The 139,831-nt window shown below is 42.9% G+C and overlaps 8 protein-coding genes across 10 annotated transcripts; 4 read left to right on the top strand and 4 right to left on the bottom strand.

The window, feature by feature from the left end:
- Positions 1 to 29,732: 29,732 nt before the first annotated feature.
- On the bottom strand, positions 29,733 to 33,736 carry sub1b (SUB1 regulator of transcription b). The gene is made up of 5 exons (XM_070904260.1): positions 33,651 to 33,736; positions 31,651 to 31,720; positions 31,020 to 31,139; positions 30,493 to 30,601; positions 29,733 to 30,338 (listed from the first exon to the last, which is right to left on the bottom strand). The coding sequence occupies exons 2-5, from the start codon at positions 31,717 to 31,719 to the stop codon at positions 30,259 to 30,261; spliced, it is 378 nt and encodes a 125-aa protein (XP_070760361.1). The 5' UTR covers position 31,720; positions 33,651 to 33,736; the 3' UTR covers positions 29,733 to 30,258.
- Positions 33,737 to 36,706: 2,970 nt separating this feature from the next.
- Positions 36,707 to 37,741, bottom strand: uqcc3 (ubiquinol-cytochrome c reductase complex assembly factor 3). The gene is made up of 2 exons (XM_070904838.1): positions 37,474 to 37,741; positions 36,707 to 36,930 (listed from the first exon to the last, which is right to left on the bottom strand). The coding sequence occupies exons 1-2, from the start codon at positions 37,588 to 37,590 to the stop codon at positions 36,799 to 36,801; spliced, it is 249 nt and encodes an 82-aa protein (XP_070760939.1). The 5' UTR covers positions 37,591 to 37,741; the 3' UTR covers positions 36,707 to 36,798.
- Positions 37,742 to 39,335: 1,594 nt separating this feature from the next.
- Positions 39,336 to 58,327, top strand: zfr (zinc finger RNA binding protein). 2 transcript variants are annotated; one of them, XM_070904190.1, is made up of 20 exons: positions 39,336 to 39,383; positions 39,557 to 39,638; positions 44,031 to 44,310; positions 45,357 to 45,495; positions 45,762 to 45,983; positions 46,632 to 46,882; positions 47,944 to 48,150; positions 48,327 to 48,648; positions 48,998 to 49,191; positions 49,308 to 49,427; positions 49,913 to 50,058; positions 50,501 to 50,660; positions 51,377 to 51,579; positions 51,732 to 51,882; positions 52,774 to 52,915; positions 55,018 to 55,115; positions 56,004 to 56,099; positions 57,052 to 57,163; positions 57,417 to 57,514; positions 57,871 to 58,327. In XM_070904190.1, exons 1-20 carry the CDS (start codon positions 39,347 to 39,349, stop codon positions 58,051 to 58,053), a joined length of 3,243 nt encoding a protein of 1,080 aa, XP_070760291.1. In that variant the 5' UTR covers positions 39,336 to 39,346; the 3' UTR covers positions 58,054 to 58,327. The 2 variants fall into 2 exon arrangements, 1 of the variants encoding a protein (XP_070760291.1); XR_011597331.1 differs by lacking the exons at positions 55,018 to 55,115; positions 57,417 to 57,514; positions 57,871 to 58,327 and having other exon boundaries at positions 57,052 to 57,085.
- Positions 58,328 to 62,337: 4,010 nt separating this feature from the next.
- Positions 62,338 to 67,255, top strand: LOC139284083 (phosphatidylinositol 4-phosphate 5-kinase-like protein 1). Its single transcript, XM_070904246.1, has 10 exons — positions 62,338 to 62,418; positions 63,872 to 64,057; positions 64,154 to 64,204; positions 64,291 to 64,445; positions 64,771 to 64,895; positions 65,038 to 65,072; positions 65,172 to 65,227; positions 65,323 to 65,435; positions 65,543 to 65,705; positions 66,512 to 67,255. The coding sequence occupies exons 2-10, from the start codon at positions 63,872 to 63,874 to the stop codon at positions 66,942 to 66,944; spliced, it is 1,317 nt and encodes a 438-aa protein (XP_070760347.1). The 5' UTR covers positions 62,338 to 62,418; the 3' UTR covers positions 66,945 to 67,255.
- Positions 67,256 to 70,781: 3,526 nt separating this feature from the next.
- Positions 70,782 to 72,750, top strand: LOC139284646 (C-X-C motif chemokine 10-like). Its single transcript, XM_070904992.1, has 4 exons — positions 70,782 to 70,976; positions 72,081 to 72,213; positions 72,296 to 72,376; positions 72,493 to 72,750. The coding sequence occupies exons 1-4, from the start codon at positions 70,919 to 70,921 to the stop codon at positions 72,557 to 72,559; spliced, it is 339 nt and encodes a 112-aa protein (XP_070761093.1). The 5' UTR covers positions 70,782 to 70,918; the 3' UTR covers positions 72,560 to 72,750.
- Positions 72,751 to 74,190: 1,440 nt separating this feature from the next.
- On the bottom strand, positions 74,191 to 81,283 carry ppm1f (protein phosphatase, Mg2+/Mn2+ dependent, 1F). Its single transcript, XM_070903919.1, has 7 exons — positions 81,100 to 81,283; positions 79,881 to 80,011; positions 79,504 to 79,706; positions 78,776 to 78,964; positions 78,203 to 78,346; positions 77,203 to 77,296; positions 74,191 to 76,013 (listed from the first exon to the last, which is right to left on the bottom strand). The coding sequence occupies exons 1-7, from the start codon at positions 81,261 to 81,263 to the stop codon at positions 75,619 to 75,621; spliced, it is 1,320 nt and encodes a 439-aa protein (XP_070760020.1). The 5' UTR covers positions 81,264 to 81,283; the 3' UTR covers positions 74,191 to 75,618.
- A 2,932-nt stretch (positions 81,284 to 84,215) lies between these two features.
- top3b (DNA topoisomerase III beta) lies at positions 84,216 to 106,504 on the bottom strand. Of its 2 annotated transcripts, none has more exons than XM_070903918.1 (18): positions 106,435 to 106,504; positions 101,258 to 101,389; positions 100,576 to 100,682; positions 100,318 to 100,392; positions 99,758 to 99,954; positions 98,160 to 98,316; positions 97,957 to 98,070; positions 97,056 to 97,146; positions 95,402 to 95,556; positions 95,125 to 95,230; positions 94,471 to 94,617; positions 93,487 to 93,660; positions 92,685 to 92,813; positions 92,229 to 92,378; positions 90,292 to 90,392; positions 86,705 to 86,906; positions 85,424 to 85,611; positions 84,216 to 84,619 (listed from the first exon to the last, which is right to left on the bottom strand). In XM_070903918.1, the coding sequence occupies exons 1-18, from the start codon at positions 106,502 to 106,504 to the stop codon at positions 84,338 to 84,340; spliced, it is 2,577 nt and encodes an 858-aa protein (XP_070760019.1). In that variant the 3' UTR covers positions 84,216 to 84,337. The 2 variants fall into 2 exon arrangements, with proteins under 2 accessions (XP_070760019.1, XP_070760018.1); XM_070903917.1 differs by having other exon boundaries at positions 100,576 to 100,699; positions 101,254 to 101,389.
- LOC139284755 (interleukin-25) lies at positions 102,232 to 104,887 on the top strand. The gene is made up of 3 exons (XM_070905128.1): positions 102,232 to 102,246; positions 103,313 to 103,488; positions 104,659 to 104,887. The coding sequence occupies exons 1-3, from the start codon at positions 102,232 to 102,234 to the stop codon at positions 104,885 to 104,887; spliced, it is 420 nt and encodes a 139-aa protein (XP_070761229.1).
- Positions 106,505 to 139,831: the final 33,327 nt, after the last annotated feature.

A 139,831-nucleotide genomic window follows, 5' to 3' on the forward strand; every position in this document is an offset into this window, starting at 1 on the left:
GAAATAAGAGCGACTACTGATATTTCCTAAAAGAAACCAAAAATAGAAATGAAAGGAGGAAAGGGAGGCCATGTAAGCTTATTTAGTGGCAGTGACCAGTTTGTTTCATAACCTGAAAAGGAATTCTTCTAACATTCATCTGCATAAAGTGAATTGGAATGGTTATAGGGCTGTACCCGGCTGTTAAATATAATAATTATAATAATCGACTATTGGTTCTTTTTTATTTATATGGACCATCAAGCAACACTTTATTGAACTGCCAGATTTTTGAACGGGGTTCGGTGGGACAGGGTGACAGCGGCTTTCAGTAATATAGTAAACGAGCCAAGTTAGCCCTCCGAGCTAATGCGTGCTAATTACGACGGATCAGAAGTGTGCAAAAACATTTTTCTCCGACACTAGATATCAAAGACAAGAGACTGTGTCGCATTAAGTTGCTGTGAGCTGTAAATTCACCACTTCTAAGCAGAACCGGGCAGCTGCCTCCATCTCACTCAGACTCACCCTGGGTCTGGGTCCACAGCTGCCTGTACCCATTGCAGACATCTTCAAGGACCGATGGGATGACTTGACACAGTGGAATGATTTCACCCTAGAGAGCAGCATGAAAGTGATGAGTGCTTACTCTGCAGCTACTTCTGAAAAATGTCAAAATGTCCCCAGAAGATCAGGTCCAGGTCACTCCACCCTGTTCGTGCTAGTTGCTGTAGGGTGGAGATCAATATTCTTTTATTTTAGGGTTGAACTAATGAACTTCTCCCCAGCCTGGTTGCTTGGGTCATACAAACCTAGACCCTCTTTACAGAAGACTATAAAACAAGAAGAAACCCAAGGATCTTCCACTTGTTCTCTGCTCGCGTTTTCCTCTTAACTCTCTTGCGCCCGACCCTTCAGTTTTGACAGCTAGCCAGTGGGGCCATGCTGACCCCAATTCAGTTCGGTTCCGCCCGGAACCCAGCCGCATACCAGAATGTACTGAAGGCTGGCATTCCCGGCAAAGCAAGAACTTTCTGAAAGAAGCCTGCTCAACATCTGTGTTCTAACACAACAAAAGTTAGAACTGACAACAACCTACTGCTCAAAGTCAGCATACCAAAGAGCTGATCATTGATTTTAGGGAAAAGGAAGCAAAAACACACTCCACCAGACATGTAGACACCCCCTGTCTACATGTCTAGTGGAGTTGAGGTGGAGCCGGTGAACAATTTTAGGTTATAGGGAATCAGTGTCACAGAGGACCCAGCGTTATACACACATATATTCACACATTATCTACCCTGGTAAAGAAGGGCTGGACTTCTCGAGGAAAAAGCAAAAATCCTGTGCCAAGTTCTTGTTAAATTAGAAAGCATCCTGGAAGCACAACAAACCCGCATGGCTTTTGCACAGCACAGGAACGGAAGGCTCTGCAGTGGGTGAGTAAAACTGGCCAGAACGTCTTTGACCCTATCTACAGAGCACCAGTAGCATCGGTTAGATGAGGTGCCTTTGCAGAGCCCAAGGATACTAAAAGACAATACCCACTCAAGCCACAGCCTATTCATCCTGCTGCCGTCTAGGAAGCGGTACATAACTATCGGCTTCTGTACCTACAGACCAGCAGCTTCTTTCTTCAGGCTGTGAGACTCCTCAAATCTACCTCATCCTCTGCACACAAATAAATGACTCTTGTCACAAACCTCAGCTCTACATCTTACATATGTTCTAAATGGCAAACTGTTCTATACATTATACTGCATCTGTGAAATTTCCATTTAACCCTTTATCCGGCAAGGAACCATATATGGTAACTTCATTGATCTTGATTTTCAACATAAAAATTGAATATTTTTAATGTCACAAAAGTCCTTTTGTTGTTGTGTCCTGCAATGACACTCTAGGGTTGAAATTTTGCATTTTGACACTCTAGGGTTGAAATTTTGTGTTGTAAGTATTTCAATGAGTGCCTGATAAAGGGTTAACTAGACTGTACTGTTGGTCTTCTTATGCACGTTGCCTTTGCTTACATGTATATGTGTATATATTGGAGGAGTGGATGGGCCTACAACTGCATTCCATTGCGCAATCCTGTATAGTATGGACACAGAGGGGGTAACTTGAAGTGCACACCTGCAAAATCTTAACTGTTAAGAACTCGGGAGGGACCCAAACCCAGGACAAGGACAGAGTGGAGTTGGAGATAAGAGAGTTTATTGAAAAGGGGGGACTTTGGATGGGGCCGGGTGGCAGGGTAGCGGTGTCCAATGGTAGTAGGAATGTAGGTGATGGAGGAGCTGGCCTGAGTGGAGGGAATGAGGGAAGCGTGGCTGGCAAGACAGGCTGTTCTGCTGGAGGAGGACAGACAGGCAATAATCCTGGGACACAGGAGAGACAGGTTAGTAATCGTCACACAAACATGAGGATTCAGAAGTTACTAGACTACTGGCCAGAGCGTGGCCACCACTTGGGGTTGAAACAACAATCAGGCAGTGCGCCACACCAACACACAAACAGAACAAACAGAGAGAGACTGACATGGGAGCACTGGAAACACAAGGGGAAGACATAAAGAAAGACTGGGAAGTTTGCGAGGGAGTTACAGCTGTAGCCGTAAAACTCAACCACGAGTGTTGTGAGGTCTGCAGTCCTGTACATGAGAAGAATGCTCATTGGTTTAGCAAGGAAGGATATCCAGTGCCTGACATCGCCTGGAACCTCTCAGTTCGTTTTTATCAACGACCAAAATGCCTCTGGATGCAATTGGATGACACAACCAATAAGAGCAACGACGTAATAGTTGACATGTTGGTTATATCAAGCAAGAGCTGTTTAATTCTGCAAAGTCTGAAATGTTTGAAGTATAATACTAATACTAACTAGCTTCAAACCTCAATTCACAGACGCTACTGCCAGTGCCGCACAGCTAGTCGACAACAGATCGCCAGATCCCCAGGTCAGGTATCTTCCTCTTTCACACTTCATCATCACAATAGCCCACTTTTAGCAGAAAAGACCTGGCAACGCTGCATGGATCCTACCGGTAATGCCGTGTGGAGTTTAAAATTAGTGGCCAGTTGGTAGCCAATTCAGCAGCGCCTTGACATTGGTAGGGATGTGTCCCTCTCGTCCATACCCAAATCTACGCCCGTGCCCTCATCTGTATTTGTGGAAGTTCAACAAGTTGTTTGAGTCTCACAGAAAAGAACACTTTGTCATTAAAATGTCAAATGTCATTTCGAGAACACTAATAAGAATTATACAGAATACCATTTTGTGTAAACTGTATGACAAATGTATTGTTATACTATGTATATTATAACCCGATAAATCAGTCTACATGCTACATGAAAAGCATACTACTTCCTGCATTGGTGCTGGATGATGGCAGTCAATGTAAATGTGCTGCAGAAACATCCAAAATATGACCACAACTCTGAGGGACACTGGGCTGTCGTTTAGCAAGTTAAATGGGGAAGTTAAGTCGAATTAAATTAATTAAAATGTCAAATTCATTGTTAATTTAAAGGCTAATACAGATTTATGAAATTGGCAACATAAACAATTATTGAGTTGGGAGATAATGTGCACAAAATGAAGGAGTGTATCTCTGAAGAGTCTTTAAAGGCATCACTCAGTGTGAGTCCTACAGGTGTTGGCGTGATCAATGAGCAACACGGTACTTGACCTTTTTGACATTTTTAGTTTGAAATGGCAACTGGACAGAAAGACCAAACACCCCTTTGTGACAAAAAAAATATGAGATTTAGTGATACTTTTGTGATTTGATTATTGTTCGTTTTCGTCAAACAAACGTTTTCGTCTGGTGTTCTTCAGTGGAATTGTACTCATTTTCATTACATCTTCGACGTGTACAGCTACCACTGTCACAGAACTACTATTGTGAGGTTACTGGTTAAAGCGCTGTTTACCTGTTTGTAGCATACCGCAATGGTTTACTCACACCGTGCCCTGGTCACTCTGCTCTGCAGTAACGCAACAGTCCTCAGTAATCCATCCATTTGATTCGCAAGGATCATGAATTTGATTCATTTTATTAGAAATTGTAACTATAGCCAGCGTGTGTCCTATTTGAGTTTTGTTGTCACTGTTATCTGTCGGTCTGTGGCTATTCTCCATCGTTCATATGCATTGTTGGAGACAACATGGCCAGTTTTGAGAATAGCTGACACAAACGCCAAAATAGCAAACACATGCAATTACAAACTTTTATGTACCTATTATAGACTATCGACTTTCTCCAGTAACGTTTCCAGGTTGTGTGTCCAGCTTCCAGGAGCTAGGAGGCGTGGAAGCGATGTCATGAAGCTACAGTCCACGCTGGAGTGGAACGGACCCTCGCCAACCATTTCTTCTGGCCAGGCATGGTATGGGGTTTCAAGCCGGGTGTGTTGTCTGCAGCTATTTTACCCCCTAGAGGTAGTGGCCCTTGATTTCCTTTCCTTGAGTAGGCTCAGTTACACTTATCAGAACATTTTAGTCATGGGCTGTCCCCACTCGTGACCAAACTGCAAAATCCACTGTCCGTGCCATTTGGTCCCATGTTATTCAAATCTTCGGCTGCCCGTCTCGCTTTCATTCAGATCAAGGCCCAAATTTTGAATCCGATCTGATGCGACAGCTTTGTGATATGTATGCTGTCATAAAGAGTTGCTCTACTCCATATCATCCTGCAGGCAACGGTAGAGTGGAACAGATGAACCAAACTTTGCTGAATATGCTCTGCACACTTGAGACAGACTAACAGAGTATGTGTCCAGAGTACTTACCTGAGTTGCTACAGGCATATAACAACATATATGCCCATAGTGCCACAGGGTTTGCCCCTATCTAGTGCAATACGTATATATACATACATATACATTGTTTTTGTTTATATGTTTAACCTTTATTTTTCACTTATATATTGTAAATGTGTATATTTTTTATTTTTTATATCTCATATTCATATATACTTGTCATTTCTAAATGTATGCCACTTTCTACTCTTGAATGGGATCACCTGTAACTGTGTAATCCCCCCCCCCCCCCGGGATCAATAAAGTATTTCTGATTCTGATTCTGATCTCATGTTTGGCCACCATCTTAGACTTCCAGTTGAGGGTCTGGGTGTAGTTGAACCGCAGCCTAGATGTGATGTTGCTGGGGGGAGGGGGGGACAGGGTGTGGGTATGAGACCGGAACAGGCAAGGGCAGGGAAAACTGCACGGCTGGGCCCCAGAACCCCAGGTGATAGTTGGGCTGGTCCGGGACACAGGGCTAGTTTACAGGATCAGGCCAGAGTGAGGTGGGAAAGAGAGAACCCTACACCGAAATACCCTTAAGCCTTGCATTGCTCCTACCAATGGGTCACCTCAAGCAGATCCCCCTGCTCAAGTCGAGCCTCCACTGCTACCTCAACTGCTGTATTTCCCAGGACACGCCTGTAGAACAAGTTCCACCCTGTCGATGAACTCAGAAGACACAGGGACAATGCCCTGACCGGTACAGAGACTAGCGGATGGCTACAGGGACTATAACATAAGTTTAGTAGTAGTACTAGCACTATGCTGTACCACATTAACCGGTGTCACCTCTCTGGACATGTAGCTCTCTGGAGCTCTGCCCTCCTGCTGATTTGACTCCTTTCTTGTTCCATTGTCACGCGGTTAATCGTGACATTCCTTGTGATCTGGATCTGTAACAGATGTGGCTTGAAATGTAGCAAAGTACAATACAGAAATACATTTATTAACAGTAACAAGAGTAAATGTAATTGTTACTTCCACCCCTACAATGTGTAGTTGTTGGGGGTTACAGGGATTAAAAGAGACATACATGAGCCAGAGGAGGGGAACCTAGGGGAACAAACTATAAACAATGAAACCATCAGTTAAACTGAACTTCAAGCATGCCTTAAGGACATAAAAACCTGGACGACCTGCAATTTTCTGATGTTAACCTCAGACAAAACTGAGGTTATTGCACTTGGCCCCAAACACATCTGAAACACATTATCTAAAGATGTAGTTACTCTAGATGGCATTGCCCTGGCCTCCAGCACCACCGTAAGGATCCTTGGAAGTTGTCTTTGATCAGGACATGTCCTTTAACTCTCACATAAAACAAACTTCAAGGACTGCCTTCTTTCACCTCCATAACATTGCAAATATCAGGAAGATCCTGTCTCAAACTGATGCAGAAAAACTAGTCCATGCATTTGTCACGTCTAGGCTGGATTATTGCAATTCCTTATTATCAGGCTGTCCCAATAAGTCCCTGAGGACTCTCCAGCTGATCCAGAATGCTGCGGCGCGTGTACTGACTTAATGATCAGGTACCATCATACTTAAAGAGCTCATAGTACCCTATTACGCCACTAGAGCACTGCGCTCCCAGAATGCAGGGTTGCTTATGGTTCCTAGTGGCTCCAAAAGCAGAACGGGAGCCAGAGCCTTCAGCTATCAAGCTCCTCTCCTGTTGGGTTTGGGAGCTTTGATAAAGGGCATCCCTCTCCGTCTGTACGCTTTCTTATCCCATTAGTGCATGTTACCAACTGGACATCTTCTCTGCCCCGTAGTTGTGTGCTTCCTCGTCTCTTTCCTCTCTCCTTCTGTTGCCTTCTGCAGGCATTTCTGCCTCCTGTAGAGTCTGGATCTACAATTGTAAGCCACCTACTGCCCCCATGTTCCTGCTTAGCACCCTCTGCTATTAATATTAGTCTTAGTATATCATTATTATTGTTATCGGTATTAATACTATTATCGTTTTTTTATTAATATTAATCTTATTACAATTACCATTACCATTTCTTGACATCTCTGGATGAAGGATCAAACTTATTATGCATGTATGCATTTTAAAAGTTTATGACATACTTTCAGCGTTTTGGAGACATTCATTCGCAGGGAAACAGCGAAAACAACATATTACACAACAGCTGGACTCAGGAGCTGACAGGAACAGGAGCAAGGCGTCTATCAGTATCCGTGGTGATGGATGTTTCCTGTGAGCGGTGAGCTTATCCCACAATTTACTTGTTTATCTATACCCCCCCCTAACAATCCACAGCTGTGACGGTGGCTTCATGTGGAGAGATCCCCCATAGTTCAGCGCTATTGAGGGAGAGCAGGTTGGGAAACACTCCTTAACGTCCAACTGTAGCAATCTTAACTAAAGCAGGAAGCAAAACCTGCTGAACATCTGCATTATCTCATCTGCTTACAACAACTTTTGGTTCTCTAGCAAAACCATTCACAACCTCTTGGAGGGGGATCGCCTGGGGGGGAGTCATGCTCAAAGGGCACCAACGGGAGGGAGCACATTTACTCATACAAGCTCATTTATCAGGAGTGTTGTCTTAGCAGAAGAAGCTATTTGGGTGAATTGTGAAACATCTGAATATATAGGTGGGATAATATTGTTTTGTGAATCACAAGTAGGTCTCAAATCTTAAACCCTAAACTGAGTTTCAAGCTCAAAACAAGTCGTCTTTGCCAAATTTGAGGCCATTTCGAAATGGAAACAACCACAGAGTTAGTATGCCATTATTCAAAAAGGTAATATATTAATGAATGAATTAGTGAATGTTTGCTCTGTCTCTGAATTGCCAGCCAGCTCTCCAGCCAGGAGCCCTCTGTTTTGGGACCTTGGAGAGGATCAAGTCCAGTTAAAGCCCTTTCTTAAATTTTTGTTGAGTCTGACGTCATTCAATTTCTGATTTAAATCCAGTTCATGTGACTGAGGTCCACACCCTAAGTCTTCAAATCATATCATGTCAGGGACTTTGAGTATGTTATCCAAGACAGGCAGACCATTCAGAGTTCCTGTTTGTGCTTTTGTTAACTTTGGTTATTTTTTAAAGGGGTACTCTGGTATTGCACATCCATAAACTGGGGAACTTGGAAGCAACAGATAAAAAGAAAGGCCAAAATCAGGAGTGGGCCGAGGTGTCCTGGGTTTGAATCCCTTGTATGGGTCAAGTTCCAAAAACACTGGTTCCTATATTACCCATGATGCAACCAATAAACCCTCCCTGCCTGGTAATCACCACCATCTTTCAAACCTTCACACCTTTCAGTTGGGAATGCAGGCATCACTGTGAGATCACCAGGGTTACTTTCTCGGACTTAACAGAGCGCCTCGCGAGTCCCCCCCTAAAAAGGTACAGAGCCATTACGCAACTGTGTTCACTGATCTTTATGTGTAAACTGTGCACACAAAGATGCAACTCTGTCTCCTAGAAATGACCTTTGCATACTACTAATTTGCAACGGAAGATAGGTTTCGTAAGGAACGTAATGCTGCCCAAATAAGGTTGTTGATGAACAATGTATTTAATTTCTTATCTCATAGCAACTAAAGCATGATAAAACTTCCGTGGCTCTATTTAGACACTCATAGCTTCTGGTTAGGGAAAAGGAAAGATTGTGGTCTCGGTCTACTATTGAAAAAGGTCACTTGTGACTTGAAACATGACAGGACAAGTTTACTTTGTTGACACTTAACAAAAATCATGATCCTTTCCAAACCTTGAGCAAAGTGCTTCTGTTGTCTCGACCTAAGTACACATAAGTCTCAGGATGTGAAACCTGGCTTCTGCTGTCACAGTCCTGCACTTTGAACAGTGGTGGAAGAAGTATTTTCTACTTTACTTAGTACTTTACTTAGTACTTAGTAAACGTACATCAATAGAACAGAATCTAAAGATACTCCATTATAAGTGAAAGTCCTGTGTTCAAAATCCTAATGAACTAAAAGTATTATCAGCTAAATGTACTTAAAGTAAAAGTAAAAGTACTCGTTCTGCTGAAAAATTACCCATGTGACTTATATATGATATATGTGACGTTATTAGATTGTTAAGTTGCATTTTACTTAACTGTTAACAGCTCACAGGCATCTGAAACGTGACAAGGAAGGTACTGAAGTACAGCACTTCAGTAATCGTACTTAGTGACTGCTTTGAATGCCCACCATCCACCCTGACCACCTCCGTATCACTTGCTTGTGGTACATACAGTATATGTAGGATTATCGCTTGTGAACATAGTCCAGCCAGCAATTACATTTCTGCATTCCTTCATCTTGAGTAATGCGTTTTGTATTGTGTATGTGTCTTGAAAATGTATTTCCAATCACTCCACTGCTCAAGAGTCCATCTCATTCATGATGCTAGTCCTCAAAAGTCAGTTGTTGAGCTGTTTTGGTTTTAGAGACGCTGCCTGTTCAAACAGCAGCCATCCACATTGGGGTTTTTTCCCCCCAATGAAGACCGCATGTGTGGTTATTCAGGATCTTAATGTCCAGTCGCAGTCACATAACGCTAACAAAATCAAAGTGAATTTCCGATGATTTCTGACGAATCTAACATTTCTCCGTGAGCAGTGACGGCCATTCATTTGATGAGTGCACATGGTGTTTAGATTTTGCAGGGCAAGATAAAACTGTGTTGACATTACGCAGTTGCATGTGAGGCTGGAACACAGTGGCATCCAGGCGGGATGTTTGGAGTGATGCCTGAAGTTTGATTGGTATCAATGTTGTAAACATCACAGAGGGAGCCACTCAGCGTTCGCCTCAACAAAGAAAGCTCATTACCCTATCAGAAAGTCCATGATGTTGATTTCGACATTATCCATCTGGTCATCATCTGTTGACTTGGATGACGTCAAAAAAAAACCTTTTATCAGATAGAATTCTCACATGGCCAAGTTGACAATTTGCAGTGGAATGCCTTTCCGTCTCAGCTTTGGAAGAAATGGCTTCCTTCCTTCTGTGCTTGGTACTTCCTTTCTCAGTATAGTACAGGCATTTTGTGAGGAAAAAAAAGGGAATAAACCTCGCACAAATCTGACAAATGTTTATTGCACATTAAAAGTCTCCTCTATAACATATAAAAAGTCCTCCAAGAGATCCAAGTGATGGAAAGTATTTTTCAAAGGTGTTTCTTAACCATACCCTGGAACCACTTTAAGCAACATCACTACATTAATATACTAAGTATGTCAGGCAACATAAATTGGCACTAATCAACATAAATGTTGGCTCTGATGAACATAAACTTAGCATGTTAACTTTTAAGTAAACTTAAACATTGCTGGTCCTCATCAGTGTAAGTCTTCTGGCTCATCTTCATCATTATTCTTGCATTACATCCCCATTCTTGAAGCAGGAGTTCATCTACAGTTCCCTTCCACTGCTGCACCTGGTGGTACACATGAGACTGTGGTACTTCACTGGTGCTAATGTAGGTGGCGGACTCTGTGGCTGTACATGAGAGGGCACCTTCTCACGAAAGAGCTTGTGTTGCAGTGAGTCCCTCCCCAGGCTTCCCATTGTACAGGCACAGCAAAGCATTCTCTCCTGCTGGAGAGGGGAGCTCCTTCCCCAATGCCATGAAGGCTTGACGTAGCGTCATACCCGGCTATTGCATGGATGAAGAGGATTTGTGCTCTTTGTGCTCTTCTTCTGCTCAGGTTTGAAGAATGTCCTCATCCAAGGTTACAGTTGCTCCTGGCCTCCCACCGTCATGTCTTTGGTGGATGTGCCCTGATAACCGTCAAACAAGACAATTGTTCCTCTCCACTGTGACTCTTAGAAGGTCAGGTATGTGGAGCACCCAGGTGCCATCCGCTAGCACTGGCTTCTATGGCTGTCAAGCAGCAGGGAGGTGTCAAACAGTGCTGGAGGATGACTACACAGCTCATACTTGAACACTGACGAGAGGCCTGCAGCAATCGTGAGTTGCTGGAAAAGTAGTTGAGGATCCACCTGCACCGCTTTGCTATCAATCTTCACTCAGGAGTTCGTACTCATGGCGTTTGCCTGATCCCTCTTCTTGAATGTGTACTCAGCAGTAGTCTGTCCATCAACGCTTCAAGACGGTGTTTCCAGTGGCCTTTGCCTTATCAGCATTCACAGAAGGGTGCGCACAGACCTGCCGAGGCACTGCACAAGCTTGGATCCGAGCAAACGGGGTGCCTTTCTTGAGAGAACTTCAGAACTGTGAGTGTTTCCTTGATGGCATCTCCAGTAGCTAGCTTAGTTAGCAAGCTAGTGTTAGTGAACTATGAAGTACGCTAATTTGATGGTACATGATAATAACACATACTCATTCACACAGTAGTCATGAATGTGCAAATATAAATATACGTTTTTTGAGGAATACCTAGAACTTTTCATTACAAAGATATTGCAAGAAAACAAACCCACCGGGTCATTTTGACCCACTTTCGCGTCTAAGGGTTTAGAAATTCCTTTTGCACATGCACAGGTACTGCATCAACTCCATGTCTCCTGTAAAACAGCTTCTGGTTGATTGTGGAAAGTGGGGGTTGGGCCGATGCCTCCATCCCCTCCTTTTTGCCCAATCAAATTTTGTTACTGAATAATAACAATAAAAGCTTTATTTTATGACTGATATTGCGTTCAAATATGTCAGACAGGGCCCAGGTCAGGCCAATCACAACTGCAGGTTTGAACATTTCGGTCTATCCAAGTGGTCTGCCGATGCCAGGCTATCAAGGTGGCGGATGGGCAATGAAAGATGTTTATTCTGATTTCTGTCGCAGGTGTCCAGACACCAGGACAGTAGGGGCGTTTCTGTTAAAATCAACAACGCCATGTAATTAATGGCATTAATCACAAAGAGCCACAAAACAGGCTTTTTTAAGATTTTAAAATTAAAAAAAAAAATATTAACTTAACTTGGACTTGACAAGTCTTTTGGAATTTGGAATGACTTGATATCCAAACCTAAACCCAAAGATGACAAATTATTTAAAAAAATAAAGTGTGCAGAGAATCAACCTAATTTTTCTGACAAAAAATAATAATAATAAAAAGTTTGACTCAATCTGACAGTAACTCAGTGCATCATGGGAAGTCCCCCAGCAGTCTAGGCCTATAGCAGCATAACTAGGGGGCCGGTCCAGGCAGGCCTGAGCCAGGCCTAACTATGAGCACAATCAAAAAGCAAAGTTTTAAGCCTACTCTTAAAAGCAGAGAGTGTGTCTGCCTCCCGGACCCAAACTGGGAGCCGATTCCACAGGAGAGGAGCTTGATAGCTGAAGGTTCTGGCTCCTGTTCTGCTTCTGGAGACTCTAGGAACCACAAGCAACCCTGCATTCTGGGAGCGCAGTTATCTAGTGGGGTAATAGGGTACTATGAGCTCTTTAAGATATGATGGTGCCTGACCAGTAATAACACACTTAGATGTGACAAATACAGTGCTTGTGTAGGTCTGCTGTGCAGATAGGAAGTGAGTCATTGAGCCCTTGGTGTCCATAGCAACTAACACACCAGATTTTGCTAACTGAGCCTCCTGTGAATGCCAGATCAGATCAGAGACTGAACAAGGTGAGAATGATCACTCTGCCTTTTTTCCTATTTACTATTACGACTAATAACGCAATTTATGATCTGCATGATTAAAGTCAGACATTCGTTTTATTTCAGCGGGCTGATCGTCATTACTTAATTTACCATAATAAGTTCTGTTTAACTGACTACCTACTACATGCCTTGAATTGACACACCTAGGAGCGTGGCAGAGAATGATGGGAAACCTGGATAAGATGTTTAACAGCCAATATTATCCTGGTTTCTGTTGGAGTATTCCAGCTAGCGTATGCAGGTTTAATATAGATAAGGGCTTATCCAGGTTTTTGAAAACAGAATGTGGTGTTTGCACAAGGACATTCCAGAAAACCTGATCATAACCAGGATACTCGCGTGTATGTCAACAAAAGACTGGAATTAAATAAGCAACTGGTTCCATTTGTCAGCAGTGAAGGGCGTTTACTATCTGTCACATCCTATTGGCTCGAGGCTTTGAGTGACATGTTAGCTGTCCAATGGAAATTCCTGGAATCTGCGGCAGTAGTCAACACTGCTCTAGTCTGACTCACCGGACGTATGGGATAAGTCTGTCATTGGCCGACTGTTTGACTTGGAATTCTCCTTCCCCTTTTGCTATCTGCGTGTTAGCGTCTTGCAAAGGGCGATTGGTTTAAAGGAATACAAACAAGCCCGAGCGTTTTTCTTTCCCCTATCCCAGAAGAATAACAGGCTGAGCCAGACCTTTCTCCTAAGCGTGGTGAGACTAACGCTGCTCTAACCTATCCAGGAGAACAAGGATTTATTTGGCTTACAGTGAGCTAACTTTATATACTGTTGGTATACCTACACCATTAACAAATATTCAGGTTGACTCACTATAACAGTGGATTAGTAACTAATTTATTATACTGGTCTCAGCATACCTTCTGATAGATTATTGTTAACAAAACTGAGAAGCGTGGAACTTGTTGCTGATGGGACTGTTGATGTTGGGAGATGTTGTTTAGACACAGTTATTTTTCTAAACTGTTCTAATGCGTTATGTCACAGCTACAACGTCGGTTCTAATGCGGTCCCTGCTTACAACTATTGCACAGGGAGCAAATATTTGTTTTGGAGGATTAGCTCTGTCAGCAGGTTCCCTCGTCATTGCTTGGATTCTTTGCCTTTTCCACCAAAAACATTCGCTGTAAATGGTTAATTCCTCGACGTGAGTGTCTGTGACTATTTTCAAGAATGAAAAGTCAAGCAAAGCTTTTAACCTGGCTCAGTTGTAAGAGTCCCGTGGCAGCTCTGAAGGAGATATAGGTTTCCATTGCTGGGACAGCAGACAATGTACATACAACCGTTGCCCAGGTGCTTCAGCAATCACAGCTTTATGGCTGTTGAAAAAACAGGGCTAGTGTTTGCATGCGGAAGGCATGTGGCACAGTACACAAAGCAGAAGGTTCTCTGGTCAGATGACACTGTAGATTCGATTTGTTAGTCGACTGACAGAGAATTTCATGAACAACAGCAATTGTTAAGTTAAGTCATCTATGAAGGAAAAGTGCCAAGCATTCTCTGGTTCCAGCTTCTCAATATTCAGTTTCCTTTGGTTTTGGAAACTTGTGATGGACTATTTTCTGACATTTATAGAGGTGCTGCAGGAATGAGTCCTAAAACCTGGAAATTAGTTAGCATTTTTACACTTACGCTTCCCTCGTCTCGCAGTCAGTGGGTTTTTGGTTACATGCCTGAAATAAGGTCCGTGGTTAACACAAGCTTAAGAGATTTTAACATCAATCATAAAAGTGGTGTTCATTAGTGATTCTCCCTGAACAAAACGTGTAAATATCATAAACTCTTCTTTATTTAGTTTATTTTCTGCAATAATCCAAAATCCCATGGAACAATCACCATTGGCTTTTTGTGGAGGTGAACCGGGGCGACGCTAACTTCCGGGTTGGCCAACAAAAATGCGTCCTCCCTGCAGCGCTCTATAGACTGTACTCTATAAGTGTTTAAATGATAAATTGAAGCTCTGCGTTTAGTATAAGCTAAACACCAGACCCAGCAAACCCAAATGCAAAGCCAAAGCTGCACGGAAATGTAGTCAAAACCAAAAATGGAGTCCCAGACTTCATCCAGAGTACGTGGTACTAGAGCTGGGAAGGCTGAGCAAAGGCAATACATGTACGTACCTACCCCAACGTAGATCCAAGACAGGACATACCAACCTCTCGTATGTGCGTCCAGAAAGCCTGATTTGAGGTTCGGGAGTAGGGCCATACACTTTTACCTCTTATTCAGATTTGTATACATGGTTTTGGAAGTAGTTTTGCCTTAGCAGCACACTCATAACCAGCTTGAAGAGTGCCCACAGCTGGCTCCACACCGATGGGTTACCAAGGAAGCGGCGTATTATGCTTACTAGCTTAGCGGTTTCCTCTCGACTCGTTACTTTGACAACAGGAATGTCAATTAGCTGCGCTCGCAAAGCAAAAACGTTTGACCGGCCTTTGTTTGCCCGCCTCATTTCTTGTAAGGGGCGATTGGAGCTGCTATAGCTAAGAGCAGTAACAGTCGCTATAAATCAACGCGGGTTTCTCATTAACAAGGTTCAACTGCCCTCCTTTAGACATGCATTCCAAACTGATGCTACAACATGTCAACATGTCTGCTCATCTTTAACGTATTGGCGGCGGATGGACGTGATGTGCATCATGTTGTCTTCTGCAATCTGATTATTTAATGGTGCACACATTTCAAAACTTTTCAATTTGATTTATGGTTCATAGAATGCACTGCTAACAAAATAATAATGAACCCCTTTCGTTTCCTTAGTGTAATCGAAATGGAACTTTCGGCCACACGTGACATCCTCGGATGCTTGTTTTTATTGGGAAATTATATAAAAAGGTCATTCCAAAGAAACCGCAGTCACAATATGGTGTTAACAAACATACGTATATATCTAAATTGCGCAGGATGCAAAGCATAGGCTGAAGTTTGTCATAAGTACATGTAGTAGGTTGGGAGCGCCGTATGTTTAGTTTTTACTTAAACTATTTCTGTTAATAGAATCCTTCTAACTCTCTTTGCACAGTGTTTACATCAAGGTAACTGATTAGAAGCCGGTGGTCAAACGTCAATGTGACCCGAAAGCACGTTTTTGGCCCTAACTCAAGACTTGATTCGGCGATTATGACACAATTTCGGTGGAAGCAACTGACATTCTGTGACACAAGAAAATGTGTTCTAAAGACACACTTAACATGTCGCGGTCGCGCCACGTTGTTAAGCGCTGCAAGTGTGTGAGAAAGGTTTTGTGTGTAACGCTAATGTTCAATGTGTGTTTGAGTTATTATTATTATTTTGGTGCATCTTATTATTTGAGTTTTGCCAACTTTTGTTATTTTTTGGAATTCATATATGCACTTATTTTCCTTTAGGAGTGTTTTATATTAGTAAAGGTCAGTTTGGACACGTCGTTAATTCAATTTGTGAAACGTTCTGGTATTATATTTGAACATTTAGCACTTTAATCAGAGAGCTTAGAGATATTCGTGACGGGTGGGAATTGCATGCACTTGTATTCAGAAATAAACGAGCTCTGGCCCGAGCAAGACGATAACTACTCTATCGATAAACTCTTTATATATTTGCTACACAGTTCCTAGCCTGTGTAACCCTTGCTGCCGGTCAAGATTTCCCCAAAGTCTGGTGCTGGTAACATACCCCTAAAACCGCAGGAGGGAATGCTTCTCCGTAGATTTATGAAACACAGATGAAGAGCCCAGCTTTCCCAGCTCATTCGTGATATACAGACACTCACATAAACCTCGAGGCTTTAAACCACTTTGGTACTTGACATGCCATTTTCCTTAATAGGATGACTTTCCTTTGTCAAAAAAAAAACAACAACTGCCTTTTATGGCTTGTCATTTATTACCGGTTGCAGCACCACTGAGCCACAGGCATGCTGGGCCCACGGGTGGGCGACGGATGAAAGCAAACGAACGTGCCTCGCTGTCCGTCAGATGGGACAACAGATTTTTGAGACTTCTGGTCGGAGACTCATACTTTCTGCGTTGGAAGTCGTGCGGAGGTTTTTTTTAACCATAACCACAACCTCTCCCTAACCTTAACCAAGTGTATTAGTTGGCTAATCCTAAACTTACCTTAACCGTCTTTTATTTTGCACAACCACAATCTTTTCCCAACTTTAACCCACACACAGTTGCCCTTTACAGGTACTGTAGGACGTCGGGCACTGAAAGGTTACAAGAATTTGGCTTAAATCCAGCGGTTTGTACCATCCAATGTCAATGTTCTGTCTGGCGATTGGGCTGAAACATATATTTCTTTTTTTTTCTCTTTATTGAAAGAAATTCACATTATATGTATATTTGACAAGAAAGATATTCTAAAAAATAGAAAAGTACACTGAAAATAAAATAGACTGATTTCAAGAAGCTGTATAAATATGTGTGCGTGTGTATATATATATATATATATATACATCCTTACATCCCTCCACTTTTACCCATATATAATCACACACATATATATATGTATATATATATCCCTTCATACATGCACACCCACACATATATGCGTACACATACTCCTCAGTATCCACACATACTTATCTATACATCCACCCTGTAGCATGTTAGTCTTTGTCTGTTGCATTTCCTGTTTTATTTTGAAAACTTAAATATTGTAAATGTGTATAGTTTTTTATTTTTGTACATACTCTCATTTCTAAATTTATGCCACTTTCTACTCTTGAATAGGAGCACCGGTACAGTATAATAATAATTTTCTTGTCTGTGTTTTGCAGTTTATTAAACTATGTTTTTTTCACCATGCATAAGAGATGATGATTAATTGATGCATTTATTTTGCTTCCGTATTACCCCAGGAATAAGATTTATAGATTTAATACGATTTTCATTTATTCTCTCTTGTTTCCTTTGGGGTTTTTTCGTAACAGCAACACGTAAAGACATTTATGCAACATGACTAATGAGTGGGAGGGGCTGATGAGCGTGACGCTTACATCACCTAAAAGTGTATTCAGATGAACCAGGGGATTGCGGTAAACTGATGTACGTAGCATCTCAAAACACCTCTTCCTTGTGCTTGGGTTGCCAGGTTTGAGCTCTGTCTTCATTTTGAACCAAACCCAGCTTGAAGGGTGAATGTGGAACATTAACTGCATGACGTTAAAGAGAGTCATAAGAGTGCATGCTGGTCAACATTTAACAATACACAATATAAAATTAGATTTGTTTACAGTGGGTTTCCAATGAGTTGCTGGTATTAAAGCGTAATTTAATCAAATTGTACACAAATGCAAAGTGTTCATTTAGTACACTGCCGGTTATTTAATTGCAATTAATTGCTAGCATAACCTAGTCACTGCAGGTCAGCTGAACATACAACACATAATGCAACATATACATACAAATAAGAGCCACCAAACGTGTACAGTTAAGTCTTCCTTGCCAAGTGCAATTGGGATTCTGAATGCATAGCCGTGATCTTGATCCAGCACCGTCTTGTGGTGACAATAACTAAGGTACTAACTGTGTGTAATGTGTTTAATCATTATGGTAAGTAAAATAATGGTGTTTTTGCCTGGTCCTTGACTCAAACCAAAACACAACATGCAAAAGGTGAAATTCTGTCAGAATTATGGGTGAACTGTTCTACACCATTTCCAAGGACCCAATCAAACTAGAGCGCGTGTTGACGAAACCCATCAATGGAAGATATACAAAGCTTGGCGGTAGTCGCGTTACGTGGGTTAAGCATTACATAAGTGAAGCATAATATCATAAATAAATGAAGAGCTGCTTGTAAATAAACACATTTCTGGGACGGCCTGAGCCATTTCCTGTATTTATACAAGACAATGTTTATACCCCAAGCGGCGTTTAACTATCTTTATAAACCAGTCTGGAAGATAAGATGCACAATAATCCATCTATGCACTGAGATTTTGAAACTATTAAGAATATTTTTTTTCACTGAGCTTTGAAGAGCCGTGCTTCCCCACACTTGAAGGCAGCGTTAGCGCAGCTGGCTCTCAGAGACCTTACCTGCAAGTGCACTGCAAGTGACTGAAGCCATCCTCGAAGGCCATTCTTTGCGTTCTTTTTGAAAGAATTTTAGTTTATACTCTATATCTATCTGTCTATATATCTATATCTATCTATAGTCTCTTAAAAGTGAAGCTCAGCGGTGGTGACGTTGAAGTCATGCGACTGTGCTGTAGTTCCTTCATAGCCCAACGTTAGCTTTTTAACTTCTGGAGATTCCATTTACGCTTCAAAAATCATAAAAGTGGTGCTCACGAGTGAAGATTATCTTGCTGAACAAAACCTTTAAGTATCAGTAGCTTATTTTCTGCAACAATCCAAAATCCCGTTGGCTTTTTGTCGAGGGGAACCAGGGCGATGCTTACTTCTAGGTTAGCCTACAAAAACACCTCATCCCTGCAGTTGATGTCTCTGGGCCAACTGGGTCCCGATGAAGACCCTGAGTGGAAAGAAACGGTAGTGATCAAGCCATCAAACATCACTTTCACATGGACTCAAAACGTGTCCGCATCTATTGTAAATGAGAGTCGTGCGCAAACTAAGCCACCCCCAGTCTTCTACTCGTCATCCACTATCGTTTTGTTTCCAAGAATAGAAACCCAGACATAGCAAATGTCCCCAAAACATGCAGATACCAGTACCAACAAAATCTCTGTTTTAATAGCCTGAACTTATTGTCACGTGCCTCTGCTCTAAAGTCATATCCTTTAGCCAGCATCTCTGCAGCTACTTTTCTTCCACACTTTCTTTCATACAGGATTGAAAGTTTTCAGCCATTTGCTTTGTTAGAAAAATTGGAGGCGGGGTTGCTTCCGTGGCTTTTTATCCACATCACACATTTAAATAGGTTAGTCACAGAAAATGCATCAACGCCAAATTTGTTTTAGGAAGGAGAAATCAACTTAAAATGTACCTTTATGCGTTTGTTGGGGGGGGGGCAGAGGCAAGGGACGGTCAAAAAAGAGACTTCAATGGTGCAGCGGGAATGAGATTCAGGATTCGATTGCACTAGCCTGCTCCAAAAGGGATTGCTGAGACAGAAAGGGGAGCACACATCTTTACCAATGAAGAGCGTTTGTGTGATATGACATCGCCAGACCACTTCACAATTGCGAGTTAGTCTGGGAGCTCTCAGTTCATTTTCGATTTCCAAGGGACTTTTATCAATGGGCACAGGCCAACAGACATTTAATACTGACGTGATAGCGGATCCAGCAGAACGTTCAGCCATCTTGGTTGTTTATGAAACTGAATTCAACGCCGCCCCTCTATCAGTCATCCCAAACCCAATATTAGATAAACAGCTATGATTGGCCCGACCCGGGCCAGGTCGGCTTGAAATCTGTCCGAACGGGAGGGGGGCCAGGCACATCTGCCAGAGCAAGATTCGCAGATTCGTCTGGTTTCCAGGTCAGCAAAATTAAAGAATGATTAGCTTATTCTATTAAAAGACTTGCTGTGGACGCATTTGTAAAGGACTTTAGTTGGATCCATTGTGCACCCTTTGGAGGAAATGCGTCGCTCAACCCAGAAACCGTAGGAAAACGGACCCAGACCGCCGGATTGCGGGCTTTCTTCGACATCAAAGCGATATCTGTGGGCAGCAACGTCATCCTCTCCACCCTGAAAAACAAAATCATTCGCTTTGTGAGCAGAAAACTACAAATGGCCCCGCCCAGGCAGGGGGAGAAAAGCTAAAGGAAGCCGATGTCAACGGGCACCTGACAAAGAAAAATGCTGACACTGCCAGACAGGCGCGCTTCCTGAGGAAACATAACAGGATCCAATCGACGAGGGCAACAAACTGTAAAGTGTTCATAAAACTGAAAGGGTCACCGGAGGAGGCAAAAGTGCCGGTCATCAGGGAAATTGCGGAGCTAGATAAGTATCAGTGATGACAGCCCCCCGGGAGAACAACAGCCGAGGTAATGAAACTGACACTTGAACTCCGGCCAAGCTCGCGAAGAGCACAGAGCGCGACCGCCATTAAATTCAACTCGTGACAAGCTCTGGCAGGTGTCAGTTATCTCCACGTGGAGATAATGAACAGCAAACCGACACGGATTACGGAATGCGGACTGGGATTGAAGACTTTTTTGAATACACAGAAGAATGGTATTGATCCTGAAGGGACACAGCTCAAAGACATCTGACCTTTTTGGGGCGAAGGAGTTCAGTTGGTCGATGCCACAAAAGTGCTTAAATTTGATTGCCGACCTAAAAATTGTGAAAAATATTTCTTCTTCACTTCACACGTCATAACTTCTTTGTGTTTTTCAATGTTTCCGAATCCTCCAACTTTGTGATTATTTCCAGGTTTACGTGAAAAAATATTTGTGGTCTCAGACTTTTGAACCCCACTGTATGTATGTACACATATACATTGCTTAACAAATTTATTATTTTATTATTTTTATTATTTTAAATTTATAATTTATTAGTCCTATTTTTTTCTGCTTTTTTGTAAAACCGTAAATTTGAGAATTCATGGATAACAACAATGATTATATTTTAGCACTTTTCTTACTATTTTAATACATTTTATACCTTTTCATAGCGTCATTATTTTAAGAAAAAAAAAAAAAGAAGCACAAATGATTGAAGTGTATAAAAAAGATAAAATAATAAAATGGGATGAGGTGTGTAAATTGGCAAAATGGAAGAAAACTTGGACCGTGGAGGAAAGTGTGCTGCGAATAGAGGAAGTATACCCACTGCAGCTGTACGTCACAATGGCTGCGTTAAAGAAGTTGGTTTGCCGCCGTTGATGGCGAACATGTGGTCATGGGGATAACGGTCAAGTAAGGGAGGTGCCGATTGGTGTAGTTGGGTTAGGTTTAGAAAAGAGTAGAAAAGCGGAAACATAAAACATAAAAATAACAATCTGTCACTCACTCCTACCCACAGACTTACAGAATAACAGCCATCTATCAAATCTCCTGTGACTAAAAATTGCTCTTACATTTAAATAAGAGCAGTAAAAGCAGATATCTGCACACTACTTATCACTTATTCCACGGCAATCCACGATCTCCAAAATGCGCCATTGTTTGTTGGGGCTCTGGCTTCCTGAACGTCTCCAGCTCTTTGAGTGCCCTTGAGTCATTCGTGCCAAAAGAGCGAAAGAGTGAAGAGCGCAGGCATGCGTGAGTCAACAGTGGCGAACAGTGGACGTCGTTTGAAAAAAAAGCCTGTTTTTCAGCCCGGCTTTGTTAGGTGTCACTGCGTGCTGGAAACCATGTGTCCACACAGCAGCAAGTGCCTGGGAAATGTCAACAAATGCTCCAGTCCCCCCCCACCCCCACCCCCGTCCCCCGTCCCCCGTTTCTTTATTGACAGGTCGCCAGTAAACAGAAGGTTTTGTTTTCAAACAGTTACCATCAGGCTTTTCTTCTCAGCAGGCGTCGCCACGACGATGTGAACTTTACCTTGAGTCGGGACACTTTAATGGTGCGGGGGGGGGGGGGCATGGTCTGGCTTGCAGAGGGGTTTGGCTGTGCGAGAGAGACAGAGCAAACGCACAGCCGCAATATGTGACGAGCTGATGTATGACAAAGACGACGAAATGTTTGCTTGATTTACTGCTGGAATGTCTGTTACAGTATAATAAAATCACTCCTTTCCCTCTCTGAGCTGAAGGTGCAGAATGTTAGAAGCAGTTAAATATGCCCTAATGTGCACACTAGTCTAAATGTATAATAATTAAGTTACATTAAAGCTACAGTAGGCAATATTATTGAATTATGATTGGATGAAGTAACTCATTTTGACCATTGCACTGACAATATTTAATCCAAGGGCTTCTTTAAAAAAGTCTTTTAAGAAACTGGACCAGGTCTGAATCAAACAACCAATCAGGGGTTAGCTGGCACGTAACTTGGCCAATCACTCAATCGACTCTGTACAAACAAGGGTCGTTCTACAGAAGGTTCCACCTTTCTGGATTGGAGTGTGAATCAGAACGGTTGGAAGAGAGGGATCCAAACGCAGAACCCCCCTGGTCACCCTGACTGTGAAAGGTTTTTGCTCTGTTTCCTTTGTCTGAAACTTTGAGATTGCTGTTCATGTTTCCTGACTTTCCTGCAAACACTCTCAAACATCACTGTAGCCATGCAATTGTGATTCAAGACGTAGCGGCTATATAAACATAAAATGATTCCCAATACTTATTTACTGCCAAAACATAATTTAACGCCATTAATAGGGGAACAGAAAGTTAATACTTAATTTGATCACACAACACCGTATTAATATAATTAGCTACTTATAGCGTCCTTAGTGTTACGGAGATTTCTGTCCATCGGGTTAGGGGGTTAGGGTTCAATTGGTTACTTAACTTAAAGTAACCCCTGGAAAGAAGAGTTACTGTCTTAGGAAAGTTTTATGATAGGCCTGGTGGACATCTCACCAAGTGTCCTGATGACATCTTTACTACTGGAGAAGCGAGAGGTCAGTTTGCCCCCCCCCCCCACCCCCCATTGTAATACCCCATTATAATACCCCATTATAATACCACATTGTAATACCCCATTGTAATACCCCATTGTGATACCCCATTGTGATCACCACAAAGTGTAAACTATTAATGAAGTTAACAAGGTCTCTTTCAAGTTTCAATTATTTCAGGACTGCCTTGATCAGTGTGATCAGTGTAAACGTAAAAAAAACAACCCTTTTTTGCATTCCCCCAATCGAAAGTGTGAACAATTCATCGTATATAGAATAAAATACAATGTTGTGATTATCAGTTGTGAACTTTAGTACAAATTCCTGGACCGTGTGTGTCTAAAAGTGACAACATTTTGACAACTTAGTCGATAAAAAACAACATGCGGTTTCCCTTATCCCCTTACTTTTCCAAAATAGCCTATATCACATTAGTAAGTAAATAAGTAAAGTGTATTTAATAACAAGAAATCAATAAAAAAAGAAATAAGACCATAAGAACAGTCAAACAAAGCAACAGCAGACCTTGAAAACACGCTATTGCAAACGCTAGACGCCACGAGGCGAGACGAGGAGCCAACAGAGGCCGCAGATCGCATGTCCACGGGAAGGGTGATCCACATTATCGGAGCCACCCCTTCAAAAGGCACGATTGCCCTTTTGCTTACCAGCAAGCCATTTCCTCCTTTTCCATCCACCATCCGTTTTGCCTTGACCACATTGTAAAAAAGCAAAAAAAAGCAAAGAAAGGAAACACAAATATACATATAGATTCAATTCATTTTCATTGAGCATGGTTAAAAAAAAAAGAAAAATACAAATACAAATACAAAATAAAAGCACAAATTTCAACCCTGGGTAATTATGGTGGCTAGCTTACTGTTTAATCATTAATACTTACATAATAGTATGAATTATGTAACGATAATTGTACTTGCCTTTTATGTGTCTTCGCCCCCCCCCCCCCCCAATACGCTGTCCCTCTCGTCTTCTTAATCTGTCCATTTGCCACCACACATGCCTCTTGGCACCTTTTATTTTTTTTGGCCAACTTGGCCAAAGTCCTTGAGAAAACCCTGAAAAAACATGTAATGGGGAAAATGCATCGGCGAAGGGCGCAATGACAAGAGTGCACTTCGTTTTATGACCAAAGGAATTGGGGGGGGGGGGTTTGCAGCCACTCAATAAGTTTTAGATGTTCTGGAGCTGGAGAGGGGGAGAAGATGGTGATGGCCAATTATGGCCTACATAACACACATATCATTTTATTCATTATTAACATATAATAACTAACTAAACTAACTAAAAACAAAAGAGTGTGTGTGCGCGCATGTGTGTGAGTGAGTGTGTGCGCACGTGGGGAGGCAGCGGGGGGGGGGGGGGTGCACGCAGGAAAGAATGTGTGTACGTTGGGAAAAACTCTCCCTCTCAGTTCTCATCCCTCCCTGCTCCCTCAGCATAGCCTCTTTTTCTTTTTTTTTTTATCTTATATCTTGAACCTTCTTATCTTTTCATAACCTGACATATTGTATTATGATTGCCTCTTCGTTTTCCAAGTGCCTCTTCATCATGTTCTCCTAAGCCGTGCGCTTCGTATGAGTACGAATGTTCTGCGCGATCCACTAAGCTTGCTGAAAAAACTCGGGCTGAACGCTGCCTCTGTTCTCCGGGCTCGTCGCTGCTTCCCGGAAAAAAGAAAAAAAAAAGAAAGGGAGAGAAAGAAAAAGGAAGAAGAAGAAGAGGAAACGGAGAGCGGAGGTTCAGAGGGCTGGGAGAGAATAGAAAGAGGCTTGGTGAGGAAGACGAAGCTTTAAAAGGAGGCACTGGAGGAACTGCGGGCACAGAAAGAGGAGGAAGATAAGGAATCAGATGACGGGAAAACAAATACTGCGTGTTCCCCCTCGTGATTGTAGCAGATAATGTTGTGACTGAGCCGCCGTGCTTGTCTGATTTGTTGCTTTGGGTCGTGACTTCAACATACAACAACGTGTCCGTGCACACGCTCTTGACTGCCTTAGGGACGGCGTGTTTTGTCAGTCGATTTTCTGACACAGGAATCGCCTCAGCCTGAATCTGTAAAGGCCCTGGATGGGCTTTCCTTGGCCTCATTAACTACAGCGAGCCTGATTGCTCCTGTCATGACAAATCTTTAAGACAGGCTTGTCTCTAAGATTCTCCTCCGATTGTTGTTTGGTCACAGACATGACGCACTGGAAGCTGCCAGTGCTCCAGCACTTGGCTTACCTTTATTACAACAACTCATTTTCATATGGCTCAGAGGATAGAGACACACACATACACACACACACACACACACACACACACACACACACACACACACACTGTATTAGCACAAGAACATGGAGGAGGGTACAGGCCGGCTTCTATCTGCCTGTTGTGGTTCCACGGCATGCCTGCTTGCATAAGAGCTATGGCTGCTTGTGCGATGATGGTGCAGGATGCTGAAAATGTAGTCTTACGTGCCCTCATTCTACACACACACACACACACACACACACACACACACACACACAGACACAACATATCAGGTCCCCACCATTATAAACAATCTGACATTCCAACACAAGTGGTTATGAAACACAATGGGCATGAATTTGTTCGCACTCTGCGAAGACCATGTGTGTGCAAAAAGGCTTTAATAAACAGCAATATTTCAAACCGTTAATTTACTAATGTTTTAAATAACCGTGACATTTTTTTTAATTACTCTTTATTGTCATCTTATCTCATCACGCATTTCCCATTTTACATATCCTACACAAAGACAGTTGATGTGAGTTAAGATTATTACAGTATTTTAACGTTTTTTCACACCTTCTGAGCAAAACAAACTAAAAAATTGTATACATACCTGCAAAAATAAATAAGAAGAATCACACTCCATTCGTCCCAGTTCATTGTGCTTTAACCGTTTGGCAATACATTGACCACTTAGACCCCCCCCCCCCCTTATTTTATAAGTTCCTCCATCTGGTAGATTTGTCGAAGCGTTTCTCTCCATTTGTCCATCACGGGACATGTCTTGTTATCTTGTTTCAGTGCTGTTATATTATTAGCGCTCAGTGCTTATATATTATTATCCTTGTCAAATATTTATCATTCTCGTTCATTTCGCATTTTGCCCACCATTTTGCCTAGCAGCATGAATTCTGTATTTAGCATAATAGTATTAATTTCCTTCTGTATATTATTCCAAAACAGTTGTGGTAGCTGAAATGTGATGGTGGCACTCTGACAGTATTATACACCTTTAGCAGGAATTGCACGAGTGGACGGGGATCGCTGCTGGTCTTCCTTCCTACTTTGCTATTCTGGATGTAGCTTCTCCCTAACTACCATTACAAATCCACCCTCCTTGTCCGTCATCAGCTTTTCCAGCGTAAACGCTACCTGGGCCATTATTAAGATAGCGACTCCTCTTTTTGGAGACTTATATGATGAATGGTGTACCTGGGTTAGTTTCTTCAATTTCTCATGTTCTAGTTTCACCAGGTGCATACAAACAAAACAATGACTTCCAAGGTGGCGGTCTAAGGATATTGTTACCCTAGATGGCATTGCCCTGGAACTCCAGCGCCACCGTGAGGAATCTCGGAGTTGTCTTTGATCAGGACATGTCCTTCAACTCCCACATAATACAAACTTCAAGGACTGCCTTCTTTCACCTCCGTAACATTGCAAAAATCAGGAAGATCCTGTCTCAAACAGATGCAGAAAAAAGAGCACTGCGCTCCCAGAATGCAGGGTTAGCTTGTGGTTCCTAGAGTCTCCAAAAGCAGAACAGGAGCCAGAGCCTTCAGCTATCAAGCTCCTCTCCTGTGGAATCGGCTCCCGGTTTGGGTCCGGGGGGGAAGACACACTCTCTACTTTTAAGAGTAGGCTTAAAACTTTGCTTTTTGATAACGCTTATAGTTAAGGGCTGGCTCAGGCCTGCCTGGACCAGCCCCCTAGTTATGCTGCTATAGGCCTTGACTGCTGGGGGACTTCCCATGATGAGCTTTCCTCCTCTCCCTCTTCATCTTTACACATTCATGTCCCTCCAATGCATGTTACTAACTTTATTTCTTTGTGCTTTCTCGTCTTGCAGGTTCCTGTGGATCGTGGTCCTGGTACCCCTGGGTGCTGCTGCCATGGGCCTGCCTGACTCTCATCACTACAGTTATTATGTTTAGTCGTAGTTCTGTTACTATTAAAGCTGCTATTATTGCTATTATTAATCTCAGCTATTATTACAGCTGTAACTACTATTATCAGTCATATTTCCATTATTATTATTATAATCATAGCTGCTATGGCTACTGCTAGTGCTGCCATACATCTCTGCCTGTCTGCCAACCCAACCGGTCAAAGCAGATGACTGCCCACCTAGAGTCTGGTTCTACTCGAGGTTTCTGCCTCTTAAAAGGAAGTTTTTCCTTGCCACTGTCTCCAAAGTGCTTGCTCATGGTGGGAGCTGTTGGGTCTCTGTAATATCATTGTAAAGAGTCGGTCTAGACCTGCTCTATTTGTAAAGTTGAATTGAATTGAATTGAATTGAAGACCGCTGAACGGATGAAGATTCCCTGAGCGTAGATAGGAATCTGTATATATACAGTATATATATATATATAACCGTGACATTTCATCCTCATCAATTATTGTCATAATTCAAATATTCCACTATAAAATCTATCTGAGTCCTGGCTTATAATGGAGTATACGAGAATGTCCATACTGAACCGTAACAGTTTTCCAGTGCCGTGACATTGTGCACATGTAGGCAGTGTTAATTGGTTGCCTATTAACAGGCATGCAGGGTATATATCCCAGCAGGTGTTAAGGTGGCATATCTAGCCTTGCTGGAAGGAAGATACTGCAGCTCAAGCCTCATGATTTTTTTACCATGGTCACCCCCTGAGGGAACTTCTACAGACGTGAAATTCTTTTGCTTTTTGGCTTACTTTCTCCATGATACACCTCTACAAAAAAACGTATTTCCTTATTTCCCATTGACTGCTACTGCTGGCCTATTTCCACCATCCACCTCCTCAACATCGAATCCAGCACCATTCTTACATAAATTAGAGGCTAACACTAACTTTACCAAGGCATGTACACTCGTGGCTGGACAAATTGTAACTGACAAACCTGATTTTTGACAAAGGTTTTGTAACTGCAGATGGTAAACCTATTTCTCACAGTCTCTCTGGTAACACTGGGCACTGAGGAGGCGAGATGGTGGCTAAATAATTAAATACTGGCATTCTAACTTAACCCTTCGGAAAGATGGCTTACTTCGGGGGTGTTTTTTTCCAGAAGGTTTGTCTGCCATTTTTCATGCCGCTTCTCATGTTGGACAAAGAGGAGTAATAGGGGTCATTTCATCATGTCTAACCGGTGCTAGAGGAAACGTACCGAGACAGCCTGTGTCACGTAACTCTACCGCCACCTGATGGCCCATTTCAGCATCTGCAAATTGATTCCACACACACACGCCTCAAAGAAGGCAGTTGTCGGCTATAGTGGATCGGTTCACCTAATGGGTGGAATGGGTTTCCAATCTCAACAGAAAATGCTCAAACAGCGGTACAAGTTCTGGCTTAAGAAATTATCATTAAGAAATGGAATACCAACCATGATAATGACTCAACAACTGTGTAAATATCTCACAGTTGATTGTCCAAATGCCACCACTAAAATATCGCCATCTTCCCAACTCCTTGGGTGCAAGGAAAAAGGGGGGGGGGGGGGGTCCATGTTTTCCTGGAGACATGCTGTAGATGACTACGCGGTCACCCTGATTGAGAAATTGATTGGCATCTATGGTGGTATTTCTGTGCCTCTTCTTCTCTCCAGTGAAAATCTACGGACAATTTACAACCTGGACAGACGGGTTCTGGTCTAATCCCTGAGAATCCCAGAAAGCTGGAGACACAGCCTGCAGTCTACCGACCAAGGCCGTCTCATTGACCAGGACTGCAGTGCGGACTGAGGCCCAACCACAGTGGATCCATGCGACAGTTCTCGTCACTCCCGGTTCCCTCGATTCAATGCAATTCAATGTTATTCACATAGTGCCAAATCACAACAAAAGTCATCTCATGGCACTTTACAGATAGAGCAGGTCTAGACCGACTCTTTATAATGTTACTACAGAGACACAACAGTTCCAACCATGAGCAAGCACCCTCAGCATAACCTTTTTTATCTGTATTTTGTTTTCCATCCCCGCTCATCCCATCTTTTCATAACTTTGACACGTTATATTATAACTGCATCTTTGTTTCCAGGTGCTTCTTCATCTGTTCTCCTGAAATGTGTCCGCTGGAGCCTTGGCACTCTGTTCTCCGAGAGTTAGCAGCTTAGCGCTGACTTGCTTTGCTGCTCTTGTGGCTTGTAAAGTTAGCTGGGAGACTGTGCTCGTGCTTACCGGGGATTCTTGACAGCTTAAGTATGCAGTAAGCGCAGCCCATGTCTAAATGTGATTAAATTGACACAAGTTTGAGGAAAACGCTGAAAACTAGCCTGACCGGGACCAAGCTAGTCTAGAGGAGCAAGTATCCGTGGTAACTAAAGGCGGACTAAGCCATTAGTCCTGAAGTAAGTCAGGTTTTGTATTTTTATGCTGCCATCTGCGTCAGGTCTCCCTTGCAATAGAGGGTTCTGTCCTCAATGGGGGATACCTGGTTGAATAAATACAAATACTTCACTTATACATAGGCGTCTGTATTTAAACGTGCACAAGTATTTGCTTACGCACCAAGGCCAAACAAGCCTCACATTCACTGGGTCACAACTCTGGTTCATAGTTACCGGAAACCTGGTGAGGTAACGCAAGTCTAACATAATGCTTTCAATAACTTACAACGGCAGTTTGTTTAATAATATCATTTATTTTCAAAACCTAACCCATGGTTCACCATGAATCTAAATCACCTGCAAGTACAACATGACAGACTGGGCCCGGCGTTCAGAAATTAAGAATATTGGGTGCTGTATATTACAAAAGGTCAGATGAAAAAGTCTTATGACTTGTATTAACTTGATAGTCGTGAACATGAACTTACACAGTGACCGAGCGACGATATTAAGCTAGTGCCTCGTTTTTTTATCGTTCAATACAAAAACTGTATCGATGCACCCTACCCACCAACTGTAACGATCAACCACCGCCTCATCCACCCATAAATTTACTACAACAGCTCAAAAACAAGTTTCCACACAGAAAATCAGAGCATGCAGACAACACTAGATCTATACAGCTACAAATTAAAGTCCATTACAAAACAATCCCAGGCTTCTTTTTTTTTTCTTCCTTTTTCTTTTTTTTTTTTTTTTTACAAAAACTGATTAGCCAACATGTTCAATTGGTTCCAACAGATAACATTGAAAGGAATGCTTATATTCTCTTAACGGCATCATCGATTTCTGAAATCTGGTCCTTCAGTTGGTTCCACTGTTCAGGATTCAGGGAGATACCTGCGAGAGATTTCAAACAGAGCTTCAAACTGTGTCTCGACACCGCCACTGCAAACTACTGAACACATCAAACATCCAGCCACCTTTTCAGTTCGTCATTGAAACCTACTGAAGCATATTTATAGAATACTCAGGGCTTACTGATGGCGATTACCTTTTTTCCCCGGCTTCATCTCCCCGTCTTGGTTCATCCAGTATTCTCTGATGTCAATCAGGACCTTACCTTTGAAGTCCCTGACGCTGACATATCTCATCTTTCCAATCTGGAAGAGGCAGAGCCGTCAACTGGACTTTTCTCCACAAAACATTTTTGGGATAAATACTTTTTAATGGTACAATACTCAACAATACCTCCACCCACACAAGAAAATGAAGGTATTAACATAAAATGTTCTTGGCGATGGTAAAATACAATAGCTTGACTAGACATTGTACACTGTGCAGATATGAGAAGTTGCTGTAATAGTGAATTACAACCGAATGAATACCTTATTAGAACTTACGGTCTACTAAGTAATTCAACTTTGTGAATTTTAATTCTACATACTCCTATCTAGCACCTACTTTCAAAATTGTTCTTTTGAATAAAAAAAAACAATTACACAATGTGTAAAAGTACACAATGTCTCACAATTGAGTCTATCTGAACAGCTGAAACTACAGAATAGCCGCGATACCCACCTGGAACATGTTGTCGTCACCATTACTGCTGCCCTTGGACGAGCCACCTGGCTTGGAACTCTCTCCGCTCTTTGGTTTCTTGACTGGTTTCTCCGGTGCACTCGACTTCTTTCTCTTTGCCTAGAAAAAATGAAATAAAATCGTCAAATACATTTTAAATTCTTGTCCCTCATCTTGTCCTTGCCATCCAGTTCGGGGTTAAACTGGTATACAAATGAGTGGAATAGTAAAATCGCGGCCAGTATCAGCGGGGTGGGAGACAAAAGAAAAATGATATGAAGGTGAAAGTACTGATAAGGGTTCAGATAAGTATCAGTACTGAGACGCAGTAACAGTATCAATAAATTCCTAGTTATACCCATCCTCAACTCAATGTCCACAGGCTTGTAGCTTTGTTTTGTTTGTTTTTTATCAAAGAACCACATAATTTCCAAGAGAGTTGCTCATCTGCTGTACTGGTGTGTTTCAGGAGAGTTTCATGCCATCTAGTGCGCAAACTGTCAGTTGCCTGACATCATCTGTCCATCTCAAAATAAGATCAGCTTTCAGTGCTTCATTTTTGACAGCAGGACACATTAGGAGTGCGCGGGTAAAAGTCAAGCAAATCTGAAGTTGGTATTAAAGCACAAACCTTGGTCTCCACTTCGCTGTCGGAGTCACTTCCAGACGTGGAAGACAACACTTCCTTTGATTTTGGCATTCTGCGGAGACAGGGATCAAACGTCAGACCTTTATTTCAGCGCAAAACCACCTTCCAAGTGTTCATTTAAAAAAGGCTATTTACAGTGACGTATGCAGGGACCACGCTGGGGAGATATGATCTGTGTCACTTCAACAGAACGTGCTACAAAATGCTAGTGTGCACACGCCAAATGTAATCCTTAAAAAGACCGTTCAGTTGTCCATCTGCACTATGATGGTGACCTCTTTACAACCAGTATGGAATGGAGGAATGATTACAGTGGGCGTGTGCGCACGTAGGTAATAAATTATTTGCCATGCTTTTTGGCAGTAAAACTTGTCAAGTCGGTTCAGCATTTTAGCCACTGGCATATTATTGGAGCTGTGGGGGGAAAACATCAGTCACTGCAATTAAAGCTACACTAGGCAATATTATTTCAATTAGAATCAGAAATACTTTATTGATCCCTGGGGGTGGGGGGATTACACTGTTATAGAATTATAATTTTGGTTGCAATAACTAATTTTGACCATTGCATGTCACTAACAATATCTAATTGAAGGGCTCCTTTAAAAAGAAATGTGTGTCTGTGAGCACCTGCCCCCCTTTGTATTTAGTCTTTTCAAAAACTGGACCAGGTCTGAATCAAACAGCCAATCAGGGTAATCAGGAGGTTTCTGCATCTTGATTCCTCTCTTCCGATTCATACCCCAGTCCAGAAAGCAGAGTCGATGTGATTGGCCAGTTACGTGCTAGCTAACCCCCGATTGGCTGCTTGATTCAGACCTGGTCCAGTTTTTTTCAAAAGACTAAATATGGGTGCTTTTTGTAAAGGAGCCCTTCAATTAGATATCGTTAGTGGCATGCAATGGTCAAAATTAGTTATGTCAACCAAAATTACAATTCAATCATTTTACCTGCTGACGCTTTAAAATTCACTGCAATTAAAATCAAGACAGAAAAGTCAGCTGCAAGATGACATTACAAAAAACTAAATTTCATGAGCTTGCCAGGTCTTGCTCTTGTTGTTTTCTTTCTTTCTCCATGTTCCCAAATGCAACAGAATGTCGCATCTTTCCTACTCGTCACAAAGAAGTCGATCTCGAACTGTGAGTGGAGCCGATGAAACAAAATGTCAGCTCTTACTCGAGAAATGGGAGGAGGGCTGACGAGTGTGCTGATCACAACAGGTTACCAGGGCTGTGATGATTACTCGTTGGGGGGAGGAGAAACTGATCACCGATCGGTGCGCGCAATATTAAAATCATCCCACCTACCACAGATACTGACACTAGACTCGTGATTTATTGCAGTTAACAACTCTTGTTGGAAACCCAGGGACAAGAATTGAAACCAAGACGCCATGCAGACAGGTGTCATGGCCACTGTGATGCACAACTGGGGGCTGTGGCTTCACGCATGACAGTTAGTTCCGTATCTGTGGGCTAACTTAAGACTTAACAGATTTTAAGGCTTAGGATAGGGCGACGCATTAAAACGCACTTGCCGCCATCGCCCCCCTGTTGGATTGTAGGCAATGTGTGTTGAGGCGTTTACTGAAACTGCATTTCGCGGATGTTTCTACGTTGGAAGAAACCCCGACCGAGACTTGGGGACACGTGTTTGAACGAGTGGTTGCACTGTAGCGATTAAAAAATAATAATAATTAAAAAAAAAAGTGTGCTTGTGCACGGGCACGGACGTTAGCTAGCAAACAAGCTAAACGCTGTCTGGACAGTTTAGCCACTAGCTGGTAGCTAACGTTAGCAGAGTTGAACCCCCCCCCACCTCCCGATGTAGCACTAGTATATGCTGCCTCGTTATGTAGGTGACATTAACTTCCTTGCGGCCAAAACCCCAAACCTGTGTTTCGAATAACACACACACACACACACACAAAACCCTTCAACAAAGGCACGTTGTAGCTTTTTCAAACTGTTAATGCTTACATGATACGATGTAGTGGAGCTGATCTCTGGACAGGAAGCGGAAAGCTGACTGACTTTCCGGTGCGACTTCTGCCTGCCTGCCCAGAAAGAAAGCGCGTGCCCCCGCGCGGGAGCGCAAGTGACGGAACCACCGGACATTTTGAATGATTTCTAAGTTACTGTTGAACAGCGATATAACCGTAACTGTCGGGTGCATCAGTGCCGATGGGGGGGTCTATAGTCTGTTTAACTTCCGGCCAACTCTTTGCCGTTGTCCTTATCAGATATAGCATGAATGTGATACTGTATGCTCTAAAATGAGGTTTCACATGATTAATAGCATCAGATTCATGCCAAAATGGACCAAAATATGTGCCGGTGCCATCAACTCATTCTAAAGTGTCTGCAAGAGAAATATAATGAGATGAATTTGATCTTCACGTGTGCTTTAACCTTTTATTTTCAATTCATTTTTCAGGATCGATTTGTTGACCCTGGATGAAGCCACCTTATTTTGAAATAAAGGCAACATGAGTAGAGAGTTGAAGCCAGTGATCAGCATTCATGTGATTGGCCAGTCGTGGTTATTGTAGTTGCATGAGGTGGGTGTGTTGGGAACCCTCCCAGCATGCACTGGGGCACGAACATAAGTCCAATTGTATGTGTATTGGGGCATTGTTGTGCTCCACAGTTTTTCCACCGTTCCCACTATAGACTGCATATTGGAAACCGCCTACTATACTAGCAGTAGGTACTGTGATTTGGCCAAAATGTGGCAAGTAGTATTCAGTATGCAAACAAAAGCAAAATATGCAGTGTGTCAAAACACCACTAGTACGCATCGGACCACTCCGCCTCACATACTGTGTCCCACGATGCAAAGCGCTGGCGGAGGATTACCTTTAACGTTTCGTAAACGTTCACTTATTTCACCTCAGCAGTCCAAAATCTTGTTTCGGAACAAATTTAAGGCGAGAAATAAGCAGCCCAAGTCACTGAATCTTCACTCATATTAGAACAACAAGGCCTCATTTAAAAGTTTGTTTTCTGATTTTCGTAAGGCAGGGGGGCAGAATACCTGCAGGATTATTATTTGCGCTTTCCAAAACTGGAAACCGGCGAAGCCTGTGTGCATAGTGCATTTGTAGTAGGTGGTTCTGAATACAGCCTATGGTTCCCACACTTTGATCACTGGTAAACACTTAGATATTACCAGTGAATGTGGTTAGATCACGGATGATGTTGGGTCCGTCATTCGTGAGGTTCTCTCCAATGAACATGTAAAGGAGGTGATAGGTACAAATGCACGATGAATACGGACCCATAATGAAAATTACTCCATCACAGCGCCGGGAAGACTTTGCTGGGGAGAGGGACGTATGGGCCACCTTGCTTAGTCTGCCCTTGCCATGACCTGGTCCCAGATAAGTGACAGAAGATGGATGAATTCATGTAATTCACACGATGTATTTTACTGAGTTTGTGTGATGTGGTATGTTTAAAATGTTTTCTCTGCATTTGATATATATCCTGATATATCAGTGATCAGAAAACTGGATCAAGTGTTTGTGCTGGTATCAGTATCACACTTGAAGGATAGGCTGGCATTATTCTATATTGATTGTTGCTGTCAGCAAATCCCATGAAAAGACCAAAACCAGCAATTTGTTGATTTCTCAAACGTTTCTGACTTCCCTCCCGTTCTGTGGTTCTCAGACCCAAGCCCATAGGTTCCAACTGGAGACATAAATCCTTCAAATGCATAACAAACATGCAGTTTCCTTTTTTTAAACAAAGGATCAGTAATTTCCTAAAACAGCACCGCAGCTGTAGTTTCACATATCAGTCTTTGGATACACACACAATACTTGTTAGGAGATACATTCATTGATACATTCATTTGTTTAGACCTGGTATCAATATGCATCCTGGGTCGACAAGTCGACAGCTCCAGGTACATCTCGAGTGACCACCTGTGATCGGATCTAGTGCAAGGAGTTATGGAAGGAGTTTTCCACTGAGTGACCCACCGCCTTGGAGCGGATCCCCCAGGAGCCGTAGAATCCTGGCATTCAGTTCAGACCGAGCCTCCGTGTCGCAGGATGCTTTGAATGGTGGCGCAGAAGAAGAATGAGAGTGAGGATTTCCTGACTGGCTCCAAAAAGGACCTGAGTCTCATTAAAAAAGTAAATCCTCTGTTGCACCTCATTGCAGATGATGTCCTCATGGCAGGTCCGAGACAGTGCGCTGTCCACATACACCTCCACGTCTTTGAATGGTGATGTTTTACGGGTTGGATTTGAATTGTAACCGGAGCAATATGGGTGTCTTGTGTGGCTCCGAAGGTGATCTCCTTTGTTGTTGAGGTTATCGAGTAACGAGAGCGTCATGATCACACATCTTTGTCACACTTTGGTGACACTGTCCAAGTAAAGATCTGGCTTCACTTGACAGTGTCAACAAAGGGGTTCAGTTCATGACTACATCAGACAGTCAAGACTGCAGAGAAAATAACTGGTGCCAACCCAGCCTCCATTTGGGACCTGTACATCTCCAGGAGTCAGGAAACATCACTACAGACCCATCACAACCTGAACACCACCTGTTCCAACCTCTCCCCTCTGGTAGGCGCTACACAGCACTGTCTGCCAAAACAACCAGACACAAAGCACCATTCTATAACGTGTACATATCATCATGCACTGTCACTGTCAATATAAATTCCGCATGCTGTATATACTATATATGGACATGTATACATGTATATCTTTTCAATATTGAATCGCTTGGCACTATTTGTATTGTTTACAACAAGAAAAATATTTGACTTGTATTTAGACATTTTATTGTTGTTGGTCATTAGTGCTTTATGTATATATATATATATAAATACATATACACACCAATTGGTTAATAGGTATATATAATACTTGGCTAATAAAGCCAAAGAATGCTGAAGAACCCGATGTGGTTGTGTTGGGAGAGTTTTAATAAACAATTTAACATCTAATGGTAAATTGTTTTCACATACAATGAAGACATTAAAACAACAAATTAGACAACAACCTGCCAGTAGAATAATATAATGTCCATCTTTATTTGAACAGATTGTGGCCGTGCATGCCAGCAGCATTCAGTGCACGGAGACTTTGCACGCCGGTCACAGAGTCTATTTTGCGGGCCCTCCGAGCCCCCTCGCAATGTTGTCGTTAGTTTCAGCAGCCTCCTTGAGCGCCTGCATCACCAGTGCGTTCCTCTTCCTCGTCTCCTCCATTCTCACTGGGTTCGATTCAGGCAGATTCTGGTGGGCAGTACAGAAAGAGGCAGACGCATTTAATAAATTACTACATTAAACCACATAATAAAAAAAAATGTTGATGGAATTTCTTGTGTGTTAAAATACAACTGTCATGCTTATTTGCATACATATTTCACTTTTTCATTTCAGTTGTAAAAATAGCTTTTGCACCTTTACAATGTAGCCAATCAAAGAATTTCATATATACAGAATTCAATAATATGTTGTTAAAAGCTTTAGCAGGTCTTCGCATTAAGCAAAGCAGGGTAGAGCCTTGTCAGAGACAGTTTACAACGGTCCTTCGCGTCTCCCTTCACTGCTCAACGGAGGATATGTTGAACTCGCAGGATAGTCGCGAAATGCACTGAGAGTTGCAGTATGCGTTAATGTCTTAAAAGGACCGGAACATTTTCTTTAAATTAATGTATTTCTGAAGAACAGACCCATTCGTGGCACCACAGTCACAGCGGTAGCTGAGTCACTTAATTTGTCGTAGTATTACAATTTAGTTTGTCAGCACACCGAAGCACCAATCAGCTGAATCACCTTGATGAGCTCTTTCCGCCTCTCTTCTCCCGGTGCCATGATAGACCACATCCCATAGCCGATCCCCAACACAGCGACCATCGCAGTGGAGTTCAGGATGGTCCGCAGGCTGCTCATCCTGGAGAGGGTAAAGGCCAAACAGTATCTGCCTGATATCTGTGTCCGATTTAATGCCTAAAAACTCACCTACAGCATCGAGTCTGCTTTGTTTGGTAACGTCGGACACAGCAGCACTAATGCACGCTGGGATATTGGTCTTCTTCTTTAGTTTAAAGCGACCGAGAACATCTAGAAGAGCTTCTTTTCTGTGTTTATTGGCGGACCAGAAACCAGCGTTAAGTATGCATACCGCCACCTGCTGTTTCGGAGTGCATAGATGTGGCACTAAAGTATGAACGCTGAGCCACCGAGGAATGTGGATGACAGAACTTTAAATTACACAACTAACTAATAACGGTGGAAGCAAGACCACAAAACTCCAACGCTGCCAAACCCTGCATTCAAGATTTTACTTCAGTAAAAAAGGTTTTCAGGCCCGGGCTCCGAGCTCCCATACCGGGCAGACTCAGCTAGCTAATAGGCCCTCTAGCCAGCTGCACAACTTACTGAGCTAACTAGCTAACGGCAGTTATATTTATTATCGATTACTTTAGCACAAGGGGCGAAATCCTCACCCAGACTTTTTCATTGGGGGGGGGGGTGCAAATCATTGCCAAAGGAACTGAAAATATATCAGCAAATAAATAACACATTTTTACATTTCATCACTACTGAATAAATTTAAATACCACAATATCTGATTCCATGGTTGTGTATTAGCAGCACTTCCAAAGTTGTCCCGACAGATCCTGTGAAATGATGTTCAGGAAAAATTTCCTTTTGAAAAATATATACCTTTGTACATTTGAGTACAGATTCAAGGCTGAAAACTGTGGAGCTCTCAAAGTTCCCACACTGTGTGTGCCACTGAAGTTACAGGCCTTTAGTTCTTAAAGCAAGTCCAAAATCACGCTTCTAACTGTAATGTGCATGTGTAATTTCAGTGTCACAGATAGTGCAGGAAATTTGAAGCTCGGGTTTCTCTCACAGTTTTTGACTTTGAATCTGAACTCACATGTTCACTAAACCTTTTTTCTCAATATTTAACCTCACCATTCATGTATGTCGTGCGAAACTATTGTAAATGATTGACGAGCAGTGTGAAATGAGAGGCAGGGAGCAGCTCTCAGCAGTGTATATCCTTTATTGACTTGTACAGGGGATACAAACTCTAAAAACACATAAGTAAAATACAGCTAGGGACAAAAATAACAACCACCCAACTAATGGTTAATGGTCATAAACAAATGGGCAATTATCATCATAAACCATCACGTTCTGATCTCATTCATTTCATTTTTGTATTCATTCAGTTAACATTTGGACTCAAATTAATTTATCAATTGTAATCTGGTAGAGTAACAGTACAGTTTTGGTCCCTATCACAGGTCATGGGCATGGTCTTATTTTTTGAATATAATTAAATCGATAATTCGGTAAAACTTCTGTGTCTTTATCAGACGATTGACATTTTTTAATTGAATTAATTTCGTTAATTGAATGGTTTCTATTCTATTTCATTCATTTTCCATGTTTGTGCAATTTATTTTTTTCACTGTATATCTTGTATCGTTATTTTTTTCCGTTACTCCCTGCAGGCTTCTTTTGTTTGTCTTGTAACGTTATTGTGGTTTTAATAAAGTTGGTGAACAGAACACAAACAACCCCATCGCCTCTTTCCTCCGCGCAGGCGCCAAGACGGTTTTTCCGGGTGCGACATGTAATATAAGTAGGCTGGTCTACAATACGATCGTCGGTAGAATATACGAAACCAATGATTCCCATATGTCCAGTGGTCTCCTTCACCTATGGTAAGTATCGTAAAAACGTGGGGATTATTTGACAGTCAGCTAGAAAGACTTAAGTAACGTAATAAGCGAAGCAATATTAAAATAGTGACGTTAATGGATAGTCCTTGGACCGCACATTTGAGCCTGGTGCTAACGGTTAGCTTAGCCTTATCCTGTATGTCTGTCATCCGCAGTGCCCAGCCGGCTTGGTGAAGATGCCAAAATGGCTACCGGCAATTACTTTGGATTTACCCATGGCGCTGCCGCCCAGTACAGGTAAGGGGACCCGACATGCTCGGCTTGTCGGTTACAACACCGCTGCGTAATGTTTTTGAGCTCAAACGCCAACTGTGTTTGTATGTTGTGCAGGTATGCGGTTCCCACTGCTGCCATTGTTCAAATTGGGGGAGGGGGCGGTTATCCCTCTGCTGATGCTGCTGCTGCTGCTGCAGTCAGACGTTAACGGGAGTTCGGGCTGAAAATTGCACTGCGTTAAAAAAAAAAAAAACCCGCAATCCCCGATTTTTGAGGGGTTATCAGACGTCAAAACACAGCACAGCGGTCAATGATATTATGAGGCCGGAATTTACTGTTCAGGTAATCGGCAGAAGTTCGCCATTCATGATACAAAAGTAATCCACCAGCAGGAATGTGCACTCGCACACATTATATTGTCCGACTCTGTCCGACTCTGTGTGTTGCCGGATAACATTGCATTGCGGCAAAAGGTGTGTAGTTGCCCGAAGACCCCCGTGGACTTGCGTGTGTTTTTTCCCCCTGACAGTGTCATTGCATGTCTGAACACTGGCCTTCCATCGCTAGCCAACATAGTAGTCGGACTGAAAACAACCCTGTGTTTTAAAGGTAACTAGGGGTAGTTACCTGGATGTAACTCCAATTCTATGCGGCAATCATTTTTACCTAGCATCGCGGTGATGGGTTTTGTAAACAGGAGAAACATGGTTGCCCTAGGTTTCTGGTGGGCTTAGTGCTGTGGTTTTATATTATTTGACCAAAAACTATGCTTTGTCACATTATTTTTTTGACTACTACATTACAATATTTATTTAAAAAAATCCCCACAGATTGTAGTTTTTCACATCACACTCTGACATTAGCTAGCCCGGCATCGCCAGACCAAATTCGCGAATGCGAATTTTAGATTTTCGACGGGGCACGCAGACCAGAATGCCTCTGGACGCTACAACCAATCAAGAGCAACGAAAAGTGTGACGGTAGCGGTAGTTACAACATCAAATTCATCATAATACACACAGACGTTTGGCATGACGTGATTTATAAGCCGACAATTTACCAGCCGTACCTAACGTGAACTACCATCCAGTTCGTTTAACACTGCCGTCTCAAGCCAGTAGCTAAGTGTACAAGATTCTGCTAGATTTTTAGATTCGCAAGGTTGCATACAGACAGCTTTCATTTTAGCACGTTTATAACATTTCACTGTTAGCTTAAAGAGTGTGCTGTGGTTGTGTAAAACAACAACAACTGCGGACAAAGCAGGTGGAGATAACGTTGTTCTACTTTCTTACTTGAGTTCTCGTCATCTCGAGTAAAAGCCCCGCCCTCTGTCAAACACACGCAGAGGAGAGGACGGAGTACGGTGGCTGACGAGGGCCAACGAGCTACAACGGCCCAAAAACATTTCCATTAGGAGAAACTTGCTGCAGCTTCAGAAACTAAGCAAACTCCAGAACGCAAATGGAAAAACAAAATGTGTCGTAGAAAGCCTAAAACATATACATTTAACAGCACACATTCTGTTAATACAGAAACGATGCAAAGTCAAAAACACACAAGCCAAGACAACACTGCATATCCAGTCAACACAATGGAAGTGCTCTGGTCCCAGCGGAACAGCTTGATTTTCGGCCCGAGAGAGTTTGCCGTTGCTCTGTTTATGATATTGTAAAAGACTTAATCTATAATAATCTATATTATACTATAGATCTGTTGATCTATAATGTCTGCACCACACCAGTGGCAGCCTGTTGCAGCAGCTCTCGCTCACAGTTTCTCTGTACTTTATTTTCTTTTAGTTTGTTAACTTTTCAAACGTGTGTGGACACTAAACTTGTTGTGTTTGCTCTGGTCTTTTTTGCTGTTTTTTTGCAAATTTCCCTGCTGAGGGATTAATAAAGGATTATCTTATGTTTAGGCCGAATGTAAACATGAAAACCTTTACTCCACTTTTCTTCCCGCTCCAAATCAAACCTCTCTCGTCTGGTCTCTTTCTCTATCTCTTGGGTTGAAAATCAAGCCGCTCAGCAGCATAGTTTTTATAGTTTTTTCTTCTTCTTTTTTTTCCCCTGGCCCTGTGAAAATACAGAAGTCGGTACAAGATGTGCATTTCTGTCTCTCTGCCATATTAAATTGCCATCAGATTTACGTAAGATGGTGCAGAGCTTTCCATGAGTGCTGGCTGCCAGCCAAACAGCCCACTACTCATTTAAGTCCAGCCGGCTAATTTTATTAAAAATATTTTTGATTGACAAGTTGCGATTCCCTACACGTCTACATTGTACGACCACTAGCCCCCGCTTCAACACAATACAACCATGATGATAAAGAAACGTGCCTATCTGCCTGTATCTTTCCCTCCCCCACATGTTCTATATGACTTGGGTGCTCAGCTGAGAGGTTGTGTCCTGCTGAGTAGAGAGCAGAGGGTCGCCTCTCAGATGTTATTGATACCAATGCCATTATCGATTCTGTAGCCTTCTATTTCGGCCCACCTTATTTAATTATTTATTTATGAACCAAACGATGAAGTTGATCAGCTTAAATTATTGATATGATATGGATGAAAATGTGACTCTTAAAACTGATGTGACATGATTTGCTAGAGAGAAGACGTGTGGTCCAGAGTGATGCCTCTTTCTACCTCACAAACAATCCTTGGCAGCTGTACAGACACCCGACAGACAAACCCGACTACAGCCATGTATTGTTTTGGCCTGCCATCAGTTACTGGCTCGACCAAGTCATTTTGTCACATTCACACTAACTTTCACTCACATATGGAGCGAAATGCTCGGCCGGGACATCCCTAGTTTTATTATCTGAGTCTAAACGCAGTGTAGAAAAGCAGAAGTCTGTCTGTCATCCACTAAAATGGATGAAATGCAGAGAATATTTGTACAGCACTTGTTTTCATTTAGGTTTTCTTTAGTCAAAGAAAAAACCTGCTACGCCTGCCTGTGTGCAGTCAATGTTATAGCATATTATAATATATAAGGATATTTACGCTTGGTAACAGACGTGCTTGTTGCGAGTTTGACGTCATTGTTTTGTGCATCTGTCAGAAAAACACGCCGGCATTGATAAGTTATTGATGAGCTTGGAGGCATATGATTCTGATGGATCGGATCGGTTCTCTATCCCCATCCCCTCTATCTCATCTGCCGATTTGGAGTCCAATCTGTTATTCATTTAATTTATTTATTCAACATTTAGGTAAATGTGTATATCTGACACACTGACATAACGGACTGCTAAATTCGGCTCACTCTATTTTTCACCACCTACTTGAACGCACTGTAGAGTAGGGAAGAGCTTCTTCCCCTGCAAACAATCTTTGGCTTGCAGGGAGCACCTTAACCAGACAGCAAAGTTTAATCTTGGCCTGTTACGTTACTCTTGCACGGTTATAATATTACTTACTCTTTTACTTACGTTACTCTTTCACTAATATATGTTAGTGGCAGCTGATGTGATCTGCTGCTGCCGATATTTGTCATTTTTTGGCCAGTGTCTGCTAAAAATGAGAAGTCGCTATTTGAATTGGCTTATATTTTTTTTCAAAGTCAAAGGTGTTGATGGAATAGTTATGGCTTGTTACAAGCAACACTGCTGTACAAACAACACTGCTGGTTTGAATGTTTCTGATGACATGGATCTATAATTAACATTTGATATGAAGTAAAATTAAATGTGTGAGAGGCATCATTATACAATCTGGCTTCAATTCACCCCCTCACCGTCTGTGTCGCCAATTTCCCCTATCTCTCCCCTGTTAAAAATCTCCAGTTAGCTCAACTGCCAGTGACGTTTTATGTTGTATTTCAGTGGCGTAACAGCCAGAAAATGGTGCCCATTTTCAACAGGATTCAAGAATCAATCGTGACACCAAGAATCGCAATTAAATCATGACATTCCCAAGGATTCCTACCCCTAGTGTATTTATAGTTGTGTGTTAAGGGGCTTAAAAGTAATATGACACCTAAAAAGCTTTCAGAGCAATAGCTCACCTCTCTTTGTCTAAGGATGACTGGTCAGAGTGCAGCTGTCCTGATAAGGCGAGGCTGTCTTTCTTCTCCTGGAGACCCAGGTCGTGGGAGATAGACTCCACACAGATATACTGTCCTCTCTGAGACATGCACTGAATGTGACATATGTGACTTGTGTTGTAAAACTTAGGTAAGCATAGTTTCTTGTTTTTAGAATCCAATACCCAACGGAGTCACACATCTTTTACACTGAACTATAAATTAAACCCACTGCCATAATCTGTCCAACTTCATCACACATCTACCACTCTGTGTACATTGGGCCAAGGATGCTCCCACACTCACAATAGGGAGTGATGCCACCAAGTTGCGACCGGCCAACTAAGCTTTTCGACATTTCTCATTTGTGTTGTCCTACCAGTCAGCAGCCAGCTGCCGGGGTAGCATACACGCACCCCACCACAGTGGCCAGCTACACGGTTCACCAAGCACCTGTGGCAGCGCACACCGTAGCAGCAGCCTACGCTCCCACTGCAGCCACAGTTGCTGTAGCTCGGCCCGCGCCCGTCGCCGTGGCAGCCGCCACTGCTGCAGCATATGGAGGATACCAGCCAACCCATGCTGCTACTGACTACGGCTACCCTCAGCGCCAGCCTGAAGTCCCTCCACCACCACCGCCGGTCACCTCACAGAACTACCAGGTACCGTTTAACTTTGATCACTTTATTTCATCACATCAATTTGTTTTATTCTGAGGGTCGGGACCCGATGTTCTGCCTCCACAATCAAAATGTCAAATTCATCAAAAGCCCGTTCTAAAGTGGACATTATTTAAACATGAACTAGCCTACATTTGTTAGAATAAACCTCAAGTAGCACTATAAACGTCACAAAAAAAAATCATCATGGGCATAACGTGGCAAACTTTACATTCGAGGCACAACAGAGCTTTTACAGTGATAACCATAAGCCATGAACATGAGGTGGGGGCCTTTTTGGTGGACACTGATCTGCATCGTTTTACCTTGTTTTACCCCAGCGCAAAGCCTGAAGTGTCATGTAAATGGGACATGAAGAAGGGGAAAGTAGCAGGAATTGTGAATTCAGTTATTTATTTCTCTTAAAACTGCAAGTTCAAATTGATTTTTAAAATCACAATTTGTATAGATTTTAATGTATTTTTGTTTATTTATTTCTTAAGTTTTGGGGCATTTTTTGCCTTCTTTATTGCATAGCGACAGCTTTGGCAGTATAGACTGTCAGTCAAGTGTTAAATGAGTTAAATACCGTCAGTGCTCGGGCTAGCACTATCCCTGCAGCCTCTCTAGTAAAGTAAATTAGACCACATAGACAAGCGAGGAGTCTGAGAGAACTAAGTAAGTAGATGTAAATGGAACTTCCCTGCAAACAAGTAATGGGTCAGGTAAAATGTTTGGCTGGTTTGGAAATTACCTGTAAAGTTCCCATGATGAATTCAGCATAACGTACATTTCCATGTTACAAATGGAACCACATTGACTGGTGTTTTCATCACAAATAGTTATTATTCACTAGTTATGAATGGTAAATGGACTGAATTTATACATAACACTTTTTAGTGCTTTACAATTTGCCTCTCATTCTCACACACACACACACACCCCTCCTGATGGCAGCATCGGAAGCAATTTGGGCTTCACTGTCTTTCCTGGGACACTTCGATGTGTAGACGGGAGGAGTGATTTTTTTTTTTTTTTTTTTTTTGCAGGACTCCTACTCCTATGTCCGGTCCACAGCTCCAGCTGTAGCTTATGACAGCAAGCAGTATTACCAACAGCCCATTGCTACAGCGGCTGTTGCTGCTGCACAGCCTCAACCCAGTGTGGCAGACTCCTACTACCAGACAGGTACGCTAAATACTCTCTAAATTCATTTTCATTCACTAATACACCTTTTTAAACAGACACTGCATATGACACTGGTCTACCGCATTGATATGAGACAGCTTGTCACCCTGCTTCTCACCATTAGTAGAGCTTCAAGTCTACAGTGTAGTTCCATACGCTTCACTGACGAGCAACAATGCCAGCATACACTTCGACACTAATTGTTGTTCATTTTCACCGTAACTAACCAGCAAACCGTAATGTATCCCCTTTTTTGTGTTTTCTAGCCCCCAAACCAGGATATAGCCAGGGGGTAACGTCATACACCCAGAGCCAGCAGACCCGACAGGTGACCGTGATAAAGCCAGCTGCTCCCAGTCCAGCCTCATCCACTTTCTCCATCTACCCAGTGACCTCCACTGTCCAGCCTGTGGCTGCCGCCGCCGCCTCTGTGGTCCCGTCTTACTCCCAAAGCCCAACCTACAGCACAAACGCTGTCACATACTCTGGTAAGCCTTGACACTGAATTGCCTGAAATGGTACAAAAACATGGGGAAAACTAGGAAGCTTCATAAGCGTCAAAATGGACGAAGACGAGAGGCAAACAACATATGTATTCAACCTAGAAAAGGTGGACATCTAGAGGACTGACCCCTGACTAACCCATGTAAATGGAAATAGACCAAGGACTGCAATACACGTAGGATATTTCAATTGCTTCACAAAACAAATGCAAAATTATTATTCACAAGACATTATTGAGCCAGTCCATATTTAGAAATCTATACATTTGTAACTAAAACGCAAATGAAACAATAAGGTAAACAATATTACAGCAGGGTACTACGTGCATAAATTCTTATCTTCCTCTTTAGCAGCATGACATTAGGGATGACGGCATCTATCGGTCCTCCACTATGTTCTAAAGTAAAATATCTCGGCAACTATTGGATGGATTGCCATGAAATTTTGCACAGCCTTCATGTTCGCCAAAGGATGGATTGTAAAACTTTGATCTCCCTGTCATCTTTTTCCAATACTTGTTTATGACCAAATACCGGCAAAACTGGCATTCCCATCAGCATCACCTGCACTTGTGTTTTAATTTTGAATTGCTCGCTAATGCTAATGTGCTAAACTAAGATGGTCTTTTCCAGGAACGTCATACTCGGGCTATGAGGCAGCAGTTTACTCTGCAGCGTCCAGCTACTACCAGCAGCAGCAACAGCAGCAGCAGCAGCAGCAGAAGCAGGCAGTGGCAGCTGTAGCAGCGACGGCGGCATGGACGGGAAACACTTTCACCAAGAAACCCCCCTTTCAGAGTAAGCAGCTCCGGCCCAAGCAGCCGCCCAAACCCCCTCAGATCCACTATTGCGACGTCTGCAAGATCAGCTGTGCTGGCCCACAGGTGAGTTCAATATAGGCCACAGTAACACCATTTTTGTCAAATGTGCTAAGCATTAAGCGCATGCACATATATGCAGCCAAGTTTCAAAATGTCAATGTCAATATGCACAGGTAAACAAGTACTTTTTTGTTTTTACAGTCTACTGTTTTTCTACTGTGCACCTATTGTCTAGCCCCACAGGGCCATGCCTTTCAGTAATGCAATATATTACGATAAGTGTATTTTAAGATGCAGTGTACCTGTCACATTGGCTTTGGTCACCGCAGAGTGTCCACCTTTTCTTTTCTCTAAGATGATTCACTTGAAGGTGACGCTTTAGGCGGCAAAAACGCCAGTCCTCCCTTTCATTTTGACTGAGGGTAGTGTGTTTTAGGCTGTGGTGGTGGTAACTGCGGGGGGGTTCCAGGGGGGGGGGGAAAGTTGAGACAGATTCAACTTTTGGAGAAACGTAACCCGACGGGGTTAAATTTCACAACATAACGCCACACAAATTGGCGACATGGTGTCACTCCCACACCCTGCCTTAATCGCAGCACCCGCCCGATTCTGTCTGAATGTAGCCTTATAGTTGTGAGCAATCGAACCTTCAACATGTCCGTGCAGACAGACTGTGAAGACGGTCTCCGTTTCATAGTTGATCCAGAGTTTCGCAGCCTCTCACATCTTTAAAAAAAAGTCCAATATACACATATTTGCAGTCAATGTGGTCCTAGAGTAGTCCTCCTAGTTTTAATTACTGTCGAGTAAAGATTGTCCCGAGCCAATCAGCAGGATCGGGAAGCTCCCAAGTTTTTTTGTGATGGATGGGTATCGAGTGTGTAAACATCTTGATCCACTTCTGATCCTCTCAGGTCTGTCTGAAATGCCCCCACTGCAGAGTGCATAAAAATAACAGCCATCAGACGGTATCAAACATTAGCATTCAACAAATGGTCCAGCTGAACAGATTTGATGTTCTGAAGTCTAAAAATGACATACAGTAACTAGTTCACTAGTGTCCAAAACAAATACTTGTCAATCAATACGACTAATGGCCCTGTCTTCTCCCTCGAATGCATAAGACTTACAAGGAGCATCTGGAAGGCCAGAAGCACAAAAAGAAGGAAGCTGCACTGAAGGTTTCCCAGAGCAGCAGCAGCAGCAGCGGCAGTGGCGGAGGGGTATTGGCCCGCAACGCTCAGAACCAGCTCCGCTGTGAACTTTGCGACGTCTCCTGCACTGGCGCCGACGCCTACGCTGCCCATATCCGCGGAGCCAAGCACCAGAAGGTATGGATATGAGCGGGGCGTCGCACATCTGCCCTGAGTCAGGCGGGGGGCTAAAGGTGGTGTTAACCCATGTCAGATGGTAGTAAGACTATTAAATACAGTATATATCCTGTGTTGTCAGCGTGTTTAAATGGAAACCTCAGACCTTCTGAAAATGCCCTTTCTGAATTCTCCAGGTTGTGAAGCTTCATACCAAACTTGGTAAGCCCATTCCCTCTACTGAGCCCAGCATGGTCACTCAGACATCGTCCTCCACCACAGCCGCCCTCAGCAAGACCACCACAGCGACCCTGAGCAGTTCCAGCACCACCAGCTCTCTGTGCGTGGCTGCCTCCTCGTCATCCCCTGCCGCTAGCTCCTGCCCCCCATACCTGAAACCTGTCAACATAGTCAGCAGCAGCGTGGCAGGCGTCAAGAACCCGTTAACCAACAGCCTCTCCACTGCCAACTCTGCCTCAGCTGGGAAGAAAATCAACACCCCCAAGATCAATTTTGTTGGTTAGTAAGACTTGTTGTGAGGTCAGTCTTACTGTCTCACTTGATGCTTTTTTTTTATGTAATCTGTGAAATATTAGAACCAGTAGTTTGGCAAAAGTATAGTTATAGCAGGGAACATCCTTGTTTGAAATAGAATGGTTGCTCACTGTGTAGTGCAAGTATCCGCACCCTTACTTTTATACTCCATTACTTTGTTGCCAGTGTTTTTTACTGCAATCCAACACACATTTTGGGTGTGCAATCAATTTTTGTTCAGTTTGGGACCAACTTTGTCACATCTCTTTTTGTTATTTAGCACTATTTAGACCAAGGTCTGTGATTTTTAAATTGCGTCATTTCTCGAATGCAGGTGGAAATAAATTGCAGACCACAGTGAAGATGGAAGAGGCCAGAGCGGAGGCCAAAGTGGAGGCTTCTAAGCCTGTGCCGCCCTCTTCAGGTACTCAGGACCCCAAGACTGAAGTTTCAGATTCTCTGTCCACATCAGCCCTGGCTGCACTGCAGAGTGACGTCCAACCTGTCGGTCATGACTATGTTGAGGAAGTAAGGTTTTTTTTGTTTTTTTAAACAGACCTATACATGGCCTAGAGCCAACTTGTGCTCACTGAGCAGAAATGCATGTAAATCTTGTGTGTAATATGTGGACTCTTCTTTTCCAGGTCCGAAACGATGAAGGCAAAGTCATCCGCTTCCACTGCAAGCTGTGTGAATGTAGCTTCAATGATCCAAACGCAAAGGAAATGCACCTAAAAGGTCGTAGGCATCGCCTGCAATATAAGGTTTGTAGCTGTAGCCGCTTGCGTATTTGTCAGGTGTCTCAGAGCAGAAGATTGAAGGTCTGAGAGTGATGCATATTTGATGCTGTATTACACAAGTGAATCATCTCTATAAATCTAGAAAAGTTGTCTCTATTTGGGAGCTGCATAGCTGAACTAACCTACTTGCAGGAAGTATAACTAAAAGGTCACTCTTGTTCACATTGTGGTCGGTATAGACATACAAAAGGCACATTATCTTTGGCTATTCTGAAGTGAGTAAAGCCAATAAAAAAACAAAACAATGGTATTAGGCCTTGTATTCACCAGTGGCATGGACAACGTGCACACAAAGTTCTCAAGGTGCGAATGATGCTCCGATGCAGCTGGTCTAATTGCTTCATATTTTACTTTAAGCAACTTTCACTCTTTATCTGAAGGGAATCCTTTTTTTTCTTCCTATATGACACCCATGAAATACACTTTCTTTTTTTTGCTTGTTTTGGTAGAAAAAGGTGAACCCAGATCTGCAGGTGGAGGTGAAGCCCAGCATCCGAGCCCGAAAGATTCAGGAAGAGAAGATGAGGAAGCAGATGCAGAAAGAGGAGTACTGGAGAAGAAGAGAGGAGGAGGAGCGCTGGAGAATGGAGATGCGGTACGTTTACGGTCATTTCTTATCAATGGTTGTTAATGAGGAGAGATGCAACATATATAAGTAACATACAAAGTCAAAAGGCAACTTGACTTGCTTTAGATTCTTGAAGATGAGCAAAGGCCTGTGTTGGTGGGGGTGTTTCCCTTTTTTTAACTCTCTGTAGGATCATAATTACACCTTGACAGTTGTCGTGTGGCCTCGACAGCTGAAGGTCTGAGAATCTTTTGCAGATATACCGAATGAGGAAAGAATGGTTTTCATCCCTCTGGCTGAGTTCCACGAGCTTGGAGAACCTATGCCAAGGGGCACTGTTCTCCATGCTCAACTTACTGAGATACTTCATGTTGGTTGTTCTTTTTTAACCATCTGCACACTAGACGTTTAAAAGCAGTTTGTCTCCCTCCCAGTTCAAAACTGTACAAACTAATTTTTATATTTTCAGGCGTTATGAAGAAGACATGTACTGGAGACGCATGGAGGAGGAGCAGCACCACCACTGGGATGATCGACGTCGTATACCAGACGGAGGGTATCCACAGGGGCCTCCTGGTCTACTTGGAGTCCGGCCCGGCATGCCTTGCCTGCAGCCTCAGGGTCCTTTGGTAGGGGCTTTGTCATTGTGCCTATGCAGTGTGGCTCAGTATATTGCAAGGGACCATAAGTTGGTAACACTTGGCATTTCACTTTAGGAAATGGTCTGTAGAGTCACCAGAGAGAGGTAATTGTAGAAGCAGGTGTTCAGTAAATGGTAAATGAACTCACTTATATAGCACTTTTCAACCTTCACGGTTCCCAAAGCACTTTACAGTTAAGTCATTCACCCATTCACTCACACACTGTTGGCAACCGAGCTGCCATGCAAGGTGCTGGTCTCCATTGGGAGGAACTTAGGGTTCAGTGGCTCAAGGACTCTTCGACATGACGGGGGGAGCCAGGGATCGAACCCCTCAACCCGCTCTAACCAGCTTTACCTCCCGAGAAAAAGCAGTCGCCAATCAGAGACTGGAACATTTAATTGGCATTAAAGGAACCCCTCTCGCCCCTCTCCTCCATCATCAACATCTTAGACACAAAGTCATTTTTAGGCCCACCTTCCCACCCCAATAATGTTGTACAGTCCCTTAGTTCATATAACGACTCAAGCTGACATTCTCTCTTCAAAGACGATTGGGCTCTTGCTCCTGGAGCGTTCCTGACCCGCAATGCCACTATAAACATAAACCCACTCCTGGAGAAAGGGTTAAAATCTGTTTTTTAAGCTCGATGCACTTTATCTCAACATAATATATATTTTTTTAATCCTTTTTACGTCTTTCAGCCCCCACGTCGGCCTGATTCTTCAGACGACCGCTATGTCATGACCAAGCATGCAGCCATCTACCCCTCGGAAGATGAGCTCCAGTCTATCCAGAAGATCGTGTCAATCACGGAACGTGCCCTCAAACTGGTTTCGGACATAATTACAGACCAGGACAAGCCCAAGGAAGAGGACAAAGAAAAGAAGGAACCCTCTAAAGACAGGTGTGATATCTGGGCTTGTCTGCTTCGAATTCATTTTTACTCGGGCTCAATTCTGTATTTGGACGTAACGTTTGAGATTGATGACATTTTGATTGTCACTTGTCTTGCTTTTGCATATTCTCCTGTCCCATCTTCCTTGTGTGACCGTCTAGAGCCCTGAAGGGAGTGATGAGGGTTGGAGTCCTGGCCAAAGGCTTGCTTCTTCGCGGGGACAAGAATGTCAACCTAGTCCTGCTCTGCTCTGAGAAGCCCACCAAGGGCCTCCTCACCTGCATTGTGGAGCATCTCCCTAAACAACTAACAGTACTGTCTTTTCAAATATCACACTACAATTCATTTCTTCAGTGGCCACTTTTAATAGGTACCTGCCTCATGGTTTAATGAGAGCACTGCTGTCACATTAATTTACTGGGTTAAAATAGATAATGTAATAGATAAAAGGTGAAGTAACACCAGTTGGTGATTTATGGCTGCATATCGTGTAAAATCAAGTAAATGAATGATCTCACCAGTAAATCAGTCATGAGGGGGGATGACTGCTGGGAGTTACTAATGAGCTTGTAATAGAATTAAAAACAAATCTGGTGATTTATAATAGAACGTCATCAGCGTTTATCAGATTTTTTTTTTATGTCTGGCTGTTATGTTGTCACATTGCTTAATTGATACCCCCAGGGGTTCAATTAAGAGTCAACAGGGATGATGTCTATGGCTAGTGGTAATAACCAACATTGAGTTGGTGATTCAGGAACACAAGTGACTCCAGTATTACAACACTTTCTACACGCAGAGGAGGCAGAACTTTAAATACATTTGTATTCAAATTAGGTAACGCAACCGAAAACAGGAAACATGAATTATATGGTTCAGTCATTTTGTGATGAATATCAACATGGAGGTACTTTTTAAACAGTGCATCCGTGTATCGATATGATATTGCCACGCAAAATATCACGATACCACCCCCCCCACCCCCCACCCCCACCCCTGTTGAGCACATTAAGATGTAAAAATCCTTTTTACCTTGTTGCATGTTTGGAATGTTATGAAGACCTAGCAGTCCTCATGAACTGTACCTACGAAAGTGGCCACTGAGTGTAGATTGTATCAACTAGTTATGTTGCCCAGCTAGTTTCATGTAAAATGGACTTAATGAAATAATGTAAGCGCAACCCTTTTTCTTCTTTTCTGCAGATGGTGACACCAGAAAAATATGAGGTCAAGGGATCTATCCAGGAAGCAGCCATCATCCTGACATCCTGCACCGAGCCAAAGATGCAAGTGACAATCACGCTGACGTCACCTATCATCAGAGAGGAAAATGGCCGGGATGGAGGTTGGGAGATCCATGACAGCCTTTCCCATTGCACCTCTTTTTCTTTTCTTTTTTTTTTCTTCTTGTCTTTCTGCTATCTCTCTATGAAATCAGTTTTCAATATGTTGGTTGACACCCTGAAGAGCACTGTCCTGCTGGCACTCCACAAAGATTGTTTTGTTGGGCTTTTTAAATCCGATCATCCTGGCAACTTGCTCTTTTTCATTTATGATTTTATTTTTTTTATTTTTTTTGGATTTCAGAAATATTTAATAACTTCAGTTGTGGTCTCGTACCTTCAGGGTTTGTTATGCTGTCAATGACCTGCAAAAAAAAAAGTTTTTAACTCCACCTTTTTGGTTAAACAACAATGTTTCCAAGGAACCATTAGATTGAGATAATCTGCTTTTACTGGTCTATGGTGGAAGCCCATAAGAGACCCCCAACTTAGTTATTTTTCTCAATTTTAATGCTCTTTCTAATTATGTGGGGCGCATCACTTCTAGTGTAAAATATAAAAAAAAAGATGCAAGAAGAAGGAGAGGCAAGTGCCAGCAGTATTGCTCTTAGGCTTTTAGCTCTGTAACTCCTACCTCTCAACTGCTATCTTTTTATCCTTTTGAACAAAGCATGATCAGTGTTTGCATTGTGTTAAGTCTAGTTATTCCCAGGTGAGATTCTATTTTGTTTCCTGTGTTCCTGGGGATTCTGTTTCCATTTTTATTGTTCGCTATAACCAATGGGAGACATGCATAACAGTATCTTTTCTCCAAATTTTCGTTGAGATGAGGAGACGAAAAAAAAAAAATTGGAATTAGTTGTGCAAAAAATATTTTTTGAATTTTTCAACCTTTTTTTTTTTTTTTTTTTCTCAATTCAAGATTTGGCAGAGGAAATTGGATATTATTTTTCCACAGGAAACAAATCTTCCTTTTTTTTGTGTACTGGTGAACAGTTCACCATGCTGAGATCCCCTGTTCTGAAGTGCTCCCCTGAGTTGATTGACATATTCCTTTGACACACATAAGACTCAAAATTGGGCTCAACAGGAGATATAAATATTTAGACTGGTTCAGCAAAAATGAAAGCCTTTTTGACAAGTTTTTTGCCTTTTTGATTTCACTGACCGTGGAAAGATAGGGCAAATCATTTTAAAGACGGACTATTTTCTCTTTTAGACTCATTGACAATGGAAAGACGAAGATAAATCATGACCAATATTGTTTTGAAATCTTGATTATTTCAAATTTATAGGGGAGTATTGTTAAACGTTCAGGTAAGAAGGCTATGAGAAATCTTTGCTTGGACCTGAGTACAGTCTTTTTGGTATACAATGATTGTTGGGGTCTTATTCCAACCTACTGATGTTAGATATGCATGCAGTGATATCCTAACCCCTTTTGTTTGCTGGTAGTTCTCATGTTTTTTTCTCTTCTTCAGCACCCATTGCTTTCCCTCCTTTTTATATTCATAGTAATATTTCCAAGTCCAGCACAAAGATCCCTTTTTATGTCTTTTGAAACCAAAAAAAAAAAAAAAGCAATTATTTCCAGTACATTGTCTCCCATCAGAGGTTTAGTAGGGCCCAACAGCTTCGGAAGGATTTTTGACCAAGGTTTTCTCACATCCCAAAACACTTTGCCACACCTACTATTGCCATGCCACTTTTTTATCAGGTCGCTCCCTATTAGCCACGCTAATGCTAATAATCATTAGTCATGGTGTCCCAATGAGTGAAGAAAATCTGCAAAAATTCAAAATTCCCATGGTACTTACCAAGGCTTTACAACACAATTACCTGATAAAATGGCATTGGCTTTGAAACATTAGTGACCTACACCCATGTGATTTAGCTCGACTGTTGCTTTCCAAACACATCAATTTGTCTTCAATATAGTGACTTAACATACAGTCAGTGTACACACTGTCAATCAGTATGTATCAGATGTAGTCAGTTTATTTATTTATTTTTTTTTTTTAGTACATGAACAGCCAACCAACTGTAGGTTGTCATGGAAAAGAAACCTTGGTATGTGTGGCAATGTGTTTGTTCTGCCAGCCTCGCTGACCTGGTCAAACACCCATTCCTCATCACCATTTTGACACTTCAAATCCATTTTTAGATGTAACCTCGGGTATGGTGAAAGACCCAGCGGACGTCTTGGACAGGCAAAAATGCCTTGACGCTCTGGCTGCTCTGCGCCACGCTAAGTGGTTCCAGGTTCGGAACATCATTTTACTTTTTTTATTGTAGCCTTATGAGATGCTTATGTTTTATTCATTTATTTGTGTTTTACACATTTGGTTTTTCATTTTATTATAATGAGGAAAACTACTACTATTTGAAACCAAAAAAAATATATATATATATATTCAAGGATGCCACCTACTACTACAAGGATCTGGTTAATGTCCATCATATGTATTGATCATCAATCTAAGTTCATTTGGAAGCTCTCATATGGAAAAAAAAAAAAAAAAAAGAATACTCTAGCAAAGAACTGGCATCCTTGTATTCCCTTTTTTAAAAATTTTCCAAGTACTGAATTGTAGTTACATGTGATTCCATAAGGCTGCACAATAACTTGCACAAAGTTGTGCCATCAAAAGTGCTTTCATGTTCAACGTTTGTATTGTTTTTATTCTATATATTTTTGTAGAATGGGGATTGAGAGAAAAAGGAATATCTGAGTAGTTTCCTGTGATTCTGCGTCCTGAGCAAAAGCACAGGCAAAGTAAAGCAGATATCCTTGGCTCTTTCAGTCCTTATACTCTCCTCTCAGGTGGACTCTTGTACTTTTTTTAAGTACCTGTTTGTGAGATACCTGGTAAAAACCTGGGTTCAGGGTTTAGAAGATGGCAAGAAAAGTCCTAATTTCTTGTGCATCTTGCAAACTTTGAACTCCCTTACTAACTGTGAGGTACAAGACTACTGGGAATGGCAGCTGATTTGCAAACTCTTATGGCTCATACACACCTCAAACCATACTCAAGCTTCCATTATGCACAGTAGTGTTTGGACCTCTATGACAGAACTGATTTCACTTTGTTTGGTCCATCTCTTGTCATTCTTGGTCACTCCGTAAACCTAACTCTATTGCGTCAAAAGGCTAGAGCCAACGGACTTCAGTCCTGTGTGATCATCATTCGAATCCTGCGAGACCTCTGTCAGCGAGTCCCCACATGGTCGCCCTTCCCGGGATGGGTACGTATGTTATTTAAACGAGCTAATGAAACATTTGAAGGCCTCCATGCATTGTGTGACTTTGGGCTGCCCCAAGACGAGATTTGACGTTTATGAGGAAAAACGCATAATCTTTGGTCCTTCTATTGAGCTTTGGTGACCAAGTTTTGGTTTCTGGGCCGTAGTTCTTGGCTGCTTCTCGAGGTACTACTTTCTGATGACTCTGGAACTGTTCAGGCGGAAGTCTCACAACTTTTTCCCAACATGTTTAAAGCATTCCTTCAGATTGCGAACACATAAGGGTTTCACCTGTATCAACATTAGGTCTTGAGATTGGATTTTTTTTCTCAACATGGCCAACTTCCTGGCAGGTCTAGAAAAGGGCTAGATGAAGAGGGAGCAAGTGAGCAACAGAAACGGAAAACGTATTCTGTGAATTGTTTCAACGTGAGGAAAATGACCAGAAAACACTCGGAATACGTCGCCTTTTGCAACGACCATTCAAACTGTATTAAACATTAGTACTTTAGAGAACTTGACGTTGACTCGTCACATGCAAAAAATTGTTTTTAAAAAGGGACTTTGGCTCCTGATATAGTCTCTTGTGCACCATTTCAAAAAGGTTTAAGTTTTAGTTCGTGCCCCTCCCCCTACAAGTCACTTCTCCAAGGTTAATACCGTCTGATAGCCTCATACTGAATGCGACGTGTCGCTGTTGCCACCTAAAAGTAGAGAGAAGACCAGTCAACACACTTGACAGGCTCAATCCAACTTCAGAAATCCATGGTTGTGGGATGATGTCACTCCCATGCTGACATGTTGTGAATATTTTGAGGCAGTAAAACATTGCATCTTTTTTTTTTTTTTTTTTTTTAAACAATTACTGTAGTTTAATGTGTATTCCAGCTTTCATAATGAAAGCGTACATTGCGTGCCAGGCATCTAAGCCATCTTCCCGGTTCACTGTGTTCAGGCCATGGAGCTGCTAGTTGAGAAGGCCATCAGTAGCGCCTCCGCCCCCCTCAGCCCAGGCGACGCCCTGAGACGCATCTTTGAATGTATTTCATCTGGGATTCTGCTCCCTGGTAAGATAATGTTTCTTCATTGCATTGATCAGTGTTCACGGACCGAAATTGGGTCATCTGAAAGTGGGTACAGCGAAATGTGAACTGTAACTTATTTGCTTGCCAAATGTGTGATTTAATGTGTAAATGTCATTTTTGTGAATATTCAATCTTTCCAAGGCGTTAATTCTCATAGACCTCCATTGTATTGATCTAGAGGACACTGAAGGACACGCTGACGTGAAACCTCACTGCTTTTTATTTCTTTGAATAGGTGGGCCAGGATTGGTGGACCCTTGTGAAAAGAAGCCCGTGGATACCCTAACACCTATGGGAGAGCAACAGAGAGAGGACATTACCTCAAGTGCCCAGGTACAAGCTCTTGGAATTCTATTTCATTTATCGAGTTGATTGAGACATAACATTTCATCAGGTGGTGAACAGTTTTAAAGTCTAATTTCTTCATGAGAGAAATAACAATTGGAAAAGCTAAACTTGTCCAGAGGTACATTTTGAGAACTGAAATGAGACATTTTAGAGTGGCGTAATCGGGCGTTAAATTGTCCTTGTGTCTGTTCTCTCTGTCACCTTTTCACCTGGAGATGTCAGTCGTCACAGGAAATGTGGTTTTGGGGATTTGCCATCTTTTTTTTGAAGGTTTTAGTTAGATCCCCTTTCATGAAGACGAGACGCCCTTTTGAAACGTTCTTTCCGCGTGTTCTTCACAGTTTGCGCTGAGGCTACTGGCGTTTCGTCAGATCCATAAAGTGTTGGGCATGGACCCCCTGCCACAGATCAACCCCCGCTTCAACATCCGCAACAGCCGCAAGCGTCGCCGCGACAACAGCGACGGGACGGACAGCTTCGAGGGTGAAGGCAAAAAGGACAAGAAAGATTATGATAGCTTCTAAGGTTCTCTATGACGAATTTAAAGTAATCTACGTACGAAAAACTATGAACATGTCGTATGCGCCGTCTCCTGAGTACTGGCCATGGTCCAGTGTTTGTTTTTTTTCCTTTTTAAGCTACAGATGTACCAGTATGATTGCAGCCTCACTCGATATTACACCAACAAAAAAAAAGTCAATTTGTGTACTGTATTAGTTGTAGATTTGTATAAGACCTCTGTGTACTAGATAAAGCAGTTTTTACATGACCTGCTTCTGACAGTGGCTCTGTTGATGACAGTCCTATTTTTTGGGGGGGTGGGGGTGGGGGTGTAGTCATGAGGGGAAAAAAGCAGTGCTAACATGTCAATGCCTTCATTTCATCTGTATAGTTGCATTCAGAGGTGGGCTGTGTTGTTACCATTGTGAAGCGTTCATTTGGCCAACTTGAATTTTGAGAATCTTGAAAAGTTTTTTTTTTTTTTTTTTTCTTTTTGAATATGAATAACCGTGCTTAACGCAAGTGATGTTCTGATGCCGTGGTCTTGTTCTGTCTCAACGCTAGGCTACACTTCAATTTAAAAGACCTGAGAAGAATTTGTTGATAGATCTTTGTTAGTAGTGAAGCCCTCAATGTAGTTGTCTTTTCACACACACACACACACACACATATATATATATATAAAAATAAAGTATTTGTATAATCTTTAAATAGATAAAAAAAAAAAATGTAAAAAAACGCTTTGATTTGTGGAAAACATGGCCATGTTCACACTACGTATCGTTTTTTGGCTTTTAACATTTTTTTTATTTTTATTTTTATTTTTTATTTTTTCCTCCCTGGTCAAGAAGGAACACTGTTGGCTTGCTTGCCTTTTTAACTTGGTTAGTTGCTAAATTTAAGTTCAATACTGGAAATGAGAATAAAAAAAATCATGACTGGGAATGTGAGGGACTGTAATGTAATTGCCCTTCAGTGTAGGTCCTGTCGTGAATGCTTGCCGTGCTCTGCGTTCTGCTTGACGATTCCACTAGCAGAATAAAGACATTTCCAGATTGACTTGAATTGTGTGTCTTTTGCGGAGTACCTCGGTTTTCTCTCATGGTATACAGCAGTGATACTCAACCTAAGGCCCATGGGCCAAATCTGGCCCGTGATGGGTCGCCAGGTGGCCCGTAGACCATTTTCTAACTTACAATGAAATTGGGTTGTTTCACGCTGGGATTTTTGTTTGTTTATACCAATTTAGTAAAGAATCAATAATGTCCCTTGCAGGGATCTGTGCAGTGGCACTTGATTTCTGTACATGTACACCCCGCTTTCTGCCAGAAAGACGGGAGACTGCTGCTCGTGTCCCGTGTGAACTACCGAGTCAACGTTGACTTATTTTTTTTACCCAAACCATGATCTTTTCCTAAACCTAACCAACTAGTTTTGGTGCCTAAACCTAACCAAACGGCGACCATTTGGTTAACGTTAACCCTTTGTTAGAAAGGCCTTCTGGCAGAAAGGCCTGAGGCCTGTTAATGTTTGTTTATTCCTGGCCCCTGGCCTCTAGTCATTTTGCAAAAGTGGTCCCTCCGGCAAAGCAAGTTGAGTATCCCTGGTATACATTGTAAACACATTATTTTAGTTTAGGGTTAGCATCAAGCCTGTTTTACCAACTGCTTGTATATAATTATTCTGTATTTTATCATTTATTTTGGGGTGTTCTATTATTGATTGTTGTCACCAGCATGCAAATGGAAGAGTAATTCCATTGTGAAATAGGCAGTCGGCCTGTATTGAGCGAATTCAAATGAGGACCAAATGATATTAAATGTAATATATTAGATTTAATATGTACAGATATTAAATGAGTCTGGACAGACATGTCCTGGTTGGCGGAGGCATACAGCTGTGGGGCGGTAATTCCACTGTTCTTTGTAACATTGTAATGCTTGTGTGTTTAGACCACGTTGTACAGGTGGAGCGCCTTTAATTGGCAAAGGAATGCAATGAAATTTAAAAACTAAATTCAAAATGGCCGACTTCCTGTTGAGTTTAGGGCATGGCACCAATAGGCTTTTTATAAAGTCTGGACGCATGTCTACCAAATTTTGTACATCTGGGTGAAAAACGGAAAGGTGGGAGCGTTTGATTTTGAAGTCTAGGAGGCTGCTGTTTTGTAAGCCTTGCCACACCCATATAGCCTGACATCGCCCTGTCAAAAGTGTACCAACTATACACTCAAGAATCCAACAGGATTGGCCAGGTTGGAGAAAATGGGAAGAGGAAGAAAAAGGAGCCGATTCGAATGAAATGAGCTCGCATATTCGTCCGCTCCCCCAGGCTAACGCCCACGCCCAAGACCCATGTCAGATTTACCCCATAAGAACCCATGGTGACACCAGTGTAACACACACTTCAAAGGCCCCAGAATCTTCCTTATACAGCTTTGTGCTTGATCTTAACTCATTAAGTCCCTCAGAGACATATATGAAACATCCTGGTGTGGTGGTCATGCCACAGTCATGTGACCGTGGCAGGTCGGGACCTTTTCAAAATGGTGGTGTGACATGTAAACACAAGTGAAGGAAGCAACTAATTTCAAAAAGCCTGTATTTTGATACTAAAGGTAAGTTAAAACCCATTTAACGATTCTAATACTTTAATAGTGTGTCCTGTATACAGTCAACCAGTTTTGACCATATTTCTTGAACAAATTAATATAAAACAGTAAAACAAGTAAATTTAACATAAACGCCACAATGTAACATATGTGTACCATCGCAGATCTTTGACATTAAGGGGTAGTATAAAAAAACCCATCAGAAATGGCTTCAATGTGGTCCACTTGGTCTGTGGTGTACTCCCCATAATTTTCCTTTGAGGGGAAATGGGTCTGGATTCTTATGGGTTAAAATCACCTTTCATGAGTAGCTTTTGCGATTGAGTCTGTAAAATGTAAAATAAAAAATAATTGTCCCCTCGCACCTCACGTGCACATCAGGGGCGTGTGGTTCCTGGACCGGTCAACGCTGCTCTGAAATTGTGTGTTTTGGTCTTGGAATTAAACGTCACCTTCTGTGTACGCTAAGCGTTGACCACGCCATGAAAATTTCCTGTAAAATTGATGATTGTCACACAAGGCTTACTCCCCGTTGCCAGTAGGTGGCGCTATGACCATGAGTCAGTATCTATCGCTTACCCAACATGAGACATTTCGGGCAAGAAACATCAAACTTGTTTCACGGCGACACATGCACATTTGATGGATCAAGAGTGACATGGTACACAAGAATGAAGATGTAAGTAACACAAGAAATGCAAGCTACTTAAATAACAAATCTGCAGATTGCACGGTGTGATGTGGTGTAATGTGGTGTGCAAACTGGCCAACAGCAGAGAAATGGGAACAACAGGCATCTGTGAAGCTTGAACAGCCTGAAGACTCTTTAACAGAGTTTTATATCCATCAGCAGGCAGCACTGCCCTCCCCTGGACGGTCAACATACATGCAAGATATTCCCTCTGTTTCATGGTGAAATGGAGATTGTTTGTTCCACAAAAAGTCAAAAGCTTTTGCAAATTTAGCGCCCTCAAGGTCTGAAGATTATGCAGACCAAAACAAAAAAGGAATTACAGTGCAGGATTCGCCTAAAAAAACAAACAATATATTGACTCATACAAAAATAATTCCTGTTGGGTTTAGGTTTCAACATTTCAAACAAAGGAAATATACAATTACACATACAACAACCCCCCCACCCCCATCCAATAGAAACAAAAAACATGAGAAAAAACAACAACAGAAAAGAGACAAAATGCACATCATATACATAAAAATATATTTAAAAAAAAAGGCATTTCGGTCACACTATACACCATACATCGTACAAATGAAGTATGTTAATGAATTAATTTGTGGACGCCCTGACCGAATGTCTTGATGTTGGTTAAGAACAGCTTCCCGACAGTGTCTCAAAAAGCCAAAGATGGACAGGACCAGAGCGTACTGAGAAGCTTTCTTGAACTTACATGTGAATTGATTAGCCAGGTGATTGGATGAGATTGCACTGTTGAATGGCCTGTCTGGGATTTCCTCTAGCTCTGTTCACCTTTTTGTTGTAGCCCAGGAGCGCTGGGAGCATTTGGTACAGTACCACAGAACCTGTTGAACGCATTGCTAATGCTCTCATTTGGGTGGCTGTGAAGAAACGCCTTCGCCACACCCTGCGGAGCTTGTATAACCTGCCTGGAATGCGGTACTAGTTAGAATGGAAGGGGAGGGGGGGGGGGCATTGTACACACAAAGACAAGGTGAATTTCAGACACACTGTATGCGAAGGCAAACTGTATGAACCGTTTTCGGCGTTTCACGGTACAATCCGAGCAAGGGCCCTAAGGTAAGAGATACCTGAGTATCATAGTTATGTGGGATTTCGCTTTTCAGCATCCTCTAGAAGCAAGGCGGATTATTATTAACTTCAAGCTTAATGAGTTTATGAACCTGCGTTGTCTGTTTAATATGCCTGGCTGTTTTATAAATCTTAAAACATCTTTGGTTCATTTTGCTGCCTTTGTTTGTATCAACATGTATGGAATTCTACCTGGCCGCAGTTTCTCCTTATAGCCGTGTACCATGAACATTAAAGGTTCCATGTGTGAGATTTTTTTTTTTTTTTTTAACATTAACATAGTAGCAAACAGCTGTTTGCAATGTTAAGACATAGTGGAGTAATGGCTTCCTGAGCAGAGAATGAGGCCGACACACGATCGAGATGTTTTGGCTTCACTTTTTTGGGGGGAGCTCAATGTCATGTCAGTTGGCATAACTGCCGGGGGCGCTGTGGGGATGTCTTTTTTTTTCGAAAAATGACAATAGAACTGTTTTTCCACATAATGATCATTATGTGAAACAAAAACAGCCCATAGGAAGGAGTTGAACGGGTTGACTGGGTTCTGAAGGCGCGGTTACAGCAGTGGTGGGGCCCCAATGGGATGTCTTTTTCATGGCGACGCCCCTGCCTCTAGGTCGTCCCCCGGTTTGTTTGTGACATGGATGGAGTTAGATTTCACTTAACATGACTGCAGCCAGATTTTAGGATGTATATAGATGTTAGGACATTAGCTGTGCAATCATACATGCTGCCATGAATGTGATGACATATAAAAAAAAAGTATTAAATGCATTTGATCAGGTTTTGTATTACTTTTAATATGAAATGGTATCTTTTAGCCCAACCAAATTAAAGTGCTTATAAACTAGTTTAGACTTTAGGTATGACTGTTGAATTTGGTATTTTATAATCACTATCATTGTTTCATTCATTTCAGTCCTTGTTGTTGTATTTATTGCACTGAATAATCTCATCTAACTATTTGCGTATTACATTCTGATTGCTTTCGTTAGAAATATGATGTCGATAAGGTGTTTGACAAATAACGTTTGACGCACCCATGTATTGCCATTAGCAGTAGGCCAGTGTTAGTAATTGCAGTAGCAGTGTTTCGGGGTAGCGTTACTTGTTTTTCTCTTCCTGTACTGGTGGAAGCTCTGCCTCTAATAAACTCACATCCGTACAAAATAGCACACAAGAGAAGGCGAGCCTCGATGCCCATGCATCAAACCGGATATCATAATTTATAGCATCCGTAGCACCAACATAGGTGTAGCTGTGTATCACAGTGCCTTATTGTAAAAGAACTAAAGTACAACGTCTGCTGCCAGTCTACATCAGAGCCCGTGATTAACATGAACTTTGATCATATAGTTTACAAAAGCCCATGTATGCGACACACTCCAGCTGAATGTCATTCATCCTAACTTCTTAATCGGGCGCCTGCCCGGTGTCACAGATGTCACCGAGAAAAGCCTCCACCTCCAGAACGGCCAGGCGAAGACGCTGGTGGCATCTGAGACAGCGGTGGAGGATGCTGGGAGTGTTTGAGATCAACCCGGAGCACGAATTCTACCATCTCACGTCGATGATAAAAGAAGGCATGCACGCTTCCATTCAGGCCGCTGTGGACGCGCCATGCCAGGTGAAGAATCTTCGAATTACAGGCCACTGGTTGGATTATGAACATGAAGCATTGTAGACATGAATTCACTCGTAAACCCTTCTGCCCTTTGCACAGGATACACTCACGGCCAAGCATTTCAAGGCGGAGGAAACTCGAACCCACGAGGCAAGTCGCGGTCCCTTTCCCGCCGCTGTTTCAACAAGTGAAGGAAACGCTGTGAAATGTTCTTCTGTGTGATCCTTGCCTTCCAGGAGTTTGAGATGCAGACGTTTGCCGCGCCAGTGTTCGCCGAACTGAGGCGTTCGCTGGACATCACAGAGGAGGAGTATATGAACTCCCTCTGCTCAGGCGGCTGCTACCTCCAGTTCGTCAGCAACTCCAAGAGCAAGGCGGATTTCTTTTTGACGTGAGCGTAATAATCCTCATCCAAACTCGTTTCTTGCTCTACTAACATCCGGAATGTCCTCACCCGAAAGGTCACCTAAACGTAATCGCATATACATATTTCAGTTGTAGCCCGGTGTACGTGGGAACTACGGATGATTCTGCACCTCACGATTTATATCTAATTCCAGCTTTGAGTGCCAGTGTAGGAAGTAGTGTAGCCGTTGGGCTGGTGGATGGATCTCTTACCTTAAACATACCGTAGTTTCCGTGCAAGTGCCAAAAAAGAGGATTCTAAAAAACATTGGCGTCATTTGTTTGGTGATCAAGGTTGTTCTTGGTTTCAGGAATGACAAGAGGTTCTTCCTGAAGACCCAGAGCAGGCGCGAGGTGAGGTTTCTCCTGTCCAATCTGCAGGCATACATGGGCCACTTGGAGAAATACCCTCACTCACTGCTGGTGAGATTCCTAGGTAAGAGCGGCGTTTCGCTGTTGTAGGATACTGTCACTGTTGAGCACTGGAGGTCCCCAGGAGTCCAAAACCAAAGAGGAACTCTGTGCTTCCCAAGCTTTTGCTGTCACGTGCCAATATTGTTGTTCTTTCCACTTCCCAGGTGTCCACAGGATTGTTGTTCCCAATCAAATAAAGGTATTTTATCAACATAATAAATAGGTCACCTATACCCCACTATACCCCTTACGGTACCAGTGCTTACAATGCTGTATCGTCTGTCTGTCTGTCTTGCAGAAGTACTTCATTGTGATGCAGAGTGTGTTTTACCCTGATGAGAGGATCAATATTAGGTACAGCAGCTATGTTTCCCCCCCCCCGTGTTTCTTGTGTGGGTTTCTGATATATCTTATGGGCGCATGAAAGCTGTGATGTTTTCGTTGCATAGGTACGACATTAAGGGCTGTGAGGTGGGTAGATGGACTAACCCTGACACTGGGGGGAAGCAAATCCTAAAAGTGCTGAAGGACAATAACTTTGAAGGGCAGTACATTGCATTGGGTAAGTGTCTTCCTCACTCAACTTGATTTTGTAGTCGCACAAATGACGCTTGCGGTCTGCCAGTGTAGAGGCACGCTAAATGGAAATGTGTTGTGTGGCTGCTGCAGGTCAAGAGAAATCTTGGTTTGCCAATCAAGTGAAAGTGGACGCCGCCTTCCTTCAAGAGCTCAACGTGCTGGACTACAGTCTCCTGCTGGGCCAGCAATCTCTGCACCAAGACGAGCTAGAAGGGAAACACTCTTTGGCGAACCTTGTTATTCGCACCACGAAGTAGGTTTTATATATCCTTTCAGTAAGGGTGAAGCCAATTGCCGTGCGACACAATATGTCTTATCTTGTCTTTTTGTTGGTCCATGGAACTCTAGAAAGACGCTTTCGCATGCTCACAAACAGCTTCCTTGAAATGATTGTGCCACTGAAGGAAATACACACATTTTCTCGCTGAGAATTAAGATGAGAAGATAGTTGCCACTGCTATGTGTGTGCGTTAGCTATGGAGCTTGAGCTGGGGGAAGCGACTAGCAAGGCTTGGCGTAAAGACTGGAAGCTGGGGAGACAGCTATCCTGGCTGTCTCCAAACTTCCAAAACAGCCAGCCGACACCTCCGCTGTTTGGCAGCATCGTTTTGAAACGGGAACCCTTGTAAAAGGGTCTTAAATATGCACTTGATGGCTACATGCATGATATTGTGCTACTAAGACTGAGGCTATAGTTGCTGCATGTCCCAGCCAAAAAGTCGGCATCCTCATCAGTTGATGATTACCGGAATGTTACTGTTTCAGGACAAGTGATAAATTAGTAAACTTAACTCGCAAAGAGCCAGAATTTTTATTTCAAGAACCTGACCAAGTGAATTGAGGACCTTTCTGGTTGCAAGCTGTTGGTTGCCCAGACTCTGATTGGTATTTGATGTCTTCTGAGGTCTGTGTTTTAAAGTCACAAAGAAGCAGTCCCTAAACCAGACTTGAATTAGTCGGATCTCATCAGCTCAGAGTTGGCTTTGGGGGAAACGGATTCATCCTGGTTCTGAGTAACCCTGATTGTTTTCTGTGGGTTTCTGCTTCTCCTGCCCATAGGTCTGTGGACAGTCCCACAAGGTCAGACCCCCCAACCATTCCATTACTGCAAAAGACCGTGGGTGAGGTGGTACCAGATACCACAGGCTGTGGGTCAGGAGAGGGATCCCTTTGCCAGGGCTCTGGCGAAGGCATCCCCCTTCAGGAGATGAACCACCCGGCGAAAGAAACCAGGACCGACTCAGAACTGCAGGAATTCCACGAGCACCATCGCAGGCTACTGCCCAACTGCAAAAATGCCATTTGTGTGATAGACGGGCCAGACCATCGCTACTTTGTGGGCATTATAGACATTTTTACTGTGTATGGTTGGAAGAAAAGACTGGAGAACCTGTGGAAAAGCCTCTGCTACCCAGGCAGGGCCTTTTCTACGGTCAGACCCACCAAATATTCTCACAGGTTCTACCGGTGGATACAGGACCACACTCAGTGACAAAATGGGGTTAGGGTTAGAAAACATTCATCACTGATGTCCATAGCATTTGCTTGTATAACCTCCAGTGTGCGCTGAAAGGGACTATGTCGCATTCTGGCTCCATATCTATTGACAGAAAAACACCCGTTTAACATTTACTGATGTCTTTTGTTTGATGCTGACTTTGCACGCATGTAGCAAAACTCGCTTTTCTTGTTTCTGTAAAAATCGGCGAAACAGGAGGAAGGAACGCTGCAGTATTCCTCCTGCTGATATACTGTGCACTATTGAGAAAATAAAAATACATCTGGTATCTGCTGGAGAACAGACTCTGCTTGAAGATGCTTTTGGAACACACGTTCAGTGGACATGTCAGCCACAACAGAAACGTGGCAATGCTGATAGGAACTGTGTTAATGTTCTTATAGAAGTTGCTGTCTTCCGCGCAAATTTCAGAGCTGGGCAATACGGGCAAATGCCGGAGGGGGTGCCGGGGTACATGAATAAATAGACAAATAATTGACACATATACATGAAAACATTGCAGTGATATGTGCAGATTGTGGAGGTAGACCTTTTGGAGGTGTCTAATGGCTCTATTTGGTGTGAGGAGTCAGGTTCCAGTTTGACTCCGCAAGCTTTATCTTGGCCCGACCAAAGCAGCCTCTTTCCCCATGTCTGACCTCAGCACTCCTTGTGTCACTCAGTCACATAGCAAAATTTTATTTTGTACCCGTTATCCAGTGGATTGTATCTTCAAAAAGGGTATTTGTGATCTCACAGATGTCTGCCCAGAATGCTAAAATGATTGCCCGTTGCTAATTTCTATGGAGTGTTGTTGCCCCCTTTACCAGGGTGTGTATAGGTATATAAATCATGCAGATACTGCAAAGTGTGTGGACACAAATATACGGCATAGAAGTCAAAATGCAGTGAAATAGGGCCATGCTGGCAGCAATAAGACGTGTAAATTGTAATTGTGCGGATTGTGGTGAATATTATATGCAAATATAATCGAATGAATGCCTGTAAAAACAGAAACGAACAGATTAGTGCCAAAAAATAAATTGTGCTGTAATGCTGTAAAGTGTGTTGCTCCTTCCATAGCCACAAATGTCCAGGACTGTTGAGAGAGAGAGAGAGAGTGTCTATTGTTCTGTGGTGGGGGGAGGAGGTCGATGGAAAGTCCAGAGGTCACCAGGAAGCCAATAGTTCATGGGAGAAGTGAGGACAGGCTTGGGACAGGGGGCTGAGGGGGAACTGAGGATCCTTTGAGCAGGATTACGATCCGAAATAGCGGGAAAAATCAACAGTATCAACAACTAAGATTACTAAATACTGCCATTTATATGTGTCACATAACACTGCATTAGTATTTATTAGGGACGGCAAGAGTCACCAATTAAAAAAAGAGACCAGATACAACTTGGGATGAACTCACGACGCATTGTTTCATCTTTGCATTGGTACATTTATTTGTATATAGTTATTAGTATAGGCCGTATTATTACGATTATTATTACTATTTAGGAAAGGGACCAGTAATTTCATATTTAGATTGCTGCTTCTTCTCTAAACTGTTCATCAAGCGCCCCCTCTCATCTCCACCGTCGTCAGCGGGCGACCACGGAGGGCGAGGCGTATCCACAACACAACCCCTTGAGATGTACCATCTCGCTTCCAAGGGGGGCCTCAACTACGCTATAATATCTGTCTGAAACAAGCCATTTTAGACAAACTGAACAACCTCTTGTTGCTACTTGAAGAGTAGTAGCGCTCCAATAACTCAGACAGACTGAGCGGGTGGATGAGCGCCCCTGTACTTTGCCTGGAGCAGATGACCTGCTGGGGGGGGGGGGGGGCGTGGCTGAGGGCGGCGACTGTATAGTTGTGACATCACAACCTTACGGAAGTCCCGACAGCTCGTTTAAAGGCGCAGTGTCTGAATACGGGCTGAGCGTTTTGATCCTATCACAGTATTTATACAGCACCCAGAGCTGCTTTAGAACCAAACAAGACATGGACATCTCACCACCTACAATATGGGACCTTTAACCAAAAAAAAAACAACAACACAATAACACGAAATAATAACGCGATTAATTCATTAAATAATAGTCCTAATAATAGTAACTACTTAACCTTAGATATCCCATTTGCATATTAAGCACCCTCAAACTAGACTCAATCATTCCCCTTGGGGATTTTAAAGCTTTATCATGTGAAACTACGAGGGTTTCAATTTCACTTGCCTACTTCTCTTGCCAGGGCTCTGCTGAAATATATAAGAAAAGGGAACATGCGCTGACCCCGCATGACAGAGGTACCAGTTAAATCAGAGCCTGCAAGTGCAAAACGATACCATTCTATGATATATACAACGATATGCTGCAAGTGGCCTAAAGGTAACTCAGGAACTGCCTCATCATAAAGGGTGCTGTTGAGGGAAAGCTGTCCTTTGCCGACTTGAAAGTTTTGTCTTGATACTTTTGTATTCTTGCCCCCACCAGACCATGGGTGCACATTTCCTGAGAAGGCCAGCGTTTCCTATGAAAGGACTCTGGTTATGCTGAAATGGAAACAGAAAGTAAATGTTGCATGCTGTCCTGGAAAAAGGGAAAGGGAGTGGGATTGCGTAACGTTAGTGGCGGCTAATGTTAGCTAATGTTAGAATTACGTACAGATGTACGCAGACGTTCCCGTGCGTCAGTTCGAGGACTTTGTGCTACTGTTGCGCAGCATTATTAGCATTCACGTGGGCGCATGCAAGCATTGTTATACTGTTCAGCATAACCTGCGCTTGTGTAAGGATGAGACTGTGAAATAGAATGCGCGGATTCAGCTCGGTTCACGGATAAATCAAAGTTACAGTAGTTGACGACAGCCACGTTTCCTGCGCCATCTTTAACAAATCCAAATGCTGTTGACTCTTGTCATGTTGTAAATGATGAAAGTCTTCTTCTGTGGCTTTTCTCTCCCATCTCACGGAGAAATTGTGTGGCGGTTTGTTAGGAGGCCGCGACATCAGCGGTATCACCCGGGGGCCCAGTGGATGTCACACATTCAGTATTCGCCGTATCCTGTTGAGCAACTCCTGTCTGATTCGGGGGATTTCCCCTGAACCAGAGAAGAGGAAGGACCCAGTCACGACCTGCAAAATGCGAAACTGAAACAGCTGCGTTCATTTGGCTCACTCAGCACAAATTGGACTTTGTTTTCTTTATTCACCGAGATGGAAAAAATGTATTAAAATGCACCCCATTCACTTAGTTTGAAGCCGCCTACCCCACTATCTGAACTATGAGTCTTAACTATATGGTCTTTAGATACATAGAACACTTGCCGCCATGCAAGGTGCTGGCCTCCACCGGGGAGCAGCTTGGGGTTCAGGGTCTCGCTGAAGGATAAACAGCTTTAAATGCTGTTTTGTTTTTACAACAAATACATTTGTCAGTTAATACCACCCTTAATTGTCCTGTCATTCTTAGTCTGGACACCATACCTAATGTGTCTAGTGCCGTGGCTGCTAGGACCCCCCCCCCTCCCCGCGCCAGGTCACAAGATGAATCTGATCGTGCACAAGACATCTAGGATGTTTCTATTCCGCTGGGTTTGTAAAGTCCAAATAAATATATTTGGAACAAAAATATATTTTGTTGCACGTGTGTACGATGATTGAATCAGTGTGATCTATCTTCTTCATTTGTGCAATGTTACAAAGAGGACTTTCTGTGGACTAAAATGATTCTCTGAGCCAAAGGCTTCTGGGCAAGAAGTGTCTCTGTTTCTGGGAAACAGGATTGATGTAGAAAAAAAAGGGGAAGAGACGGAGAAAGTGAAAGGCGCACTAGGAAAGTGAAACCATTGCGTCACGTTGGACAGCTGCCCTGTGTGGGTGCCCTCCAGTGTATAAATGAGAGTAACCCCAGTTGGGCTAAACACCATCAGGAGTCCAGACCTGAAGAAAGACACGGAGGTCTACAGCCACAACCATGAACTCAGCTTCAGTCATTGCCTTCCTCAGCTGCCTGCTTGTCCTCTACACACAAGGTACTTTTTTTTACATGCTTATGGTTCCTGGAACTGTAAGTTAATATGGCTTGTTTTTGTTGTAAATGTTGCATCTTGTATTTTGCATGATTAGAGGTGCCAAACACAAAAACTGTCAATGATTTAAATTGAATTTTAAGAGCATAAAGCCCAGTTTTCAACAGTCTTTCAACGGGACTGGTCTTTTGTTGTTATTCAAATCAGCGAAAGTCAACGGCGGTTTGCGCTTAACAATGCATTTCAGTTGAAAATATATCTGCAGCTCTTCGGAAAATGGCGTTACAGTTTGCTTTGAACAGAATTGTTGACTGTTAACAGTCAAATGACTCGAGTTTTAGCATCTTTGAGCTCATTGTTTTCACTTTTACAGCCTTTAGCAGCTTAGTACAAACATCCAACATTAAAAACCAACATAAAAGTTGGCTAAGGCTAGGTAACCCCCCCAAAAAAAGAACATTAGAAGAACATAAATATAAGAACATTTAGAAAAATAAAAATAAAATCAAAGTAAATAGTGCATGACAATTATTTGAACAGTGCAAAAAGTATACGGTATCTCTGCTGCAGGCACAGACCAGATGTTTATGTTTATGTCAGCGTTGCTTAGTAACGTTCTTCCCAAGACTTCCGGAACTTGGCCGGGCCAATCAGAAGAAAGTGGGCTTTTAGGGAGGGGGGGGGCTTTTTAAAGAGACAGGAGCTCAAACAGCTTGTTTCAGACAGAGGGTGAACTGAGGGGGCTGCACGAAGGGCTAGTATGAGATAAATCAGGACTTTTTTTTGAACTGTGGATCATGCAAAGCTTCTTTAGTGGAATCACAAAATGAAAATATAGAGCTGGAAATGAGCATTAGAGGTCCCCTTTAAACCTTCCTCCCACACCTCATCTTTTTCCGCCTGTTTCAGTCCTGATGTGTTCCTGTTATGTAGGATCTGATAAAAAAACAAACAATCAAATTCATTTCTTGCCTCCAGAGGACTCGTGCTCATTCAAGATGTCAAAAGTCTCAAAATCTGTAAATAACTCGTAACAAACGAGGCAAGGTTCCCATGAACACATTCAATAGTTTCGACTTCCTTAAAGAAGTGTTTCCCTCCCCACAGGGCAGCCCGCCAGCAGGTCCGGCCAGTGCAAGTGTTTGAGCCACAGTTACGTTGGCAGGATCAGCCCCCAGCTCATCAAGGCGGAGCCGGTCGTACACCTACGGAACGCCTTCTGTCCGCACACGGAGATCATGTGAGTGCCATGAGCTGAACTAAGCCCCTCCCCAAGTTTACTGACAGCTTCTCTCTAAACTCTTCTTCTCTCTCTCTCTCAGTATTACAACAACAGCAAATAAGGAAAAGTGCGTGAATCCGCAGTCACCGCTCGGAAAGCTCATCCTGAAGAACAAAAACAAGTAAGAGCAGCCGGACTGTGTTTAACCCCGGGCTCTCGCTGTGAAATACTCCTGTAGTCACACCTCCAGGGTGCTTTTTTGTGTTTTTCCGCTAATGGTGTCGCGTGTTGATTCAGGCACGAGAAGAACGGAGCTGCGAGCCAGACGACGGCCTTGAGACCCCACACGTCACCCAGGCTGTAAGGACTCCGCCACTCCGCCGAGGAGGGTGCAGTGGAGCCGGGACCAGCTGATCTACTAAGAAGGAGCCGTTCATCACGTCGCACAAATACAATACGTTTGGCCAGTCTTCTGTTTCTGTATATTTATATATATCAAGTAAATCAAATGTGCATACTTTTTTTAAAATGCCAAAAAAATAAAAAATAAAAAAGACACACCAGATTGGACTTTCCGCTGCTCTGTGTTTTGTTTTCGCCTGGAATCACATTACAGAAAAGGAAAAGACAAGCCCATACATGGCCAAAAGCATGTGGACACCCAAACATGATAGTCAAGACACCAGCCAAGGTGCTGAAACCGAACCACTTCTGCAGGAGAATTTGGTTTAACAGCGAAGACGCGAGAGTCTCATATCTTGTGCTTTACTTGAAGAGCAGGCAAAGTTCAAACTAGGGGAGAGGTTAAGTGCTGCTAAATGAAGCAGGAAACGTGCAACGTACAACATGGACGTCACAGGATACCAGCCCCATGTGTTGGGGGACAGATGTGTGTGGTGATAACGCCTGTTCTACATCCTGAGCCTGAACAGTCGGGGCTGGGGCTGGCAGGTGACACTAACTAACTAACTAACAGCACATAAAGGGTCCACACCAGGGATAAAAAACAAAACAAAAACACACTGGAACCATTGCTGTGCAGTGCATCATGGGAAGCCCCCTAACTATAAGCGTTTTACAGGGAGCCAGTGCAGAGAAGCTAATATTGGAGAAATGTGGTCTTTTTTCCTGGTTCCTGTCAGTACGTGTGCAGCAGCAGCATTCCGGATCAGCCGGAGAGTCTTCAGGGACTTATTGGGACAGCCTGATAATAAGGACATGTCCTGATCAGAGACAACTCCGATCTGTCCTTGTCTTTCGCTGTCTATGTCTATCTTCCTGAAAATTGTTCTTATAATATTAAAGAGTCGGTCTAGACCTGCTCTATATGTGAAGTGTCATGAGATGACCTTGGTGGCGATTTGGCGCCACATAAATCAAACTGATCAGAATCGTCATCGTGGCCTTTAATTCAGTCGTTGGTGCTACCATCTTGTCAGCGATACAGAGTATTACAGTGTATTAATACATCTCAAAGTCATTGCAGCTGAAATCGTAATATTAAATGTTCTCAACAAAAACAAAAACAAAAAAAAAAACACAGGAGCACAGAAATATTGTCAGTTTGTGATTCAGTTCGTCAAGAAACACGATCCACGCGTCAATACTCACCTCGCGTTTATGTACTTTGGCACATTAAAAAATACTGACCACGCTGGTGCCTCCAGGTACTGAATTCCAGTCTCACTACAGTACGTCCCGAACTACAGTTCAGGTGCCAGGCTCAGGCAAGGTGCACAGTGTAAAATACTTTTAACAGTCATACTGCTTGGCATTAAGAGACGGACTGATTTCAGTTCTTGAAGGCTGACGTGCATTTTTTTTTCTTTTTTTTTTTTAGCTCCTCTAAAGGATTCAATTTCGCTCACGGAACACTGCGGATGGAAAACTGTCCACTGCAGCATTTCTGAGGCATTTCATCAATCGTCATGACCGGCAAAGGCACGGTTACCCCCCCACCCCCCCCAAGAAATCGCTTAAATGAGCACATGAGCGTGAATCCAATCCGACCCACCTGAAACAGTGAATCCATGAGCTCCAAGACACAGAGTGCGATAAAAAACAAGAAAAAAAAATAAAATAATACTAATACAGAGCATTAAGACCAAAGAAATGGTTTTAAAAAAAAAAAAACCTTGTCGTAACAGTATAGAGGTCAAGAGGAAGCCAACTTTTCTCTGGCACAGAGACAAAGGAAGCAAAGAAAGGCCGTAACGATTTTTATCACATCAAGCACAGCTTCAAACTGACTTCTAGAATTCAAACCGCATTCGTTGAAGAGGAAGTGAAATATGTCAATGCTGTAAATTCAGTGGAATTTCATTTCATTAGGTGTCGAGTTGCTTATAATTGCTTTAAATCATTACGGCCTTTCTTTGCTTCCCCCAAAAGGATCAGACTTTCATTTTCATAATCACGAATCATGTTCTGAAATCATGTTTTTCAAATGAGATGTAACAGAAACAGAGTTTAAACGGTCTTTTAAAAGGGGTATGAGCGGATGCTTCCCACAAAAAAACACGACGCCCCTTTTTAACACGGTCACGTGATTTCGAGACGATCGATTCCGGGCTTTGAACCAGGACCATCGTATTTTTGCGCAGTTTGCCGCACACACACGTACAAAAAGTTGATGTGACGCTCACATGTTGCATATCATCACACAAATGGATGTTTAGTCAAATGATTAGTCAAACCACATGACGCCATAGACTGTATATAAAGATGGCCGACGCGTCTCCTTTTCCTCCCACTGTGCAATAATGAAGCCAAACTCTCCCCGGATACGGGGTGGGGCTGCAGTACCGAGGTCCCGACCCAACCGCGAGGTCAATCTCAGCTGTCGATCGTGACATTTCAACCCGTTTCAAATGACTAATGACGAATTCAAACCAAACGTTAGAAAACAGATCAGAAAACATGAACAAACATCAGCGTTTGGGAAAAATTGATTTGACGTGTGCTTTGATTTTTCTTTAGTTTGGCCCATGTTCCCATCCGCTAACATGGAGGGGGCGGGGCTTATTATGACCTATACTGCAGCCAGCCACTGGGGGGGGTGGGGGGGATCGAGACATTTAGGCTTCACTTTTGGGGTGCTGTCATGTCGTCCATCTTTATATACAGTCTATGATTGGGGGCAGGTAGTATTACAGTGTAGGGATGCTGGTTGGTTTCTGGGTATTACAGTGTAGGGATGCTGGTTGGTCCCCCCCCCCCCCCTCTAAATACAGTTGAATCAACCCTTTCCCTCCAAAGCAGTGACAGAGTGTGACTCATGTTCATGCGTCATCTGTTAGCATCAAAGGAGCTTTGTCAGTCTGCGGGACGTCTGACAGCACCTGGGGGGCAAAAAACAGGATTAGAAATGCTGAGTCAGGCAGAAGCTTGGCACAGTGGCGTCTGTGCGGCAGACCTCCTCCTTCACTGCTGCGGCGCGTCTCGGGGGGTGGAGTCCTGAGCGGCTTGCGTGGCTGCTGTGGTGGAGTCTCGAGCCAGCAGCTGCTCCGGCGGGCGCAGGAACACCAGCATCACCGTGATGTTGTCGCTTGAACCGGCTGCCTTAGCGTGACACACCAAGCGCTGAGCGACTCTCAGTCCGGCAGCAGCATCCTCGGACCGTTCCAGCGGAGCATCTCCCCCGCCCTCGGGGTCGCCGGGCTGCTGGAGTGCATCCAGGACCAGATGCGGGACCTCCGAAGTTTTGACCGCATCAAAGAAGCCGTCGCACGCCAACAGAACGTAGTCCTCGTCCCCGCACAGCTGGGTCGTCGAGCAGTCGGCGTCTCCAGACACGTAGGGCTTCTGGTCAAAGTCACCTGTGGGGGGGAGCGACGCGGAATGTGCGGTTAGCAGCTAAACACAGCAGTAACTCTTCGGACTGACTCAGTCCTAGGCCTGATGATCTCTCAAACCTGAAAAACCTGACCAAGAGACAGGCTGGACTGATATTATTGGCTGCTTTTAGCTTTTCACAGATATATCGGTGTCAGCATGTATAAGTGGCAAATTGCAATGTAAATTGCTGTAGCAGAAAAAGTAAGAGGTAAGGAGCAGGGGAAAATAGAATAACGGAATAGAGAATGGAGGAGAAAATGAGCAGAGCTCGGTGTTAAAATAAAACAAAAACACTGAAGATCTGTTGGGCTGGCCTCCGCTTCGCTGCGGTCCAGCTAAAAATATAGAAAAATATTAGAAAGAATATACATATATATTCTTTTTGGCTTGGTATTTGAATTTAACCCACAGAGCTCTGAACAAAGGGACAATTTGATTTAATTCATATTAAAGACTAATTTAAGTGAAACTGTATCACTGTGTAAAGCAGGTCTAGGTGCTGTATTCAGACACTGTGCCTTTAAACGAGCCGTCGGGACTTCCGTAAGGTTGTGATGTCACAACTATACAGTCGCCGCTCTCAGACACGCCCCCCAGCAGGTCATCTGATCCAGGCACAGCACCACCCACCAAGTACAGGGATGCTCATCCACCCGCTCAGTCTGTCTGAGTTATCGGCGCGCTCTGCTCAGTAACTACTCTTCCAAGTTTCTGGAGGTTGTTCAGTTTGTCTAAAACAGCTTGTTTCAGACAGAGGGGGGGGGGGGGGGGACTGACGGGCTGCAGAAAGGGCCAGGAGGAGATGCAAAGCTACTCTAGTGGAGTCCCAGAATAAAAGCATGGAGCTGAAATTAGCAGAATATGGGACCTTTAAAAAGCGGAGCTTTGTTTTTTTGTAACTACATTTACGTTGTCACAAAGATGTCTTCCGACTTGATACCCTCCTTATAAAAGCTAGATAGGAGGTGTTTTACTATTTCATTGGCTACATTTCATGATAAGTAGTAGTTACAATAAGATGAAATATACTGTCCTCTTTGTCGCTCAGGTAAAAAAAAAAAAAAAAAAAGGCCATTAGGTGAGAATTTACTGAATTAAGCCCAAAATGAAAATGACGAGGCCGCACAAATGCATTTTGCCCTTGTTCTTAGTTGGTTGCAATTGACTTACCTATAGCTCTGGATACAGCATATGTGCCATTAACACGCCAGCAACCCATGAAGGTGATGCAGCCACCGAGATCCTCAATTCTCTGTTTCTCGTCCTGGACGGCGGAGGACAAAAGAGACCGACCTTAAAGTCTGACCAGCCTTCAACACCATTCATTTCACAGTGGAGACCTTGACAACACCAAATCAAGTTATACAAGTTCTTGCTGTACAGTTTTTTTTTTGTTTTTTTTATCATCTTCTGTCTTAAACCAAGGCTACAAATCTAAAGCCCCTCTAGAGTCCCCTAGAGGGTGCAGCTGTCATTACACCCACAGTATGAAAGTGAGAGACGGAACGAACACACACACAATTGTTTAACCAGGTAAAGTTTGACCATTGGGGGGCGCTACAGGAAATAGTCTGTCTTCCAAAATAAAAAGGGGTGCAGGAGCAGTAAACTATGGAATATTTTCTCTGCAAAGTTGACGATTTGACCTAAGGGTGGGGTCACCAAACCAAAAAGACTTTGACCTGATGGAGGCATTAGAGGTTTATTGTACACGCATGGAACATTTGGCCCTATAGTGGTCAGGGGGACCAGGCAGCGATTAGTGCAGCTCTGGAAAGGTCTTCATGGTCATATGCTACAATGCTACATGCTACAAGGTTCATCTTCCACTTGGCCTCTTGCGGTATGATCGCCAGCTTAGGCGACTTCTCCAAAAATGTATTCTGTTTCGCCACAGGGCTTTTTTTGGGCATCCCCTGCGGCCCCCACCGCCGCAGCTTAAACATACTGACCCACATTCAAATGAATGGGAGGACTGGTGTTTTTCTGAACCCATCTATGTAATAAATGTGTCAAACACGTAAAAATACATTTAGTCATATTTCTGTGAAGTGACGCTGTGAATTTTGGTTTTAATTTTATACAAACCGCCCCCCCCAAAATCCCAGTCAGCAGAGAGCTGTGTGTGTGTGTGTGTGTGTCTGTGTGTGTGTGTGTGTGATATCCCTACCCCTCTGTCTGGTTTATGGGGGTCCACGAGTGTTACAGCTTGTCCTTTTCTGACCAGTATTGCTTGAGAGTCTCCCAGCCAGGCCACAGTTAGCTCCTGACCCTGGATCAGCGCCGCCACACCTGTAGTGCCGCTCCGCAGACGCTGATGACACACACACACACACACACACACACACAGACACACACACAGACACACACACAAACACAGGGACAAACCACAAAACACTCAGATCTGAGGGGCTTTTACACTGTCACTGCCTGACGTGGATTTGGAAAATTGGGACACCCTTACGCAGATCCCAGAACCTCCAAATTAGGAGCTCTGAACGGCAACATCATAGCAGCTGGCCAATCAAAGCTCCTGCTGCAGCTTGGTGGGTTGGACTTAAATCAAATAAGGAATATAATTATTGATTGTTCAATTCAATTTTACTTAATTGATTTACAGCAATGTTTTTGAAATTGGTTGATTTATTATTCTAATGTAATTTCATATAATGTAATTACACCAGCGGCACACTCCCATCAGTGTGTGCATGTCAGGATGTTGGACCGGTGTGGGCTTCAGTACCTCTCTCTTGGCTTTGCCCCTGAACATGTCATCTGTGCGTTTGAAGGCAGCTTTGAAGGCGGCGGCTGCGTCACTCTGCAGCGTCTCCTGCTTTCTCAGAGCAACGTGGAGGTGAGCGGCAGCGTAGGTGGCGGCGTCCACCCCTCCGTGGCCGTCAAACACGGCGAAGTAGGCGCGCTCCACTCCGTCCTAGATCATGGTGCGGAGAGAGGAAGAATTCATTTTGGAGGTGTTTTGATTTCTGGTTTTCTGAACTTTTGGCAATAGAGGTGCTGCAGGAATGAGTCCTAAAATCCCACAAATTAGTTCGCATTTTTACACTTCTGGTTCCCTCGTCTGGAAGTCAATGGGTTTTTGGTTAGATGCCTGAAATAAGTTTTGTTCTACGACAAAAAATAAGTCAGTAGATACCCCCCACTTGTGAATTTTGAAGCTTTTACGTGTCTTAAAAAAGGCGGTTGCTAACAAGCGGCTAAATGAGACTACAGAGGTTGTCGCGGACATTAAACGTCTTCATGCCGAACACGGAAAGTCATCTACTCACTAGTCCGCCTTTACAGCCTCGTTGTGTTTATACTCCCATGGAACAATCCCGTTGGCTTTTTGTGGAGGGAACCAGGGCGATGCTAACTTCCGGGTTGGCCCACAAAAATACGTCCTCCCTGCAGCGCTCACATGAAAACCAGTGACAGGCAGTGTCTGCGTGTTTTGCAGTGAGGGTCTCGTACCTGGATTCCAAAGAGCTGGTTGAACTGGGCCAGGGCCAAGTGCTTGTCCTCCATCTTCCGCCTCGTGTTCTTGATGGCGTGAACGGAGCAGTGGAGGAACCGGGAAGGGGGGGGCAGGAGCTTGGGCAGGTTTTGATGCCATGCCAGCGCCACGTCTATCAGCTTGTTGAGGAAGAGGCGTTGGACTGCCTCTGACTGGAGTACTGAGGGTAAGTTAAACAAACGAGAATTGGTTACTACGTCATATACAGCACAATATATGACCGAGGATACAGAATGAAACAGGCTCCACCCTCATCAGCTTTGTCTCCAGCAGCAGCAGGCAGCTGTTTTCAGTAAAGAACCCACTGTATAAACAGTAAAGTAAAAATACTTACAGACTAGTTGCTCTTCCTCCTCCTGGTTGGCCTCAGCTTCCTGGGGGCAGTGGAAAGGTGAAAGGTCGCTCTGCAGCAGCTGGGACAGAGCTGCCTGGCACAGGAGGGCACTGAGGCCTGCAGGAGCGCCCCTGAACCAACAAAGACAATCAGAAATAGACGCTGTGTACTTCGGCCGAGATCCGAACGTTCACTTCTCTCGCAGGACTTTGCAGCTAAGTGATGCGTAACTGCAGCCAGATGGTGACCGATCCACCCCGGTGCAGAAATAAACAAGCGATGACACAAATGGGTGAAATGTTAACGGGCCGTGATCAACGCTCATTAAATGAGCGCCGCTGGTGAAGAGGGGACTGGGGTTAGGAAACAGGAAGTGGGGACAACAATGCTGTTTTCTGCAGACAGGATATGAAGTCTTCCTGACAGGGCGTACTTCTGAAAAAGAAATGTGAGCAGGACAAGAGAGAGCACACAAGCCAGTGATTCTTTGGAGACCGAGGCCTCGCACACGCATTTTTTAAATTCTGCGTGTTCCTACTTTAAGTTGAACTTGAGCTTGAAGGTTCATGAATAGCTGTTTGCAAGACAACAACTAAGAAGGAAGACTAATGACCTGCGTGAGATGAGAAATCTTTCTCAGGACTTTCCAGAAGTCTGACCACTCCACGACTAAAAACAACGTAATGTAATGGTTTCTGCTGCATTGTCACAAACGTGGGGAAGAAAAACAAAAAATGAGCTTACACAGGTTTTCAATGAAACTGTTTTATTTAGGGATGTCAATCAAGTTCTTTTGGCCCTGTTCCCAATCCAAGTCTTTTAATATTGGAGTCTGATACTTAAAAATACATAAACGTTGATTAAATAGGTATCAGACACGTTGAAATAACGACTGTAGCCTCCTAAATTCTACCCGTTCTTATTCTTCACAAGCTACTTGACAGAAAGCGACTCCTGAAACGGACACGGCGTGATCTGCCGGAGGAAAGACGCGTCACTTTGCTGGGGAAATTTTGAAATTCTTTAGTATTAAGGAATACTTGAAGTGAAGTGATATTACACATTTATTAAAGTGACCATAATCAGGTGGAACAAGAGCGCGGGGCATTCAACCTGCGTGCGTGTGTGTGTATTTAATCTTGCTGTGGCATATGTCCGTCCCTCAGGCCCACCACATATGTAAAAAGGCATTTTGTGTGCTTCTCCCTCACTGTCATACCTGGCAGCCAGCAGCCTCAGGCCCAGCTCCAGGCTCTCTCCGTGCAGCTCCACCAGGGAAACTTTGTGGCTCAGGGGGCTGCCAGGCAGTGGAGCGCCTTCCTCCAGAGCAGCTGGGAACTCCTCCACAAACCTCCCCAGGAAACACCTGGCCTCCTCCTCCATCCCCACAGACTCTGGCTGCAGTAAGCTGCAATTAAATAATTGAATTTGAAAGGTCGATGTTATTACATTACCATTAGGCTATAATATTGTCATAACCTGTTATAACAGCACACCAGGAAATTTGATATCCCCCCTGTGGTCATTCATTTTTTTAGTTATTTTTTTAACGCGGTGGGGATCCATGTTATCGCTGCTTCTGGTCAGACTGAATGAATTAAATGTATGTCCTATGCCCCGTCAGTAGATGGCGTACGGGGTTACTTTTGTGACTTTATTACGCAATCAAACTTTCAACACTGCCATCAAAAAAAATGTCTTATTGCAAATAAAATAAACGTGTGATTAAAAATGTGTTAATGCTAAATTCACTGTTTATCAGACCACAAATGAGACAAGAATTAGGTTGGGTGACAAAAGTGACAGTGAATAACAACTATTTATTGTGTTTGATGAACGCCAACCGACAATAGTGTTTGTAGACCGCAGCATGCGAAGCATAAGTGCGTCGTGCCTGAACGTGCCTTCGCGTTGCCAGCGGCAACCTCTGTGGGGACGAGTCCAGGCAATATGTGGGCGTGATGGGCACTCCTCAGGAGGTACACATCATTTCAAAACAAGAGGAAAGCAATGGATTGATGACCATAGCGTAACAATAATAATAGTATTATTGTATTGTATAACTAATAATAGTATTATTGTATAACACATACTTCGCTCACGTTTATGAACCGTTTCAAACACATTCCTGTAATTCAACTGCAAAATGATGCACACTCATCATCATTTATGTGACTGCTCTCTGACGTGGTTTTAAAGCTCCAATTTTTGCTCCCCAAACCACATATTGCACACATTTGGATGGGCGGGGGGGGGGGTCATATCCTTTCTACATTTCTACATTTGGACATCTTCCACGTGACAACAGGTGAGATTCAGCCCTTTCATTAAAATATTTAACCAGATCAAGCAAGAGGCCCTGAGAAGGACCATTCATAGGGTCAGGGGGTAATAGACAAATACTGTACTATTACTAAAAGCCCGTGTTTGTAGCTCACACTTCATGTCGCGCGAGGTTAAATAGAGTATTGTCTGTTGTAGGTATGGACACCGTTATGTGTCTAAAGGTTTGTCATGCCCACCTCATCAGAAATTGGGGAACTCTGAGAAATAGGTGACTTCTCTCGTTATGACAACTCTTTTAGCGCATTAGCTAACTTTGTTAGCAAGTTGTGCGGCCAGAGACAAAACTCACCTGTTAAATCTTTGCATTTCAAGTCTTGTAGGCCTTCGTGACCGTTCAGGACATAGTTATAGGCATGTAAAGATTTATCTTTAACCGAGTGACTGAGTGACCGTACATATTCAGAGAAACTCGTATTTTCTTCAGCCATTACTCAAAAACAAGCCAACAAAACTTGCTAGCTAGCATCAGCTAACATGCTCAGGGAATTATTCTGCCTCCACTTTAGTATCACTGCCAATACATCCCATTTACTCTTTTCATGATTATTTGCACATTATGCATGCTCAAGGTAACATTTACAACAACGTACACATGTTACAATTAGGGGGGCCAAACCCTGTTGAGGGCCCCCAAATGTCTTGGGCCGGCCCTGAGTACAACATGAGTGCCATATTATTTCCATGTCAGAGAGAGAGGCGTTAGCTACCAAATGCATACAACCTACGCTACTGAACTTTCCAGCTGTGCGTTATTTTGTATTTTGCTTTCCCAAACACGCTTTTTACGCGTTGGGACACTGCTTTACGTGCACGATTTTTCTCCAAGATACTCCCTAGTAAAACGTTAACGTTACACTGTCACGCATGCAGTCGGCAACATACAATTAAAGTAGTCATTACTGGCTGGATTAGTTTAGACATTATAGGTCCGTTTCCTCATTTTACCCGGGGCTAGCTAACTTGGAACAACCACTTAGCATGGTAACGTTTACGCCTACACAAACTACAGACCGACATCTGAGAGAAACACGCCCTTTGGCGAGACAAAGAGCAAGAGAGAGAGCGAGAGAGAGAGACACACACACACGCACACCAACCTGCGCTGGTAGACCTGACGGTAATAATACAGTCACAACGTACTATCAGTAATGTTAAGAGATCTGCGATGTACTTGGTTTGATCAACACCCTATTGGACCATTTTCCTGTGCGTCATCACACTTCCTCCTCCTCCCACCGTAAATTTAAAGGGCCATACCAATAGTTGTACGTGGGATGACCTCACACGTACAATAGGAGATTTAAGCCAGAATATGGTAAATAATGTATGATTTTTACTAACTAACTAACCACAAAGGCTTATCACGCCATAACAACATATGTTGCAAGAAAAGGGAAGCTGAAGGATTTGTTCTTTGATAGGGCTGCAACTTCTTTTAATGAAGCCATCTGCCGATTCTATTCTGTGTCTATGAAATGCCAGAAAATAAGAGTGAAATCGGATTATCATTTCCCACAGACCAAATATTCAGTTCAAAGAAAAGCATCAAATCCTCAAATTTGAGAACCTGGAACCAGCGAATGCGTGGCATTTTTGCTTGACTAAAAAAAAAAAAAAAGTAGTTGAGTAAATTAGTTATTGTTAGAACTAACAAAATAAATAAAATTTGTATTTATTTATTTTTAATCACTAACATATTAAAAATTAGCATGCTAACTTACTCAACGTTTGCATGATAAATGGTACATATATCGCTGTACAAATGGAACAATTGTGTCATGCTATAGTATCATTCCAGTTTATGTTGACATAACTCATCAGATAGCATGTTAACTAACACTGTTGGAATTTAAGCTTATTTAACTGTTGAATAAAGGTGTTGTTGTTATAATTTTCTATAATGTTTCCTTGAAAACAGTATTTATTTTATATATTATCATATATATGAAGTCATTTTATGATGGGGAACAAACACATTCAAGGCAAACATATATTTTAAGACATATTTTACTTCAGTGTAAATAAACACATGTAAAAACAGAAGTCCATTTACTGAAATACACCTTCATACTATGTGTCAAGCAAATAACAGGATGCACTATACACAGACACTATACAAAGTAAGCTGCCAAGGCAGCCATTTTGTCTTTAGGTTTTTTAGGATTGCCACGACGTCCCCTGCCCCGCCCCCGTCCTCCTCGTCTCGCACCCCCACCCCGATGCATGGAGTGCCTCATGGTGGCGTGTTTGAGCTCCACCAGATCCTGGAAGACCGGATCGCAGAAAACACAGCCGGTGTGTTGGGTCTCGCCGGCAGGAAGTGGAGTGCGAGTCTTGTTGAAGTCGACCGCGACCAGAGATGCGTCGCAGGCCTCGCAACTTTCCTGAGCGACCTACGGGAAGAGAGGGAAGAACCTGAGAGGCAGCATATGGGATCAAGAGAAAGTGTAAGAGTTGCCGAAGTGATTAAACAGAGGTAAACACCCCTTTACTGAAAATGTGCTAGTCGAACTGCCAACAAGGACGCGACGAATAACAGTACCAGCACCAACAAATAGCCTGTGTAAGGCCTAAGCTTTCTATAATACCTATACCTATCAGATGTGCTGTATGCACAGCTCAAAAACATAGTATGGGCTTTATTTGGACTATTTATGCTGTAGTTTCTGTAGAGCCAGACTCTGTGCAGTAGGGGGCGGGGCTTGTGACCTATACTGCAGCCAGCCACCAGGGGGCGATCGAGACGTTTTGGCTTCACTTTTGGGGAGCTGTCATGTCGTCCATCTTTATATACAATCGAGGGCTGCTGTCGAATAGTGTTTTTCCTTTGGAAGGTTCTCAACTGAGTGAAATGACCCGGAAGTATCTGCCATGATGAGAGCTGGTCAAATTCCCTAAAAGCTGAGGAAAGGTTCTTCAGTGCTTCCTTTCTTATCTCCTTTAGCATAGGATACACTGGACCACCCTTTAAGTAAGGAAAGGAGCTAATGCTGTCCCACAACTCCTTGCGGCAGCAGGTGAACTGTGAGTTTTGATGATTTCCACGAATGAATGAAAGCCTGCAGACTTCTGGATATTTAGATCACTGCGTGTTATTTGCTTTTCTGGGCCTGTAAAGCCTGTTTAGACATTGTATGTATGACATTAGTGTGCATTGAAGCTTCTATTGACTTTGAGACTGTGACAATTTTTCTTACCTGCACTCTGTGCGCATGCTCGAAGAAGTGCACCACCACGTTGCATTTGTTACAAGCCATCCTCCATTTTGGACCCGACGTGGGATCCAGCACCAAAACCCCGCTCTCACACTCCACACACTGTCCGATGCCCAATGAGTTGAGAGAGTGCTGACACGACGGGTGGGTGCACTCATTGCATCCCATACCTGTGGAAAAAGCAGATATGGAGAAAAAAAGGGGTCAATATCATAATCACTAACCTGTATCATTCTTAATACATTAGAAAACACAAACCAAAACTATTCATTTGTGTTATAGTAATCTGATAAGGTGTTTATTAATAAAAACCCTAATTGCTTTGTTTGTCTTTCTAATAAATCAGTTTCCAGTTATATGTAGGCCTGTATGTTGTTGCGGCTCATGTAAATCCCACCTGCGCCATTTACACTTCGAACATTTCCCCCGCTAAACTGACCGCCACAAATTGTATGACCTTAGTAAATCAATATCATTCTCTTTTACTATGTCTCCTCCTCTCCAGCAACTCAGTACTATATAGTTTCTTGCTTTTGTTTGATATCTAGTGTCAGCAAAAAAAAAAAAAAAAAATGTGTTGTACATTTCTGATCTGTCGTTAGCGTAGTTAGCACGCATTAGCTCGGAGGGCTAACTCGGCTTGTTCACTACATTACTGAATGTCGCCGTCACACTGAACCCCATTCAAAAACTCTGGCAGTTCACTAAATTGTTGCTTGATGGTCCATATGGAACGAACAGTCAAATTATTCATATTGAACAGCCAAATTCGATTCGACTCACAAAATTCTGAGTTGGGAGATTTAATTAATAGCCACAGCAACTATAATAATAACTGAAATATGACTAATAATAGTAGTTACAGCTGTAATAATAACTGAAATATGACTAATAATAATAATTAAAGTTAAACTTAGAGATGGCGGGGGACGATCATGGTAGATACTACCAAAAAAATTATTTTTACAGTTTTAAAGTTCTCCACTTTGGTCCAGACTGAAATGATCTCAACAATTATTGGATGGATTGCAACGAGACATTCATGGCACCCAGAGGATGAATCCTACTGACTTTGGTGATCCCTTGGCTTACCTGTGGTTGCCTGAAGTCTTCATGATAATTCATCGTCTGACAAACTTTTGTAATAAAGTAATAATGACTTACTAGCATTAAGGCTGGTTTCCACATTTGTTGTCAGGGTCACAAGGCTCCAGCTAGTTAACCACTAGAATTACAGAGTTAACATTCTACGTTCTGTCTTACCTTTCTTCATGTCCCGGAACGGCGGGTTGCTGAAGCAGTAGGGGCACAGCGGGTAGCTCTTGCCCCGGGCTCCAGAGGTCCACAGCACAAGCTCAAAGTCGTCCAGTGGACAGCGTAGCTCCTTGTACAGCTTGATGGCTCCATTCTGGGGAAGACTGTAGGTCTCGTCACAGTGGGAGCAGTGGAGCCTGCTGGGCTTGGCCTGCAGATGCGTGTTAGGATCAGATGTCATCCTACAGACTAGACAGTCAAGTCCTCACCTAACCGACCTCAGAGACCCTCACGGCTCTCATACTGTGGCCACTGTTGTTATCATCTACTTTTAAAGAATGTTTTAGTCAGTCTTGTAGCTATAGTGATATGTAGTTTATTACGGCATGCACACTATATTTGAACAGTAGTTCACTATGGGAACTTAATCCAAAACCTGGAGCCTTCCATAATAACCTATAACCTAACCTGCCTTGTGTTTCTATTGTGTTTTACAAAGCAGAATGTTTTGTATATACATCATTGAAAAGGCCAGACCAGGACAGGTCAGGACTTAGTACCACCACAGTGCTGACATGTAGTTACAGGTGGGCTGAGTACAGTGGAAATAAAAGCAGAACCCGTGACAATGGCCACACTTTTTTTATAATCATGATTTTTTTTATCATTTTGCAGTTATACATTTTTTTACATTGCGTTGTTAAGGTCCATTTTACATACTCTCCCGAATCAAAGCTAAAGCTATTGCAACCAAATTTGGCGCTGGCTCTGAGCCTTGCTGTGTTTATATATCTCATAATTGACTGCGTCCTTTTTCTTTCTGAAATTAAGATGACGTGATCTATGGCCATGGAGTTTGTAAGCTAGTAATCCAAATTATTTGCAACACAGCACTCAAACTTCAGAAAGATCCTACTTTTGCGACGCATCTTGCAATATGTGAGAAACCTTGCAAGCAACGGTCAATCATGAAGTCTGTCACTCTATATTGATATATTTTTTATTTTTTTTTATCATATATGTATTTAGCGTAATATGTACTGTACAAACAACATGTCTTAACTTGCCAAATGTGGGATCAGATTTCATGAAAATACCAACAAAACATTTGGTTCTTTTACTACCTAATAATCGGCATCGGCCCCAAAAATACAGTACTGGTCGGGCTCTACATTAAGAATTTGGTCAGACAATTGGAGTATGGTGATATCCCGTATGTTCATGCTGCTACCACAAGCCTTAAAAACACTGGACACCATTTACCACAGTGCCATTCTATGCATTATATTAAATGGTCATCACCACCACAAGAAGGTATCAGCATACCTGTGTTTTCAAAGACATTATGGGATATAGTGTATGGACAGACAGGGCGAAAAAAGCAAAGGTATTCCATTCTAAATTAAATCAATAACACGCTAAAAGTGAAGGAGTCTGCATACTTTCCAAAGCCACTGTAGGTATGAAGAAAATTGAGTATTAATAAAGCACATTATACCACCGTGTGACTACCAGCAGTTACATGTCCTGGACTCTAATATAAACTTTCATGACTGACGCTATAAAGCTCCTTGAAACTGTAATGAGGCCAAAACCGACCGAAGCGTACGTCCTCAGTGCACATGGAGCAATCTAAAACACGTGAGCTCCTCGTCTTCCGTAGCACCCAGAGGACTTCACACAAGGGCTACCTTGTGGTTTACGTCATAACGCGCCATTTAATAGTCACATGCAACCCCCTACGCGTATATTCAGATGAAATGGCAATGGCCGAAAAAGATCTGCAAGCCTCATGATTCATTCATGAATTTAAAAGTGGTTCTGTCGTCAGGTGGAAATGGTAATAAAGGGAGCATGTCGGCTTTAGCCTTTTAAAGCCTTTTTTTTTTTTTTGAGCTGAACTTTGAAGGCCAGAGCTCAAAAGGAACATAAATAGTGCCTTGCTGATTCAAAAGTAGAAACTTAAGTGTAACAACTAGGGATGTCAGTTTCGGTTAATTTCGGACACCCATTAAATCGGTAACTGACCGGTTAATTTTGAAGAAAAGGCCGAGAACAAAAGGTAATTGTCATGTAGATTTCGTTTGTGAGAGCTGTCCAGCAGTTGGTGGTTCAGTGCTAACTTAACTTGTCTTGCCCAGCTCGCTTTACTTTTAGCTCATCCTTGTGTTTTTCAATGCGTTTAGTCAATGTAGTTCTCGATGGCATAACATACTCGGGCTCAAGGTACCAAACTAGCTCCTCCCTCTACCACACTGATCGGTAGCGTATTGGTCTCAATCGTTCGACTAGCATAACACAATTTACATTTGACTTCGTTGCCTTTCAGGAAGAAATGGTCCCACACCAAGCTTCGTTTAGCACGATTTATTTTGAACGTCAGACTGCTAGCTGAATTAACCTGTGGACTGACATGCAGAACTGGTCGAAAATATTTGCGGTGGTTAACCATTGACATCCCTAGTAACAACGCTTGCACAAAGTGTTTGCGGGTGGACTAAAGAAGCACGCCATTGGGATATGTATATGATGTGTATGCAAGATGTTAACAAGGTTGCCCATCAAGATTGCTGGACTCCGAACACTTGCTTCCCAGCCTTTTGGAGCAGAGTATATGTGTGACATGTATACTACTATTGGTACCCTCGTGGTTCTTCCAGTAGGACTCCTTTCGTATCCTCAACACCATAACACCCTCTTTGTAAATGTAACCAGAGGGGCTCCTTGTTTGGATCTACAGAACATGACTAGATAAGGGTATGAGGAGGATGGGGTATTCAGACCTGTAGGATAATGACCTTATAAGGATAAAAGGAGAGGGTCTTAAGATCAGAATTGGTGAAGTGTGAAGAGACTATACTGCACAGACTGTAGAATCATCACAATTGAAGAAGAAACCCTACAAGTGGAAGCCAAATACATATCAAAAGGCAGAAGTCAAAGATGTCCCTTTCTTTTAATCCCACCTAATGACCACTTTTCGCTCAACAGTGGAGACCAGTGCTACATAAGGAAGTGACAGGTCAGCTCTGTTGGCTAACAAGCCATATTCTCAAGGCAGATCTTTGGCCCTGATGTTTGCGGTTACAGTAACTCAACAAGGGGCCTGTAGCATCCTTAGCATTAAAGCACTATCTCTTCATTCCCCGCACATCGGTACCATCTGAGCTGGTTTCTATTGTTGCTATTTCTGAATAAAAACCAGTAGTGAGGACTGGGGTAGGCCTGGGCCGTTTATTTTATTTTATTTTAGGATTATTTGAGGTCTGAAAAAAGCGACTGCAAGTTTCTGTTTTGTTAACCTGTCAGCTGCTTTTAATAATGAATTAGCCTATTACAAAAGTCTGGCTACTGTTTGCTCTGCAACTTATTTTAAGTTTAAGATATTTTTCGGGAGATCTAGGCTGTTATACCTACTAACCTTTTAATCTTGTCGGTTAACGGTTAATGATCGGTTAACAGGAGTCTGCTATCGGTACATCTTTGACATTGCCCCTTTCAAACTGCACTGACACTCTAGGGTCTCGCCAATAGATCAAATCTGGAAATCGTGCTTTCTTTCAAATTCTAACAGTGGTTTTGACTGTTGCGCTGACCTGGATATACTTCATGAAGCGGTGACACTTGCCACAGCGGGACAGGGGCTTCCCACTCGCAGCAATGGGCGAAAAGGAGACTTCCATCAGCTCATCCATGCCTGTAAAAGCACAACAGACGGATACTGTGGGCTGGAGTTGCGCCGGAATGAACCAAACATATGTCAAATGATATTTCCCTTGGTATGTTTAGCACTACAACAGTGCTATCAGTTCCTCTAAAACTTTAAATCATCATCAGCATTATCATCTGGCCTTAATCCAATCACTAGAAGTCAAAAACGTTAACATGTCTGCAAGAAAAAAGGTGGTGAATCAATTTTCTCACCTAAACTCAGTCTTAATTAAATAAGCATAGGGGGAAAAAACATTGGGGAATTGGCATACCTCTGCTTGAGAAGCCTGTATGCACTTCAATCTATCTAGTAAAAATGGATCTCATAATTAATGGACTCCAAGCTGAATCGACGGACTCAAACTAAGAGATCATTTAGAGGTTGGAACAATGGCACACATATGATGGTGATGAGGTAAAAAAAAATGTATTAGAAAAATCTTTTGTAAATGAGCTGTTTAATGTGATCCTTGATCAAGAATCCATTCCTATGTATGTTGGGTATTACACCTGAGAATCTACGTGTGGAATCATTGTGAACCAATGAGAATCAGTTGGCCATTTGAGCAGGGCTAAACTAACCAATTATTTTCAACATCAGTGTTGTTGCTCATTCTCATCCAACAGACAATCCCAAACCCGAAGATGTTCAATATATCTTAATGTAAGAAAGAAAAGTTGCTTATTCTCCCATTTGAGAAGCTGAAACCATCAGATGTCGGCCATTTCTTCTCAATCAATGACTTAAATGATGAATCGCTTATCAAAATAGCTGCAGATTCATTTTCTGTCCGTCTGACTAATGGATTGATCGTTGCAGCTCTACATCTGAGCAGTGGATAGGACTCACGCGCAACATAGTGTCACATCCACAGGTTGTCATTTGTCATTTTTTTGATTGGTTGCCAAACTTCAAGAAGACGACTCTAACGTTGTTGCCTAATGCCAAGCGAGGGTACAGGAAGAAGAGAGACTGAAAGTCTTTTTGCTGTTTCTCAACTGAGCTCAGTCCATGGTTGTTAAAACGAGAGCAGAACTGGGGGGGGACCTCGAGCGGATGACACGAGGGTGGAGCAACAGCGAAACATTTAGTCTAGCTCACCAGGGGGTTCAGCTAAGGCCTGCGTCCTTTTATTGTTAAGAGGCAACCATGCTATTCCTGTTAAAAGCCGGCACAGCTTTGAGACTGCACTGAGGCATTCATGCTTAATATGCGATCCGTTGCGCCAGGGGGCATAAAATAAAAAAAATGTTTTAATCTATTAAATGTGGTGGCGGTCTCTCTCCACGAGTTCAGAATCATGTGGCTGTCCCTGTGGTCTCTCATGGAAGGGTTGTAGAGGTGCTTGAAATGACCTACTTGCTCGGGCAGTCTAGTTTCACAGGCATCCATGTTGAAATGTTGCGTCGCCTAGTTACAAAAACTGCACATCTACGCCATCTGACGTCATTTTGGCCGCATGGACTCTCGTGCCAGAAACACTGCTGCAGCGATAAATCCAGCTTAAGGCTTAAGTGGTAATCAAATTCCCTAGACCTAAACCAAATCATTTTACCTGTACTACCTGTACCATGACAGTAGCAAGTCATGAATGAGTTGTGTTTATAGTCTCAGGATACCAAGACCTGTTTTGAAAACACGGAGCCCATTCTTGTGGCTGAAGGTAGTGACTGTGAAGTTGCCTCAACTTGTATTAGATGTTTAGTTTGATTTAAAAAGCCCATTGTCATTAGGGTTCGCACAACGTTCCCGTCTTCCAGACAGTCCCTTAAAAAAAGGGGGCTGGTGACGCTGTGGCTCCTGTGGCTACGGTAAACTTACTGGGGATGGAATCCACAAAGTAGTGAAACTTCCTCTTGAAGATATCCAGCGCGTGCTGCAGGACCTGCTGGTAGTTGGCTTTACCCTGTGCAATAAGGTTCAGCTGCTTCTCCACAGCGCTACGGATGGTGGGCAGCACCAGCTCTGCATCTGCAAAACACACACACACACACACACACACACACACACACACACACACACACACACACACACACACACACACACACACACACACACACAATCGTTGGTATTGTAATGGCATTCTATAAAAAGCCACTCACAAATTTAAATTCTGACTAATAATGTGTCTCATGTATTTTAATGAACCAGACTGGTCTGTCTGGTCCCATGTCCCAGACGGTTGATTGACGTAGTGTCCAAAGATGATTCAGCAATGTTCTGGAGACACACAATCCCGAAGGGAATGTACAATAATAATAATAAAAGGCAAATGACCTGTCTTGTAGTAGCCATGCACCAGGACGATACCCAGGTTGGTTGGCTTCAACTTGCGCCCATTCTCCACGGTCACATAGTTCCTCTGGCAGATGTTGTTGATGTGGACAGGGATGCTGGCGTCGGTGCCTGGACGGCAGAGGACAGAAGCCAGCATGTATGTAAACATGTATGCAAGGGCCTCTTAAAATTGTAGTGCTCAATAAAGACTAGCATTAAGTAGAGAGTATACATTTACATCTACCAAGGCCAGAAAAAAGACCAAATCAGCATCAGAGTCTAGCCTTTGACTAGTGACCAAGAGGACTGCCTGAGTAACTGGCATCAAATAGTCACTGCAGTTTTTTTGCACGAGTCCAAATAGGACCCAAGTAAATCGTATTAAGACATCGGGACCACGTAATATATTCATGTTATAAACGCACAGCTTGTTGAAGACTTTGATGCAAGGTTCTGAATCCATGCCCTTCTCTGGAAGCATGTACAGAACAGAGGGGATAAAAAAAATAAAAAAAATTGAAAATCAAAAAGGACCTAATGGTGAGATTGTTGCTTCTAAAGGTAGAGAATGAATACGGTTTTCTGGCCACTGACTCCACTCTCCCACTGTACACTACCTTCCCAGCACCAAACAGCAGACAGACAAAGTTAGAGACCCCTAAGTGGCCAAAAGGATTTCAGATTTCGTCTGAAGTTCTGTTCAAATTGTTCAAACTACAACACCTTGAGACTTGAGGCCAACTACTCTCAGTTAGAAGGCATAAACATGAATTACGTTCCGACAGGCAGCGCTAAGGTATACCGATGCCATGTTTCTCCATGAGGGTGATGAGCTCGGCCTCGGTCAGGTAGTCTGGGGGGCTGGTCTGCTTTTCCACCAGCTTGATCTCGTCCACTGTGAACGCGTCACCGCGCTCACAAGCTGGCATGGCTTCTTCCAGAGGGATGCCCTGCCACGGCATCACCGCTGTGAAACCTGGGGACAGAATATACATGTAGCAAGGACTGGGTTGCACCAGCTATTCATAAATCCATCACCAAGTTTGCTTGACTGCTAACTCATTTTAAACTAGTGACTTATTAAATCAGGTTTCACCATCAGAACTTAAAGCTGCAGTCGGCAATATTATTGACTTAAAATTTTGGTTGAAATAACTAATTTTGACCATTGCATGTCACTAACAATATCTAATTGAAGGGCTCCTTTAATAAAAAGCACCCGTCCCTTTGTATTTTGTGGTTTAAAAAAAAACTGGACCAGGTCTGAATCAAACAACCAATCAGGGTAATCGGGGGTTCTGTGTCTTGATTCACACTCCAATCCAGAAGGTGGAACCTTCTGTAAAAGCCCTTGTTTGTATAGAGTTAATGTGATTGGCCAGTTACATGCTAGCTAACCCTGATTGGTTGTTTGATTCAGACCGTTTTTTAAAAAAACTAAATACAAAGGGGGTGGGTGCTTTTTTTTGCTTTTTTTTTTTTTTTAAAGGAGCCCTTCAATTAGATATTGTTAGTGGCATGCAATGGTCAAAATTAGTTATTTCAACCAAAATTATAATTCAATAATATTGCCCACTGCAGCTTTAAGTAATGCCAGTTAAGACTTAGTAGTGTGTTAATAGGTTGCTAATAAACATCTGTAGCACTGTCCAATCAAAACCAATCAACTATGTGGAGTGGAAATCACTGTAGCATCACAAGAAGTTTTACGGGGGGGGAGGGACAAACGGCACACTGAACTTAACGGACAATCCTCGTTTAGGAATATGTGACCAGCTGGCTTTACCTGGCGATATCAGGGTTTTGCCGCTGCATGAGAAGGCCTCTGTGCCAATGTTGAAGTCTATGGTGGTCTGTAGGTACTTGCAGTCCTGACTGACGGTGGCGATGAAATGCCGCGTGATGTACTCGTACAGCCGCCAGCCGTCGCTCCCTGCAGGAAAAGCATTAGACGAAGAGAAGAACCTGGGTTAGAGGCTGAACACGAAGGGGTCCGTGTAAGTCCTGATAATGAAGAGCCGCTACTGCAGCAGTGAAAGCGGCTTATTCCGTTATAGATTCGACCAGTGGACTATTTCTGTGCTAGAAAGTAGTTCCGACCAAAACTGCATGCAGCGAGATCTGTGGATTATCCTGAGTAATAGGGACACTGTTTCTGGTTAAGATATTGCTGACTTTGCACCTCTATTGTATTGGGGTGGAGGCAGAAATCTCAAAACCTGGACAAATAAAACCAAAACTATCTGCATGGATAGATAGACGTAAGCTGGGGAAAAAGTGTAAAAAAGTCTTATAAGTATGCTCTGTCTATCACCAAGTCCATCATCAGTACATCATATACAATCAAATATCTATTTGACAAGTCTTGCCCTTACTTTTTTGCTCTCGGAGGTGGTATTCATGATCTATTTTCCATTATTTAATTAGTTGTACGACTCACCCAGTTCCCCTTCTGAGGCAGCACGCATGGGAGTGATAGGTGGATGGTCTCCGGCGTCACTTCCTTTCCTGGGTCGGTTTAATCCAGTCGAAAGCAGAACCTTCACCTGAGGGATAAAAATGTATGCATTCATGTGTGTCCATATTCAAGCCCCGTATTCTGACTGCCTGCGAGCAAAAAACACAATTAATCTGTTCCTGTATGCATACACTGCTGGCCTTGAATGCATCAGGGCACGAGTCCTTGTATGTATCCGTGGCTCCACAGTGGCCCTCACCTCTTCTTCCCAGATGGGATTGTTGGCCTGCTGCCTCAGTGTTTCCTTCAGGTCAAAGTTCTCTGGGTAGTGGGTCGTCTCAGTGCGCGGGTAGCTGATGTAGCCCTGCGTGTACAGGCGCTCTGCGATCTGCATGGTATGCTGGGGTCCCATGCCTGAGACATCAAAAAGGATATTCTTCTTACACCCTCACATAACTGGGAGCTGCATCTCTTATGACTTGATCTTACTGAGTCTCAGTCTGAATTAGGTTGATGACTGGACTCCACATTAGTTTCACCCTACAGATGTTGAGGTCGATCTTTCCAAAGATTTTAGACAATGAAGTCCTTTCTAACAAATACAGACAACTGTGTCCTAGACTAAAAGCTGTAAGTATTATTTAAAAGTTGATTTTCCTTTAACCACAGTATGAAATGTATGATGAAGAGTTCCTGCCCAATTTGTCAATAGAAAAACTTTTTAAAGAATAAGGCTGGTGATATTCAACATTTCTCTTATTGTCAACAAATCCCATGAAAATACCAAGCCAACAATGACTTGATCCTACTTAAGTAGCATGTCTGTCCAGACTCATACAATATGTGTAGTGAATACAAAGGTGCCTTTTGTGGCTTGATGATACATACGTATGATTCCAGTGAATATACATTGTTGAACTGATAAATGAAGGATTCTCATCGACGTATAGGCCAAACAGGTACACATGTACTTTGATTACTATGCAAAGATGGAGCATAGCTACACAAAATGTGGTGCTTTGGTTTTGTCCTGTCCATTTCTAGATGTGAAGCCTCTCTATGAGCTGTAGGCAAAACTCACTCCCAGGATCACGAGTAGCTCGGCGCGCTCCAACACGTTTTTGTTTTGCAGTCACGTGATTCTGATGACGCTTTAAATTCAGAATGAGGCAGGAAGTGAAAGGCAGAATGGACGAGATGGAGGAAAGCCTGTACTGTGCTAGTTATCGTTGACTCATTGTGTCGTCCCAGTCAACGTGTCTGTTCCTAAGTTATGGTGTTGAATAATGGCCAGAAAAGTGTAAACATTATGATGTCACAGTGAAGTTGACCTTTGACCTTTAGGGGTAAAAAAAAAAAAAAAACTTCATCAACTCCAACTCACTTCATCATTGTATCCCGTGAAACATCTATGCAAAATTTTCCTGAGTTCATGAGATATTCAAGAAAATGGTATGGACGTGACGTCACAGTGACCTTTGACCACCTAGTTCAAGTGGACATTTGTGCCAAATTTGAAGAAATTCCCTCAGGGCATAAAAATGAAATTATACATTTGTGAGAAGGAAACAATGGACTTGGGGCTGAGAGACAAGCTATTTGATGACATCCCCTTGGGCACTGGAAAATTGTTACTGGGAGTTTTCTAACATTTAAAATAATCAGTGGATTACCTGAATAATCAATCGCTGCGGACTTAATCCGTACAAAGTAATGCTGAACATCAGCATCACAACACTGACCAGTGACAGCATATCAAAACACTATTACATGCATGCAAGCTTCTCAAATTCCCAAATATTCACTTTCATTAATTTCATTATCTAGAAGAGAACTAATAGTTATAGGAAAATGACAACTGGGGAAAAAAAAAATAGAAGTTTATGTTGCTGCTTATGTTGTTGTGAACATACCCAAAGCAGAGCTGGCCACTCTCAACATCTCCACTGTGTTCAAGGCCTGGGGCCTCTGCTTGATCTTCTCTTTCTTACTCACCGACTCCACCTGTATTAAGAACGGTATTATACAGCTTATATCGGAGGTCAAGGTGTGTAGCACTCGGTAGTGCAAATTCTCTTCTCGCCAACTTTTTGCCAGTTTAAGTTTCCTCAATCTTTGGTGATTTTAAATACAGGAAACATACCATTGTAAATTCTAGTCTACACTATCTTTCATTTCCTGGAAAAAGGGTCATAGCCTGACCAATACAGGAGTTTCGAGGTCAATAATACATCAATACTTGACACGAAGGTATATCGACCGATATTCATTCATAATCTGCTGCTGCATACTGGCTACACTTTCTGCCGGTGGGCAAGGACTTGCACTGCTAAAATGTTAAAATGTGAGATGTCCTTCCTTGGGCATTGACAAACAAGAAATAGTTTTAGACATTTTGGGAAATACGCTTATTCGCAATAAATGTGAGCTACAGCCAGCAGCTGGTTAGCCTAGATTAGCAGAGAGACTGGAGGCCGGCCTAGCTCTGTCCAAAGGTAACAGAATCTGCAGCACCACTAAAGCTCACTGATTAACACGTTATATCTCTTTTGTTTAATTCCGTTGTGGGATTTTATGGGGGAGTTATGTGCTGGATTATTTTCTTGGCTTTCCCTGAGTCTTGTCATCACCATTGGGTTGCCAGTTGGTTACAACTCGTTTGGTTACAAGTTGTTATAGGCATTTAAAAAAAAACCTCAAATATTGATACCATTATCAAATGTAGTATCAGTCAGGCTATATTTCCCATATTTTCAACCTTCTGTAAAAACGTACAGCAGACATATTATTATTGAATAAAATAATAATCAATACCTGAGCCTCCCTGGATGTCTTTGCCAGGTTGACGAACATCTGACCCACCTCCCTGTCGAAGACCCTCACCCTGTTCCAGTCCAGTGTCAATTGGATGTCCTTTCCTTTGAACACCTGACCGAAATGCATGTTTGTCAATATAGCAACCAAGGAATAAATCGTTGATACAGTGTCGGGGGTGGGGGGGGTTGGGGGTGATTTACCTTTGCCTGGATGACCCAGTAAGTCTCTGGTTTAAAGGACTGGATCTTGTCATGGCGTTCCACACAGAAGCCTAGCGTTGGGGTCTGGCATGGTCCAAATGAGATCAAGGAGGAGTCTAGATTGCCGTATTTGCCCTGGAAATACTTGGTCTGAAACCTGAAAAGATTTGACCAACAAAATAGTTGGATGACACGTCATACGAACTTGTTCTTTCCAAGCATTTAGTCTTTGAAATGACTCCGGCAACACACAGTGAAACGCAGAGCTGGCTGTGTCTGTCATGCGGTTGTTGAATTAAACGGATGCGTACCAGGCATGAGCATTCATTTGGTTTCTTGTTGGGTGAAGCTGCACTGTAGTATTTTCAGTTCTGGTCATTGGGCGCTCATCTAAATCAAACATACAATCTATGGCTGTGGGATTCATGTGCTACCTTTACACTGTGTGCCATGTTTGGGTATTGCATTAGCAACCTGGATTTCTTGTTTCCAGGGTTTTGTTGACTTTATTTACAGCTAAAGTCGGAATAAACTGATGATTTTTAGCTGTTATTTGATGTTTTCTGTAACGTTCTGTAATGTTCTGTGCAGTACATCACACGTATGGTTCAATAAAGTTCTTAAAAAATATATTGTAAAAAGAGGATAGCACTAGCCCCGGTAGCTATGGTAGCTATCCCCACGTAGCAGAAATTGCAAACAGTGGAACAACCGGAGTATCTGTAGAAACTCTACGCGGCATAAGTGCCCCGTTGACAGAGGAGGCAAAGAGGGCGAAGAGGGGGAGTGATAAAAAAATGAGGTAAAACGAGCAAACCTTGGACGGGCGTTCACTCGATGGGAGCGATCCCAAGTTTGGAACCCTTTCAAGTCCAAGCTCCGGGACTTGAAAGGGTTCCAAACAGACATTCAGTTGGCAGTATTTCTACTACATCAGCAAGTAACAAAACCTGCCTACTTATTAGTACTGAGATCGGGGTTTCTCTTTCAACTTGGGATTCTTACATTCTTCTTATTTCTTGCTTTGGACAGTAGCCTGGCTGCTAGCGGTAGTTAGTTGTTTGCTTGAAGCAAGCCTCGCTTTCACTGTGCAATTCTGTCAATTCTTGTGTAATTGTTACTTGTTGAATACCATTTTTGGGGGCTTGGAAGCTGCAGTCAGAATTACCTGCAAATATTCAAAGCTTTCTTATCTCTTATTTCCAAAGTGGTGCTGATTGTTTCTTCATTGAAATTTGGAAACAAATGCAGTGTGTTCTGTGTTGTTGGTAGTTGCTAAGCCCTGAAGAAAACGGGAAGCGATCCAGTTGTCCTTGTGACGGCGGTGCCAACAATGATACCATTTGGAAATAGACTTATGTACCATGGGATTACGAAGTCCTGGATGGGAATCTGGCCCCTGAGCTTTGTCGTCATCTCTCTCTGTCTCTCAGAATTTCCTTTGTCATATGTCTACTTTGAACTACCTGCTACAGCCATAGTTGTCCAATATGATTGACCAACATGATTTGGGGCCTGACACCAGGGATGTTAGGTACAGAGCTGTTCAAAGGAAAAGTTAGGTAGTTATAAGTTTGTAAAAATTCTGAAAGGTTTACCGCGTGAAGGCACAGCCAACGCGCAGATCCAGCTCTTGGCGTGCATCCACTGACAGGGCTTCATTGCGGTTGGGCTCTCCCAAGCGGTTCATGGCATTCCAGATGTCAGTGTCAGTAATGGAGCTGAATTTGGCACGGTAAATGCTCTGCTCCCTGACACTCCCCTTGTTCATCACTGGCTGAATTGCATCCAGTACCTGCGAGGCAAAAGAAATAGTGAGTAGCACTTTTGGGGGTGGTCAGGCTCAAATTGAAGGGTCACCTAACTCAAACTCTTCCTCCTAACTAAGACGACCCCTTCTTCAGCAAAGGAAAAAGAGGTAGAGCCCATGCAGCAGCATTGCTTCCCTTGACCTGGGCATGTTCGATGACAAGTCAGCCAGCCCCGCCTTACTATATTACGCATATTATACAAATTATTCAATCGGCACAATCAGGATAACAACGACACATTTTAATACCAGGTGTAAATGCAAAGACCCATGGACTGGATGTCATTATCCAGGTAACACATTCAGATACAGATCACATGATAAGACCAGGTGTAAATGGGGCCTTACCTCAAAACAGATGTTCTCGCCTTCTTTATCACAATCCAACCATAAAACCACGTAGTCACAGCCTCTGGCCTCAACCTGACACCAGAAACGTGGGGTAAGCACCAAAGATACGAGGCACAACACACTGACCACCAGCTGATTATACAGAATGCAGTAAGCACTAGGGGTGTTTTAAAATCCACGATTCAAAGTCGAAGTCGAAAGCTGAGTTCGATCGATTTTCGATTTAGAATGGAATTCGTAACCTCTGAAACCTACCTGGAGGAACTTGACCATGTTGAGTTTGGGGTTGGCCTCCTTCTTTTCTGTGGGAGCTTTGCTAAAGAGTTCTGCAGGGTCCACCTTGTCCCAGTTGTTGTACTTCCCTTGAAAAAGAAGGACTCTTAAACTGTTTGTCAGAAATTAACGAGAATTCCTAATCAAGAGTTTCGACACTGAAGAGGATGCAACCCAAATCAAGGAGTCAAAGGTGTTCTACAGTTATCATATAAAGCAAGACATAAAGTGTCTTTGAGTACCATGAAAAGAAAATGTATCATTATTATTAATAGATAAAAGCATGTCGATCAGTCATGTCTGATTGATACCCAACCTGCTTAATTTCCAGGGCCCTATACCAATCAAACGGATCACGTCCCTAGATCAGTCCAAACAAAGATGGAGTGGAAAGTTAAGTTTCTGCTGTTTTATACTTTACTACAGCGAGAGACCCCAAAAACAGCAACCCCTACACATTGTATTTTAATCCAATTCAACAGTTCCGTAAGAAACACAGACACAATTTCTTCATTGTATGTCAGACAGCTGTAATTTGAGGTGTTGCTGTATTGAATTGCATTACGTTATAAGGGTGTTTCTACATTATTAAAGCACTGCAAGGATATCCAATCAATGAAAGCTCGGTCAGGGGTGAGTAGGACCTAATGTGGACGATACCTACCGATGAAATCCAGACTCATCACATGTCCACAAACAGACGTCATCTTAAACCGCGCTGTTTGGCCCTGGAAGCTGCCGGTGTATTCGTGCACTGAGCATGCTCCGTTGAGTCCCTTGCGACTTGCACAACTTCCTTAAGACCAAGGAGAACAGATGAGGTAGCAATCAGTCAAAACAGTCATTTGAAAAGGGTGCAGGATTTTTATAGGCCTCTGGACACAACGGCATTCAAAACATTGCATTTGTAACTTAAATACAAATACAAAAGCAAGCATAAGTGATCAATAGAGCCAAACAAACAATTAATTGATCCGACTAACATCCGGCAGTCCACGTAGCTTGCTTGCTAACAGGGAAAAATTGCTAGCTAGCTAACATATATTGTCTTGAGTGGATAACGTCAAGTTCCGTTGATGCAAACTTTGCTTTTATACTTCACATAATGTGCTGTAAGCGTTTCACAGGATGTGCTGATAAATCCTGCAGAAAACTTTAAAATGGAATTGAAATGTGTCAAGGTTTTGTCGACCTTTTGAAACCAGCTTGCAAAAAATGACTTTTTACTTTATTATCCTTTTCTAAAACTAGAGCCTACACTTGGTAAGTGAGGGGGTAGTGAGGGTCCTCCCTTGCTTACCTGGGCTCAATGCCGCATGCTGACGTCCTCTCTGAATAAAATGATTCTCTCAAGGCTGAATGCTAATGGCAGGAACGTGGACACAAACTATTGTGATGGGAACCATGAGTGACCAATATGTCTTTCTCCACCCCACCCCACTCCCACACACACACACTCATAGAGGACAGTAGCAATCCCAATAAGAACAGGGTATATAAGTAGAGGCAGGTCCACATACAGGTCGCAGATCAACTACAGGCCAAAGGAAACACTGAAGACCAAAAGAAAAAAACAACGAAAAACACAGCTCCCATCAACGGCTCTATCGCGCCAATCTCCAGTCATAAACTTCAGCCATGGAACAGCTCCAGGTAAGAAACCTGCCTTTATGTTAAAGGGTGTTTTCGACAGCTTCTAGTTCCACGGTTTTAAAGGATAGGTTCACATTTTTCCAAGTCTACTTTAATGCAATATGTACGCTGAAACAGTTATTGATGGCTGTAATCTTTCTTACTGGCTGGGAAATCCCTTCCCAGCACAACCAAAGATCGGGGACAAAGCCCCCAATCCTCATCTGTGCAAAATTGCATTGTAAAGTCTAGTTGAAGCTAATATGAGGCTTCAAAGTTGTAATCTTTTTAGTTAAAAAGAAATATATATATATATATATATATATATGGAATTTCATAGTAAACCTAACTGGTTGATTGGAATGTCATTAGTTTTTGTAGTATTGGACAAAAGGACATTTCAAACCCAAGGAGGGGGGCCAGATAAAAAAGTCACCAAAGTGATTGCAATTCATCTTTGGGGATCGTGCATGAATCTGTACCAATTTCCCATCCAAAAGTTGAGATATTTCAGTCGAGACCAAAGTGGCAGCTAGTGTGATAAAAGAAAAAAACAGTTGCAGTACAATTGGATACAAAAATGATCAAACTTCCTAAATGGAAATCATTTCATTCATTTTCTACATCATTTAGTCCAGTATTGCTTTATTACACGGCCACTGAAGTTGCACAAGATAGGTCTAATATCAGCTACACCTGATCTATTTTAAAACTACCTTCCAAAGTTATATCAAGCCGGACCGGACCAGAGACGTCAAAACAACATGGTTTTCTTCTTTTTGGTTTCTTTTTAAGAAAAAAAGCCAAAGCTCTCAAATGTTGAATGTTGTCTAAGCACAAGCAGCCGTACCAGAACTTAATAAAACACATTCTAAAATGGGCAGAAATTACTATTCAAATCTGGAACTTATCAAAGAATAAGAAAACGGGACCAGAAATCTGACCAGAAATCTGATGTTAGCTTATGGTTCTTGACAGTATTGAGGTTTGATGCCCAGCCAAGTCAAAACTAGCCTTTATTAAATACAGTATGAAATGCCTACCAGTCAGTGTTGTCTACCTGTGACTTGATATTCTCTGTGTCCAGCTGCTGCGCGTCTTTCTGCTGTGCCTGCTGGCCATCCACCAGTGTCTGGCCATGCCGCTGGGCGGCCAGTGTGTGGATGAATCCTTCTGTACGTACAGCTTGCAGGACTACTACAGCCAGCTGGTCAACCTGCCCAGCCGCATCAACGAGCGCAGCATCGCGACCTGGAGCTACATGTGAGTCACTCGTCGTTAAGCTACAACACAGGTTTTTATCCTCAACCAAAGAGACTAGCGTTGACAGGGTTAGTTGATTAATCGATTAGTTGATTGACGGAATGTTTGAAAAACTCCAAACATTTTCAATGTGTTGATTTGCTGATTTTTTTCAAGCGAGAACGATGAAAATTCACTCGTTCCAGTTTCGATTTGCTGTCATTTTCTGTTTTATATCATCGTAAATTGAATCTCCCTGGCATTTGGGACTGTTGGTTGGACAACACAAGACATTTGGACACATCAAAATCGCATTCTGGGAAATGGTAATGGACATTTTCACTATTTTATAGACCAAACAATGAAGTGAATCATTGAAAAATAATCAACAGATGAATCGATAATGACAATAGTGGCTGCGTTGCAGAATATGAACAGTGTAGGTAAACAGTAGCAACGGCTGACTGAATAGGGAGCAAAAGAAAAAGAGGGCAGATTATTTTCATTAACTATTAATGTACCAATTATTTTCTCAATGAATTGAGTGTTTGGGCTACAAAAATGTCAGCTGCAATTTCCTACAACTAAATATGATGTCTTCAAATATTTTTTGTTCGACCAACAAAAATCAATTTACTATCGTAAAAAAAGACAAATGACAAGTGGCTCAAAATAGTATCTGATTAATTTTCTGATGACTGACCAATCAATTGATACCTTAATTGTTTCAGTTTAACAGTGTGATATGTATTGATACCAGGAAATCGTTCTATTTCAGTCTGCCACCAAAGATTGTGTTTAATTTTGATGAATTTCTCGCCGAATGAGAACATCTTCAAATGTCTTGTTTTATCAAACTAACAGTCCAGAGCCCAAAGAGATTCAGTTCACTGTTATGTAACACAGAGAAAATCCTCACATTTGGTGTTCCAAATCAGTAAATGTTGAAGTGACTGTCAAAAGTTGTTGTATCTGGTTGCATCAAGGTAGGTGATACATTTTCTGTCAATTGACTTATTGATTATCGACTAATCATTTCGCGCTAGACTCTTTACACACATTTGCATAAATCTGCTATATTGTCATGTGGATTCATATCTCAGGCACATATCTACTATACATCTCTAATCTAGAAAATATTAAAGATTATATGAGTAAAATATATGTATCCTGTTCCTCATCTTTCACCAGAGAGAACATCGACTTGAACCGGGTGCCTCAGGTCATCCACGAGGCCAGCTGCCACACCAGCCACTCCTGCGGGGGACTCGACAATGCTTTTGGTGTGGAAACCATCCCTGTGACCCTGAGGATGCCAGTCCTCAAGAAAAACCCCAGCTGCTTCCCACAGGCCACCCACTCTCTGGAGTTTGAGCTCATTACCGTAGCTTGTATATGTGCCATCTCCAGGCACAGCTGAGCGGGACTGACTTCTCTAATGTCAAGTTAGGACCTTTGGTGAAGAAAACGAATATGTGTTTGTTCAGACAGAGCAACAAGGAAAAGATGGGGGGTTTCTGAGAGGTACTCCATTTCACTCATTGTCATTGTTTTCCAGTAGACATCGAAAATGTCATCATTCAATACATGCCTGTTAACAACTTATCACAGTAATTAAAGACATTTTACATGATCCAGTATCATTATTGTGTCCATGTGGAGTATTTTGGCAGCCTGATTGTCACAACCATAGACTGTATATAAAGATGGGGGGAAAAAATAACACCTGCTGACCCAATTGCGAGCACACCACGGTCAATCTCAGCTGTCAATCATGACGTTTCACCCCGTTTTTATAGCATCAAAATGAACACTTGAACAAGAAGAACTACCTAAAATGAATTACTGTCTGTATAGTATTTACAGTAGTTCACAGTACAGTTCAGTAAGTCCTTCAGGATATGAAGAAGAAGACGTGTGTGTGAGTGTGTGTGTGTGTGTGTGTGTGTGTGTGTGTGTGTGTAATTGAGTATCAATAATTTAGCAGTGCCTCTAATGTATTTGGTTACCAACATGCAAGCCAGCATATTTCAAGTGTCAGATTTTTCAACGGAATCTGGCGTGCGTTCACATGACAATGTACTAAAACTAAGTCTGGAGGTCTGGCAGTGTTTCCCATACTTAGGTAGATTAGGATCCACCAAGGTAGATAAAATCTGAATACCAAATACGATTTTTTTTCCCCCAATCAAGACTCGTAACTGTCATTTCATAATGGACACAGACCGGCAGACCTTCAGCCCCACGGAACAATAGAGGGTGAGTTTTACCCGGAACGTTTTTGCAGCGCACCAGTTTTTGTCTATCAGCTGTAGTAGCAGCCATAGTAGCGACCGTTGTTCAGCTGAAGCCGGGATGTCTGGAAACACTTCAAACATGACATTTACGACAGAGTTCATCCTCTGTTTCTGTTTGAAACACGCCGTTTGAGTTGCGGTCTCTGTAAAGGCCAGTATGAGATAAATTTTGAACTGTGAATCATGCAAAGCCACTCTAGAGGAATCACAAAATGAAAACAGAACTCGAAATGAGCATAATAGGCTTCAAAGGGTAGTTGGACTGGCTAGCTAGTAATGTTAGCCTCGACACTGAACTGAACAGTCGGTGCAAAAATGATGTATCAATGAGTTAGCTAGCTAGCTAGCTAACATAACAGCTAGCTAACGTCATAAACCTTTGTTAGACTAGTGTATTACTGAACCTGCCCGTCACACGTAAGTACGTTCTCAACCTGTGGGAAAACACTGTCTGGCTATGCGAGACCACATACAGGGAAGCAAGCAGCGTCCCAAATCTAACTTGTCAAACTTTGAAGTTAGACGCAACACGGAGATGCTGTTAACACAGGCAGTGTATTCCGCCACAAATCAAAATGATGAACGCCACTCTCGCCTGTTGCCATTAGCCTGGGGTTGTCCTTTCTTGTAAAATCAAAGTCTCACTTTATAGCTATAAATTCGTACCCACCTTTAGAGAGGATTTTGGAGATCGACTGAGCCAAGGAGGGTTTCTCTGCCACCATCAAAACAGTCCTCATTTTGAAAGAAAAAGTGCTAACAGCTCCTCTGTCAAAACTCCAGGCAGTCACCTCCTGGGACGGTATACGCACTGAAAGCGTTCCGCTGCCGTCTCACTATGTCGAACCTGATCAATACGTGCTAACAATTACGACTCCACTATGAAGAAAAACTATAATATTGCACCTAACGTCTTGCTAACAGGGTATGTTTTGTACCACGAGAACGGACATGACAGTGGTTCTTCTTCTTTTGTGATTCACGGCAGAGCGCAAACCGACGTGTATAGGTGCATACCGCCACCTATTGCACGGGAGTGTGTAGCGCTGCGACTTATATATTTTTATATAAGTATATATTTTATATATATATATATACACAGTGCTGTCATAAAAATGAGAAAACACAAATATTTTAGAAATCTGTCAAAAACTCGTTTCAAACTAAAAATTGTATTGTTATTTATTAGGCAAATAACAAACTGGAACAACTAAATAATCCTTATTCACATATATTAACCACAAATCTTAATATTTTGTTTGACCTCCTTTGGCCCTGATAACAGCTTGCATTCTTGCAACCACAAAACAAATGTTTCTGTTCAGGAATGCAAGTAAATAACTGTAATTTGGCATCTCAATCACAAATAATAACGTGCTTTACAATTTTTTTCTGCTTTTTTGTAAAATAGTAAATTTGAGAATTCATGGATAACAATAATCATTTTATAATTATAAAAAAATAAATAAAAAAATAAAAATAATAATAATTATAATTATTTTGTTGTTATTTTAGCATTAAAGATGTCATTTTGATCAAAGAGCTTGGCTTGCACAACTGGTGGATTAACCATTACAGAGACATAAAATATTTTGGTCATCAGCAATACTGTTAATTTAGGCCTGACACCCTACAAAGTGTGAAACCACACACTTGCTAAGCAAGGAAGATGAGGTATTCGGAAAATGTGGTTTATGGTCTTATTGTGATGAAGCGATGTGTTTCTCAGAAAAAAAACGTTTTGAACCCCTAACCCCTTGGAGGGGGGCGAGGGGTACAAAAGGGAAGGCAGAAGAAGTCAGGGCGCATGTGCGAGCGGGGAAGACTTGTCACCTCTGACTGACTGACTGCTCGGGCTTTTGCCTTAGTTGTTCGTGAGACTTTGTTACCTAATTGTTATATTTTCTTCTTTTTGAACATTTTGTATCCATTTACTCTTTTTGATAAAACTCCAATAAAATTGGGTTGTACTTTGTACACTCCAACCAAAGTCCTGTGTTGCTCCTCTCTGAGATCATCTAAGTAGCCCCCCCTCAGGTAAGAAGACTCCTCTCCTTGAGATAGGCTGACAGTAGATAATCATTTGGCTTTGATTGATGAATTCTAAGAAAGCTGCTATGTATATATTATGATGTTTAACATGGAAGGACATGTTGAATAGGTTCAACTCAGTTGTCTGATGTTTTGCTGCTGCTGTGGATTGTTTGGTGGTTACTGTTGAAGTTTCCAAATAGTTGGGACACAGGGAGGGATTTCCTAAATTTATCTCTAAATTGTGACTTAGAAAAAACGGTCTTGCTTGTAGATTTTGGGAGTCCGTTCGAAAACCTAAAGATTAGGTCGTAGAACAGCCGTCACTCAATGTGATATCCGCGTTGGGTGGCGGTATCGGTTGTAACGTCTAAGAACCTCTTCACTTTATACCGTAATAGTGTCATCATGCTCTCATCTGCTTTCTCATTACCCTCCACACCAAACATGAGCGCAGGAACCCAACTAAATTGTACTTTAATTCCAAGAGCAGATAACATCTTACATAATGTTTCGTATTAGAAATAAACAATATATATATATATGAAGGCATCTACTTTATGAATGTGGGATGATGTAGAAAATATGGAGATGGAAAGGTCACTAAACTAATCACACGTTAAGTTGTGTTCATATAAAGCATCTCTGTTTGGGTTCTTTATTAACAAGAAACAAAACATGATGATTAAAATAAGCATGTTTTTAAACCAATAACAATAATAATACGGTATGAAGCATGAACAGTATGGACCCCCTACCCCATTCAATTGCATTCCAACGTCTCTGTGAATGTGTTTTGTCCGCCTCCACTTGACATGCTTGAACAGAATATTTTAAGAAACTTGACCTTCCATTGTGGCTGTGTGTTTAATGGTTGGAGAGATGGATGGGTGGATGGGCAAGCAGTAAATTCAGTCAGTGCATGAGTAAAATTGACAGGAAGTACGTGCACAACAAAAAAAAAAGGTTAATTCTATTGATTCATTCACTCATTTATCCATCATCTATAAATATAAGTAGTCTACATACAATATACTTATGCTGATAAATACATTTCTTCCTTTCTTCTTTTCATGCTTTCCTCCTACCTTCGTTCAAAGACGGATTCTCCTTGGCGTATTACAGGGGATCTTTTCCAAAAGCACACATGTTGTGGCCGAGAACCATCTTTCGCTGCTCAAACCTAGCTTGTGAAGTCCAGTGAGAGTGCCTTCTGCTTTTATGAGCCCAAACTCTGGATCTTTGATGACGAGTTCTCTCTCTGCATCTTCAAAAGTCAATTAAAGACCTATCTTTTTAACTCAGACTTTTTAATTTTATTATGTTTCATGTATGTTTTTTTTTTTTTTTTTTTGCTTCTTATTTAACATTTTATTGTTTTACTGTTGTAATTTTCAGTCTTACAAATAGCATCTATTGTTGTCTATTTTTGTTTTTCGTTTTTTGTTTCAATGTGCTGCATGTTTGTATGAAACGTGCTGTATGAATAAAGTTGAGTTGAGCAAGGGATCTCTTAATGGCCACTATGAACAGGGGGACCTATTTCAATGGTCAAACGGGCACCTGAGCATTGTTTTCAGACAGACTTAAAAAAAGTGGGAACCCATCCAGCATCATCAACCTCTGTTTACCTTGTCATCAGTCCAAAAGTTTATTATCATTTGGGTTTTTTTTTTTTTACATGGTGCCAAAACTGCACAAGAGTTGCTCCAGTCTGAGATACACTACCTGTCGGGCTAAGCGGTGGCTGCATGCTGTTCCTAACTTTGGCCACTAGATGGCAATAGAGGACATGAAATAACACAGTGACAGTCGCTCCATTCATTCATCTACCTCAACAGCAGAGAACAAACCACCTCAGCGGAACCCAGGTTTTGAATTTCAAGCCTCTTTTTGGCTGTTATCAAGTATGTGGGTGTTTACCCCGTAAGAGATGGAAAAATGACCACGCTCTCAGTTCTGTGATTCACCGATTTACACTGAAATCACAGAGGTGGGGGACGTTCGTTCATCCACCCGTCTACTCCATGCTCCTCTCTGGGCCTAGGCTAGGTCACTGAGGGCAAGAGGGGGAGAGCTGGAAAAGATGGGGGGGGGGGGGCTGGTCTTTGCCTCGTCTTTTGGGATGGTGATGGGATGTTGACCCCCAGGCAGATGGTTTGAGGAGAGAATTGTGTGTGTGGCTTCGTCCATCCCCTCCTCCACACTTCAAAGTGGGTAATCAATTACGCCCCCCCACCCCCCACCCCACCCGCCACCCCTGGCCGCTCCTTGCTGTCCATTAAGTCAGTAGATCTCCCTGAGCAGCTGCAGGCCTATGGTTATGACTCTGTGGGGATGTTTTGCATAACCTGGGGAGGGGGGACTTGAGCTGTGGTAGATTGGCCTCAGGGTCTCAGAACACACTATATGAATATATTTACATGCCTGTGTACTCATGATTTACTTTATTATGTTTGGTGAATTGGTTGATAGGCTAAAACTTCCATGTTGAGGACCAAAAAAGACTCTTTCTTTTCTTAGACAAGCAACACAAAGGTTGAATTTCCACATTATGGCTTGTGTCTTCAAAAAGGATGTTTCCCCTTTTAAAAGAGAGAATGTTGTGAGGATGAGGACCGACCAATGGATTTTTCCAATGCAATGCTAGTAGTTTGGCTGGGTTCGTGGGTCTCCAACGACTCACGATACGGTGCTCACCCTTGTTCTTGTGTTTTTGGTTTTAAGAAGGCCAAAAAAACAAGAAAAAAAGAGTGAGGATCTTTTCAAAAATCACTCGTTTACAGATACAGATGCACTATATTTACTGTCGGACATTTTATTTGAGGGTCCGAATTCACATACTTTGTACACTCTGCAGTGCCCTCAAAAGTTCTCACAATGGAGGGGGAAAAGTATGCGTCCATGGCACGTACACTGCTACTTACTAACAATCACGCAGTTCAATACGTCGGGCACATTGCATCTATCAGTGATGACACAAAAAAATTAAAATGATTGATAACGAGTGAACGAGGGAGTTATTTCGGACACAGCCCTTGTGCCTAGTTACGGTTGCTATGCTATGACTGGACAAAAAAAAAAAACAGTCAAGCCTTCAGTGACACCCAAGATAGTGAGTCATCAACCGACCACCCACCCACCTTCAGTATATGTGTGTGTGTGTGTGTGTGTGTGTGTGTGTGTGTGTGTGTGTGTTGCCTGCCAATGAGTCCCGGTGGAATCCAACCAATCACAATTGGCCACTATATGTTAATATCCAGCTGCTAGCAGGGGAACCTCCTCCACATTTGGCAGGGCTCGAGCTTTCAAATGGTGGAAACAGTCCGTGGGGGTCCGGGTGGGGCTTGGGGGGGGGGCAATGGTGAGGAACAAATTCATAGGTGACGTCACTCTTAGAGAGGGCAGAGACGTCCAATACTTCAAGCTGCCACTGTTTTATACCATATGGATGTGTAAAAACCCTAGAAGGAAAAGGGGGTCATCTGTGATTTCTCAAGATTCTGGTGGTATTCACTATTTTCCTCATTGTCAGCTAATCCCACGTGCAAATCAAAACCCAACAGCGACTTGATCCTACTACCAACTACTGTATGTGTATCCAAAGCCCGATATATCTAATTCCTCTGTGCCATAGAGCTCCATCGCTGTCCAAAAGCTCTTCAGAGCACATCAATGAGCCACAAGGTCGCCCTGGGTGACACGCTCCTTCAAATGCATTGGTGATGTGGTGATCACAATCCCCAACCAGCAAGCCTGGATGAATGGAGGAGCGAGGGCCTTTCGTTGAGGAGACAAGGAAGCATCGCCGGAGCGAGACAGAAAACCGGCAAAGGCAAAGCAGAGACATCAGGAGAGACTAGAGAAAGATCACCAACACCAATAGCACCAGAGGCCACGTGGCGGAAAAATCACAGGATATCACAGGCTACAAAAGCCCGGAGCACCCGTCACGTGTGAGGCCACGTTGAGCCAGATGGGTTTAACACCTTCATTGCTTGCTTTGACCTCCTCGAAGAGTCAGCTGTCAGGTCTGCTGGTCCACTGGCAACTGGCAGTACTGATGAAGCGCTTTGAGAAGCTGGTTCTCGTCACAAACGATGATGATGAGAACGATGATGGCATCTAGTGTGGTGGCAACTGAGTCCAGTTTTCCAGAATTCACCTCTCTGAAGTTTGCCCGTTACACCACCTCAGCACTGATGTGATGTGGGCCTGAATGTTCCTTCAACAACCTGATTCCAAGGTATGGCAGCTGCAAGTGATCTACCACCATCTACCAAGGATACTAAGAGACGAGACCCACCCCATCCGCAGCCTGTTCACCCTGCTGCCGCCCGGCAAGCGACATAGAAGCATCTGGAGACGTACCACCAGACCCGTTATAAAAGGTCCGGGCTAAGCCCCCAACGTCCCCAAATCCATATAAATATAAACGCCTGTGGTTCAAACGGTATTCAACCATCCGACATGCAGTTCTGATGGAGTATACGGGCCCTTTTATTATGGCTGGCTTTATTCTTGTTGCATTGGCAAGAAGAGAAAAATTAATTAATGAAAGAAATCAGCAGGAAAACCCCCCCCCCCCAGAAATGACTTCCAAGTTTCACACATCGACTTCAATAGTTAAATGGGCGTGTGTATTCTGAACTCCAACTCACAGGACATTTATACTAAATAACACAAAAATAAATGCCATCATTTTAGTGACAGTTTGTAGTGAAATCAACAAATGTTTTTTTGTTTTTTTTTCACATTAGAGTAACTTTAACCCTGACCCTAACCCTGCATGAAATCCAGACTAATACCATAGGCCGGACCCTAACCAAACTGTTTTACCTTACACTCACCCCCAAACAACTTGGTCTTTTTTTGTAGGATTTGTGCAGAAAAAAAGGTAGCGCGTCAAATAAAAGTCATAGGATTGGGGATCTCTGGGGGACCCTGATTGGTCGACATTATGAAGCAATAGATTTTTGCTAAAAAAAAATTTTTTTTAAATGATGCAAAACATAAACACATGATAAATGTGTGAATCATGTGGCCCAGGTATTGAGAAGCATTGCGTGCTGTGGAACACGAGAAGCCTTTCCTTTATTGTCTCGCACTTCTGCACCTCAGTGACCCCGCTTCTGACCTGCTCCTGTTGGATCTTTCATGACACTCAGACTCTCGACACCCAACAAAAGCCGCTTCTTCCAGACACCTCCACTGCTTACTGAAGGAGCCTCTCAGAGCGAGAGCGAGCCTCGCAGCACTGAGTGTACATTAGCCTGCGCCACTCTCTCCCTATACGAACGTCTGTGGCAGGCAGCGTTGCTATGGTGACGCGCTCCCATTTTCCCTCCCCGACGCCGGATCCATCCGGAATGGTGCCGCTCCGACAGCAAGCTCAGATCCAGAGCTGCGGGAGGACGGGGCATTACGATATGGATCCCATGCAGACCAGGGTGGGGAGGTTTTCGGCATGGGAAGCATTTCTATGCAACAGATCACGCGCGCAAGACTCATCACAGCAGCATGCAGGGCAAAACATGCGTTAGAGAAATAAATCAGAAGACATAATGTGCCAAGAAACACGGGCAAGGGACCCGTCTGGTTTTTACAGACTTTCTGATTCAGCTTGGGCCATGCGTGTCCTACACGTGCACAGTTTTCCGGTCCGGTCCCGTGTGCGTGACCACATTTCAAATCCTACCTCCAAATAAAGTGGTTTAGAGAATCCGGCTCATAGACTCTGATTATGTAGGTGCTTGGGAGGTCAGGCACCCCGCGGGTAATTGTGAGCACCCATGGGAAAATCACGGCCATATCAGGAGAAATGTCTTCAAACAAAGATGGATGGCAAAAACCTGTTTCCCATTCTTATTTTTCAAAGCTTCTCAGATCAATAGTGTCACACAAACAATGGATCATTTCGCCACGCGTGATATGAAAGGAGTCACTCGTAGTGATGAACCCACAGAGAGTTACGACCACCTCTTGAGCCAGATATTCTCCTCAGTCCCGGTCTTCCTCTCTGCGTCCCCCCCCCCCCCCCATCCAGCCGCCTCTGTCTTCCCCCATGCCGACGTATTTCGCTGCCATTCTCCTTCCATCCACCAGATGCCGTCAGACGTTTCTCCCTTCATTCCAGATCCTGCCACTTCCATTGCCGTCGCCTCGTTCCCTCATCAGCCATTCATATATATATATATATACGCACACCGGCCCATTGTTCATCCGCCGGTTCGTCAAAGTCGCTGTGTGCCTCGTGCTTTTGTGTTCCAGTCATTCGTATTTGTAACGGATCTGTTACCTGGTCTTGGTTTACCTGTAGTTTGACCTGCCTGCCCGCCTTGTTTGCCTGTTTGGACTACTTTCCTGGAGTTGACCCTTGCCTGCCTCACAATTCTGTAAACCTACATATATATACTGTATCTGCAGCAATAAATCCTTGTACTGACCAAGAGTCAGCCAGCATTGTCTGCTTTTGGGTCCTATCTCTGTTGACCCTTACACACCAGCCATGACAGTGTGCTAGCCTCCATCACTTTGATCAATTAACCTCTGGTTCGCCGAATGCCTGTCCGGTGCCGGCTAGCCCACCGCAGGCCAGGCTCCAGCATGAAGTTACTGAGTGGGCTGTTCAAAATTGCGAGGGGGCATTTATACATTTATTTAACCATGCAATAGCCTCACCACCTTCCCGTCCTGATCCTCCATCCCCTGAATTCTATGGATAAGCTGAGGAGCCAGAAGGGGAAGGGACTCGCCTTGTTATTTTCACGGGGGGGATCCATGGAGTCCCCAAAACAAGGTGTGGTCCCCGTTGCTCCCAACGCCATTGGCTCACTCAGCTGCCCAGATCCCCAGTCTAACGTTCAGCCGGAACCCTAGTCGGGTGCCACTGCTGATGTCCGGCCAGACCACCAGTTGACCACCCCTGCCGACGCCCAGCAGGCACTCCACCTAAGTTTTCCGGCCCCGCCTCTGCCCTGCCCCCAGGCTCTCTGCCTGACGTCTCCTACTTAGCCCCAGCCTCCTGGCCGTTCCAGCTCCCAATCCACTTACCCCTTTGGGTCCCATCCCTTGTTTTTAAGTCTTGATTTTTCTTTTAGCGCTGATTCACTTTTGGTGGCAGTTTGGTTTGATGAGGTGTTGAGGCGGTAAATTTGATGATTTGCACTCTTTTCCACATGATGTTCTGACCGAAGATGAGAGCAGAGGACTGGCTGTCAGCCCGATTCTCCCTCTGTGGACGGGTAGAGAGAAGAGAGAGAGAGAGAGAGAGAGAGAGAGAGAGAGAGAGAGAGAGTGAGTGAATAGGTAACCAGAGAGTTTCTGTTTAAACTTTTCAGGCCAAAAATATCTAGTCAAGTGGTCACGTGGTTAAAGGTTCCCGCCTTTGTGATTTCTGCCATTCTTTTTGATGCGTTTGCATTGATTGCAAGATGGAATATCGAGGCATCCTGGAGGCTCACCCTGGGGGCCGAGAGTGCTGCTGGCCCTTGCTTATGAAACAAACAAACAAAAAAATCAGTCAAATTTTGAGTAACATTTATATCTTAAGTCGTCCAATGTCGTTTGTACTGCCCTTCAGAGCGACACATAGAAGCCGACTTCCTTCTTTACTTCCGACGGACAGGAGTCATAATTGCTATACGGCTGCTGGAGGGCGCGCCCCCGCTTAAATGTAAACATGTGTTGTTTTGGGGGGTTTTGAGTTTGGGATAATTCTCTTGTGAGCTCATTACTACGAGCGGCTCCTTTCACGTTACACCTTTGACCAGTTGTCCACGTCAGAAACGGACTAGTGCGGCTTCAGTATTTAAAGGGGTGGTTCCGGTTATTTACAGCTCACGTCCCGTTGGTTGCAGTTTCGGCCACCCTGACTATATGACTATATATATATGACTACTGACTATATGAACATAACACAGGTTGTAATGAAAACATCCAGTTTATCTCAACCACTTCATTTGGAGGGTCAAAATCTGCCCAAAATGTTGGTCAATTTTAGTGATGCCACGGTAAATAGTATTACAACATAGTGTTGCTTTTCTTCTTTTGCATGTACAGGCCATCCTCCTCCTCCTCCTTCTCCTCCTCCTGCTGTATGCATTCTGCCACTTCTGTCTAGATTCGTCACGCTGGAGAGGAAGCCTTCTCCGCTTTCTCGTGCCGTCTTCGCAGGGAATTCCCTGGCTTTGGCTTTGGCTTTGGAGCAAAAGAAAACCTGCAAATGATAGTTGGTTATCTGCCACTGAAACCTGACAAAACATTGACATTTCAAACACTTCAGTTTTCTTTTTGTTTCCTTTCTATTTTTTTTTTTTGACTTGCTCCTTTTTTTTTCTGTTTTCCAATGAAATGAAAACCAAATCTATGAAATCGTTCACTCATTTGCTCGGTTTTTGTGTTTGTTTTTTTTATAACACACCCTTTATAAACCTATGATAACAACTAATTGCTTAAACAAATCACTTATTTATGTTTGATCAAACAAATTCTTAACTCAACGTCCACTTTTTTTGGGGGGGGGGATTTCGACCTCATCTCATGTGTGGATGGAGTGTGCAATCGGAATGATGATTATTATTATTAAGTTTTAAGTATAAGTTTTATAAAGCAATTTTGGTTTAGAAAATTATACATTAATAAAAAAAAAAAACCCTGCATTTTAATTATTGCATTAATAATAAACTCAAAGTTGAAAAAAGATCATTGAATTTGCCAATTCATAACTCTATTATTCTTCATAATTTGTTCGTTTTATTTTGAAATGTATTTCACACATTTCTTTCAAACATGCCTTTCTTGGTGTTCCATGTGCTAATGTGTTTGTGTGTTTCATATTCCGTCACACGATGTATTTGTTTCCCCGCTTTAGCAACTTAAACCCTCGACTCTGTACTCACAGAGCGTCAACAATGTTACTTGATGTCACCCGCCACCGACATGCTGTAAAAACAAAACGCAAAAGTCTCTAATGACCTTAGAGACATTTTAGAGGGAAAAACAACAGAAAAAAAGACATTTTGACACCTGAAAGCTAATAAAACGGGGAGGGGACTGAGGGCTTATAGGGGAACTCCCTCAAGTGATTGCTCTTCCATAAAGGATTTTAAAAATGGCCAAATTTGAAGCAGCCAAGGGCCAAAGATATCTTGACTTTTAGTCCCTAGTGAGGGAAAAGAAAACACTAATGACAAAGTAAAACTAGGACTAGCACTCTTTTAGTGTTGCCGCACTAACGTTTTGGGCAAGACGCCCTTCCTCGGTACGTATTCCGGCAATCTCGCGATCAGTATACCCGGGTCAGGCTCCAAAAACCGCTGGATCCTGCGCTTCCCATGATGCAACCCAAGGGTGTCTCTTCATTCGACGTCTTTTCAGATTCCAAAGTCCAAATTGACATAAACCCCAATGACGTGATTAGGGGGGTTCGGTCCCCAGCTGCCCTTCCTTTTATAACATGTAAAGCTTTGATAAGACATAACATATTTCCATCATTATATGCACTAAAACTCTTTCGAGAGTATACAGTTTGACTGTATAAACAAAAAAATCATTTTAAACCCAAAGAGTGTAAATACAACTTTGACTTTTAAGTAAGTTAGAAGAAATGTTTTCCCTCAAATCAATAACACATACATACATATACATTGTTATTGTATATATTTTTTACCTCATTGTTCACTTAAATACTGTAAATGTGTATATCTTTTATTTTCTATTTCTTATTTTTATATTTTGTACGTACTTTTAGTTCTAAATTTATGCTACTTTCTACTCTTGAATGGGAGCACCGGTACTGTACAATTTCCCCCCCGGGGATCAATAAAGTACGCTGTTGTAGCCATGGACGGATGGCCGGCTTCGATTATATTATTATTCTTGTGCAAATCTTCAGTATTATTAAATTTTCTGGATGGAGGCTCCATCTTTTTGGACTGGCACTTTTGTGTATGTGTAATTCTCCCTCAGATTTTGTGTCTCTCTCATCACTGTGACTATCTATCTACCTATCTATCTAACTAAACTGAAAATAATATAAATATCTTTTAGCAAAGTGTGCTTCATACAGTATCTGAGCTGAAGTGTTGAGCTGGACGCGTGTAATGATGTTTGCTGAGGCTAGCGACAGAGATTGGACCCAATGGACGGTGAGGCGTCTTCGTTAAGCGTAGGCCCGTGAAAGGCAGACCACTAGCCTGGCACATGGTGACGTCAGAACTGGGGTCGGAAAGAGATTTCGACATCAAAAGCGGAACTGATGGGAGCAGATTTGAGAGGGAAAGGATCTTCCTTGCCGAGCTTCTGCTGGACCTTCATTTCAATAAGGACTATAACGAGGTATACCCCCCCCCCAAAAAAAAACAAAAAACAAAAGCCCTATACCTCAAGCAGTTGAATCAGCCAATAGCAGGACTCCAAAGGTGGACGTGTCAGTGCTATCCTATCATTATCATGCTTGAACATATCGAAGCGGTTATGCTGACAGTATCAGATATGCTGTATGGGATATTATAAGAGGAAATGGAGTGACTACCGGAATGATTACGTTTTCTTAATTTATTGTCGCTCTTCCAACCTCACCGGGCCAATATGCCGTGGCTATAAATGTGCTTTTTCATGATGGTTGTGGATGGTTGAAAATGAACGCTTAATTTTAAGAATGGGGTCAAAAGGACATCAGTCTTAGAATTTTGACGCACATATCGGGTCAAACCTTTGCCCCGAGTGGCTTTATAGGTTTGCTATAGTGCTAGAGGTTGCAGTCTCAGCCCTTCAGCCAGTAAGACAATGATTCTTCAGACCTACTGTGTGTTTTAGGTCGACCATATTTCATTGTTTAAACGCAATGGGTGCATATGTGTGTCTTTTTTTACACGATTTTTGTCGGGTCGATCAGAGGGAGGAAGCTCCTTTGGACCTGAGGGTCGCATGTGAGAGCAGCCAGTCACTCATTGGAGGTTTGATGAAGCTTTGGGATGGTAACAGAGAGTGTGTGTGTGTGTGTGTGTGTGTGTGTACTGCTGTGTTCCAGTTCTTCTCTCTTCCCCTTGCATCTCCTCCTCCTCCTCCTCCTCCTCCTCCTCCTCAACCTGGAATTCCAGGGTTGTTTGAACAGAGTTCTTCCCCTCTATTGCCTCAGACGACCTCTGACCTCTGGGCCCGGGGTGAGAGGTATGCGGGCGCTGACGGCTGGAACACTGGAGCTCTTCTTCGCTGGGAAACCGAGCCCAGCTTTACACAGCCATGAAGACACACACACACACAAAAAAAAAACCAAGGACAAGGCCAGATAGACATTATTTATCCGAACACAGACAACCTACAACACTGAAATGCTGCCGTTTACACGTCAACGTATTCATATATCATCACCAAATGAACTCTCTGAAAGGGATACTGGCTGATAATACTCAGAACTAAAGGTGGAATAAATATACAAATTGTGATTGCAGGACTTATGCGTCAAGCAAAACAGACTTTGCCTTTATTGTATTTAATTCAATAAACCATTTTCTCGTATTCTCGCATTGCTCATTGATGTGCGTTTAAGAATTAGGATGCGTCATTCCAACAGTGTTCATGATTGAAACAGAAGTAACTTAAATAAAGTAAAGTGAATTCAAAGCAGGGCCCTAGTTGATTTTTTTTTAATCAATTTACTGAACCAAAAAAAAGAAGCTTGTGAATAAATGAAGTTTTTAGTGGATGTGTCAAGATCTGTAGGGGGTTCAGATGTCACGATGATTCCTCTGTACCTGTTCCTCAGTTCAGTTTTATTCATATAGCGCCAAATCACAACAAAAGTCATCTCATGACACTTTACAAACAGAGCAGGTCTAGACTGCACTCTTTATAATGTCATTACAGAGACCCAACAGTTCCCAGAGAGTTTAAAGTATGGTTCTTGCACTATGCTCCACATTCCCGTGGCTGCTAAATAATTAACACAAATATAGGAAAGTGTATCCCATCACAGTGAGACATTTCCCACGCTCGTGTTTAAAATTTAAACACAACCAATTCATAATTTGCACCTTTTTATTATTATTTTTTAATCATTTGCTTTTGATACAGACTGACATTGATAATGATGCTTTGCAATAAATGCACTTTATATAAATGTTGTTCCCACTTTTTTTAATAAAAAAAAAAAACATGTACAAGTACAAGTTGCATTCGTGCCAATCGAAAAGGGGCACCCAGTGTGATTTACTCCTTTGTGGGCCTGTGGTCAATTGTGTTGGGCATACAGAACTCATTCATTCTTTCACTCCCCAAAGAAATAGCAGAAACACACGACATTACACAGCTTTAACTATTTAGAATAAATGTGAGCACAGGCACAGAAGTAGTTGTCATGAGAGAAATCTGATTTGTGTTAAAAACAAAACAAAACAAAACCAAAAAAAAAGAGAGTAGGCCTGATATTAGAAAATTATCCAGGCTAAATGGTTTGAACCAGGCTCTCGGCGTTTTTGAAATTCGTTCAAAATAATTCAGTCGGACATGTTGACACTGACACCCCCCGCTGCGGAAGCTGTATAGGAATTATTTTTTGGCCTTTTTGCAGTTTTCATTCGCGGCGTTAATCCTGTCAAGTCCATTAGCTCGGCCTGTCTCGGGTTTAAATTGAGCTCTAAACCGGTTTGGTCAGTGCTGCTCGGCTCCCCCCCCTTCGGCATGTGTGGTCCGGTCGCTTCCCAGTTTTAACCCCTTTAGCGCCGGCGGCTCGCGCGCTGCGGCTCCGAAAGGGAGGTCGCTCACTCACTCACAGAAAGAGAAACTGTGTGTGTGTGTGGGGGGGGGGGGGGCAATATTCCAATCAAGCAATTAAACTACAAGTGGAGAAACAAAAACAGTAAACAGAGCTATCGAATTTCCGCCGAGAAATGTAGTCCTGCCGGGGGAAAAAAACATAGTCCCTCGGCGGCGCACGGATTTGGCCTCGTTGCTATGGTTACGTGCTCTATACGTCGGTGACTGGGCTAGAATGTACACACCGCGGACTGATGTCGCCGTGGTTGGGTCTCTCATAGGTTGACGTCGCGTTCACTTGTCGCGGGATGGGTCGCGGAAGCCTCGTGTCGAACACCTGCAATTAGGAAGAGCAACATGGCGGAGGTTTCCCGTGAACTTTGGTGAGCTGGATTGCCGTTTTATTTTTTTAAACTGAATATAGACCGACCTAAACAGCCGAGGCTGTAGTTTAGGTCGTGTTTTGGGGCAAAAAGAATTGTGCTGACCTCAAAACACCAAACAGACACGAGTGACGTTTCTTCTCACGTAGTATATTTTACGATTTACAAAGGTTAATATCGGGCTAATAGTTATAAAACGTGTCATTTTTCTGACCATCCGTCTGCACTATTTCTCTCTCTGCTGAATGAGCGTGTTACCAAGTATCAATTTGCCAGCGGCCTGTAGGCTGGAGTTGGGAAACCGAGCAGCAAGGTATTGTCTCTCAATGTGCTGGATTTCCTATCTTTCTCGAGATCACTCGAATGCAGCACGGGGAACCAACATTAGGCCCCGCCCTCTGGAATGCCAGAGTGCCAAACCCCCGCCACTCTGCGGAATACCATTCAAAAACACACTGATATGCGGCTGGGTGTGGATGGGGGGGTGGGGGGCAGAAGCCTCCGGCTCGTGTAACAGGAAGCATGAACTTACATATGTGAGGTGTTTCTCTTACACGGTCACAGATTGCATGTATTATTTTACATGGTGTGAGGTCAATAAATTGTAAACCCACAGTAGGTGATCAATAGGTGATCAACACCCTAATAAAAACACGATGCCTTCAAATAAATAAGTAGTCATTTATGAATGAATTGTTTTATTGTGAATTTGTTTTCTTTATTGTGTCGTGCGCACAACTAACCATACAGGTCTACAAAAGTCCAAAAATAAAGAACCCCCCCCCCCCATTTTGAATAGTTTCAAATAGACAGTGATTGTCAGATTGTCAGACATTCATGTCAAAAACGAAAAAAGCACCTTTCACTCACCAGATGGTCGTCTTTTTTGAACTGAAATCATTTGGACGCCTGCGTGTTCCAGGGTTTTTGTGAAAACCGTTTCCCGGGAAATGCACACAAGCGACAGTGTGAACAGGAACAGGAAAGCAAAAATGAAGCTCTCTCACCTGTGCAAATCTTTGGCTCATCCGCAGTCATTGTGTGGCCTTTAAAGTAAAAAGGTTACTTGGGAACATCAGCTTGAAGAGGCGGACTGTGACCTCTGAATAAACCAGGATCGTATAATCGCTGACGTTGCATTTTGAGTGTTTTTTTTCCCTCACAGCCATGTTTGCTGAGTTTGACCTCTTTACACTGTAACGGCGACATCATTAACGGTTTTGTTGGGTGCTGAACGGGTTCCACCAGGAAAAACATGTGCTTTCACACAATCCTTTGAAACTTTGGTTGGGATGGGATGTTTTTTTTTTTTTTTACTGTTTTTTACTGTCACAGGCCGATTAAAGGGATAAGGAAAAACACATTTGCAGAATACGAATTGTTCACATTTCTGACTCTTCCTCTTACTTTTCAGTCCATCAAATCAAGACGAATCTAAAACAAACAAAGAAACCCCAAAAAAATAAAAAAAATGAACCCATAAACCTGGCTTAATGACACATCATATGTGGCTGTTCTTAACCTTGATGGACACAGAAATATAAATATTTGTGATGGTCACTCAGATTCTCTGTTCGCTGAGATAAATGCAAACTTTGACTTTTATACTGTATAAATAGGCAAATTACAGCACTTGTTTCATTCTTGGGGATTTTAACATCCATACTTCTGAAGGGGATATTGCAAAAATGATTTTTATTAACACTCTTCTTCATCCCCCTTTTTTCCCTCCCCACCGCCATAAATACATTCACTAGAGGAACAGGATCCAGCAGGTCAATTATTGATAACATCATTACAAATATCCAGAGTGCTTTTACTGTAATACTTTCAGACATTGCAGTCCATTTTTCCTAGTGTGCGCCTCGCGTACTTATAGTACTGTTTCATGGTGTTTCAATTGACTTAATTGTCATTATATATTTCAATTGTGCTTCCTTTAGTATTATTATTATTTTAGTATTTTTAAATGCACTTTTTCGTTCATTTCATTTTTTTTTTTATCTGCGATAAATTCGATTGTTCTGTTTCTTCTGGCATTCCCTCTGCTTTACACGAGATTGTTATATATTCTTATATATCCTTCTAAGAGATGATCTTCTATATTTGCATCTTATTTGTGAATATATGTGGTTATTTCTCGTACTGAAATTTGACCTGCTTTAAATGGGCTCATTTCTTTTATCCATGTTTCATTTATTTACATGTATGAACTTATTCATTTGATTTGTACTTTCACTTCTGTTGTTTGTTTATGTGCGGGCTCCGTGATGCTTGATATGTATGTGCGTTGTTCCAAGTTTTTGTATGTGATACATGGGTCGGATGTTTTAATTTTCACTCTGTGAATCCTTTAATCTGGGAAGCACCTTGGTGCTCGACAAGTGCCACATAACTAAAATTATTATTATTATTATTATTATTATATGGATCTTGCTCAAAAGATTGATGATTCGTGATTCATGAAGTTCTTGCAACAACCTGGGATTCAGTCTATAACTATAAAGATCCAGACACTACATGCAATGTTCTAATTGATTAAATAACTGACTCCACTGATCGCAGCGTAACGGAAAAGGTCATCAAACACGGTGCTGCAGGTCAGAAATACATTGTTAAAAAAAAGAACAAACTTATATAAAGAATCATGCACAAAATGCAGAAATAAACCGTAATCCGAACGAGCAGGCCGAAGCAAAGACACTGTACGCCAGATGATCAACCATCATTTCATCTCCATGTGGGTAAAAAAAATCTCTGACATTCTACAACTACCGACCTACATCTAGATTTTTTTCACTCTGCACTCCGAAGTATTGGAGAGAATTAAGGAATTGTGTTTAGGAGACTTAGTGCTTATTTAGATAACGTGCATCTTTTTGTCCCATCACATGATGGCTTTAGAAAAAAGAAGGGAAAAAAAGAGCACCACCTGTATGGCGTTGATGCCACTGATGGAGGGATTTTCCTCGATTTAATCGAAAGTGTCCGACGCTATTGCAGAGGAAGGCGCAGTTGGTTCGGAAGCTTGATGTCCCCGCGGATCCTTCTCCCCTTCGTGCTGTAGAAGCGTAAGCTCTCGCATTCTGCATGAAATATCACTCGCTGACGGTACAAATGCGTTCTCATGGCGCACAGATCTAAGTGATCTGCAAAGGTATCTAAATGAAGACCAGTTAATTATCTTTAAACATGAGTGAGACAAAACGTCAAAATTATGTTGAGTATGTTTGGCTTGTTGAGAAAGTGAAGTCTGCCAAATTCCTGGGGATTGACGACCTGACTGAGGAATTGTCCAAATATGTTGTCTTATTTTTCACGTCGATGCATTTTTCTTCCACTTAAAGCACTTCTAACCTTCTATCAGTCTTTATATAAATTATTATATATATATATATATGTTCGTTCTTTTGAAAAACTACACATTTTACAAAAGAAAACTCATCCAAGGTGCTCTCTTCTCCACAGCTACAATCTTCTGAAGCTCATCGAATGTGATATCTTTCACAGTGCTTGCATAACACGTATTGTATATATGCTCGACGACAGACCTTGGGCCCGATGTACCTTTCCTCACACACGCATACGATTAGGAAAATAAAAACATCTTATAAAGGATAAAAGACGTAAATCTAAAGTGGCAATAGGGAAACAAGTAACTGCCGCTAGCAGCCTGGCGACTGTCTGACTGAAGCAAGAAACAAACCCTGATCTCAGTGCTGTGATAAAGGCACAGTGAAACACCCCACAGTATTGATAAGGAGGCAGGTTTTGCTGCTTGCTGATCTAGTAGGAAGAAAGCCAGTTGGATGGACTCTGCTCCGTGGGGACGGCTACCAGCAGCTGCCGGGGAAGCGCTATAATGTTTTTAAACGGAACTTCATTCGACGTTGACTTCATCGTGACAAGTTCAAGCGCTTTAAAAGTGTGACGAGCTTCAGTGCGGTTTGCAGAGGTCCGCGGGTGTTTTCAAAAAGAGCCGAGGGCAGTAGTTGCTGCTAAAATGTGTTCAAGCTTGACCACCCTAAATGGCTGGGGACATCTAAACTAACTACTCTCGAGCCCATCTGACTGTACTGTTATCTTCACTTTCACTATATGTCTCTATTTATTGTATCTTACCTATTTAAGCAATGTTTAGACTGATGTCTTGGGGCCAGTTGGTAGTTCTTTAGGTTAGGGTCTTGGGGTTAGGGGTTGGGGCTAACCCTGAACACCACAGCACCATTTCTGTGTGGTGATGCCAGGGTGGTTTAATATCTCTCATGACTTGTTCTGTAGCATCTCCGACACTCCTTTATTTATTTATTTATTTATTTATTTATTTTTTGCGAATTAGTAAATTTGTAAACTACAGTCTTTATTGTTTTTTATTTGTCATATCTTGATTTTCTACTTATGTCTCTTGTTATTGCGCTCTCCTGTACGCTGCTGGAACAATGCAAACCCCCCCCCCCCCGCTACTAACTAAACTACTTGTTATTTACGCCAATGATGCATCAGTATTAATGTTCTAATAATGTCATACACAAAAATATATCAGCCACAGGGGCCAATTTTCGGCCAAATGAGTACTTTTACTTTAAGTCCATTGTTACTGGCACTTGGATTTTTTTTTTTTATGTTGTTGTATTGATCGTTTCACTTAAAGCTGCAGCAGGCAATATTATTGAATCATAATTTTGGTTGAAATAACAAATTTTGACCACTAAGTAACAAAAAGTGTGTCTGTGAGCACCCGCCCCCCTTTGTATTTAGTCTTTTAGAAAACTGGACCAGGTCTGAATCATGTACAGAGTCCATGTGATTGGCCAAGTTACGTGCTAGCTAACCCTGATTGGTTGTTTTAATTCAGACCTGGCCCACTTTTTCCGTCGAAAATGATAATTAGGTCGTGTTTTTTTGTTTTCGTTTAACTGATGTAGTGTAGTTGACCACATCTGAAGTCACTGTCCATTTGGTCGGCTCTTTTGACCCCATCCTGGGACACTGAACGTCACTGAAACCCACACCAATGGAATTCCTTCAGGGCTGGCAGCTCTCAGCTTTCAATGATCTTAACAAGCCGAACGAGATTTGAGCCTCTTCAGGTTTGTTTATGGTGGTCGTGGCTAAAAGACATACTTGGTTTAAGTTAGGGTAAACGCCGCTGTTAAAAGAAACCAATGACTAGGAGACAGGTGGGTCGCCATCCAGGCAAAGCGGGACACTCCTCCGGTGTCACGTGCACCCGGAGGCCCCAAAAACTAAAGGTTTGCTGTCAATTGTGTGAAGGTGATTTGATTCATCGCAAATTTTGTCAGGTGTCGGTTGCATTCACCCATCTTTTTTTTTTGTCTTTCATTCAACCCTTCTCTGACGGAAATCCTAGAAAACTTCCACATGAAACAGACAAGATGGTGTACATTCATTTTTGGGTCCTAGAACAGGGGGGGGGGGTTGGACATCTTTCTGCAGTGTGCTCACCGTGTCTCTCTCTTGTGCTTCCTGCCTTGAATAAAATGTTCATTGCCCCCCCCCCCCTTCCCGAATCCCACCCTCTCTGGGGCTGGCGCCACGCTGCCCTGAGTAACTCGAGTTGCCAAGCACCCACTCAAGTCGCCAGTCGCCCACTCCCCCCATCCTGACATCTGGCTTCTCTGTGGCTGCTGACCCCTGGAGGTCACAGGTCAGCTGGCATGGGAGGGGCAATGTGGTGGGGGGAGGTGATAGCTAGTACTTTCATTTTCAGTGCCTATGAGAGGTTTCTTTGAGGAAAAAAATAGGGGTACAAGAATGGGGAGAAGCCTCCTTCCATAGAGCTGATACAGGTGCTCATTTCCATGGACAGAAGGTGGTACTGCTAATGATACATACATGTACTCTATATAATGTATACATGTTCACAAGGGCAATATACATTTAATAATATAGCTCCTAATCATCACTACAATAGATAAGTAGCCTACTGCCACCTCTGCTACTGCCACTGCTACAACCACTGCGTCTGCTACTGCTATCACTGCCACTGCTACAACAATGGCTGCTGTTACTGCTACTGGTACCTCTGCAACTACTACTACTGTTGTTGCTACTGCAACTGCTACAGCTAATAATATTGCTTCTGCAACTGTTACAGTTACTGCTACTGCCACTGCCACTGCAACTGTAACCGGCACTGCTTCTGTTAGCCTCCCTGCTAATGCTACACTGTCTTGTGCAAGCACAAACAGGGCTTTGCTGTCACTGTTACCATTATTACCACTGCTACAGCAGTGCACTGCCACCGTTATTGTCACTGCATCTGCTACTGCTGCTGCTAGTGTGATCACTGCTATCACTGCGACGTCTACCGTTGCTGTTGCCGCACTTGCTACTGCTACTGCTACCATTACTACTGCTACTGTCACTGCGACTACTACCTCGACTGCATCTGTAAGGGCTACTGCGATTGCTAACGTGCTACTGCATCTGCTACTGCGAAGAGTACTTTCAGTACAACTACTGTAAACATGTCACAGCAATACTTGTTCATAACGATACACAATAGAGATTTTGTGTTACTGCTTGTATGGAGAGGACAAACAAACACTTTAGTGCACTGACACACCAAAACAAACAATGAACTAAAAATACTAATATACACACTAATAATAGCCCTGTATCCGAGGGCAATGGCCACCAGAATTCAAATTAAAAACATGGCACGCAAACTGTAGTTCACAGAAATGGCCACAAAACACAAGTAACTTAAATTGCATGAATAAAATGCACTTTACATACTTCTTGCTTGGGAAGTTGCAATAACACAATACAACATGTTTACACTGCTATTATTTCTAGCTAATGAAACGTATTTCTTGTTATGCTGTTGTCGTGTCAAACAAGTTGAGCTCGTCTTAGTTGCGAGTTTTAAAGTGGCAATAAGACAAAGGTCTGGGATCAGCCTTTAATGTTTACGCGTCCTGGAAATGCTCCTGATGTAGAGTAGTTAGTAGTAGAAGTATAATATAAATAGAAGTATATTTATGTAAAATTCCAAAATCCATTTTAAGCAACCTGTACTTAAATTTCAGAGGTATATGTTGTACTTTTTATTCCACTACATTTACCTGACAGTTATAGTTACTTAAGAATATGATGCATTGTTACAGATCATACTGCAGAGTAAATAAAATTAGCTCCGCAGCTTCTAATACATGAGTGTATTAGTAACTCTAACTGTGCAGAAAAGGTTACAGGTATTCACTGTTTGTTCATTCTTGTGAGGGTGGGAAAACCCTGCTGAAACAGGATTTGGAGCGTCGTGGATACTCTGATACTCTGATCAATTAAAACGAGGTCTGCATACGATAATATGAATAATATACGCAATAAACGGGCTCTAAAACTCTCCAGTCTCCCTCGACTCATGGAACCTGGGGTGCCCAGGCAGTGGCCAGGTTCCGTCTGTGCTGGACACCCTTGGGCGCCTTTAGTACTCGTTCCACCACTGTTCATTGTGGAAACTTATTTTTCTTTCTTTTTTGACGTGTATCCGTAAAATGTGAAAGAGAATATAATTATGCACAAAACGAACGTTTATTTCCCGGAAAATTAACATCTTCTCTTTTGTTTGTTTGTTTTTTTTAATTATAACCATAAGTCCTAATATGTGGTTTACAATGAACGAAAATATATGTATACATACAAACTGTGGATGCAACAATCGGTAGGAAACACTAAATGCTCACACCAATACTACCAAGTTTAATACTCAAACTATGTAGTAACAATTGTAGTAGAAGTACTTTCACTTTCACTGAAATAATGATCCTGATTAAAATAAATAGTCCGTTCGTTTAATCTGAATGATTTTACGACTGATCTTAATTCCAAGCGTCCGTGTGACGCGTAACATCGTTTCCCATGTTAAAGGTTGTAGAAGAGAACCCCCCATCTGCAGCAGGCCCCCACTACTCCAGCTGATAAAAAGCAAACACGGTTGTTTAGAATGTGAGAGCCAGAGGTGTGTGTGTGTGTGTGTGTGTGTGTGTGTGTGTGTGTGTGTGTGTGTGTGTGTGTGTGTCCTACTGCTCTCTGACTGGTCACATGGCCTGCACCAGGAGCAGGGCCAAGACACACACACACACACACACACACACACACACACACACACAAACTGTCTGTCTGAATTCTTTCCAATTGTGATTGGCTCAGCATCACAGTTTGACACACACTGGGTTCGAACATCTGTGGGGGGGTGGGGGCATGATAGAGCAAGGATGGAACCACAGAAATAAGTAAGTCTCTCCGCTGATACCTGATCAGTTTTAGGCCGATGTCAAAAATGCATCAGTAGGCTAGTTGACTACCTTCATTTAGACTACTGTAACTACACAGTATGGCAGAAACCTTGGCAACATTAAGAATTGAATGATTGCAAGAATGTTTTATCGTGAAAATGTCACCATCATTTGTTTTATCTCAATTTTAGACTTTACTTAGATTTGATTCATTCTTTGGGACAAACAGAAGGTTAAATCGTTTTGCTTAAACATCAACAGCAAGCTGGAAGCAAATGAGTGTGTCTTTACACGTTGGATTGTGGGTTTTCACCATATTTCGCCTTACTGTATAAAAGTAGATGCTCTGGTTGAGTCCTTCTCATTTCTCGCTCCACCACATTGTTAGCAAACCACGGAATGAGCTGCAGCTACGCTTTCCTTTTGTTTTGTCACTTGTCAGCAGGTGCCTTTATTACTATGAAGAGAAAAAAAAAAAACAGTACAGGATTTTGAGGTTTAATGGATCAGTCTATTATTTATGTGCAACAGCCTGACTCTCATTAGACTGGCCTACCTCTATAGACAAATCTAACATCGTTTTGTAATTGGCTTTTTTTTGTAAAAATATCAACCTCAAGCCTCCTTGAACATTTTTTTTTCTCCAAGCATGTGTTCTATCCTCCAGGAGCTTCAAGGACCTTATCTCAGCAGCTAGACCTGCAGAGGCCTGTCTGGTCATATGAAGGGTCACTCTCCTGGGGCGAAGGAAAAAAAAAAAAAGAAAAAAAACCTTCTGCCATGCTGTTTGCAAATATTCCAACTATTCCTGAAGACTTTGATCCTCTCACACGGCAAACTCTCCAATTGCTTTCAGGGACAACTATTTTCATTTTTTGCAAAGCACCGAGCATAAAGATCACATCCTGCGTGGCCAATAAGTCTCTGAATAAATGTTTAAAAAAAGCCAATGGAGTCTGGCTGATGAACACGGGGCATATTGTTGAGCAGTTACAATGCTGATACCCATGTTGACTTCTGCTCTGTGCAATCTGTTGCACAACTTTCCAGTAAAAATTAACCTATTGCAGCCTGCACTGACAAACAAGTTTGGACCCTGGCCATGCATGACACAGCCTGTACCCACAGCAACAACAAAAAAAAAAAAAGCTGTATATCATGATTTTCACCAGACAGTGACGATATCTAATTTTAAAACGTATCTAAAGTGTTAGATGTGGGAGCTTTAACGGTGTACTCTTTACTGTACTGCAGTATATTTTGTACTAAAAGGCAATTACACTAGCTGGTTTCCAACGCACAAAAAGCAAATGAACTCCAATAAAAGCTTGCAAAATACTTTGTATTTGTTTAAAATGAAAATAATTGTCTTATGCATGCTGCCATTTTTAATATACTTCATTTTCTGTGTTTTCCTGGATGTAAAACACAAACACAATTAGTAGTGTGTCACGTCTTAATTGTTTTTCTTTTCTTAACACACTGTATGTGACCTAGCTGTCTAATATAGATTATGCATACATGTTTTGTATGTATGTATGTATGTATGTATGTATTTCCAGGTCTCTTTGATGAGGCTCAGCCCTTTTTGAGCTATGAAATGTCCTTTGTACAAACTTTGTCCACGCCGTAAAACAAATGGATTCTGCATCTGCAACACTTCACTGAAGCAACTATGCTCAGATCAGGTGACACGTTCAAACTTAAAACAACAAGTTCCATTCCATCGAATGGAAACATTTGGGTTTTTTTTTTTGTTGGGAAACATTGTGATCTTGGTGTGAGAATCTAAAACGAAATTCTGTGGGCGTGAGTGCCGCTTGGTCACGTTACATGTTCAAGCCCCCCCCCCCCTGTCAAATGAGGAATTTAACTGATTTTAAAGATATCATGTGTCCAGTTGAAAATGATCCCAGTTAAAATGTGGAAAGAATTCTGATTATTTTACACAATCAACAAATTCAATCTGTCCACCTGAGCTCCTGTCTGCCAAGCTGCCTAAATGCATCTGTGGCCTAATAGGGACCTTTTATAAAAGATAATAATAATAACGTGAAGAACCTGCAGCTTTGATTTTTATCGAAGGGAAAAACATTATTCTAATATTTCACACGGAGGCGGTGTGTTTTACTCCAGAGGACGATGCAAGAAAGTGTTGTTTACTGAAGTAACATACTACCAAGAGCTGTGTGAGTCTTTCAGTGTGTAGAAAACATGTTGTCAAGTAGTTTCTGTACATTTTAAACATTTTGCATCATCTACATGTCCCGGAATCCCCCCCCCCCCCCCCCCCCCAAAAAAAAAAGAAGCTACAGTTCACTTTATGTAGAAAAAATAGAACACAGATCTTAAGTGTTGGAGGCATGTCAACCTGATCAGTCAGCCGTCACGGCTAAATATGGGCACAGCGCTTCCTGTGGCCCCACAGATTTGCGCTCGGCATCGCCGCTCCGCTCGCGTGCGCGCGGCACCGCACGTATAAGCGGCGGGCCGAGCGTGAGCGCGCATTCCTTACATAGCATCTAAAGCACGTCATGGCGGACAGGTTTCTCCTCAAAACTCAAGAGGGGGCAGAGCGGAGAAAGTGAAGGAGAGGACTGGCTGCAATTAGAGAGAGACAGAGAACGCACCTCTAAACCAGTGATGTCGCCTAAATAATGGAACAGCCACAGAGATGTTCATTATTCATCAATAATGCACGGAGTTTGCTACTCCTTGCTCGACACTTAACATTTTTTTTTTACTGCCTGTGTGAGTCAGGGTTAAGCTGCTTGACAATCAAATGTACTGCACACTGAACTGAGTTGGTGGGAGGGGAGGGGGGGGGGGGGGGGGGTAGAGAGGTGGGGTGGGCGCCTTGCTTTCCTCAACTCAAATCCAGAAGGCTTTGTTGACACGAATTAGGGAAAAAAAACAGCCAGTGTTTCACATGCATCTCATTTGGGCTCCACTGGAAATGAATTTGTCTAAAGTTTTTTTTTTAAAGTTTTTTTTTATTATTTATCTATCCTCGGGACACGAGAGTGGACACCATTCTCGCGCAGCATCATACCACCGGGTCCCGCAGAGGAAGAGAGGGGTGGCTGGTCTAGAGGCGGGTCTTTTTCCATCGGACAATGCAATCATTTCAGCTCCATTGGCCAGGAATGCCAGATTTCACAGGCCGCTGCCCTCCTCCATGTGTCGACCGCAGCACTTCCAGTGAGCCCTGTCGCCTTTAAACTTTTCACACACACACACACACACACACACACACACACACCGGCCGTCCGTCCGTTACCGCACTAGACCACCACCCCACCAACACATGGGCAGGACAGGAGTGGCTTTTTTTGAATTATAATAAAAAAAAAAGAAAGAAGTATTTTTGTCCATGGGGTAACGGTGAGAAACAAGGTCTCCTGTGCAAGATAGAGGCAACGCGGTGGAGCGTGTCCACATGCAGGGTGGTCTTCTTCGGTGTGGACAGGATAGGCTAGTCCTTCATCAGTTGCCATTTTCTGTTTTTACTGAAATGACTCCTGCAGGTGACAAAGTGATTCTTTTTGTGTGTGTGTGTGTGTGTGTGTGTGCGCGCGTGTGTTCCTTTTGAAGCACAATAACATGATGTAGCACCCTCACAGGCGGGTAATGAGAAAAAAAAAAATTGTGAATGGAAGAGAGAATTTGTGTTCATTGTTAAAATTAAACTATACAATGACGTCCCCTTGGTATGCGACCAATCCCGAAGGTGATGAGATGTGTTTTCCACCAATGAGGGCAGGGACAAGCGCGGGAGCGGGCCAATGGCGGGCCGGCATGCAAATAAGGAATTTGTCTCGGCAAGAGCTGAATGTCAACTAGTCAAAGATGGAGTCCAGAGCTGAGAGGCCGTGAGGTTGCCAATGGACGAAATACCGTTTTTCGAACCGAGGAGCCGTTACGCCTCGCGAACCGTGACTGCGGTTGAAGCGGACGTATGTGTGGGAGATAGGCGGTAGCGGCCAGGACGTTTTTCCCCCCCGCTAATGGACAACTTGGCTCCGTTGTTCCTTTTTTCCCTGTGTGTTGAGATACGGACCGGCCCTGCCTCCGCCAGGTACCCGTTCACCAGAAACTCCTGCCTGCCTGCCTGCCTGCCTTTCCTGCGCGAGGAGAGCTGCTGCTGCTGCTGCTGCTGCTGCGGGGCGGAGATGGCGTGGAGCTCGCGGACAGACGTGGATGTCGGTGGGTCTGATTGGCCGCGGAGAGGTTTCCGCGAGCTCTCTTAGCTTAAAACTGTATACCAGCTATTGTGTGTGTGTGTGTGTGTGTGTGTGTGAGAGAGAGAGAGAGAGGGAGAGAGAGAGAAGTGGAGGCAAGGCGAGCGCGCGCACACCCGAGGGCACGCGTGATAAAGGGAGTGATTGACAGGTGTGTGCCCATGCACGGTGATTATTCCACGCTGAGATATCAAAAACTAAGTGGGCTACTATCATGTGAGCTAAGCCGCAGGCTTCAGAGTGGGGTCCAGGGACACCCGTGGGTCCGCCAGGGCTTGCCTGTGGGTACCAGCCAAACGAAAAACGGGTTAGTAATTACACTATAATATAATACCCTAGTTATTAAGCCTATTAGTTAACGTTATGGACCTACAGTCAGGTGTCTGTTCCAGTGGGCTACTATTCTTGAACCCCCCCCCCCCCCCATATTGTCCATACAGAATATTTATAATCAATAATAATTCCCCTAAAATCTTTGCAAAAGGAGTTACTGTTGTGTGGTTTTCCATTTTGCATAAAAGTCAACGTGTGAGTTCCAGTGACCGTGTGTGTGTGTGTGTGTGTGTGTGTGAAATGTGTGCTTTTATCCGGGGAAGAAAAAAGAAGTCTCCTTTCAAAATGCACAATTTAGTTTGGTTTTTTTTTTGGGGGGGGGGGGGTATTTTGGTTTGTTTTTACACTGCTTCATAAAGGACAGGGTACAGCAGCTACATGCCCCCCCCCCCCAAGTCCTTATCTGTTGAAGAGAGCGGCCGGAGCTGCTCTCCTCAGGCCGTAGGAATGTGCGCTCCGCGGCGGCTGCAGCGCTCTCCGAAAATGCCCTCGTTTTTTTGTTTTTTTTTGGACTCACTTGCGAACATGTGGAGAAAACAAGTTCGGAGAAAATGCGTACAAACGTGGAGCCTCGTTATTCTGTTGGGAGAAGGACACACTTCTCACGCTGTTTCTTTAGTGCTCCTTCAGCCCCCCCCCCCCCCCCGGTTTAAATTGATACAAACATAGTAAAACGGAAAAAAGTCGCTTTAAGTATGTGGTGCTCTTGTAGCATTTGTTTCGGTTTAAATGTGATGGGATAGTTCGAGTGTTTTGTTTAGTTTTTTTTGGCAAGCTGATTGTAAAACTTTCTCTGAACATTATGAATAAAAAAAACATTATAAAGTAGCCCCCCCCCCCCCCCCCCCCCTCACCCTCCCACCCACACATCGGTTTCCCTAAACGAGGAGGGTTTCAAATTGCCAGTTTGGCCAAAGGGACAGGAATAGTAGGTATTAAATGAAGGTTTCTGGTATTGTATCGCGGAATGTGCTCTTTGCCCTATATATGTTTCCCTCCACCCTCGCTTCCTGTTCGCTTGCCTGTGTCTCCCCCAGTGAGGCCGCAGCCTGTTGGAATAGCTTAGCTTTTGATTTTTAGCAAATGGGCTTTGTTTTTGCCCCCCTCCCACCCCCACCCCCGCGCGCTCCTCCACCCTGACGCTGACCGGAACCAAAATGACAGACCCCGCATGGGCCTGTAAAGAGGGGGAGTCGCCACCGTCAACCAAAACACACTTCTTCTTTTTTTTTTTTTTTTTTTTGAACACTTCCTTTTCCAATTTGCATAGATTACAGATTACCCCCCCCCCCATGAATGCATTTTCCGCCATATAGGCTACATTGTGTTGTAAACCTAATAAGCCTATTCGGTTGTTTCACGGCTGCTGGTTTGCATATGGCTTCCAACATGTTAATAGGCTAGTTTTGTGGTAGTTTTGGGTGGCGTGGCTCACACACACACACACACACACACACACACATATAGACCCCCCCCCCCCCCCCCCCCTCCAGTACTGTCTACATAGTTTAGTAACGTTTGGGGGCTTGACGGCGTGCATGCTGCTTTCTGAATAGAAATCATTGAACGGGTCTTGAGGAGCAGCTTTGTTGTCCAAAGCCCTTTTTCTGTTGTACTACTGTGAAATCAGATGAGCAGTGCAATATTAAAAGGGCATTGGCTGACAACCCCCCCCCCCTACCCCCCCCCCCCTACCACCACCACACACACACACCACGCCCCCCTTCCTCCCTCCCCCCTCCGCCTCCCACTTCCTCTTACTTACAAATCTTATTTAAACGTGACGTGAAAATGTAGAAATGGCTCCGCCGTTTGAATGGGCCGGGGCGGCCGAGCTAGCCATAGCACGTCAAGCTAGGGCTGCGTCCTAGCTTTCGCCTATTTCGAGACGCTGTCGTCGTCGTCGTCGTCTCAGTGTATGTATGGCCGCCGTATAGAAGCGCTGTTCACTTTCTGTGCTTGCGTGTGTGTATTTGTGTGTGTGTGTGCGTGTGTGTGTGTGTGTGTGTGTGTCCCAGCGTGCAGAGGTCAGCTGCTTTGACGATGTTGCACTACTGTACCATCCGCTAAAGCAGTGCAATAGTATTGTCATAGCATTCGGCCTTCGCCCTATACTACACAGCAGCAGCAGCAGCGCGGAGGGGGACGGATGCTGCTACATGGAGGGGAAAATAGACGAGAATATAGGAACCATGGAGGAGCCTCTGTAGGTCCTTATTGGAAGGCAGCCCCCCCCCCCCTCCATCCTCCAGATTCACACACACACACACACAGAATGAAAGAGACTTCCAGCACCAATCATATAACTCAGGCTCTAGGTTTAGAGTAGATTGGAGCCATTATTCTTTTTCTTTTTAACCACAGCTGGCCAAGTATAAGTTCAGGTAATACATGGGGGGGGGGGGGTGTTCCAATTGTCACTTAACTATCAAAACCAAAAATAGAGTGAAAGAAGAGGGAAAGCAATAACTGTCGGATCAGTAATTGGCACACTAACACTTTTTAGAGGGAGAATTGAGAGTCTAGCCCATTTTTTGTTTCTTTAAAGGCTTATTTTTGCTCTATTTGCTTTTGAGGAGATGGTATTAAATTTGGACCCATTTTGGGGCTCATGTTGGGAGGCTGCTCTCCCTATAGTAAGTTTAATAATGTATATATTAATTGAATGTGACATTTATTTAGAAAAGGAAGCCCATTTGAGTTTTTAAGCATGGTTCTGATTTCTCATATATATATCAATAGCTGTCTATTAGAGCTCAGTTAAACTGCAGTCCTATTGAATGAAGCCGGAAAAGTACCCTTTATTTTGGAAACTCCATCAAGGGCCGCTGGAGGTCCCCAGCCCGCAGTTTGGGAACCAGTGGCTAAAAGCCCAGTGGTCCTTATGACAGGAAGAGTCTGTGGCTTTTCTATTCAACCGTGCTGCATTATTAGGCTGTATTTTTACCCTGGCTAAGATATAGGCCTCCTCGACCACGCCTACTAAAAAAAAAAAAAAAAAAGAAGAACATTTTGTTCACAGAACTTCAGAGGGCCGCCTTGGTTTGAATCGCAGACCACGTGTCACATGCTTTTGAGATCAGCTTCCCCAACTTTTCACACATTTTTGCCAGGCAGTGTAATGCGTTGCTACACACGCTGGCCCGCAGAAATCATTTATAGTAACATGCTGGATCACGTTTACCTTAAATTCACAAGGCTCTTTCAATTGTCTGATTTTAAGGGGTTAAGTGGAAGCACAACTTTACTGTAATACCCTTTTTATTTTTTCTAAGTGTTTTTTTTTAATTTCTATTTTAAATAAATCTTAATGACATACTGTAAATGTATAGTGTAAAATCAGTATAACTCAACAGTTTGTATTTTAAGAACAGGAAAGGATAAAAGGATTCAAACTAAGACATGTTTTTGTAAAGAATTTAATAGATTTTAACGTTCAGTTTTACTACTGCTAATTATTTATCCGAACATACAACAAACCAGGCCTTTTAAAACATTAAATTAGCCTTGGCAAAAATGTAAAGTTTTGAATGTGTAAAAACTAAGAAACACAACCATCTTTTAAATATATCCATATATTGGAACACAATTTGGTTATAGATCCGTGTTAGATCTGGAAAGGGACGTGCGTGAGCCTATAGGGTAACACTGCAGTCATTTTGTTGTGGCCCGGTCCGTGTAGTGTGTGTGTGTGTGTGTGTGTGTGTGTGTGTGTGTGTGGAGCACAGGGCTGTTTTTTTTTTTTTTTCTTCTCTCTCTCTTTCAGTCGGCCTTTGAAAGCATAATTTGAGTGTGCAGGCTTGAAGAAGTCACGGTGTGGGTGGGAAAAATGGGGTAAGTTTCCAATGTGGGGCAGGTTGTGGGGGGAGGGGGGGAGGGAGGGGGCTTCGTGTGAGGAATGTGGAGGGCAGGGCCACTTGGGGGCGGGGGTGGGGGTCCTTGGTTACTGCCTCTGCCTCGTGTGTGTGCGCGCACGCCTTGGAGCATTGGAGCCTGTAGCGTCATATTTAGCCACTGTTTTGCAAGCGACTGTGGAATTTGCTGTTGTGTGTGTCTTTTTTTGGGGATGGGGGGGGGGGTATCTTAGTGAGATGGAGTAGAGGGCGAAAACCACCAGAAAGTGGAGTGAGAGGATCTTTTTCGCCTCACACAGGCCTACGCCTCACCTCGCAATGTGAACACAATGCCATCCGAGGAAATTCTTGTGTCAAAAAATAGTTTTAAATTGTACTACTGGTTTGTCTCTTGATAGATGCGACCACCTTTCCATATTAATAAGAAGTCTGGTAATGAATGTTAATCCACAGCCCACAAACAGTATTAAACTTGTACCTGAGACCAGGAAGTTAAAGACCAACCAATACATGAATTAATGCTTCTTTTTTTTTTTTATATATATGTAGAAGGTATATAGTTTTCCCACATTTGCATTTGTTGTGACAAAGCGACACTGGCTTCCCCATGCATGTAAACAACCGAAGCCTCCGTCCGGTGATTGTGTCATGTTATCAAATGAGAACTGACTGAAAACAAACAAAATGCTGAAGTGTGGACCAGGAGATGGGAGGTTTCGTAAAACGGCAGCATGCAGAAGCTCGTCTTTCTCATTGCCGGCGGGCGAATACCAGAGCAGACTGGGGATCTATATGAAGTGTAGCTGCCATTAACATGCCCCCCCCCCCACCCGAGTGATCGGCTAGAGCGACCCCATCCTGCTGAGCGGCGCGTAGATCTGAGTGCAACGCGTCGCCTCTCTGCTTTCTAGTGATTGCCCCAATAACCAGCTGTACACAACGTCCCCTGTTTGTGTCGCCGTGCACCTTTTCTTCCTCCAGCGTTTATTATCACAAGTAATGAAGCAGTCAACCACGGTGAGGCAATACGGCAGGAAGAGCCTGATAGGGCCAGAGAAAAGGCAGTCTGGTCGTATGCTTATGACTGAGGAATGAATGGTGTAAATACAGTGTGACTTCGTGTACTAGAGCTGCATTAGCTGATCGATAGAAAGTGAATTTTCAGGTATTTTCATAATCGATTGATTGCTTAAAGGAAAAAAAATGAATTGTTCAAATGCAAATAGTAGGCTAAACCACTCTATTCTGAATGGTACATACAAGACGGGGACCTCTTGGAGCTCCCCTTAAATTTGAGAGCATTTTTAAGTAATAAAAAAAAAAAAAAATGTGATCAATAACTCTTAATAATTTTTTTTTTTTTACTTCCTTCTTTCACCTGAAGTCCAAAATCAAACGAACCATGGGCTACACTCGTGTATCGTGTCAGAAATAAAATACTGCCCGTTTTTTAATCTACGCTCGGATTGTGAAGATCAAATGAGAATCAGAATCAGAAACTGTTTATTGCCAAGTAACATACATTATAAGGAATTTGCCGTGGTCTGAAGGTGCTATTGTTTTGATAACAAATATGTAGAATATAAAAGGTAAAATAATTAATGTAACGCAGGGGGGACAGGGGTGATGTACGTTAATATAACGTATAACTTGTGTTTGTGTTCGGGGTGGGGGGGTCAATGTAAGTTTGTCAGGTTGACTGCAGAGGGGAGACTTTCAAACACGCTTTCCTAAAGCCAAAGTCTGAAAATATTCAATTCAGTATCAAATGTGTCTTTTCTTTCTTTCTTTTTTTTATTGACGGCACAGTTAAATCCTGAAATGGAGGGAAGTCAAAATGCCATATTTTACACCTGGTCTCATTTTTAGCTACTATTATGAAGTAGTACATAGAAAAAGACGTGAGCGGTTTCTCTCTCTCCCTACGTGGTTTCGGTGTTTTGGCTAACACACACACGTGTGCAAATTGGAATCTCTGCATCTCTGATTGGTGGAAAAGCTGCAAATGTCTTAACAACATCAACATGAGATTGATGGCACCTCCAGAAGCACAGTGGAGGGAGGGGGGGCCCCTTGATGTTTCAGTCCTCTCCTTGAGCTTGTAGTCGTTCGCCTCCCCCGGTCACCTGTGCCCCCCCCCCCCACCCCCCACCCCCCGCCCGATAAAGAGAGTCTGCCTCGTCTGTGTCGCCTCGCAGACGAGAC

This window comes from Enoplosus armatus, chromosome 4, assembly GCF_043641665.1.
Source record: "Enoplosus armatus isolate fEnoArm2 chromosome 4, fEnoArm2.hap1, whole genome shotgun sequence".
NCBI classification, from domain to species: Eukaryota; Metazoa; Chordata; class Actinopteri; order Centrarchiformes; family Enoplosidae; genus Enoplosus; species Enoplosus armatus.

Coding starts and splice junctions, on each gene's coding strand:
- sub1b (XM_070904260.1), bottom strand. CDS start 31,719: ATGCCAAAATCAAAGGAAGTGTTGTCTTCCACGTCTGGAAGTGACTCC. Junction 31,140..31,650: donor ACAGCGAAGTGGAGACCAAG/GTTTGTGCTTTA, acceptor CATTTTTTCTAG/GCAAAGAGAAAGAAGTCGAG. Junction 30,602..31,019: donor GTGACGACAACATGTTCCAG/GTGGGTATCGCG, acceptor TGCCTCTTCCAG/ATTGGAAAGATGAGATATGT.
- uqcc3 (XM_070904838.1), bottom strand. CDS start 37,590: ATGAGCAGCCTGCGGACCATCCTGAACTCCACTGCGATGGTCGCTGTG. Junction 36,931..37,473: donor GGCGGAAAGAGCTCATCAAG/GTGATTCAGCTG, acceptor ACTGCCCACCAG/AATCTGCCTGAATCGAACCC.
- zfr (XM_070904190.1), top strand. CDS start 39,347: ATGATTCCCATATGTCCAGTGGTCTCCTTCACCTATG. Junction 46,883..47,943: donor TCAGCTGTGCTGGCCCACAG/GTGAGTTCAATA, acceptor CGAATGCATAAG/ACTTACAAGGAGCATCTGGA. Junction 56,100..57,051: donor GGTCGCCCTTCCCGGGATGG/GTACGTATGTTA, acceptor CACTGTGTTCAG/GCCATGGAGCTGCTAGTTGA.
- LOC139284083 (XM_070904246.1), top strand. CDS start 63,872: ATGTCACCGAGAAAAGCCTCCACCTCCAGAACGGCCAGGCGAAGACGC. Junction 65,228..65,322: donor GATGAGAGGATCAATATTAG/GTACAGCAGCTA, acceptor TTCGTTGCATAG/GTACGACATTAAGGGCTGTG. Junction 65,706..66,511: donor CTTGTTATTCGCACCACGAA/GTAGGTTTTATA, acceptor TCCTGCCCATAG/GTCTGTGGACAGTCCCACAA.
- LOC139284646 (XM_070904992.1), top strand. CDS start 70,919: ATGAACTCAGCTTCAGTCATTGCCTTCCTCAGCTGCCTGCTTGTCCTC. Junction 70,977..72,080: donor GCTTGTCCTCTACACACAAG/GTACTTTTTTTT, acceptor CCCTCCCCACAG/GGCAGCCCGCCAGCAGGTCC. Junction 72,214..72,295: donor TGTCCGCACACGGAGATCAT/GTGAGTGCCATG, acceptor TCTCTCTCTCAG/TATTACAACAACAGCAAATA.
- ppm1f (XM_070903919.1), bottom strand. CDS start 81,263: ATGGAGGAGGAGGCCAGGTGTTTCCTGGGGAGGTTTGTGGAGGAGTTC. Junction 79,707..79,880: donor GGAGGAAGAGCAACTAGTCT/GTAAGTATTTTT, acceptor ACTTACCCTCAG/TACTCCAGTCAGAGGCAGTC. Junction 77,297..78,202: donor CCCATAAACCAGACAGAGGG/GTAGGGATATCA, acceptor TCCGCCGTCCAG/GACGAGAAACAGAGAATTGA.
- LOC139284755 (XM_070905128.1), top strand. Junction 103,489..104,658: donor ATCGCGACCTGGAGCTACAT/GTGAGTCACTCG, acceptor ATCTTTCACCAG/AGAGAACATCGACTTGAACC.
- top3b (XM_070903917.1), bottom strand. CDS start 106,504: ATGAGGACTGTTTTGATGGTGGCAGAGAAACCCTCCTTGGCTCAGTCG. Junction 98,071..98,159: donor ACTGGGTCATCCAGGCAAAG/GTAAATCACCCC, acceptor CATTTCGGTCAG/GTGTTCAAAGGAAAGGACAT. Junction 92,379..92,684: donor GCATGGCTACTACAAGACAG/GTCATTTGCCTT, acceptor TGTGTTTTGCAG/ATGCAGAGCTGGTGCTGCCC.